The following is a 144179-nucleotide window of genomic DNA, read 5'->3' on the forward strand; positions in this document are numbered from 1 at the left end:
TTTCGCATAACTCTTCCTTGGAGAATCCAATTTGGGTCAGACTTGTGGCATTGGAAAGAGCACCCAGAGGGCTACTACAGGTTGCAATTTCATAACTTAAAGATCCAAAAGTACAGAGTTACAGTCGTTTCAAGATCGAGCTCCTAAAATCAAGAAAAAGCAAGATGAGGAAGTTTGATGGCAAGGATCCGGTAAATTGGATACTTCAGATGGAGCAATATTTTGACCTACATGGTGTACCACTATTACAAAAGGTATGTATTGCATCTTTATATTTAGAACCGGATCAATTTTTATGGTATGAAGGGCTTTGTTCTCGTAAAAAACTTGTTATGTGGTCAATTTTCACGGAGGAAATGATAGCACATTATGAGGATACAAAGAGCAACACCTTCTTTAGAGCAACACCACAACAATTGGAAAGAGTAAAAGGGCTTTGTGACATAGTGGAAAGAAAAATTATGGAAACCAAGAAGCATACCCCTCACAACTATAAAGGTGGAAGTGTTGTTTCTCCTAGCCTTCCACAACCTACAAGGGTTGCACCACAACAATTGGAAGAAAAGAGAGAAAAAGGGCTTTGTTACAATTGTGATAGCAAATGCACTAAAGGTCATAAGTGTGCTGAGAGGAAATTATTTTACATAGAATATGAAGAGGAGGAAGAAAAGGATCAAGAAACATCAAAAGAAGAAGATATATGCCAGGACCCCACCCCAAAGAAAGAAGAAATGAATCAGACCATATCCTGTAAGGCATTGGCAAGAATTACTAATCCTCAAACTCTCAAGATAGAAGGACATATCAAGAAGAAAAAGGTGCAAGAAGTGAAAGATCACATTGAGAAAGAAGAAATGAACCCAACCATATCTTGTAATTCATTGGTCGAAATTACCACTCCTCAAACTATCAAGATAGAAGGACATATCAAGAAGAAAAAGGTGAAAGAAGTGAAAGATAACATCGAGAAAGAAGAAATGAATCCAACCATATCTTGTAATTCATTGGTAGAAATTACCACTCCTCAAACTATCAAGATAGAAGGACATATCAAGAAGAAAAATGTTCAAGAAGTGAAAGATCACATCGCGCATCAAGAAATGAATCCGACCATATCTTGTAAAGGATTGGAAGAAATTACCACTCCTCAAAATCTAGAGATAGAAGGATATATCAAGAAGAAAAAGGTTCAAGCAGAGAAAGATCACATCAAGCATCAACAACAAGTTCTCCAACTTTTAAAGGATAACGCCACTTCAATGCAAAATCAAACAAAACAACAGGTAGATCAACATCGTAGTGAAAAATGTTTTGATGTAGGTGATTGGGTATTTTTACTGCTACATCTCAAGCAAGCTATTTATGAGAAGGAAATGTTGGCAATACTACATGCACTTAAAAAATGGCAACCTTACCGAATGGGAAGACTCTTCAAGGATGAGGATGTGGAAGCATTTTTTTGTGCTATTTCTATTATCCAACTAGATTGGATAAACGAAGCAAGGGATGAATGGAAGAAGGTCGAAGAAGTATGGCCATTTATTCAAAAGTTGCAAAAGATCCCAATTCAAACAATATTGCCAGAAATTGAAGAAGAAGGAAAAATCATATTGGAACTTGGAGCAGTCATAGAAACAAGAACCTGACAGCTACGAAATCGATCAATTTCAGAGTATCTCATCAAGTGGAAGAACTTACCCGCTGAAGATTCCACATGGGAGGACAAGAATTTTATACAGAAGCATCAAGAACTACTCAAGCGTTGAGGACAATGCTTTTTGAAGGAGAGGGGCATGTTAGGCCCCTATACTACTAGTGTAACCCCTTATTGTTATTAGTACAACCCACTTATTATATTGATGTACCCATGTAGTGCCCATATTGTTACTATTGTGCCACATAGAAGCCCATTATTGTTATTATTGTGCCCTTACATTATTATTGTTATGTCGGCTCTGACTATGTTATGACCCCTTAGACTCCTATATATAGAAAGGAGATCTTTTCATTTGTATCATCCAAGAATTGTTCATTTATGTAATGTAAAGGAGGTTGCCCCCTCGAAGAGGCCGAATTCTAAGGCGTTGATCTATCTTTTCTATCTTTTCTTGAGCTGGTTTCATAACATTGTGACCCCTTAGACTCCTATATATATCAAGGAGGTCTTATCATTTGAATCATCCAAGAATTTTTCATTTATGTAATGTAAAGGAGGTTTCCCCCTCGAAGAGGATAATTTTTAAGTCATTGATCTATCTTTTCTGTGATTTGGTTGCATAACACCTTGTACCTCTCTTTTCCCCCATCTTCTTCCTCCACCCTGTAAACCCATACATTTTTCAATGCTCTTTCAATTATAGGGAATGGAAACAAATCCCAAGTTTGATTATGTATCAAAGTGTTAATCTATTTTTTCATGGCTTTGCTCCCATATCTTTTTGGTTTTTACTTGCATTGCTTCTTCATATCTTTATGAGTTCCCTATAATTAGTCAAGAATACATAATATATTGAAGGAGAGTATCATTTAGGGAGTCTACTTAACTTGGTTGATATTATAACAACACTTGTAGGAGTTTGAGGTACCTGTTGTTGCTATTTTTATTGAACATTTTGATTGTCTAGTACCTTTGGAATTTCTTTTTCTATGATTTCATCAATCATTGTGCATTCTATGTTTTCCTTTTCCTGTTTCTTTTTATGCAAATGATCTTTGTACATGACCTTCTTATGCAATACCACATATCTACTCATAATGATTTTGTGATTTTCATAATCCAATAAGAAATATCCAAAATCATTAACTCCATATCCAATAAAATTACACTGCTTGGATTTTTCCTCAAGCTTTGTTTTATTTTCTCTATGAATATGGACAAATACTTCACAACCAAAAGTCTTTAGAAATGAGAAGTTTATTTTTTTTTATTTTTTACATGCCTTCTATGGAATGCCACCATCCAATGAACTTGAATTCCCTCTATTTATTAATTAAATAGTAGTATCCAAAACATTTTCCCAAAACTGTAAAGTAAATCTTGCATGTAATCTCATACTCCTTGCATGTTCCATGATTTTTTGTTCATCTTTTCTAACACACCATTTTCATGTAGTGTTCCTAGAATTGTCTTATCTCTACAAATCCCATGGTATGAATAGAAACTATAAAAATCCTTATTGCAATTCGTCTCCATTATTTGATATGAGACACTTCAACTTATTTCCAATCTCATTCTCAACTAAAGCTTTCCATTTCTTAAAAGTACCAAAGACATCATATTTTTTCTAATGCAATGATCCCAAGTTTTCCTAGTTTCATCATTAGTAAAACTAACGTAATAATAAGAGTTACCAAGAGATGATACAATAATAAGTTTCCATTCTATAATTTTATCCATACCTTACCCTTTCCAATAATTTTACATGTTTCATCGTCACCCAAATAAACTTACCCAAAATCACTTTGAACATAGTATTGAAAATATTTCCTTTGGGGAGTGGCATGAAATGAAGCCCCTGAGTTTATTAGACAAGAATAAAAAAATGTTATCTACTAAAAGGATTAAAGCATCTTGTAACACATCACCTATTGCATTTGCTTCCTTATAATTCTCATATTGTCCATCTTTCTTTTTTTACTTTTAGAGACCAATAGTCTTTCTTCTTGTGTCTTTTCTTTACATAATGCCAACATTCTAGCCTCCGTCGAGATTTGGCTCTATCCTTATTATAATTTCTATGGTCCCCTATGCTATTTCATCTCTCCCTTTGTCTTCCTCTTATTTCTATGGGCAAATCATTGCTTGACATATCAACTATTATTTTCCATCACATTTCCTTTCTAAGTATAAAACCTACAATATCATTGAACTTTAAAGTGTTTGAACCAAAGATAGAATTACTCACAACCATGACTAGGCCACTCCAACTTTCTAGCAATGAGCACAAAATAAAAAGAGCTATAACCTCATCATCAAAGTTTACTCCTACGAATCTTAGCTAAATGGTGATCATGTTAACTTTTTAAATGATAAAAAAAAACCCAACTTCTAAAATCTACATATTAAATAAACGCTTCATAAGAAATACCTTGTTGGAACCTAACGATTTTTCGTAAAGTTTATCTAATGCCTTCATCAAACCTTCTATTGTCTTTTCTTTCAAAATGTTGAAAGCCAATAATGCTTTCAGACACAATAATGCTTTTGGCCATTAAACTTCCTTACCCTAAAACCATTTTCCGCAATTCCCCCAACCTGAAATTTGAACCCTCCTTTCATGTGAGTTTTATAAGCCAAATAAACCTTTGGATTGGATACCAATTTTTAGGAGTAAAATCATAGAGCAATAAAAACTAAAATGAATGAAAAAATAAAACATCAGAATGAAGCAATACAAATGAGATATTGATATATGTGGTTCACCAAATTTGAGATATGTCCGTGGATAAATAGCCAATTCTTCCTTTTATTCCATCTAGAAAAATGAAGAGATACAACATGTAACACATTTGCTACAACCTCCTCTTCTCTGTCTCATATTATCCTCTCTCTTAATTAGTATGTTGTCTCAATAATACACAACCACAAAACAATTGCCTCATAAACGTCACACTGCTCCTCAACTAACAAATAAAATTGAGTATATAATAAAAGGCTCCAATTGATATAATAAATTAGGCTAAAAACTATACACATATATCACATGATCATGTGAGTGGTAAACCTCTTTCCTCATCTCATTGCAAAGGCTTGGATTATGAAAATAATATTTATATGGATAAATTCATAAGGCATATCAAGAAGGAATATAAAATATCATGTTATAGCAACTATTAGTTTTATTTGATCTTTTACCAATTTAAAAAAGTGAGAGGGGAAACTTGGTTCTCCTTAAGTCCACATAAAGTTGGTGTGCTTCAATGTCAATACTTTACAACTTCCCTTTTTCACTATAATCAATGATATTTCCAAGTACTTTCCTTGCAATGTTCATCTCCTTTGAGATGTTTAAACATAAAACAAAGATAACTTTGAAAAGTTTATACTTTAGAAGAGATAGATAGAAAACAACCCTCCTACAAAGTTTCCATAAAATTTTGATAACAGAGAATGGCTCTATGACCAAGATGATAATATTCCCAATAAACTTTATATAAATTAAGGTAATGGAGATGAAGTAAAAAATATTATTTGTTTTGCGCAAATATATCGATGAATCACCATATCCCAATGGCATTGTCACAATTTCTCTTCATAATTGGCAATAGTGAGATTCCTAGTTGCTCAAATGGCTATCCAAGATAGCAATCCAATGTTCTAGAGATGAATATTAAAATATTAAAATTAGTTTAAAAAAGGTTTATATATAGGGAATTCCATTATGAGCATATTTCCATTATACAACACCTCTCTTGATTCTCTAAACATAGTATGATTTCAACTTTGAAGAAATAGATGACTACAAAATGTCACTTTGAGTAGAGTTTCCATTAGTTCATATTTATCACCATAAATTCCCAAAGATATGTAATGTATCCACATTCATTTTTAGTTTCCTTTCTTTTGAGAAATAATTTATTGACTGGTCAACCCATGAATTGGCATAGAAGTTGCATTGAGGCCAACTTATGAAATGCCTTATAGGGCCCTTTTTGAAATATTACAACCACCCACTTTAACAACTAGGTATTTTATTAAAAATCATCCTAAATATTGGAGAAAACAAAATGTTACCAATAATTCAACCTATATCTAGAAACAATGAGCTAGAAGCACAACCAAAAATTCAAGTCCTCCTTTGAAGTTGTGACACAATTTTCACTCTAACAACATGTCATTTGAAAAGATTTTGGTTACCAAAACTTGTTTAGTTGAAACTTATACACCCAATTTCATTCACTATTTATTTTATGCATGCACCTACATCAAGTTTATTAAGCTAGTAAAATCTAAAGGACCCACTCTCCAAATTCCTTAAGTAGGTTCAATTTTTGATAACATAACATATACATTTATTTTTGTTTAGGAATATAGATTGTTTACCTTAGGAAATATCACAACAGTGACCACTTGACCACTTTAAGCTATAAAATTCCATGTCTAAATATTTAGAAATACATATTGTTTACCTTACGAAATGTCACAACAGTGACCACTTGAAAACTTTAAGCTATAAAATTCCATGTCTAAAGCATATTTCACATTCACCATGTTCATATTTGTTCTTTAAATTCTCAATTTACACGCACCAAAGTCCTATTGACTACTTCTATTTGATCATATATTTTATGGATGGAATGATTTTGACTCTTTAACTTCATGTCCATCTTCTCCCACAATGTATTCCAAAATGCACTAAGAAATATGGTGTCTATGTCTGAAACAACACTCCTTGGTATCTCAAAGTGCACCCAAACCTGTTTAAAGAATAAGTTTGTTACTTATTTCCTTTTAATGGAATTTTTATAGGGCATGAAAATGTACATCTTAATAAACAAGTAATGACATCCCTTCCTAGTGGTTGGTAAAACTCCCATAAAATCCATGGAAATTATTTCTCGAGGATGAGTGGGTATATGTAAGGGATGTTATGGATCTTGTTTCCTATTACTAGGCTTTTTGGTACAACAAAGTATACACCCTTTAATGAACCTTGTCGCATCTTCTTGCATTCTAGGTTGGTACACATACCTCTGTAAGTTGGGCACTATCTTCCCTACACCAAAATGACTAACAACATTGGAGGTGTGAGCCTCTCTGATTAGTTGCAGTGCCTCACCTTTAAGAACATAGAGCTTGTCCAACTTGTAGAGTAACCCATTTTGGAGATGATATTCAACTATTTTGTCACCATTTTCTACATGTTTGTAGCTCCATAATTGCTAAAACACCTCCTTGAAGTCTCATACTATGTATATGCCTCTCTATATGGATCATGGGTAAAATATTCCATGTGCATCAAAGTTCCCAAAGGTATGTTTTTTTTTATGTGGTGGCCTTGAAGACATGTCGACAAAATTGTTTGTGATGTCCTTCTTGTACTTGATGGCTAATGTAAGAACCCCATCCACTTATAGTGTATTGTTTTTCATATCTTACTCTGGGTTTATAGATACTGTAGTGGTTGGTCATTTATGTGGATCATGGTATCCTTTCCCATTAGACAACATTTGCACATTTTGATAACTTGTATTAGAGCCTAGAGATAATTTCCATAAATAGGGTAGTTTATGACTACCCCATGAAATAATTCATAATGGTAGCATATAGGATTTCATCCTTACATTAAGACCACCCTCATGGCATGGTCACTCACATTAATCTCCATTTTGAAGGGATACTACAAGTTTGGTAACACAAGAACTGTTGCTTAACTAATTTTCTTTTTGAACTCTTCAAAGGAGTTTTGTTGAACCTTCCTCCACTAGAAACTCTTTCCACTCACTAGTATGGTGTGGAATGTTGTAGCTTTTATTGAATATAAAACTATGGATTTCCTCCAGTACTATGTTATACCATCAAAAATCTTAAATTCAAAGAAATTTGTAGGAATTGGCCACTTCATGATGGCCTCCATCTTTTCAGGATCTATCTTGATCTCCCTTCCACCAATCGCATAGCATAAATACATCAAATAATTCTACGAAAATTCAATTTTCTTGATGTTTTCTAGTAGTTGGTGCTTATTCAAAGTCTATAACACTTGAATCAAGTGTGAAATGTGCTCATCCTAGGTAGCACTGTAAACCAACATGTCATCCAAATAAACAATAACAAATGAATATAGATAAGAGTGTATTACATCATTCATTAGTCTCATGAATGTAGCTAATGCATTGCATAGACAAAATGGTGTGACTATCCACTCATACAAACCTTTTTTGGTTTTGAAGGTAATCTTCTAAATGTTTTGTTCTTTGACTTAAACCTAGTGACACACTATTTTAAATACAACTTGGTGAAATATTTTTCTTCCTGCAACTGATCTAACAAAGTATAAATCCTAGGTAGGGTGTCCCTATTCTTGAGTGTAATCTTGTTTAACACTTTGTAATCAACACAAATTTTCCAATTCCCATCCTTCTTTGGGACAATTATTACAAGTGACCCACAATGTGAGTTACTTGGTCAAATCACACCCTACTCCCATAACTATTGTAATTTCTTGTTCACTTTGCTTAGTTCTTTAATTGATTGTCCACACAACCAAATGTTGGGAAATGGAGAGTCCCACAAAAATTTAGTTTCATGCTCTAGTTCTCCTTGGGTGGAATCCCCTTAGGATCATGGAACATTCCCATGTATTCATGTATAAACCCTTCCAGTTCTTTCTTATGTTCTTTAGTGCACCCCTCCAAGGATGACTTTGCCCCTACTAACTGTTCACTAGACAAATCTTCTCTTATAAAAAATTAAACATGTTTCTTACTAGAACTAATCAATTTCTTTGCTTGGTTGGCACTTACAAGTGGAATATTAGAATTGCCTTTGTGCATGTTGATGATGACTAATTTTACATCCTTGATAAGGTGGTACTACTTGGATATCCACATGAAGATTGCATATCAAATATACATGTAGAGACTACCAAACATGACTCCAGATACATTAAGTGGTATTGAATCTAATTCTACTTCATCAATAAAATCAACATTGATAAATGCTTTTATTCTACACTATTTTGTTACCTTGAGTTCTAAATCCTTATTTACCTATTCTAATGGATACACGATAGGATGACCTCAAGCCTTCAATTAAATATTTTTGACTGGATCCATTGTTATGATATTATTTTGTGACCCTGAGTTGAAAAGGGCATCAATATTGGTATTCTTGAACTGTATCATAATGTGGAAGAGCTTGGTCATCTCCTTCTCTTCCTAATGATGGAGGGTACCCAAATTCACCTCCTTCTGCAATGATGTGATTGCTTGCATCTATGGCTAGAAGATTCATTTTCTTCCCATCCTTCTTTTAGTTCTTTGGGTTTAGCTCTCGATGTAGTTTCCAACACTTCTGCTCCATGTGGCCATCATTGTAGTGATTCCAATGATTGTTAGGATCCTTTCACTAATGCGCATGCTATTTTCTTCTTATACTTTCCCCTTTCCACTTCTTATTCCCTTCCTTGGAAGCTTTTGGCAACTCTCTTTGATTTGAACCACTTGATTATCATTTATTTTGGCTTATATTTTACGGGTATTGTACTTATACACAAGCCCCGTCCATCAGTTCTTCGCTTGAACATCATTAACTTCTTTGTACACTTCAGGATTACAACTAGACTCTTGGTATAAATACCTACCATGATGGTTGTTTTCTTGAATTTAGTGACATACTCTTGTACATTTTTCCCTTGCCTCTACATGAAGTAGTGCCATCAGATCCATTGGTCCTCTACATACCTAATAGGGTAGAATCGAAACTTTATGAATGTTTTAATGTCCTCACTTAGTTACAGGGGATCACCCTCCAACCTAAGTTTCTACGTATAATTTTCCTACTAGAAGGCATGGCCCTCTAATTTCAATCTAGAAAATGATATTTTCTTCTCCTCATCTATGTGGTGAACACTTAAATATGCTTATAATTGTTGCAACTAATGATTCAATTTTGAGGCACTGATCTCATCTTGGTATGGTGTTATATTGAATTTTTCTTCCATCTTGGATATTGAATGTGAATAAAATGTCACTCAAACTCAACTACTCTTTCTTGGGTTCTTTCTTTGACTGATTTTTCAGGTCTTCATGTTCCTTTGATTTTCCCTTGAACCTTACTTTTAAGTTGGAACCTCCTGTTGGGTCTCAAAATGTCATCTTTTTCACATTCTTTTCCTTCACTTTTAATCATATTCAGTTATTTTATAACTTTACATTAAGACCATTTTTATGATTATATATTGGTTTAGATTTATTATTTTCCAAATCAATTATTTTAATATTTTGAGTGATTTATGATTAAATATTAGAAAATAGCATGTTTTCACTTATATCTAAAAGTTGGATGAGTTTTGTGATGTTTGTAGGCATATTTGGAGACTTCAACAAAGTCATATTTGACTACTTTGCCTCAAATTCGAATTTCCTTTTCATTTTTTGAAGATTTGATGAATATTTGAAGATAATTATTCAAGCATATTCAATAGAGAAGAATCATGTAAGTTTTAGCAATATTTTCAATCAAAAATATTTGAGAGATTTGTGAGAGTATATGTAAAAATATTACTTACACATGGTTGTAACCACATGAGACATTTGTGGATCTACATTTATTAATTAGTTATCTTAGTTTTTGTATAAATAGGAGTGCCTTATCCATTCAAAGGGATGAACTCTTGAAGCATACAGCCAAATTGTGATGGAATAAAACGCATTTATAAGTTCTTGTGTAATTTAGTTTATAGTTTTATATTCATGTTTTGTTATAAAATGTAATTTTATAATATATATAGTTTAGACTAGTTTTCTTATGTTTTAAATTAGTTTATTTTGCAGATGAGTGGTATCACTTTGCTTAGTGTTGCAAGTAGGAGCTTTCAACACTTGATCAAAGATGGTGATGTAGACTAGCAACAATTTTCAAACGGTCATCTTCTGATGTAGTTTATGGGAAAACTAAGATAGATATCGAGAAACTAAAATATGGAATGAGCCCATTTAGGTGACTCACAAGAATTTCTTCAAAACAATGCATGGTTTTGGAGACATTCTTGTATCTTTCAAATGGATTTTTCCATATTTTGTGTCGCTGCCAACAAATGTGACAATAGAAGAAAGAATTTGAATTGTCCATCAAATTAAAGAAGAAATCACTCTTTCTAAATCTAAATCAACCTAGTTTTTTAATCCATCACAATTCTCTAATATTTTTAGTTAAGAAATAATTTACATTATAATGATCACTTAGTTTAAAATTTGATTTATTTACTTTTCAATGCCTTTACATTTCTATCATTTTAATTTCTTGCAAGTGTGAGCAATACAACATAGAACTCTATAAGTGACTAGATACTAATGATTGTAGTAACAACTTTATTTTATATGTGAAATGATCATATTGAGTAGATTAGATTTACCTACTTTCATAGATTAAATTTTTGCTCTCCTAGATTTGATTTCCATTCCTAGATTAATATTTCTATTGCTTTTCTAGATTAAGATTTCTATTGCTTTCCTAGATTAGATTTACATTGATTTCCTAGATTAGATTTCTATCGCTTTCATAGATTAATATTTCCTTTCATGTCAATTTACTTAGTTTCATAGAATAGAATTTACTCACTTTCATGGAGTAGAAATTTCTTTCATTGCAATTTATTCCCATTAGAATTGAAAGCTAAACTCTTAACGTATATTGTGTCGTATACTTCACAAGTTTACTCACTCGGATTGATAATTTAACATAATGAAATTTAAGACATAATTAAATTGACCGACACCTCCATCTTCTACGAATCCAAATCTTGTTTTCTAGAGTCACTAGAAGGGGGTTCATATTTCCATTGATATTGAAAACCCTAGCCTCACAACTTTCTCTTTTGTCAGATAAGGGTTATTGTGAATAAACTTGTCATCTATGGTTAGGGTTTTGCAAATTTTTTCTTACATTGCTTCCTGGATCCCTTGCAAATTCCCACACAATTTCCCAAATAAACCTATTATTATACAAATATGATCTATAAACTATTGTGGATACTCCACTAGACATTTTGTATAATAAACTTAATCTAAAATAATATGAAATCTATCCTATGAAAGTTAAATTCCTTTATATTCTAGATTTGTTACTTATTTTGTTATTGTTTATGCATGATATAGATAAAATGTGGAAAATAGAGAATAACAAAATACAATAACAAATCAACCCCAATGAATACAAATTTATGCTTTGGGAAACCCTTATGGAAGAAAACCCAATTGGAAGGTGAGACTGTTTTGCTCTCTTTTTCCTCGAATAGAAATAATGCAAGTACAAAGAAGAATGAACTCTATATGGAGTCACTTCAAACCTATGGATTGATAGGTTGATATAGGACACTAAATCCCTCATTTATTCTCTCTCACTCATAGTTTCTTTGCTATATTATGGAACAAGATACAATTGAATAGAATGTAACCATTTTTCCTCTTAGTGGCTTGGTTATAACGTAACTCTCAACTAGAGTTAGATATTTGAATCTTCTAGAGTATGCTTCATAGTCCTCGTGTGGATAGCCTCATATACATGAATAACATAGGTTGATGTGGCATCCACTCATACCATGGTGGTTAAACATGATAGATCAACTTGTGGGAGGCATAACTTTTGCATACGAACTTTGGTTGATATGATTCTTACACCTTTGAAAAGGTCTCTAAGTGTAGAATAGTATTGCATGGTTGAATTCTCAAGCGGGAAAGTCTTACCCCTGATAAAATTCATTTATTTCCTCAAAATTTACTAGGAAGGTTTCAAACACCGATTCTCTAAACTAGGCCCCACTTGCGGATAAAATTTCTCCTGCAAGGTGATTCCTCCAACTTCTTTGCATTGAAAGCATCAAGATTGAGATCACATGGTTATAGAACTAGGTCTCAAGTTCTATTCTACACCAAAGGGTTGTGTCTTTTATTCATAACATTTTCCCTATCAAGTTGACCATGTGCATTTGCATATGTATAAGGATAATGTATCTCTATCACATATTCCATCAAGGAAACACTCCCTTGCTATGTATGACCTCTAATGTTCCCTTATTTAGTTACATTTCCTTCATCAACACAAGTGAGAGAAAATTTCTTATTCACCCATCAAGGAGGACTAATTTCCTTATGGAAGGAGTTTCTACATCCATGATTTCATAGAAAAATGATCACGAAATCCATTTCTTGTAGTTACCTCTATTCTAGAAGGTCCACTACAAGGAAAGTTTGTTACATGAGTTCATTGTTCAGTGGACAAATTGGTTAACACATTGGTCAACATTGTGTAGTAGTAAATAAACTCATAATTCTTGAAATTTTCAAATGGATTGCTCTTAAAAATGTAGAGTAGGAGTTCAACATAGAAAATCCTAAAGCCTACTCATCAAAGATGACATCCCTCCAAGAAATAATTTCCTTTTTTATTGTATCAAACAACCTATAGTGTTATGAATCATTAGAGCATACCACCATAATAATGACTTTTCAGATGCAACTTATTTCTCTCATCATTTGGTATATGAGCCCAAACTATACATATAAATGTTCTGAGATGTCTTATTAAAGGTTCCCTTCCATTCCATTTCTTAAGAGAAATTTTATCCCAAACATATTTGGTCAAGCTCATGTCTAGAAGATAATATGATCAATAGCCAACCTTAGATTTTCCCAAAATCTAGTTAGCATATCTTTGGTCTAAAGAAAACACCTTGCATTTTTTACCAAAGTTTGATTCTTCCTTTCAATGAAATTATTCTACCAAGGTGTATAGAGTATAGATATTTGCGAAGACATACCATGCCATGGAAAGTAGTTCTCAAATTCTTAGCTTGCATATTTTCCTCCAGTTTTAGATCTTAGACATTTCACAAGTTGAGAACATTTCTTTTTAGTCAATTCCACAAATTCATTGAACTTTTCAAAGACATGATCCTTATTTTTCAAAAAATATACCCAAGTATGTTAGGATATTCCGACACATAGGATATAGTTAAGTTCAACTTGGTCTAGTATAGAGTTAGGTTAGAGTTAGGTAAAGTGTGTTTCTTTACCGTTGTACATTTTGTAACTTACAATCCGACGGTCACGATATGTAGTGATCCGACGGTTCACTCTCACCTCGGTATTACCGACACTTGATCCGTGGCTTGACACCCGATTGGTCCATGAGTTCTATTTAAAGCGCATGGAGGGTCATTTTTCGGGTAATCCATGCACGAGAGAAGCTTATATAAATTTTCATTCTTTGATTAATAAATTGCCTGTAGTACCCACGTTGGGACAGGCCGTGGACTGTTTCCCTCCTTGCACTTTGAGGGTTTTAACCACGTCAAAAATACTGGTGTATTGATTTGAGATCTGGTTGTGAGAAGTGTCCTTTTGGTATTCTTTCTGAGGAACTTACCCTGTAAATTCCTACATGGTATCAGAGCTATTTGAGGGCCGCGTCCGTTGGTGATCCAAATCTGAAGCCGGTAGAACTGCATGTGGCTGTCGTTTCCTAGATCTACTGTTTCTGACTGCTTTCGGGCCGAGAGGACTGCTCTGTTGCGTTCGGAGCATCTGTTCCAGTGAGGAACCCCTTTCGTTTCACGCGAAAAGGTTTCCGGTAGCCCTAGCTGCGTCATTTTTCAGATCAGGAGGTATACAATTTTTTTTGCAGTTTACTGTTATTTTCTCTCTGCTTATTTCGGTCTCAGTTTATTTAGCCTTTTTTTTAACCGGATCTATACCTTTCATTTCTGCGTATGCTCTTTGCCCTGCGACTCTGTGCGATCTGGGCAAATCAGAAACAGAAAGGAAGGATTTTTCTCATGCGTATGCTCTTTTCCCTGCACCTTAGTGTGATCTCGGAAAATCAGAAACATTGAGAAAAATATTTAGTTTTTCGGCTAAAGCTAACTTTGAGATTTTTTTTTAAATTTCTAGTTTTTTGGCTAAAGCTAACTTCGAGCCGCAAGGTTCGTTTTTCTTTGCATATTCGTGTTGGGTTTTTGTTTTGTGTTTTGTAGGGAAAAAGAGCTTTCTCAAGGCAAGCACGCAAACCAAGGCCCCCCCCCCCCTCTCTCTCTCTCTCTCTCTCTCTCTCTCTCAAATTTTTTGTATAGATCAATTGGTTCAAAGCTATTTTAAGAGAGTAGAGGTCTTGGGTTCAAGTCTCCATTTTGTGGGGGCGGATTTTTTCATTCCCGCACATTCGCGCACTTTGCCGGCAACGTCAACAATTTTTTTTCAAAAAGCCATAACTTCTTCATCCGGAAGCCTTTTTCAGAGCCGTTTTTTTTAAAACCGCCTATTTTTTCGAGATCTATCCATTGGAACACTTACTTTCAGCATCTTCAGCTTCAGTTTTTTAAAAAAAATGGAAAGTCCATGCCAAGTCATTCTTGACAGCACTAACTACTTCCAATGGGTAGCCTACATGGAAGATTTACTTAGAAGTAAAGGTCTCTTCAGAATAGCCACAGACCAAGAGAAGAAACCAAAAGATGAAGACAAGGCGGCAAAATGGGAAAATAGACAAGATCAAGCACGTGGTTTGATAGGGATGTCTATTTCTCCTGATCTTAGATTCCACATTGCAGAACTTGAGACTCCTCATGAAGCATTAGAAAAACTTGCTAAAGTTTTTGGGATTAAAAATGAAATTAGAGCCCATCAACTTGAAAATGAGCTGCTTACTTTGGATCCTAATAATTTTTCTTGCATTGAAGATTTCTTGTCCAAATTCAAGACCCTTAGATATCTCTTGGAAGGTGTTAAAGTTAAGAAAGAAGATGGTAACCTTATTTATTCCATCCTTACTAAGTTGGGACCAGCCTACTCTGTATTTGTTTCCACTTTCCATTCTACAAGGGAAGCTTTCATTTGTCAAGGACAAGACTACAAGGCCCCTTCCTTTGACTCCTTTTGTGATTCCTTAATAAGAGAACAAGAAAAACTCTTACACCTTGGTCTTCTTAATCTTGGAAACTCTTCCACGAAAGCGTTAGCCGCCCAGCAGCAACCAAATTCAAAGAATCCTAAGAAGTCATATCCTCAAAAGAATGGTCCTAAACCATCTCAGCCTCAAAATGAAAGATCATTTCAGCAAAATGATAAGACCAATAAAAACAAATGGAAGAAGACTGATAGACATTGTAACTTTTGTAATCGAGATGGCCACTTAGAATCTAAATGCTTTAAGAAGATGGAAGCCTTGGAAGCCGCAATGAAGAAACATAACATCCATGTGGAGCCTACTTCAACTTCAACTTCCGGAATGGCACTTTCTGCATGTCATTGTCAATCATCTCAGTCTGGTTATGCATTAAATGTATCTTCTTCTTCTTCTCATTCTCATGAGTGGCTCATTGATTCTGGAGCCTCTTGTCACATGGCCAAAAACCAAGCCATGTTTTCTTCTTTAAATGATTGTAACACCAAAAATATATATATTGGTGATGATAGATCTCTTAATGTTGTAGGGACTGGAACTGTTCATCTAGACAATGGTCAGTTTAATGATGTATTATGTGTTCCAACCTTATCCTGCAACCTTCTATCTGTCTATCAGATAACTCATTCAGGTGAAGGTAAAATTGTTGAATTTTCACCTCATGATGTTGTAATCAAGGATCTAAAAGATCCTAAACAGATTCTAGCTACTGGTCTTGCTGATGATTCCAAAAGGTTGTATAAGTTTCACAACTTTGGGTCATCAAATCTTCCCTCAGTATTTGTTGCTCATAATGATGAAGTGAGCAAACTTTGGCATGAGCGATTTGGTCACTTAAACTATCGCTCCCTTCAGCATCTATGTAAAGAAAATATGGTGACAGGTCTTCCTATGGTATCTTGCAGAGATGGTGTTTGTTCCGGATGTGTACTCGGAAAACATCATCGGGACAGTTTTGACAAACGTGCCTCTTGGCACGCCTCAGCCCCTTTACAGCTTGTGCACAGTGATTTATGTGGTCCTCTTCCTGTTGCTTCATTCTCTGGCTGCAAGTACTTCTTAACTTTCATTGATGATTTCTCCAGACGCACTTGGGTATACTTCTTAAAACTCAAGAGCGAAGTATTTAACACTTTTTTGGCCTTCAAAGCCTTTGTTGAAAAACAATCTGGACATCAAATTCTTAAGCTAAGAACTGATAATGGTGGAGAATATGTTAAAAACACATTCATCAACTTTTGCACCGAAAATGGAATTCAAATGCAACATACTGTTCCATACACTCCACAACAAAATGGTGTAGCTGAAAGGAAAAATCGCACCTTAAAGGAAATGGCTAATTGTATGCTGCAATCTAAAGGACTCAGTCTTAGTTTTTGGGCCGAAGCAATTAATTGTGCAAATTATATAATCAATCGCACTCCTACTAAGGTTCTAGAGAATATCACTCCAGAAGAAGCTTGGAGTTCCATTAAACCAGATGTAAGTCACTTTCGTGTGTTTGGAAGTGAAGCATGGGCCCATATTCCAGATGAAAAGCATAAAGCTTTAGAACCTAAGAGTGAGAAATGTACTTTTGTTGGATATTCTGAAGATGTAAAAGGTTATAGACTTATTCCATTTAAGTCCAAAAATGTTATCATTAGAAGAGATGTAAAATTTGATGAAAATAAATCGGCCTGCGAGCCTAGTCCGGCGGATGTGCCACCTCTTCCTATCTCTTCTACTTTTGAAAACATTTCTTCTTCAGATGATGAAAGCGAGGATGATAATCCTCCCCCACCTTCTCAGGATCCTCAACTTCCAAGATGGGTCCGTGCTACTCGGGATGCAGCAGGTGATCTTGCCGGTGATCCTACAGATCAGCGACGTACACGTTCTCAGTTTGAAAGAGCCTCTTCTTTACTGGCTCAAGCTCCAGTAAATCATGATCCTGACACTTTTGCAGAAGCTTCAGGCCATCCACATTGGGAAGCAGCTATGAATGAAGAATATCATTCATTGATGACAAATGATACATGGGATCTTGTTCCTCTACCAAAGGGACGCAAACTTGTTAGATGTAAATGGGTTTACAGAACCAAGTATGGACCAGATGGGAAAGTTGATAAACATAAAGCTCGTCTCGTTGCTAAGGGCTTTTCACAGGTTGAAGGCATTGACTACACTGAAACCTTCTCCCCTGTTGCCAAAATGAACTCTATCCGCCTTGTTCTTTCCCTTGCTGCCTCTTTAAAATGGGAAGTCCATCAGATGGATGTTAAATCTGCCTTCTTGCATGGGGACTTGCAGGAAGAAATCTATATGGAACAACCCATTGGCTTCATACAAACAGACTCCAGCCTTGTTTGTCGACTTAAGAAATCCCTTTATGGCCTCAAGCAAGCTCCTCGGGCTTGGTATGCCAAAATGGATAGCTTTCTTTTAGAATCTGGCTTTTCTAGGTGTCATTCTGACAATACTGTCTACACCAAGAAAGTGGGCAACTCTCTTATCATCCTTGTTCTTTATGTTGATGATCTTATTCTTACTGGTAGTGATCCCAACCTTATAAACCATGTGAAGTCCAGCCTTAAAAAGAAATTTGAAATGACAGACTTAGGACACTTACACTATTTTCTCGGTCTTCAAGTCTTGCAATCCCAAGAGGGTATTTTCCTTTCCCAGTCCAAGTATGCTTGTGATATTCTTCGTCATTTTCACATGGAAGACTGTAAGCCAGCCCCTTCTCCCTTTCAGTCTGGAGTCAAACTTTCAGTCTCTTGTACTTCTCCTGAAGTTGATGCTACCTTATACCGTCAACTTGTCGGAAAACTCTTGTATTTAACCCATACTCGTCCTGATCTTTCCTTTGTTGTTGGCCTTGTTGCTCGTTTTATGCAAAACCCCCGTGAAAGTCATTGGAAAGCAGCTAAAAGAATACTTCGTTATGTTCGAGGTACAGTACAGTTTGGGATTCATTACAGTGCCAAAGCAGCTCCTCTGTTAGTTGGTTTCACTGATTCTGATTGGGCTGGTGACCCTGATGATCGGAAGTCTACTGCCGGTTATGTCTTCACTCTTGGTTCAGGACCTATTACATGGGCTTGTAAGAAACAGGCTGCCATTTCTCTTTCGTCAGCAGAAGCAGAGTATCGTGGTGCCGTGGAAGCTAGTAAGGAAGCCTTGTGGCTTCGTCAGATCCTATCAGAGTTTGGCTTTGAGCAGCAGCATCCAACCACACTTTGGTGTGATAATCAAAGTGCCATTCAGCTATGCAAAGATCCAGTCCAGCATCAGCGCAGCAAACACATTGAACTACACATGCACTTCATCAGAAAGCTCATTCATGACCATGTTCTTGAAGTGCAATATTGTCCAACAGATGATCAGGTTGCAGACATCTTCACAAAGGCTCTCACAGAGGCGAAGTTCACTAAACTTCGATATATGCTTGGAGTTCAGGAAGTTGTCACTAAGGGGGGATAGGCTCTAGTGCCTCCTTCCTTCTCCTATTGTGTCATATTTGTAAATCCTTCAATCCTATCCCAAGTTGTTCTTAAGGGGGGATGTTAGGATATTCCGACACATAGGATATAGTTAAGTTCAACTTGGTCTAGTATAGAGTTAGGTTAGAGTTAGGTAAAGTGTGTTTCTTTACCGTTGTACATTTTGTAACTTACAATCCGACGGTCACGATATGTAGTGATCCGACGGTTCACTCTCACCTCGGTATTACCGACACTTGATCCGTGGCTTGACACCCGATTGGTCCATGAGTTCTATTTAAAGCGCATGGAGGGTCATTGTTCGGGTAATCCGTGCATGAGAGAAGCTTATGTAAATTTTCATTCTTTGATTAATAAATTGCCTGTAGTACCCACGTTGGGACAGGCCGTGGAATGTTTCTCTCCTTGCACTTTGAGGGTTTTAACCACGTCAAAAATACTGGTGTATTGATTTGAGATCTGGTTGTGAGCGGTGTCCTTTTGGTATTCTTTCTGAGGAACTTACCCTGAAAAATCATTAATGACGGTCAAACATACCTTGCACAAGTTAATGATGGTTGATTCATTGTATAAATGTTAATGTAGATAAGTTCCAACTAGTTTTTTGTCTCTATGAGGATTTATAATCTCAAATTCAACTTGGTGATTCTTTTCAAGCACACAACCTTTACATATTCCGTCATGAGATGCCCTAGGTAGTCCATTAACCAACTTAAAATCTACCATCAACTTCATAATTCAAAAAATTAGATGTCTAAGTTGCTCATGCCAAATTTTGTATCAATTTCCAATCATGTCTAATTGTAGTGGGTCTTGGATCTTACTTAGGGAGATCACATAACTTGTATAGTTTTCCTTTAGGGTCAAAAATATCCTTAACAACAACAATACAATTATTATTAATTTCACTCACAAAAAACCTCACAAGCTAGAATTCCACTTGCTTTGTAGGTAAGTTTGTTGGGCTATGGACAATAAATAAACAATAAAACTTAATATATGATATATATCTACTGAATGGAAACTGTATTGTGGTGTCCAAAATATGAATTTCCAAAGGGAGGCTCAGTGGAGAATTGAACCAGAAATGCTTGCTAAGTAAGTTGATAAGCGTCTAAGTTCTTGTTGAAGGCTTAATAAACCAATTAGGTGATTGTTATAAGGCTAATAAAATACTAGGAAGGGTAGCTAACCACTGGGGTGCTTGTTGAAAAGGGATGATAAAACCATTAAGTGTTTGCTAAGGAAGTTGATAAATCATTTTGTGCTTGCTAAGTAAGTTGATAAACTACCCAGAAACGATACAAACTCTTGTATTGCTTGCCTTGAAAATACAATTGATAAACCACCTATAATGTGGATTCATACTCCTGGAATAGAGCAATAACCCAACTAAGCCTTGGTTGAATTTCCCTGAGAAAGCATCCCATTAAGCATGAATCTTGATCAGGGGTGGTAAGCTAAGATAAAGATTGTGGTGTATTTGGCCTATGGTTGGGTAGATAAATGTAATTATTTGTATATATATGAATGTGAATGTTTAACTTGAATGTTATATTATTGGCTAATTTGTGGCTCAACATTTATTCTAAATGGTCATTGAAAATTGTTCCATCCTTGATGTAAAAGTAGTTTTATATGTTCTTATGGATAAGTTGGAATACCAACATTATGTGAATGTACTAAATGATTCATGAACTACATAAATATATGTGAAAATATTCTTGGTTGCACGAGGTCATGCAACTTGCTACTATTACGAGTGTTCTATTTGTTGACATGCTTGTGAAATTGATTGCTCACTACTTTACTTAACACTGTAGACTATCTCACATATGAAAAGGGAAAATTTTGTGTTGTGTATTAAATGAAGACTCTGCTAGAGTTGTAGGTTTCTAAATTTTAAAAGTGGTGTGATTAGTCTATGATTATGCACACCTACACATTTTTATGATATCTTGAGATTTATTAAGCATGATATGTAGTATTTTGGTTAAATCTAGCCCTTGATGTCATTTCTTTCTTTTATGGTAAGTATATAATGTAAGTTAGGTCTGATGGTGTCATCAAAATCTGTTATGGTCATGGTGTAACACTTTTGAGGGATAGTTTTCATTACTTAGTTCTTACCCCTAGAATTTGGTAATTTAGGAAAATACTTTGCCTTAAGGTTCTAATAATTTTTATTTTTTAATTATTTCCTCTTTGCAAGTTTGATAGAAACCTGGGCCTTATATATGAGACTGAATGGTCTTATGGAAGACTTGTAATTGGTGTTGGGTGGGTCCTCACCAAACCCCATATTCGAACCAAATATCATTTTAAAAGCAAAATGTTGTCTACATATGAATATGTAGGATATCAAACGATCTGTGGTTGTACCCCTTGCTCTATTGGGGCCTCATTTGTACATAAAACTTGAAACATTTATCCTCGTGGTCCCTCACGACTACTGCTTTCGAAGATGCCACCATTGTTGCAAGAATGAGAGAATAATTTGTTTAAGACGGGAGAAAATGAGGACTGTATCGGTCTATTTTTAGCAGAGGTGAAATGGGTTTAAGTGATTCGTCAGTATCAATCTGTTTGATGGACCATAGATTCTGTTAACTTACAGAAAATATGTGGCCTCTCAACATGGGTATGGACTTTCCTGCAAAAAAATATTGCTTTGTGCCCGGAATCCATTGGGTTTTGTTCATAGATCAAATTGGAGTTTAGCCCTAGAAAACCCATTTGAAAACAAAGCCTCACAACATGTCTTTATGTTGACATATGCTTCACACATTAAGAGATCTAAGAAGAAAAAATAGGGACCAATGAGAAAGAAGGTGTAGACAAAGACACATAGAATTATAGCCTTTAAAAACATAGTGGAGAGAGGCAATTATTTTAGGTTTCTGACAAAATGAAAAGAGTGGCTAAAAAATGAACCAGAATAGGTACTCCATCTAGATGAGGCTGGGAAAATGTACAGGGAATTGGTTTTTGCAAGAGGAAGAAAGGTCACAAGGTACGTTGAGAGACATCTAGCCCTACTTGAGATTTACAGACACATTGACAACAAAATGTGGATTGGGTTCACTAGCCTAATGGAGAAGCTTTTGGAAGAAGATAAAACTATCGTGAAAGAGAGAGAAAGCCCAGATGGATACAATGAGAAAACTAATCACGATGTCTGCAGACAAACGCATCGCAATATCCAAATTCCACCATTGTAGGCACATCTTTGGTCCTCCAGATGATTTCAGATACAAAGTTAAAGAATACCCACAATTTTTCCAAATTGTTGAAGAACATGGTCGTTGAATTTTAGAACTTTCATAGTGGGAGATGGATCCTTCATTGGCAGTTACAGCCTTTGAGGCTTGTTATATTGGTAATGAGGAGAAAGCTAAAAAGGAATTTGTGATTCTCGTAAAGTATGATAAGCGTCTCCCTACTAGCAAGGATGACGTGTAGATATTGAATGCTTGCAATACACTTCCTTTGGTTTCATGATATTCTAACAACTCCAATTTGAACTTGCAGTCTCTAGAGGGGAAGAAGTATAGAGTGGGCTTGATTCATGAGTTTCTTAGATTTAACCTAGAGAAGAAGGCCTCCATACATCATGTGGTGGAGTTCAAGGATGACTTCAAGCTGGGAAAAGACACCTACCATAAAGTTAAGGAGTAGTCTCATTCCTTTTATTTGGAAGGCATCGAGATGAATTGGACAATATTTTTGAAAGATGCATATAAAGGGGAGTAATTAATTGAGAAAGACCCTCTCTTGGCCTTCAGGGAAAAGTTATTCAGTTATAGGTATCTGAAATAGGGCGACCCAAAACTCAAGGAGCTTCTTCATGCAGAGATACTTAGCCAAGATGAAAAGCAAGAAAAGGAAATTGATGAAGAAGTGGGAATGATGAAATCGGTAAAATGTAGCAATTGACAAAAGTTCCCATACCTAAGGTAGAAAGTTAAGTTGGGTTCAAGGACAAAAAATATATTTGAATTAATGGAATTAAAGCTGTTGTTTTCTCTTGTTAGTGAAAAGTAATGTACTATCCTCCATTGTATTGGAGATTCATCTTTGGTGATAAATTCTATGAATGGGAGATGCCAACTTTAAGATTATACTATAATCCCTTAAGGGATCAACTAATATTGTTGTCTCTTCTTTTGAATTTCTTTCACACACTCATATTTACAGTGAATTAAAGGAAGATGCTAGCAAGCTTTGTGTTTCCATCTAAATCTGTAATATTCACGACTCTGTAGAAGTTTAGCTGATCCTTTTAGACACAGTTATGATTTACTCAAGTGTTTTTGTTGCTGAAAAGGTAAACAAAGTTTCTGATTTTGAAACTGAATGCCCGATTTATAATGGCAACAATGGTTCAACACATGAAGAATGTAACTTTGGTTCTGTTAGCGCTTGAAATTTCACCTCGGGCTGAGAAAGGTAAACCTCAAGGCAACATCAAACCATTTAGCCTCGTAGCTAGCCCTACGGGGCAGGAGAAGGCTCTCTCCGGTCTATCTCGTAAAATCTTCAATAGATGAGATGACCAATAAGGTAACACTGATATTAGGCTAGTAAACTGATCAAAGAGTTTGATTTGGGGTTTTTTGGGTTTTTGGTGGCAAATTGAGGAGAGGGCAATTTTGGGTGCGGGGATTGGACACAGTTTCTGCAGGGGGTTCCTTGGGGCGAGGTAGGAGACAGTGTTGATGCCTTTGATTGAGGTGGATGGTCAGGAATGAAAGGTGAGGAGCTAAAGAGAGCAAACAATAACTTTTAATTCTCTTTAGACAGTAGAAAACATTGAAATTAAACAAACTTAAAAGCAGAGCATGGCAGGCATGAATTCTTACTTTAACACTTCATTTGTTTAATGTGAAGAAATAAAAGAAATGAAATGAGTCACATAACAAGCTTACAAGTACATTGAGAAACACACCATCAACACATGAGTCCACAAGAATCCCAAAGAGGACTGCAAAACCCTGGTCTTCCTTAGCCAAAAATTGCAAAGATACAGTGAATAATACAATGATAGCTTCTCCCTCAAGAGTCCAACCATGAAAATGAGCAAGAAAGTACATAATATAGATGATCTAACCTTTTTCCCTGCCTCCATGGGTCGAACTCACTATCCTAGGAGCTGTTTCAACCACTTCTACACTAAGCACTACAATCTAGGCAGTCAAAACAACTTGCCTCTATAAGCTAGGAAACCAATCCATTCATTAAATATTTACCCTTTACATGAATGAATCTTCTAGAAGTGTTAAACAAGAGTAAAAGTGTCTTATAATTACAATAATTACATCAAAGATAATCATATTCCACCCCAAAAAGTCAAACTGGGTAAAAACTGCGTTTTCTGGGCTGTACAATGCAATCTGGCAAAAACTGCCTGACGGGTCGCGCGCCCCTGCCTGACGGGTCGCGCGCCTTTGGAGCGATGTTTGAGGCACTTGCAGGTGTCCAAATTGAGCAAAAGTGGGCTTGTTGGAAAGGCCTGTGAGTCTAATTTCCAACCCAACTAGAATTTTTGAATTTGGAGGTCATTTGCCATGTCAAAACTTAATTCTCCCAAGACTAGTTTCTGCAACTCAAAAAAGGGCCAGAAAGTCATTGTTTGGTAGTTTTTTGACCTTTTGGGGGACCAAAACTGCACAAAATCTCAAGTCCATTCACAGGCATGTGTAACTTTGCATGAAAAATCTAGAAATGCTGAGTTTTTGCCAAACTGAGTTGCCATGATGTAGGGTCGCGCGGGGGTGAGACCCGTTAATGGGAAAAAACTGCAAATTGCCAAAATTCACCCAAAATTCTCAAAAAAATTTAGGATTTTGTGCTTTGGTTGGGCTAATTAGTGCCTTGATCTTTGAGGGAAGCATCAACCAAGATACAGAGTGGATTGGTCTTCTTTTTCCGTTTAAGGGCCTCGGACAACCGCCTTTGAAAGATTTTCATCTTGGCCTTGCACACATGCATTCTTGCCCAGTAATGGTTTTTCATGTTCCTCAGCAATTTCTTCTCTTGGTTGGCCTTAGCCAACAGCCTCTCTAAGTGTGCATTCTCCTGGATGAGCATGGACTCTCGGTCAGCGGGCAAGGGATCACCGGGTCTTCTTCGGTTCAAGACTCGGTCACTACGAATCCTCCATAACTCATCAAGTGCCTGCTCATCTTCCAACTGTTTGTTGCGCTGCTCAAGGTATGTGATGGTCCATTGTGCCCCCTCTAATCTCCTCTGCAAGGCATCATTTTCAGCTCTGAGATGCTGAATGGTCTCCTTTGCCTCTTGGCTCGGAGAACTAGCCTCTAGATCAACAAGCTCAATATCGGGAACTCCTGATGGACCCTCATCAATCATGGGCTGTTTGCCCCTCTCTGGTACCTGTGCTGGTGAAGAAAGCGAGGCCCCTTCCACCTGATGTGGAGATAACACTCGCTGAGCCGATGATGAAGGCGAGACCCCTTCCACCTGCTGTGGAGATAGTACTCGCCTAGCTGCTGCAAATAAGGCCCTCGGGCCTTTCTGATATGTAACCAGAGGTGAGGAGCTGACATGTCTAGTGACAGGGATGTCATGCTGCTGTGATGGTCCTCCCTCCTCGTGAAAAACCCCACGATGTGGTGAAGGTGGTGCTGTGAAAAAATCTCGAGAGATGAATTCATCCCAAGAGATGCCCTGCTGAGTCAACTGATGCAATACCACTAGCTGAATCAAACCATAATGATAAATGCTCTTGTACTGCTGTGCTGGGCTCTTCCTCTGCATCATGGACACCATCTTCTCAATGTTCTGGTAGAAGAAAACAAGGATGTTCATCATCCTCACTCGGGTGAAGTGCATCAGGAGGCGAATGTGGTATGAATATACTTGTGAAAATCTACCCTCACAAGTAAAATAATGCATAATGAGCCTCATGATGGGAGCATACTCACTCCTGAGAAATCTGAAGGGAAACACTCCTGTCAAGTGTCTCATGAGTGCTGGTCTAACGAAAGGCTCAAAATGAACACTATCTAGCACTTTGCGTTTATTCCATATCTCTCCAACATTAGGTATCCCTGTGGCCTGTGCAATCACCTCAGGTGTCAAAGTGAACTCTACCCCGGCAAGGTTGACATGTCTATCATGCAAGTGTAAAACAAACAGGCGAGCCAACTCTCTGTGGTGCTGAATACGAGAGATCCTCTCACAAAACTCATAACATGACATATACTGAAAGCAAGAGACTGCCATAGGACAGGCCTGTAATTCTGCTAAAGATGTGGGCTCCTCTCGCCTGTGATGTCCACCTTTTCCACCCTTATGTGGCCTCCTCTGTACCTCAATCTCTGGAGATGATGAATGGTCATCACTCTGCTCATATGTTTCAGTGTCTGACATGTTTGAGGAGCAGAATGGACAAAATGTACTGTTGTTTCTGCCTTTAAAAGTGTTGAATTCTATGTTGTTTCAAGGGGACAATGACATGAGGGAAATGTTAGGGGAGGGACCTTTTTACAAGGAATTGGGAATACATGAACATAACAGGGAATTTAAGGAAACATTGCAAACAATTTTTGCATATAGGAATACATTTTTATACTCAGGGATATTGGGAAATCATTTGCAAAGATCACTGCATATGGGAATACAAGTATAAAAAGGGAAAATATGGGAATATGAATACATGTATTAACAGGGGAAGATAAGGAAATATACAAAACTTTTTACATATTCACCAACAAATTGCTGTGTTTTCTCATGCATATGGTGCAGCAAGATTAGGGTTTGAGTGTTTTTGATGCTTTGGGAGAGGGGTAGGGTTTGTATTTTTAGTGATTAGGGAGAGGGGAGGGTTTGCATTTTATTTATGGAATAGTATGGGAAGCTAGATATGAGTACACATATGAGTGGAAAGGGGAAGGAGGGAAACAATTACAAAGGGAAAAAACCTTGAAACAACACAAACCTAGCACATTTAACCATTAACATTACAGTCGCACATTTAACCATTAACATTACAGTCATTTGAAATTTCATCCACTTGCACAATTTAACTTTTAAACACAAGCATGAGGGTCATCAATCATAACCAACCACCAAACTGAAGTGTAGAGGGCCTACCTCGAACAATCTTGAAGATTTGAGGGAGTTTGAACGGTTTCGAATTGAATTTGCAGGGGAAACCTTGACGGGTCGCGCGCCACGCCCAACGGGTCGCGCGCGCTTGACGGGTCGCGCCCGTTACAAAATGCACTGCGGAAATGGCGCTGACGGGTCGCGCGCACCTGACGGGTCGCGCGCCTGTCCTGAGCCCGAATTCGACCAGACTTTGCCCAAAACTCTTGAATGCTTGCTCACTCTCACTCCTCAATGCCTTGGATGCACAATGAGAGTAAAAGGAGGGAGATTGAGTGTTTATAGGTTTCATTTGAAAAAATTTCATGCTCAAACCCACTTTCTAAAGTTTTCTCATTGACACTTTTTAAAACTGACTTTTTGGCTTCCTTTGTCCTGAAATTGACTCTTTTAGTGCTTTGACTTGATTCTTTTTGCAGGGAGATCATCTGAGGGATCTTGGCAAGGGGACCAGGGTTACTGCTGCCCTTTTGAAGTCTTTTTGAAATTTCATCACTTTTTACAAAAATTTAAAATGACCTTGGGTTTAAAAACAGAGTTTTTAAATCCAAGGTGAAAATGAACTGTACAAGATAAAAATATCAAAGAAACATCTTTACAATCCTCCCTCTGGCTTGCTGAGCACTTATGAACTTTCAGAGACATGACCTTGCAGAGATAAATGACCAAAACCCTAGACCTAGGAATTGACTTCAAGACAAAACAAGACAAGCTTTGAAAGAGCTTAATGACTGATATGACCTGATCCAGCAATGCCAAGAGGGGCACAAAGACACCAGCTCCTCCATCAGGGTTATGGCATGCCTAATGGAATGCAAAACATGACACTGATGAGACACCTACCTATGCAAATGCAAAGAGTTTTGATCACTGATGGAGGGCTCAAGACCGACTCTAACATTGGCTCCAATGGGGATGGTAGCTCCTTGGAGGTGCCAAGAACAGCAGATCTTTGGGAGAGCAGACCAGTGCTTTCAACCATTGGGCGATGGAGTCAATATTTACACATGTGACCAAGCTTGAACAACTTTATTTGACTTGGACAATTGACTGAAATCTTAGACTTACTTTGACACTGACTGACTCACTTTATGCAGAAAATAGACTGACTAAAACAACTTTAAAAACTCACACCAACTAATCATCATCTTCAGAATTATAGCCTTCACCGCGGGCCCCAAACTAAAGATGGGAGATCAGTTCACACTTGCTGCAGAATGAAAGTAAAATGGTAATTACAATGGGAGTGATTAGAGCAGAAAATGCTCAAGCATGATACCTTTTGAGCAGCCGGCCATTCACTGACCCACCAAGACATTCATCACCGTTCATTTCTTTGAGAAGAAAGGCATTTGGACCACGGTATGCTGCAATTTTGTAGGGACCTTTCCACAAGTTGTCGAATTTTCCATGTTTCCCTTTGTCTTCATTTCGGGCATCCCATCTCAAAACAACATCATCTATCTGAAAATCATCTGATTTGGCCTTTTTGTCATAGATTTTCTTTATGCGCTCCTGCAACTTAAGGGAATTTTGATGAACCTCCTCTCGTGTCTGCTGTAAATGAATCATTTGACTGATCCGCCGTTGCATAGGATCCTCCTCGCCACCAGCTTCTTGAAACAACTTGGCTACTGGAACACTAAGTGAAGTAGGAAACACTGCATCTACTCCATAAACCAGTTCAAAAGGTGACATACCAATTGACTTCTTTTGACTTACCCGATCAGCCCATAATGCATTTACTAACTTTTTGTGCCAGCTCTTCTTATTTATTTCCAACAATTTCTTTATGATGTTCACTAGAGATTTGTTCGAAGATTCAGCCAGCCCATTACCTTGCGGATGGTAGGCGGTCGAATGCCCCAAGCTGATGTTATATTTATAGCAAAAATCAACCATTTTCTTCGATTTGAATGCTGCTGCATTATCTGTAATCAACTTGTGTGGACAGCCGAAACGTGACAAGATATTATTCTCAAGAAAAGAAATAATTACCGAGTCCGTGGCTTGCCGGGTGGGAATGGCTTCAATCCACTTCGTGAAGTAATCTGTGGCGGTCAAGATCCATCGATGATTCTAGGAAGATGCTGGGTGGATTTCGCCAATAAAATCCAAGCCCCACTGCTGAAATGGTGCGCTGATTTCAACGGGCTTGAGAGGCAACGGCTGTAATTTTTGCTTTCCTTGAAAAATTTGACATTCATGACAGCTCTTTACCGCTTTATACACATCAGAAAATAAAGAAGGCCAATAGAAACCAGCTCTCAAAATCTTATTAGCCGTGGTCTTCCAAAACAAGTGACCCCCACAGTCACCCTTGTGAAAATCTTCTACTGTTGTCTTAGCTTCCTCTTCGACCAAACAGTTCAGCAATATGCCACCGGGATCTTTCCAATAAAGTGCTGATTTGATAATGCAAAATTTGGCAGCCTTTAGCTTTAATGTTCTAGCTTTGTTTCTAGACATCCCAGGGGGTGAAGACAAATTTTGAAGCACATAAACTATATCAGCATACCAAGGAGAAGACACAAAGATATCGGATACCTGTAGAACTGAATTTTCTTCATCTTCATCGGACAAGGCAGCAATCAAATTGATGTCAAGGACGTGGAGATTTGTTTCAGCCATCAACTTAGCAAGACCTTGACCTTTAATCAGCTTGGTAGGCTTGATTTCTACATCATACTCTAATAGTGCAGCAATCCACTTACCCCTCCTTCCTTCTGGTTCCGTTTGTACTAAAACATCCTTTACAGCTGCATTGGGAACATATGCTAAAACATGAGAATTCAATATGTATACCCGGAAATCTTTCAAGGCTTTGATCAGCGCCAATGCTTGCTTCTCAATAATATTATAATTCAGCGCTCCGTCCCTTATGATACGGCTGAAAAAAGCGATGGGCCTCTCAACCCCATCTCTCTTTTGCATCAATATGGCTGCCAACGTATGCTCAGAAGCAAATGAAAATAAAATAAAATCCTGTGTATAATCTGGGCTGATCAAAGTTGGGGCTGAAGATAAGATTACCTTTACCAAATTAAAAGATTTTACCGCCTCTTCGGTCCATTTGAGCTCGCTGTCCTTCTTGAGCATGTTGGTTATCTCTCTAAGATGTTCGGCAAGATTGGGAATGAAGCGACGCAGAAAATTCAATTTGCCATTGAAGGACTGAATTTCTTTCTTACTTCGGGGCTGCTCTAATTGCTGAATTGCTTCCACTCGTGCAGGATCTATACGAATGCCATCCTTAGAAATTATGTGGCCCAGCAGCTTACCTTCGCTCATAGCAAAAAGACTCTTCTTTGGATTCAATGAGATACCATATTTTCTGCACTTTTGAAACACCTTAGTCAAATGGAACAAATGCTCCTCATCTGATTTAGAAAATACGGTCAGATCATCAAGATAAACAACTAAAAAGACATCCTTCTCATTTGCAAAGGCCATGTCCATTGCCCGTTGAAATGTGGCACCCGCGTTCTTCAATCCAAACGGCATCTTGGCATAATGAAATGTACCCCATGGAGTAGTAAATGCTGTCTTGTCACAGTCATCTTCATGCACCAAAATCTGATTATATCCGGAATAACCATCAAGCAAAGACATCCTTGATGCCCCCACTACCCGCTGCAATATATGATCCATTTTGGGCAGCGGATAATTGTCCTTTAATGACACCTTGTTCAGATTTCTGAAGTCTATACACAAGCGAATCTCGCCAGTCTTCTTTCTCACGGGCACCAAGTTAGAAATCCAATCAGAAAATCGGATTGGCACTATGATTCCAGACTTATACAACCTGTTGACTTCCTTCTCAATCAATGGCAGCAATTTAGGATTAATTCTTCTCAACTTTTGTCGGAAAGGCTTTTGATTTGGCTTTATTGGAATGGTATGTTGAATGATACTTGTGTCATAAGTTTTTAAATCTGAATAGTCCCATGCAAAAACATTAGAAAACGAAGACAATAATCTGATATACTCTTTCTTTACCTTTGGCGGCAATGCTTTCGAGAGCTTCACCATCTTTGGATTTTCGGCTGTCCCAAGATTGACATCTTCAACACCTTTGTCCGTTGGCCTCAAAGTTGGCTTGCGGGCCACATCATCTTGATCGAACAATTCTTTTAAAGGAATTAATCCTTTAGGAATGTAATTGTCCTTGAGTTGCAACACATCCATCTGATTTACTCCTTCAGCTTCCATGTCTATTGAAATTTCTTCGAATTTACCCTCAATTTGCAGAAAATCTTTGATTTCTTCGTCATCTTGGAAAACTTGCCAACACCTTTGATTATCTGGAACTGCAGGACGATGCTTCACATATATCTCAAACTTATTGCTGGAATTCATGGGTATTTTCAAATTACTTGTTGCCTTTGCCAATGCATCCGCAACACCATTTTGAATCCGGGGCACACATGTCAAAGTATGTTCTGAAAACCGCTTTAAGATATCTAGGACAGCATTCCGATATTCTCGCATACGAGGATGTTTGGCCTGAAATTCACCTTTCACTTGCTTGATAACCAACTCGGAGTCGCCATATACCGCTATCTTCTTTGCCTTCAACTTCCGAAGAATTTTCAGACCAACAATAAGAGCTTCGTATTCCGCCTCATTATTTGAACAATCAAATGCCAATTTATAAGAACATACCCGTACCTTGCTTGGAACTTGGTTTTGGACTGAAAATGGGCTTCGAATCCACACACCTATACCAGCACCATCGCTGCCCACTGCGCCATCAAAATCCATGGTCCAAAGACCATCCTCATCATCATCTAAGTGCTGAAAATCTGATGTTGATGCATACTCTGTTTGCTGCCCATTTGTTTCAGCAATTGGCCTTATGACAACAGACCTTTCTTCACTTTCCTTTGTCAAAACTTCTCTGAAATTTTCTGAAATGCCTGGTATATCTTCTACTTGCACTAACTGACTATCTACCTCATTGAAATTATCCGCAAACAAAACAAAAGATTCTAAATCTGTTTGTACATAATTTACAGGATGATTGACTGGCTTTTCCTTACTAGTGATCATGTATTTCATCTTTTGTTCCCGATATAACTTCCTCATTTGACCGAAAACTGGAATTGTGGCATATGAAAAATCAAGCTGAAGTGTACCTTTGAGCTTGGCTCCCCATGATCTCGACAGCAACATGCCAAACCGCGGAGGAATATCCGCCACCACCACATCCATCAAAACATTCTTCGCGGGAATTTGATCTAGACTCACCACCAAGTCTTTGATCAAACCAATACATCTTACCCGGCTGGAATCAAATGAATACAAATCATGATACTTCCTTGTGATGTCAATTCCCATCTTCTCCGTGATCGTTTTCGGCATCAAATTATGCGAAGCTCCCGAGTCAAACATGGCATTGTGCAACACAAACTCATGCAATCGCAAACTGATATAAAATGGAGGAACATCACTTTCAGGAGACTCACCATTTAAAGCTGGCCCAAAAATCAACTCCGGCTGATCATCTTGTACATTCACCGTGTCTAGCATTGGATCAAAATTCAACATTTTGGAGAGCTGGCCTCGGTAGGTGCTATTTTTCATGATTTCTGTCAAAGGAATGGGCACTTTCAACTTTGCAATCTCATTCTCCAAACTGAAAACTGAAACCTTCTCACCTTCTTTAGCCGGATTATCTCTTTTTTCAGCTTTATCTTTTGGTGCATTTGATGGCTGATCCGTCTTAGCTGCTGGTGATGATTGACTTGTTGAAGGACCGACTATGTCTTTTCCTTTTGCATGTGAAGAAACCGAATCATTCTTTGCTGATGTATCTTTCCTTTTCTGAATGGGATTTATGGGAATAGCTTGGTTTCTCAATTGTCTTTGCTGGCCTTGCTAGGCTGATAAAGCATGCAAATATCCTCTTTGATACTCCTCGGATTCTTCTTCAAGTATTGCATCATTTGACAAAATATAATGCTCATCTTGGGGAATGATAGAATTACTCACCAACTCATCTTCTTCTGTAATATAAGTGGGCAAATCATCAGGCGTGAAGAAGTGATTTTCCTCTCCAACATTATCACCTTCATCCTCTGATTCTTGGCTAACAAAATTCTGCTGGAAAGGAGGTTTCATTTGTTGCTGAACTGCTGCCTCTTGTGCCTTTGTTTCACGTTGCTTGATCCTATATTGTTGCTGCTGTTGACCTCTGAAATTAGGATTACGAATCTGCGGTTCTGGCTTGCCAATATAAACATTCTCAACTGCTTTCTTAAGCTGCTCAACCTCACGAAGAAGCTGATTAGAAGTGGATGCTTCCTCTTTGATTGTGACTCGCTTTTCTGCCTTCATCCTTGCTCTTTTGTCATTCAAATTTGCCTCAACGCTGACAGCAATCTTCTGCATATCCTCCAAGGTAGGAGGATCTCTATCTCTCAATGAATAAGCCATCTCCGGATCAAAACCATCCGGGAACTTAAGAAGTGCTGATTTTCTTGACGGTCTCAAGTCATCGGGAATAGCATTGTAAACTGTATTGAATCTGATTATGTAATCTTGAACTGACTCACCCGGATTACGCTTGAGGTTGTTGTATTCGGCATTAATCTGAAGCGGATCCTTTCTGATTTCCCATCGATCTAAAAACTGATTCTGAAGTGCTTCCAAAGTGGCAATGTTGTTAGCTGTCAACCCTCTGAACCATTTTCTAACTTCTCCTGCAAATGTTTGCACGAACAACCGCATGGTAACATCTTCTTCATCTAACTCATATAGATCGAAGAAGGTGGTCATTTTGTCGATATGTTGCTGAGCGGTAATACTTTGCGGGGTGCCATCAAACATAGGAATTTTACTTTGATAATCAGCTGGCATATCATGAAGATTTGCAGGCAAAAAAAGTGGGGCAAACCGAGCAGCCATTGCTCTAGGAGGAGGAGTAGGATGAGTATGAAGAGGAGGAGCTGTGATAGCAGGGACTATAATAAGCGGAGGTGTAGTTTGTGGAGTTGGAGGAGTCGGAGGGGTAGGAGAAGTAGGAGGAGTATGGGGTGTAGGAGGGGAACCGACTGTGGATTCGGGATATGTGATTATAGGCGAAACTGAAACATAAGGAGGATAAGATTCTTCGTGAGCCGTGATAGTGGATCCAATGTGATCAGAGATATTCTCAACAAAATCAGCAAGAGTAGTAGCTTGAATATGTGTCTGGAGATGTCGCAAGATGAAATTTTCGACCAATTTGTTATGTTTCTCAAATTCAATAGCAGCTGCAAAATCAGGGTCAAGGACTAGAGAATCGAGCGCACTTTCAGACTTGGCTTTAAACAGAGACAACTCAAAGCTTTCGTCAAAATCTAAATCTTCAAGATAATAAAAAATAGCTGGGCATGAATGAGATCTGAAAATGGGTCTAGGATCTGTAGCCAGCTTGTTTTTCTCAAAAAGACTAGGAAAGAAAAACCATTCAGCCTGTGAAAACTCTCAACCTATCATCCACGGCTCAGAGTTAACAATTATACTGGGATAAAGTGTCAATGAAGCGCTACGTTCACAAGCTCACGGAGATTGACTGAAGCAACGTTTATCTACTAACGCTGATGTAAAACAAGAGCGTTTTCGAAGGCTACCTGGCGTAACTTCAGGCTCCGTCTAAGACTTATGAAATAACACGTCAATGAGAAAACAATTAATTGTTCTCCCCAGTATGGTCGCCAGTATGTTAACGCTTGAAATTTCACCTCAGGCTGAGAAAGGTAAACCTCAAGGCAACATCAAACCATTTAGCCTCGTAGCTAGCCCTACGGGGCAGGAGAAGGCTCTCTCTGGTCTATCTCGTAAAATCTTCAATAGATGAGATGACCAATAAGGTAACACTGATATTAGGCTAGTAAACTGATCAAAGAGTTTGATTTGGGGTTTTTTGGGTTTTTGGTGGCAAATTGAGGAGAGGGCAATTTTGGGTGCGGGGATTGGACACAGTTTCTGCAGGGGGTTCCTTGGGGCGAGGTAGGAGACAGTGTTGATGCCTTTGATTGAGGTGGATGGTCAGGAATGAAAGGTGAGGAGCTAAAGAGAGCAAACAATAACTTTGAATTCTCTTTAGATAGTAGAAAACATTGAAATTAAACAAACTTAAAAGCAGAGCATGGCAGGCATGAATTCTTACTTTAACACTTCATTTGTTTAATGTGCAGAAATAAAAGAAAGGAATGAGTCACATAACAAGCTTACAAGTACATTGAGAAACACACCATCAACACATGAGTCCACAAGAATCCCAAAGAGGACTGCAAAACCCTGGTCTTCCTTAGCCAAAAATTGCAGAGATAGAGTGAATAATACAATGATAGCTTCTCCCTCAAGAGTCCAACCATGAAAATGAGCAAGAAAGTACATAATATAGATGATCTAACCTCTTTCCCTGCCTCCATGGGTCGATCTCACTATCCTAGGAGCTGTTTCAACCACTTCTAAACTAAGCACTACAATCTACGCAGTCAAAACAACTTGCCTCTATAAGCTAGGAAACCAATCCATTCATTAAATATTTACCCTTTACATGAATGAATCTTCTAGAAGTGTTAAACAAGAGTAAAAGTGTCTTATAATTACAATAATTACATCAAAGATAATCATCTTCCACCCCAAAAAGTCAAACTGGGTCAAAACTGCGTTTTCTGGGTTGTACAATGCAATCTGGCAAAAACTGCCTGACGGGTCGCGCGCCCCTGCCCGACGGGTCGCGCACCTTTGGAGCGATGTTTGAGGCACTTGCAGGTGTCCAAATTGAGCAAAAGTGGGCTTGTTGGAAAGGTCTGTGAGTCTAATTTCCAACCCAACTAGAATTTTTGAATTTGGAGGTCATTTGCCCTGTCAAAACTTAATTCTCCCAAGACTGGTTTCTGCAACTCAAAAAAGGGTCAGAAAGTCATTTTTTGGTAGTTTTTTTACCTTTTGGGGGACCAAAACTGCACAAAATCTCAAGTCCATTCACAGGCATGTGTAACTTTGCATGAAAAATCTAGAAATGTTGAGTTTTTGCCAAACTGAGTTGCCATGATGTAGGGTCGCGCGGGGGGTGAGACCCGTTAATGGGAAAAACCTGCAAATTGCCAAAAATTGCCAAAATTCACCCAAAATTCTCAAAAAAATTTAGGATTTGTGCTGTGGCTGGGCTAATTAGTGCCTTGATCTTTGAGGGAAGCCTCAGCCAAGATACGGAGTGGATTGGTCTTCTTTTTCCGTTTAAGGGCCTCGGACAACCGCCTTTGAAACATTTTCATCTTGGCCTTGCACACATGCATTCTTGCCCAGTAATGGTTTTTCATGTTCCTTAGCAATTTCTTCTCTTGGTTGGCCTTAGCCAACAGCCTCTCTAAGTGTGCATTCTCCTGGATGAGCATGGACTCTCGGTCAGCGGGCAAAGGATCACCGGGTCTTCTTCGGTTCAAGACTCGGTCACTACGAATCCTCCATAACTCATCAAGTGCCTGCTCATCTTCCAACTGTTTGTTGCGCTGCTCAAGGTATGTGATGGTCCATTGTGCCCCCTCTAATCTCCTCTGCAAGGCATCATTTTCAGCTCTGAGATGCTGAATGGTCTCCTTTGCCTCTTGGCTCGGAGAACTAGCCTCTAGATCAACAAGCTCAATATCTGGAATTCCCGATGGACCCTCATCAATCATGGGTTGTTTGCCCCTCTCTGGTACCTATGCTGGTGAAGAAAGCGAGGCCCCTTCCACCTGATGTGGAGATAACACTCGCTGAGCCGATGATGAAGGCGAGACCCCTTCCACCTGCTGTGGAGATAGTACTCGCCTAGCTGCTGCAAATAAGGCCCTCGGGCCTTTCTGATATGTAACCAGAGGTGAGGAGCTGACATGTCTAGTGACAGGGATGTCATGCTGCTGTGATGGTCCTCCCTCCTCGTGAACAACCCCATGATGTGGTGAAGGTGGTGCTATGAAAAAATCTCGAGAGATGAACTCATCCCAAGAGATGCCCTGCTGAGTCAACTGATGCAATACCACTAGCTGAATCAAACCATAATGATAAAGGCTCTTGTACTGCTGTGCCGGGCTCTTCCTCTGCATCATGGACACCATCTTCTCAATGTTCTGGTAGAAGAAAACAGGGATGTTCATCATCCTCACTCGGGTGAAGTGCATCAGGAGGCGAATGTGGTATGAATATACTTGTGAAAATCTACCCTCACAAGTAAAATAATGCATAATGAGCCTCATGATGGGAGCATACTCACTCCTGAGAAATCTGAAGGGAAACACTCCTGTCAAGTGTCTCATGAGTGCTGGTCTAACGAAAGGCTCAAAATGAACACTATCCAGCACTTTGCGTTTATTCCATATCTCTCCAACATTAGGTATCCCTGTGGCCTGTGCAATCACCTCAGGTGTCAAAGTGAACTCTACCCCGGCAAGGTTGACATGTCTATCATGCAAGTGTAAAACAAACAGGTGAGCCAACTCTCTGTGGTGCTGAATACGAGAGATCCTCTCACAAAACTCATAACATGACATATACTGAAAGCAAGAGACTGCCATAGGACAGGCCTGTAATTCTGCTAAAGATGTGGGCTCCTCTCGCCTGTGATGTCCACCTTTTCCACCCTTATGTTGCCTCCTCAGTACCTCAATCTCTGGAGATGATGAATGGTCATCACTCTGCTCATATGTTTCAGTGTCTGACATGTTTGAGGAGCAGAATGGACAAAATGTACTGCTGTTTCTGCCTTTAAAAGTGCTGAATTCTATGTTGTTTCAAGGGGACAATGACATGAGGGAAATGTTAGGGGAGGGACCTTTTTACAAGGAATTGGGAATACATGAACATAACAGGGAATTTAAGGAAACATTGCAAACAATTTTTGCATATAGGAATACATTTTTATACTCAGGGATATTGGGAAATCATTTGCAAAGATCACTGCATATGGGAATACAAGTATAAAAAGGGAAAATATGGGAATATGAATACATGTATTAACAGGGGAAGATAAGGAAATATACAAAACTTTTTACATATTCACCAACAAATTGCTGTGTTTTCTCATGCATATGGTGCAGCAAGATTAGGGTTTGAGTGTTTTTGATGCTTTGGGAGAGGGGTAGGGTTTGTATTTTTAGTGATTAGGGAGAGGGGAGGGTTTGCATTTTATTTATGGAATAGTATGGGAAGCTAGATATGAGTACACATATGAGTGGAAAGGGGAAGGAGGGAAACAATTACAAAGGGAAAAAACCTTGAAACAACACAAACCCTAGCACATTTAACCATTAACATTACAGTCATTTGAAATTTCATCCACTTGCACAATTTAACTTTTAAACACAAGCATGAGGGTCATCAATCATAACCAACCACCAAACTGAAGTGTAGAGGGCCTACCTCGAACAATCTTGAAGATTTGAGGGAGTTTGAACGGTTTCGAATTGAATTTGCAGGGGAAACCTTGACGGGTCGCGCGCCACGCCCAACGGGTCGCGCGCGCTTGACGGGTCGCGCGCGCTTGACGGGTCGCGCCCGTTACAAAATGCACTGCGGAAATGGCGCTGACGGGTCGCGCGCCTGGCCTGACGGGTCGCGCGCCTGTCCTGAGCCCGAATTCGACCAGACTTTGCCCAAAACTCTTGAATGCTTGCTCACTCTCACTCCTCAATGCCTTGGATGCACAATGAGAGTAAAAGGAGGGAGATTGAGTGTTTATAGGTTTCATTTGAAAAAATTTCATGCTCAAACCCACTTTCTAAAGTTTTCTCTTTAACACTTTTTAAAACTGACTTTTTGGCTTCCTTTGTCCTGAAATTGACTCTTTTAGTGCTTTGACTTGATTCTTTTTGCAGGGAGATCATCTGAGGGATCTTGGCAAGGGGACCAGGGTTACTGCTGCCCTTTTGAAGTCTTTTTGAAATTTCATCACTTTTTACAAAAATTTAAAATGACCTTGGGTTTAAAAACAGAGTTTTTAAATCCAAGGTGAAAATGAACTGTACAAGATAAAAATATCAAAGAAACATCTTTACAATCCTCCCTCTGGCTTGCTGAGCACTTATGAACTTTCAGAGACATGACCTTGCAGAGATAAATGACCAAAACCCTAGACCTAGGAATTGACTTCAAGACAAAACAAGACAAGCTTTGAAAGAGCTTAATGACTGATATGACCTTATCCAGCAATGCCAAGAGGGGCACAAAGACACCAGCTCCTCCATCAGGGTTATGGCATGCCTAATGGAATGCAAAACATGACACTGATGAGACACCTACCTATGCAAATGCAAAGAGTTTTGATCACTGATGGAGGGCTCAAGACCGACTCTGACAGGTTCTATCTTTGAATAGAAATTATAATTTTTTTCAAGGAAAAAAATAACTTGTGTCTTCTCAAAAAGTGATTACATGATGGTTGGAGATTATTCTTTAAATGAAATCCCTATGGCGGACACCTTTAAGATAGCGAATTTGTGTAATGGAAATGGCAGACATTACTTGTGCTGATGAGATGAGCTGAATTGTGTCTCCTCAACTTGGAATATTAAGATATGGTAAATAAATAAATAAGGATGAGCACGCAAAGTGTGTCTGCATTGAACAATACTCTGATTCTTTTCACTGGTTGCAATGCTGTCGAATTTAAAGCCTTTTGGTAAGTATTGGATCCATTATCGGGTTGTTGACATTTATTTCTCTTTGGTCCTACTTTTAACAGATGACTTGACTAAATTTGCATGACCCCTTTGCAACATTGCGAATTTGAGTAGATTTTGACATGCATTTTGCGTTTATTCTCATGTCTTACCAACATTCTTTGTTGGTTTTGTAAGTAAGGAATCTGATAGTTTCTCATGAAGCTATTTGTCAAATAGTTTGGTAGGGAGATCCGTATCTACATGGATCTGTTTCATTTTATTTCATTTGGTCTTGGATTATAGATCTACTCTGTTTCCACAATGTTTAGCAGCACCAAACATGATATCAATACGTTTGTCTTGTTTTCTTGGGTTTCTTGTTTCGTGATTCCGTCTTAGGAAAGGATTTTCTAAATCCCGACGTTTTATTTATGTTTTCCATCATTTTCTTCTTAAGTTTCTAAAAAGTCCACTAGAATTAAGCATTATTAGTTGTGAGTGCTTCAGCTAACAATGCTTTGACCTGTTGAATGCGTGCCACAAACAATGAGTCCAACTTCATTTCCTCCCTCATGTCTCTCTATTTCTTCATTTATCTCTTAGGTACAATTTCCAAATGGGTATTTTTTAGAAACTTGTATGTTGCTTCGTTTGCATTTTCCCATCACTATGTGTAAATTTGGTTCAATTATGTTGATATTTATTGAGAGATTCGTTATTACAGTTATAATTGGCACTCTACGACTTTGCACTTGGGGCTTTATTCCTAGTGATTTGGTTACCTGGCATCAGGCCTGGGTTCTTTGTTGCTTAACCATTTTTTGAGTTGTTTTGGAAATAGGAAGCTTTCGATGAACAAACGACATTTTAGTAACAATGGTATCTTTTTAGTTCTTAGGTTGTTTTCCATTTATTAAAGGTTTATGCAATATCCAAAGATTTATCTGTTCACTTTGGGGTTCGGGAATCTCGATATCCTAATTGTAGTGGCTTGAATCAACTTAAATATTTCATCTGTTGAATTAAGATGATAGACTCTTTCTCATTGTGACAGTTTGGGGAGGAGCGTCAGTGCTTAAGGTCAGAGGATGAAAATTGGACATTGGTTGCTTCAAAGTTTGCTATATTAGAACAAAAAAGTGGATAAGTGTTGCAAACTAGGAAATGCAACAAATCAAGGACTATAGATTCAACACAAAACAACATATTCTTGGTTCTACAGTGGACGCTCCATATCTCCATCACTTGTTGGTTCTACATTGGATGTTGTGAATCACCTAACAATTGCAACAATGTCCACAATTTTTGAAGAGTGCGCTTTACACTCTAGCTCAAAAGAGAAAACAAACTTTGTAGATTTCCATGCAACTAACTTCTTTATTTCCTTTAAATCCTTCTAAACAGAAACTCACAATTTGCTACACTTTGGCTTCACTTATCCAAGGAAACCACACTTATGCAAACTACACATAGATTTATTTGCACACAAAAAATAACAACAACAATGCATACTTATTTATGCAAACTACACACAGATTTATTTGCACACAAAAAATAACAACAACAATGCATACTTATTTATGCAAACTACGCATAGATTTGTTTTCACAAAAATAACAACAACAACGCATACTTATTTTTTCAAACCTTACGAGTAGAAATCAACACACTCCTACACTATTATGGACTCTCTAATCTATTCCTACTCCAATGAGGATTGCATTTCTGACAGATCCATGATCCATGCTCCTCTCTGAAGGGAGTTAGGCATGACCAAGTTTTGATACTAGGTTGTTAATTGGCAAATGCAGCAAACGAGAGACTAGAAATGCGACACATCTACTTTTTTTTTATTCACAAATACATCCATTTCTACACTAGTAAATTCCTACTGGAAGGCTCAATCCTCTATAGTAACCAACTGCCATATTTTCACTCTTAAACCTAGAGTTGTCTACACTCTATAACATAATCCCTACATAATAGCTATTACATTTATTTGCATTGGAGCATTACTCTCCAACGAAAGGTGACAATATTAGTAGTCGAGAGCCTAAAACTTCCTACTTAGAAGTTAAATTGGGTGAGAGGAATCAAATGGGAAGTTTAAGGAAGTTAACGATAACCAATTTAACCTAATTTGGAAACTTGTCAAAGTTGGAGCCAATGTTGGTACTGTACATGGCAGTTATAACACAAAGCATGTCATCAATTGTAACAACTACTACTACAATAACATCGATTTTGAGAAGCAGTTCAAGGCATTACCATTGCTGGAAATGCTCCCAAATGACAACATTTTGGTGAACCTCGTCTGTCTCTCTTGTCACTGTTTTATTCCTAGTTCTTTGCAATACAATAAACCTATTTGTTTTTTAGTTTGTAAATGGTTATTTTTGTTAACAAAGAGGGCCTCCATCTTTGGATTAGATGCCATTTTCTTTCAAATTCATCCTAAATTTGTACTTTCTCTCATCTGTTGAGATATACTACATCCTTATGTTATAAAGGTCAACAAAAATTCCACTTTGCTTTGAATGGTGTAGTTAACTCTGTTGGCTGCGTGAACATAAGGTAACATGTCTTGGGGAGATTTTTTTTCCTGCATAGATTCCAGTATCCATATAAGTCACATCCTTTGAAACCTACTAGTATCCCTGTAATTCACATCCTTTAGAAACCTACTAGTATCCCTGTAATTCACATCCTTTGGAAACCTTAAACTCCCGTAGGTATCACAATTGTGGGGATGTGTTCCTTGGTTCAACAATGTCTGCATTTTAACAATATTCCATAGGAAAAATTTAGATTACATCAAGTAACCTTACAGATAACTTTATACTTATAGACATGTTTGTACGTTGATATTCTTTTGTTCATTCATATCCATATTTATGGGGTTTACTTGGTGTCTTGTCTTCTTCAATGCACTCAAGTGCTTTGTTTTTTTGCTGTTAATATTACATGAAGAAGAGCAAATTTGGAAGTGTCATATTTTCCCCTTTATTATCATAATGCAAATATGAGCTATATTGAAGAAAAACACGCACGTGAAATATTGAGCAAATTGCTGCAAATAACTGCTTTAGGTTAAAATTATGGTTGTGCTTGGGGGACTCGGTGGTGATTTCTCTAATTCACTTTCATTTTAGTTAACAATAAGAAAATGAATCCTAATTCTTAATAAGCTGTTGGCATTAAATTATTTGCTATTAAATGTTCTTAACTCATTGGAAATTGTGATTGCATGTATTTTTCTTTGGATCAAACATACCAACTAAAAATTTAGTATAATCTCATATTCCCAAGTAAAACTAGGTTAATTTCAAGAATAAAATGAATAAAAGACTTTAAAAATTGAAAATTAGAAAATAAGTTGTTGAGCTAGACTAGATTTTTACTCGTGATCTCATCTTTTTGTACTTTGTATTTAATAGATTTTACATTTAATAAATATACGACATATTTTAATGGAAATCAATAAATATTTAACAAATTTTAAGTGAAAGTAGATTTTTATTAATTATTACATATTTTTCTCGTATATATATATATATAGAGAGAGAGAGAGAGATATATTACATATTTTTCTTACATATATATATATATATATATATATATAAGAAACTTAATGAATGTTAAATTAAAATGAATATAGATTAATTAAATTGTTCTTTAAACAAATTTAGCCAGAGCGCGGGAGAGAGGAGCGACTTAGGGAGTTTCTAGCTTTCACAGGAGCCAACCACCTGCCAGGATTTAGCCTTCTTTCGCGCACCTCGGGGGATCCTAACTAGCGCCCAGTTTTCTATATTTCGAGACAAGCAGCTGATTGGCTTCCGTTTCGGTGGGAGCCAATCTCTTTCCTGGGGATTTTTATGCCACCTTACAGCCTTTCGAGATCGTGCCAGCTTCAAACTGCATGGTTTCCTTTTCATTTTTCTGCCACGTATCATCCTTCATGCATGGTATTGCTGGAGTGGCGTTTTCGGAACCTTTGCAGCTTGCCTTGAGGACGCCTGGCAGGTTTATCTGTTCTCTTCGAAAGTCCTATATAAAGTCTGCAAAGAGATTGTTTTCCGTTTTTCCCGACCCCGGGCCTTGTGGCCTCGGTGTCTCCCTGTCTTTTTCTGGGTTTCTCAACGTGAGCACTCCTGTTCTTGTCTTCTCCCTTCGTTCTATCTGATTGAGTTATCGGTTTTGCTCATGGACGCTCTCTCTCGCTGCTCTCGGTGAAGCTCTTCAGGTCAGTTTTTATCTTTCCTCAGTGCTGTTTGTTTCTGTTATTAGATGGTAGTTTCATCAAAAAGGTTTCCGTAAAAGCTGAAGCATGATAAACTAGCCCCATAATAGGAACCTATATGGCGTAGGAATAAGGCTAATAATCGCGGTGTTATATGATAATGGTCTGTATCTCCTGGTTTTCTAAATATGCTGAAGTCACTAATTGTTAAGATTAAGAATTCTATAGTTATTTACAGTCCGTGCTCAGACTTCCGCATCAGAATTGGTAAATGGTGGTGCATTTTTCAGCTATACTGTTGCTGCATTGACTGTCAGGACCATTCTACTGCTTAGTTTTTTTCTGTTTTACTCTGGTTTGGGTGCTTCAAAGGTTTCCTGTTCTGGATGGTTGTCGGAATTACCAGTTAATTTCCGTCATTGCCTTTTTTTCCCGATGATATGTAAAGGGGGTTTTTCAAAATTCTCCGGAGAGTAATCTGGCTCTATTCTAACCCGTTGTGTCCCCTGTACTCATCTGTACCCTATTTTCATCCGTTTCAGCTTCTTTAATCCTTTTCATTCAATTCTAGTCTTCGAATGACGACGGAGAACTGACCTCTCCTGTCTTCTCAATAGGAGTTTCAAGAATGATGGTCTTATCGCTTTCATTTTCCCCTTCTGGAGTCTTCCATCCTCCGAATCCCGAGAGTCTCTTTCTGCAGAATTCTTAAATATTCTTATCTTGCTGCGTCCTTATGTCAGGATAGAATCTACGGATTGGATCCTTCCTGAGCTGTCCTCATTAATCTTTTTCTCTAGGAGTTTCTCCATCTGGGGATTTTGTTCAGAAGGGATCTACGGATTGGTCTTCTCCCGTACTTATCGCTTTCTTTTTATGGTCTCTAGGTATCCGTCGGCTTTATTGCGTCCTATCTCCCTCCAAAATGGCGGATGGATCTGATTCATTCGCCACACGGGCTCTCATTAAGGCCTCTATCCAAGTTGAGGAGGCTCGGATAAAATCTTCAAATTGTACAGGTTGGCAAGCCACGGTGGAAGATATGATAATCAATCCTGCCTGGCATTATACAAATCCTCCTTGTCCTACGGAGCACACTTCGGGAGTTTTGAAAAAAGGAAAGGTATATGCCAGAGAGGATGGGCTTCCCGACCTTTCTTTCAACAAGTCTAAAAACCCTGTCAAAACAGTACCTCCTCCGAAGGCCATTTCTTTGGACTGTGCCATTCTTACTGAACGTATTAACAGTTTGAAAAGTCTTGCTCTGGTTGGGAAATGGCATTTCCCTGAAATGGGTGATGCGGATATGAGGAAGTGGCTGACTGACAAATGGTCCCCCCTGATCGGATATACTCTTGTCATCTCCCGTCTGATGAAGGAATGGTACTCTTTCCATTTCTTAAAAGCTTCTGATTTAGAAACTATTCTTCATAATCCCTGGGTTTTTGGCAGAAGCTTCTTGTCCCTCTCTCGATGGTATATTGGTTTTGATCCTTTAAAGAATACTCCATCGAACAGCCTGATCTGGGTAAAACTTCCGAATTTGCCTCTGGAACTGTGGTCGGTGGAATCTCTCTCTCAGATTGGGAATTCGATTGGCAAGTTTGTTTATGTAGACCCCTGGTGCAGAGGTGAGAAAGACAAGCGTATTGCGTGGGTCCTCATAGAGAAGCCGTACAAAGGAGGTTATCCTGACCATATCGAGATAGCATGGGGCGGCTTCAAAATCCATCAAAGATTAGATTTTTGGGGAATACCTTTTAGGTGTTCCTTGTGTCATAAAACGGGACACCTGATTAAAAATTGCAGTCATCGTCTCTCCCGAAGGAACAAGAGATTTTCTATGAAGCAAGATAGGAGGTCTGAACCCGAGCGCTCCCCGGATTCGTTTGGTTTTCCGGAGATCTCGCAAAAGAATAATCAGAAGCAATTGGCCCCCGGCCAATTATTGTCTCAAAATACACCTATTCATGTCCCTCATATCGAGCCGGATCCTTGCTGCTCTCTTCAAGATTCTCTAGGTCGACCTGATACATTCACTTCATCTCCTTTTGTTTGCTCTCCTATTCCTGAGCCCCTGGAGGAATTTCTGGTTCCCTCTCCTCCTGCTATGAATCAAAGGGATCTCGTGGTCGGCTCTCTTCCTATTCAGATCTCCTCCTCATCTCCGACTCCTGTCAAATCTCTTTCTTCTGATCCAAAAGGAAAAGATCCTATTCTCATGTCTACTCCGGTTAACTCGTCTTCTGAGTCCCCGGTCAATAGATTCGACAGTGATATTGACTTTCTCCTCCATAGAAAATCTCTGGAACTTGAGCCTTTGACCATTCATAAACCTTCCAGCCCGTCCTATCTTGTCATTAGTCCCAAATCAGCAAAGAATATTACTGTCAGAAAGAAACATAAGGGTGGTAGCCCCCATTTTAGAGGGAGATCTATTGTTTTTGAGCATGGCGTGAGAAATTTATCTTTAGTGGAAGTTCCTGTTCTGGATTCAACAGAGTTTCAGCCTCTTAGAGCATGTGTGGCTGGCGAGTCATCCAAATGACATTCCTTGCCTCAATGAATATCAGGGGCTTGGGCGCATCTCCTAAATACAATGCGCTCAAAGAAATTTTCTTTTCAGCTCATCCTAAAATCATCTTTATACAGGAAACCATGCACCCCAACTATGTGTCTATAGCTTTCTTTAGGAGAATGTTCCCTTCGTGGTTTATGGTTGCCACTGAAGCAAATGGCCAGTCGGGTGGTCTTGCGGTCCTATGGGACCCTGCTTGGATTAAGGCAAAAGCTTTTAAATGCTGTGCAGGAATATTAATTTCGGCTTCTATCAGAGGCCAGACCATAGTTCTCAATATGCTAAATGTCTATGCTCCATATAAGAATAGACTCTCTTTTTGGGAGAGGCTCTTTGCCTCGCAAATTCTTGAGATCGAATCATTGATGATAGCAGGTGACTTAAATCTGACTCTCAGTTCTGATGAATGCTGGGGTAAATGCAGGAAAATAGACCCTCTGGCTGACAGACTCAGGAAGGAATTACTGAATAAGAATCTGGTGGACATACTGCCCAATAAAATGAAGCCTACCTGGGATAACAACAGGACTGGGGAGGCCTATATCGCAAAGAGAATCGATAGATTTATCATCCACTCAAGCATTATTGGGAAATTGGGAATGCCAGTATCGTCTATTGGGAATGACTACACTTCTGATCACAGACCCATTTTCCTTGAATGGCGTGGTATAGATGTCAGGCTCGGTTACTCATTTAAATTCAACAGGATCCATTTAGATGACCCATCTTTTAATGAAATCATCACAAGCAAATGGAAGGAACTCCTGGAATCGGAGATGGCTCCATTCATGACATTTCGTGAAAAGATGGGATGCCTGAGGTCTGTGGTAAAGGATTGGAAAATCCGAAGGAAAATGATGGACAAACAAGAGTTAAATAATATCCAAAAGGAACTGGATTCCCTTTTAGATACAGCAGATCTGAATAACCTGTCTCCAGATCTGAAATGCAGAATAAGAAAACTAGAGAAAAGGAAACAATTGATTTTGTTAAAGGAGGAGGCTACATGGAGACTTAAGAGCAGAGCCATCTGGCTCAAAGAGGGGGACAAGAATACGAGGTTTTTTCACAATTATGCAAATGTTAGAAGAGAGAAAAATTCTATATGGAGGATCAGAGATGACATGGGAAATGTTCTCCAATCTCAGAATGAAATCTCGGCGGAGGCAACGAGATTTTTCCAGAATCAATACAGAAGAAGGGAAGTAACCTTTCAAGATGCTCTATGGGGCATTGAACTGGTTCCGGAAATGTTTGATGACTCGGCAAATGAAAATTTCATCAAGCTGATCTCTGAAGAAGAACTCCTGAGAGCCATCAAAGCTTTCAAAAAGGATAAAAGCCCTGGGCCAGATGGATGGCCAATTGAATTTTTCTCACTTCTTCGACCTTTTCGAAGTGGATCTATTGCGGATGGTGGATGCATCCCGGATGGCGGGAAGCATTCATAGTGCTATCTCCTCCACCTTTATTGCTTTAATTCCTAAAAAGGAAAGCTCTGATTCCTTCCATGATTTCAGGCCTATCTCACTCTGCAATATCTGTTCAAAATTATCCCAAAAATTATTGCGGAAAGGATGAAGCCCATTCTAAATTCCTTCATCTCTAGGGACCAGCATGTGTTCTTAAAGGGCTGTATCATCTTGGATGCTGTTGCCATGACCCAGGAAAGTCTGTTCTCAATGTTGTCAAAAAATTTGGATGTGGCCATTCTCAAGATTGATCTGCAAAAAGCCTATGATTGTGTAGACTGGGGCTTCTTAAGAATCCTGCTGGCCAAAATAGGATTGAAATCTCAGAGCATCAACTGGGTGATATCTTGCGTTGAGAATGTCAGATACTCAGTCATTGTAAATGGAATTTCTTCGTCTTTCTTTCAAGCGGAGAGAGGTCTCCGACAGGGATGTCCCCTCTCTCCACTGCTCTTCATCCTGGTAATGAACTCTCTCAGTCTGCAGATAAATAAAGCAGTTGAGGACAAGAAATGTCGCCCGGTTAAGATATGCAAGGACATTTCCCTCTCTCACAATCTCTTTGTAGATGATGTCCTCATCTTTGCTATGCTTTGTAGGGCTTCTTGGGCATGCCTAAATGATATCCTTGTAAATTTTCAGAAAGCAACTGGTCTGTTTATCAATAAGGAAAAATCATCTTTGTTTCATAATGATTCTAACATGGAAATCGTTCTTTGGATTTCTGAGTTGATGGGCATTGCTCATTTTTCGATCAAGGATGGGATTAAATATTTGGGTTTCAACCTAAAGGCAAAAGGCAATTCCAAGAAGGATTGGCAATGGTTATTGGACCGTTTTTATAAAAAGATCTCAGGCTGGGAGTTAAAATTTCTTTCTTTAGCTGGCAGATTCATTTTAGTACAGGTTGTTCTATCTCAACTAGCAGTTTATTGGGCTCACATCTTCTTTCTCCCTGCTAGTATTATTAACCGAATGAACAATCTGGCAGCCAATTTCCTCTGGGGTGGTCAAGTTATTCAGAGCAATTTCCACTTAGTCAAGATGGCTTCTATATCAAAACCAAGAAAGCTGGGGGGTTGGGGTCTTTTAGACATGCGCTCTTTCGGGAAAGCACTTCTCTGCAAATCTCTCTATAGAGGTATTTTTGGCGAAGGGCCATGGAGCAAGGTTATAAGGGCGAAATATTTAAAAGGCAGAAGCTTAGAGTTCTGGTACAGAAGACGCTCCATTGGCATTAGAAAGGGATCGACTATCTGGCAAAGCCTCAGGAAAGTCCATCCTTTCTTCATGAAAAATCTTCGATGGACTTTATGCTCAGGATCTAGTATGCTTATCGGTTTTGACTCTATTTCAAATGGTCTGGACTTCTCTTTCCCTTCTTCGCTGATATGCTTTCTTCATAGACAGGGATGTTTCACATGGGACAAACTGATCAAATCCTGGTCAGGCCCAATCCCTGTCTGGAGGGATGGAGAGGATCTGCTTTTGCCTCAATCGCTGATCCCTCTCTGGTTCTCTGTTAAAGAGAGACTAAATAGCCTGGGGATTTTTCGAGCAGGTACAAAGGATGCCTTGGTATGGTCTCTTCCTAAAGCAAAACTGCCAGTTCGCATAAAGGATATCTATGCTGCAATGGTCTCGGTTCTCGCTGGGAGTCCTGGTCTGCTCTTCCCTCCATGCCTTTGGGAGGCGGCATGTCCTCTTAAAATGATTATTTTTTCTTGGCTAGTTTTTGGGAACAAGAATCTTACATGGGAGGTTCTTCAAAGGAAAAACTGGCAGGGTCCCAGTAGATGTGCTATGTGCCACAATGCAGAGGAATCAAACATGCATATGTTTTTTCAATGCGCCTCGTCCCTCCATATCTGGTATGAACTTTCTTTAGTTTTTGGTTTTCCTTACCTTATCTTTCCTTCTGTACAGGATGGTTATAAGTGGTGGAGTGGGCAATGTCTATCCTGGAGATCATTGTTCATCATTGCTGTTTGGTTCTTATGGAAATGGAGAAACGCTCAAATTTTTCAAGAATCAAAGGAGCCCCTTCATGCAACTCTTCAGCGTATTATGGCATGCCATGACTCTTTTCATCAGGTCGACACTCAGCCAAAAAAAGCCTGCAAAAAGGAGCTAGGAATCTTTTCCTATCAGACCCCTGCCGCGTTCTTTGATGGAGCTGAACGCAACCATTGTTGTGGCTGCGGGGTTGTCATTGTTATAAGTGACAACCTTCACTATTCTTTATCTTGGCATGGTGGTTTTGGCTCAAATTCTCTGGCGGAGGCTAGGGCTCTCTCGGGGCTGCTTGTTTTCTGTGTCTTCTTGGGCATACAGTCTATATCGATCTTTGGAGACTCAAAATCGCTCATTGATCATGTTAATGGTTTGAGTCTTATTAACTGTCCACATCTCCTTGGATGGTTAAGCCGCATCAGCTTCTTTAGCAACTTAATTAACCGGATTAGGTTTCAACATATTCCTCGTTCCCGGAATGCCCAGGCTGATATCCTCTCAAAGGATGGTCTCAGCATGCAACCTGGTCTGTGCTCATTATCAATCATGCTTGATGGTTGCTCTTTCCTCATACAGGATTTTAGCATTAATGGAATGTGACTCTCATCCATGCAAGGGCCGCAAGTTCTCTATGAATGTGTATTATCATGCAATCTTTTGCTGTTTTTGTTTCTTTTGCGATAGAATGTTTATTGTATCATCTTCGGATAATACAGGTTATGTATATGTTTCTGTCATAAGTTTCGGATGATCCTGGAAATCTGGCCTTTATTTAGTATCAGCATCTGGGCTTCTCTTGCCCCCAAATCTTGTTATGTAATGCAGATCTTTATATTTTCTTAATATAAATCTATGATGGTTTTTTTCCTCTGAAAAAAAAAGACTATTTCACAACTAATTGAATTTGACCATTATTTAATTTTTAAATTATATAATCATTCAATTTATAATTAAACTTAATGAATAAACAACTAAAAATATATTTTAAAATCAGACAATTATCAATTTCAATTAAACTTTTTATTTATTTGAGGAAGTTACACAATATTTTCAATTTGATTGTGCTATTTTCATTTTCGCTGGTATAATTTCACTGTGAAGTTAATTAATTAATGAGTTAATATTGCAGTTTTCAAGTTCTCGTAAGTGTAATTGTTTTTTTACTAATTGATGTTGTATTTCCCTTCAAATTCAGATAATATCACAATATTAATTTAAAAATGTTGAATTAAATATATATGTGTGATGCATTTCTTTTCAAACGAGATAATATCAAGATATTGATTTAAAAATAAAACGCAAATAATATCAAGATATTGATTTAAAAATGTTGGATAAGTGTGATTGAAATTAACACAATTTATCTCTAGGCACCTTTTAGAACAATTGCTAATTTTATTTGTGTTAACAACTTTCACTTAAAATAGAGTAAACGTAAACCTTGTAAATTTTAACGGGACCTTGCCCATGAGGACGTTTCCAATTTTTTTTGGGATCCTCAAACACACACATTTATGGGATTAAGGTGAATGGCTAGGCGTATTCCAACTCTAAAGAGCGAAGTATTTAGGAACATTGCCCCATTTCCAACTCTAAAGAACGAGGTATGTGGTGAACATCGCCCCACTTTCTGGGTTGGACCCCATTTAGATAAAGATAGCGTTCAGAGCAGTTGGACAACCGGAGACAATCATGAAAACCAAAGCCAAAGAAGCTATGAAGGGTCCACGAGGCCGAGAGGAGAAGCCGGCTCCAGAAGGAGAAGCCCAAGCTCTTAATCAGGATAAGTTGGAGATCTCACAGGACATCGCAAGGAGAGCTTTTCTGCTTTTTATTTTTTCTTCAGTTTCATTTTTATTGGTTTTTGGCATGGCCACTGATTTTACAAGGAATTTTGCTCTGCAACAGGTGAATGCAAAGAAGAGGGTTCGCCATCATGGAAGAAGGTGAAACGAGGAGGGTTTGTGCAAGTCTGAGGGATCAGCCTCATTCTTCGTCTGGAATCAGGTTGATATACATTTATCATTTTCTTTCTATGTATGCATTCTGTCATTACCTATTTTTCGACACAGAAAAAGAAAACAACTAGGTAAATCCCCGTAAGATAGTGAGGTTAGTATTTAGAAATCTGATGTCATCTTGTGGTTGATAGTATGAACTAGGTATATATTCTTTCATTAATACAGAAAAGAAAACGGCTAGTTAACCCCGTAAGGTACTGTGGTTAATATTTAGAAATCCGAAATCATCCAGTGGTTAATATCCAGAGCTAGCTAGATGATTACGTTGGCCAGTCATGGTATAGCTTTTAATTATAATTTTACTTTTGTATTAGCAGTGTTGTGCATACAGCCGTTCATGCTGTTATTTTTTAGTTAGTTGTTTCTAGTTTTGTATTTTTTGTTTCACATCGTGTTTTAACTATTGGCTTTGGGGGCCTAAATGTTTGAATTTAATTAGTAGGTTGAATTTAGTTGGGCAGTAGATTGAATATAGGGGCTTCAATGTTTTACATTATATCCAGCTGTTTATAGCTTCGTTCTTTGTTTCATATTCTTGTGTGTAAAGATCACCCGTTTCAGGCAGGTCAATCCAGACTGCTCTTATGCTAGAGGTATCTAGTAGTTTGGGAGAGTTGCAGGTATAAGGAGACCCGCACAAATAATGTAACACTAGGAAGGACCGTAACCCTGTTCAACCATAAGTGGTTTGTCTTATGTCTGTAGTCAATGAATGATTTGTTTTTTCTAATTTGTTAAATTAGCTTGTCTGATTTATAATTTGGGCTCTATTGTTAAACTAGGGTCATTAACATCGTCACATTATGTTTCAATCGTTAAATTTTGGAGCTGAATTTAATTTGTGCTAGATTTAATTTGTAGACTGAATTTAGTTAGATGGTATATTGAATATAGGGGCCTTGATGATTTTCCACAGTTTGTACATGTACAACAATTTTTCGGTCATTATTGTCTTTAATATAATCAAATTCAATATTGAAAGCTTAAATTGCTAAGAAAGTTGATAAGTTTGTGACACGGGATCTTAAATTGTCCCTCAGCCAGCAAGTTGGCCAAACAGATCCATAGGGTCTACTTTGGAATCTTCTATTAAAAATATAAACTGCTGAAATGATTGTAAAGATCATGTTTCTAAAGCATCTATTTTCCAGCAGGTTTGCCAGGTCAACTCATAGGGTCCATTTTCTTTGTGATATTAGATTTAATTGATGATCCTGGTCTATTAAATAAATTTTGTCCTCTAAATGTTGAAGCTGGTGTTGCACTAATGCAGGAACAAATATAATTTCAGCCAATAGTTAAAGCCTTAAAAATAATTGGGTTTGGGTTTTATATGAGTTAGCCATTAATAATGCAGAACCAAAAAAATCCATGAAAATACTGTTTTTGTTCACTTCTTGTTCATACATATTAGCCTATCTCATTGTCATCTATCCTTTTTTTATTTTATTTAAAAACATTTAATGATGCACCCTACCCTCGAGCTGGTAGGCAACGGTGAGTTTTCCTCATGCTTCACGAAGAGCCTGAACCTCAATTGGCTTATGAAGAGTGAACATGTCACTAACGGGATTGAACCTGGGTGGGAACAAAAACAATTCTTCCTTTCAAATACTCTATCGATCCCAATTGACAAAATGTCATCAATCTTACTGTTTGTGTTACTTCTTGTTCATACATATTAGCCCATCTCAATGTCATCTATCATTTTTTAAATTTTATTTTAAAACATTTATTGATGCACCCTACCCTCCAGCTCATAGGCAATGGTGAGATATCCTCATGGTTCACAAAGAGCGTCAACCACAGTTGGCTTATGAAGAGTGAACGTGTCACTAACAAGTTTTAAACGTGGGTGGGAACAATAACAATTCTTCCTATCAAACACTTGAGCCATCCTAACTAACAAAATACCATCAATCTTATTGCCTGATTGTTCATATTTAAGATGAAAATTCTATATTAAAACTGAATGGAGATAAAACAACCATTGTTCCCCTTTTTCTCTTAGCTTTTCCTTTCTCAATTGTGAACCCGCACTTATCTCATTGAGCTTTTGTGGATCCTCTATTTGGTCTATTTTGAGTCCTCTTGCTCAAGAGACCTTGTTCCTCTCCTTTTGAGGACGTTGTCTCCTTGCCGTCCACCTCCCCTGTGTGCCACATTCCTTCTGGCCCCTCTCTCGTTTAGTTGTCATTGTTATTGCCTAAAATTTTCCTATGCTGACTCCCTTGTCAGTTGTGGTACTCTTTTTTCCCTTTCCTTGATGTGTTGGATCCTGTAGTCCAATTTTCATTACCTGGCCTTTTCCTTGTGAGCATTCCTTGTTACTCCTTGCCTTTCTTTCTTTTTAGTGTTTTGGCCTTTTCCTTGTGAGCATTCCTTGTTACTCCTTGCCTTTCTTTCTTTTTAGTGTTTTTCCCTTTTGTTAGGAAATCCCTTACGACAACTTGCTGCTCCCTTTTTTTTATTTTTATTTTTTAATTTTTATGAGTCTTTTGGATGATAGCAACTTGGTAGCGTCCTCCTCGTAGTATTGCATCTTTTGCTCATGAAGGTAATTTTTTTTGGCTACAGTTACATCCTCTTGTCACTAGTGCTGGTTTGTAAGCTTGTTGCATTTTATTTTGTTGTGTCACCTTTGGCAGGTCTCTTATTTTTGCTTTGCTTTGCATTTTACTCTCTTGTTTTCATATTTGTTTTATATGAATGCTTCCTTTAGTGATGGAATAGCTTGGCTAGCATCCTCCTTTGGTCCTGTTAGATTTTCTAAATGATGGTCAGCAGACTTAGCACTAAAATAATTCCTAAATTACTAGACTGCTGAAACCTGAAAGTCATGCACAACTGCTGTTGTCATATTGCTAAAATATACAAGCACATGCTGCAAAAAACTTAGAGAAGGAACTCATGGGTCTGTCTTAAATCTCTTTACTGTTCTTAAGCAGGAAGAAAAACATAATTGCAGAATACTTGCTAAATCATTGTTAAAAGTAAAAACACAGAAACTCATTAGATGGACTGTGAAGACTTGTTATTGCTTGCTCATAATTCTGCAATGAAATCTGCTACAGGAAAACAGCAGCAAACTAAATTCACTGTTTGCCATTCAAAAACTGAAGAATAAACCTACATCCCTATCTTCTTTCTTACAGACTGAGAAGAAGAGTAGGTACAATGAATCTGGACACATGCACAACAATGCCTCAACTGTAGATGATCCGAGGCATGTAAGCATGCACCCTACCTACTAGACTGGATCTGACTAACTAAACTTATACTTGAGCTAATAATTAGAAAACTGCTAAATAAAAATAAAGTTAACACATGCAACTGCAAGCGCCATCTTTTGCTGAACTGAGAAACAACTTGCAAACTAACACATACTGTTAATTTTCCTTAGGGATATATCGTTCTTTGCTTTGATAATTGCATTACATCATTTATACATAAAATTCACCCTACAGTATTATAACATCATTACATCATGTGCAATTATGTAGAAAGAACAATATCAACAACAATGCAGCGGAACATAAAGTAACAACAGAAGAAAAACAAGCACACATAGAGACACCAGGATTGGTCGGAGACCAGGGCAAAACCCCACAAGGGGGAAAATCTGGAATGCAATTCTTCTTCTTCTTCTATTAGATTTCGTCAATTGTTCAGCTGAGATACAAAGTACATCCATGGAGAAATACATCTTTACAACAGACCCTCTAGGGCCTACCCAGGCCAGTTCACAACTTTGTTTGTGAACTGACATTCGATAAACCATGAGTGCTGCAATCATAATGTCAGGGCAATATCATCATTACAGACATAGCAATACTGTCATCATGAAGATAGGTCATTAGATCACTGGCAGGTTGTATTGTCATTAGGGTTTCACTTGAGGTTTCTGCATATGTCTCAGAAATGCTGTAAGACTATAATATATACAGGAAGCCATTCAATGTCATAATACTGCCCATCATTGAGGCCTTACCGATACATGAATACAATGTCATATGCTTTGCACACTATGCCATACCAAAACTGATACAAGATGTCAGTGAACTGTAAAGGTAATAATGCCCCTGACCTGCAAACTGAACTGCAAACCCTAACTGTTCCATGCATATATTATACTACTGATTCATAACTCAAAGAGAATATGTAATAGATTAGGGCCCTTATCGTTAAGACAATTGAGATCCAATACGTAAATGCCGTATACAATTTCTTATATGTACGATTTATGCCATGCGTACGTATGTGTTGAGCCAAACAGAGAGCAATGAATGTCAAACCATGGATAGAGCCAAACTGTGATGTGACTATAACGTGGTGTCATGACAAAATTGTAGTGTCAATGTGATGCCAAAACCTGTAATATAAATGGGATGCCTGGACCTGTAATATAAATGTGATGCTGAGACAGAAGTTTTATGCGATGCCAAGATACATGTGTGGTGCCTGTCATACATAAGACTGTATGCGATGTACCATAGTGTCAATGCGATGCCAAAACCTGTAATATAAATGGGATGCCTGGACCTGTAATATAAATGCGATGCCAAGACAAAAGTTTTATGTGATGCCAAGATACATGTGTGGTGCCTGTCATACATAAGACTGTATGAGATGTGCCATATATATGTGCAATGCCTGTATGAAAGACTGAGCGTTGTCCATATAAAAGACTGTACGTGACCCATATAAAAGACTGTGCATTGCCCATTTCACAAAGTGATGACCATTCACCGTTGCATATATAGGAACCATATTTCTGCATTATATATGCAATGCCGTGATCTATTGAACGAGCCATGATAGCTACAGAGCGAGTCACACAAGAAGCGAGCAACTGATTGCGATACGGGCCACTGAAATGAGTTATGCGATCCACAAAAAACGACTTCCATGTTGAAATATGTAACTGTTCTATCTTCGTAATGACATATGTAATCATGATTTTATGTATTTGATGTGCAGAAAAATAAATTTATTATTGTCATTCTTGAGGCATAGGTTTCGTGCGCAAGGAAAATTTATTTATAGGTCAAGCACCCATTGAGTGATTCTAGGGCTTGTCATTGAGTCTACAAGTCAATTGATTCATTGTCATGTATGGCAGACCCTTTAGGCTTTTGGGCATGTTACATCTTGTAAAGAAATTTTATGTAAAGTCAAAAGTGTCAAATAGACCCTCCAAGACCTTGTCATCATCAAAAGAACAAGTCGACCTTCATGAGTGGACAAGTCGGCCTAAAGGCAGCAATTCGACCTAGAAAGAAGCCTATATCTAAGAAGACTTCAACCTTATCTGAACACCATCCAATCAGCTCTCAAGAAGTTCGATCTAAGAAGAGAAGAGGACAAAAAAGGAAGCCAAATAACTAACAAAGAAGGAAAAGGAGAAAGCGAAGTTTTGGGCTAATATCCTTCACACGTGCGAGAGAATTATGGCACCTATTGCAGCAGCTAGATTGAATTGCAGACTTGCTACAAGAAGTTGAGTTAAAGTATGCGTTGCAAGCTGAGTTCCATAGAAAGAAGAACCAATTCAAGCGAAGAACAAAAGAGGAATAAATCACCATCTACTCCACACATGCAAGAGCTAGGGTTGCTGCAGAAGAAATTGCCATTAGAGGAATTTTGAAGTCTAAAATGGGTCTGCTAAGAAAAATGTACAACCAAAATAAACTTTATAAGAACCAATAGGATTCAAGATGATGATGTCAACCATGGGGGATGATTCACCATTTTTGGAGTAAAAAAATAAAAAGATTAAAAACTACTAAAACAATAAAACTATTTTTTCAACTCGTATTTTCAACTTGTTTCCCTCATTTTTACTCAAATTTCAAGTAGAAGTACTTGTTGGATGCAAAATTCAATTCCTCATCCAAAGAGTATCCATGTTGCATACTTTTGATGGACTTTGCTACACGAAAAATGAGAAATACATGAAAAACGTGATTGCAATCACGTTTTTTCATGTATTTCTCATTTTTTTCATGTAGCAGGTTCTATTGAAAGTATGCAACATGGGTACTCCTTGCATGAAGAATCAAATTCTGCATCCAACGAGTGTTCTTGCTTGAAATTTGAGTAAACCCATAGCGAGATAAGTTGAAAATACGAGTTGAAAAAATAATGTTTTTTTTTTGTTATTGTTATATTTCCCTCTAAAAATTTGATGATGTAATATAATCTTATTTTATTATTTCCACTATTATTTTATAATTTCCTTAGGAGGCCCATTTTAGACCTCAAAATTCCCTAATGTGGGGGTTGAAGTTGCAGAAGAATCCGTCGAGGGTCGAAGTTGCTGAAGAAACTGCTGGGGGTCGAAGTTGCAGAAGTTGTTGGAGTCGACGTTGCTAGAGAAAATGAAAGCTCATCAAGGAGGAAGGATTGTCTTGGTCTTGGAGGGGACTTTGACAAAGGTCCTAGGTCTTGGAATTTGTCATTTGAAGTTCTATAAGAAGAGAAGAGTTCTTGTGGGTTTTCCTCTCAAGAGGAGAGGTTTTGGCCCTGGCTGATAACCTATATCTTGTGTCCTATTTTCTCATTGATCTTCATTGTTTGGTAGCTGTTTGATGATAGAAAATACTAATAATAATCAAGCGAAAGAAGAAGCTAATCAAGTTAAGTAAAAATGCATCACAAATAGTTATCAAAGTAAGAGAAATCACCTAATCCATCTGCCTCTAGATTTCTCAACATTCCATATGTAGGTATCTGCAAGCCTCAGATAATAATACGTGCCGCAGTAAACAAATAATACGAACCATGAAAAACATCGTTGACCAAGTGCGATTTACTCAAAAGACCAAAATCGAGTTGTATGATGCTCACTTAGAGAAGGGATTCTTATTTATATACTTTGAGGTGCCTTTCTATTCCAATCTAAGATATCCATATCCAAAGAGTGTTCTCGCTTGAAATTTGAGTAAACCCATAGGGAGATAAGTTGAAAATACGAGTTGAAAAAATAGTAGGTTCTATTTTTTTATTTTTTATTTTTCCCTCTAAAAATTTGATGATGTAATCTAATCTTATTTTATTATTTCCACTATTATTTTATAATTTCCTTAGGAGGCCCATTTTAGACCTCAAAATTCCCTAATGTGGGGGTTGAAGTTGCAGAAGAATCTACTGGGGGTTGAAGTCGCTGAAGAAACTGCTGGGGGTCGAAGTTGCAGAAGTTGTTGGAGTCGAGGTTGCTAGAGAAAATGAAAGCTCATCAAGGAGGAAGGATTGTCTTGGTCTTGGAGGGGACTTTGACAAAGGTCCTAGGTCTTGGAATTTGTCATTTGAAGTTCTATAAGAAGAGAAGAGTTCTTGTGGGTTTTCCTCTCAAGAGGAGGGGTTTTGGCCCTCGTTGATAGCCTATATCTTGTGTCCTATTGTCTCATTGATCTTCATTGTTTGGTAGCTGTTTGATGATGGAAAATACTAATAATAATCAAGTGAAAGAAGAAGCTAATCATTTTAAGTAAAAATGCATCACAAATAGTTATCAAAGTAAGAGAAATCACCTAATCCATCTGCCTCTAGATTTCTCAACATTCCATATGTAGGAATCTGCAAGCCTCAGATAATAATACGTGCCACAGTAACCAAATAATACGAACCATGAAAAACATCGTTGACCATGTGCGATTTATTCAAAAGACCAAAATTGAGTTGTATGACGCTCACTTAGAGAAGGGATTCTTATTTATATACTTTGAGGTGCCTTTCTATTTCAATCTAAGATATCCATATCATTATTCTTCTTCTCAGGAAGAGGAGGCAGAGGAATGTCCCTTGCTTTCCCAAGGGAAACATATTTGCCAAATGTTACATCCCTACTAATTTCAACTTTCCTTTGACTAGAAATATATATTCTAAATGCTTTAGAATTTTCACAATATCTAACGAATGTACCTTTTCTTCCTGTGGTTTCCAGCTTGTTTCTTTTGTCCTTCGGCACATGGAAATATACGGGACAACCAAAGAAACTGTGATGGCTAACATTGGGCTTCACATTTGTAAATACTTCTTCGGGAGTCTTGTTGTCCAATGCTTGATGAGGCACCCTATTTTGAACATAAACTGCAACATTCGTTGCTTCTCCCCAAAGGAACTTCAACAACTTTTGATCATGGAGCATGGCACATGCAACTTCTACAATAGACTTGTTCTTTCTTTCAGCTACTCCATTTTGTTTGGGATTATAGGGCACAATCGTCTCTTTCTTAATCCCTTTCTTCTTGCAAAAATCTATGAACTCATTTGAAATGTACTCTCCACTGTTGTTGTACTTGAAGATTTTAATTTTCTTCCCTGTTAGATTTTCGACCAAAGATTTGAACGCTTTGAACATTTCAAAGGCTTCATCCTTATTCTTCAAGTAATATATCCTTGTCTTCCTTGAGAAATCATCAATGAAGGTGATGTAGTAGAGATGATCACCAATAGAATGTACGAGCATTGGTCCACATATGTCAGAATGAATGAGTTGGAGGATGTCATTTGTCTTATTCTCGCTAGAGGGGAATGGTCCCCTAGTCTTCTTTCCATTGGCACAACCTGTACATACTCCGTCATGTTGGGCTTGAACATCGAGAATTCTAGAGACTAACTTCTTCAAGTTTGTAAGAGCATCATAATGTAGATGGGCCAATCTTCGGTGCCAGAGTTCACTTAGATGACTAGTATGATGGACCAATGTTAGAAGAGGTCTTCCAGTGACTATATAGAGTCGTTCAAATCTTGATCCCAATGTGAATGCATTTCTCATAGAGGATCCAATAGGCCAAGTAAGAACCTTTCCCTTGATGAAAGCAACCCTCATCACTTTGTCTTCCAAAGCATATATTGTTAAATTTAGGTATGTTCTATGCTTAGAGCAATTTACTTCAATTTTTTATATTAGCCCAATGACAATATTCAGATTAGCAATCACATCAGCATCATAGTAAAGTGCAGATAGAACATATACATAAACAGTAGAAGACAAGCCAAGACAAGAGGACACAAGATGTGGCACCATCGAGGGACAAACCCCAATGTGGGGAAACCTTTGATCAATTCTTCTTATATTCTTCAATAGTTCAGCAGAGAGAAAGAGATAGAGTACAATGTTTAGAAGTCAATACTTGACTTGCCAAATAGGAGATCAAAGATCTTCTCCGTGACGATGACATAATGAGGCTGCAATTCTGATACCAAGGACTAAAGATATGCAACATAAGATAGGTATAGAAAAACTCAACCAATTACCTAGAATACCGAGGCTTTCCTTTAATAAGACTCTCCTTCCTTTGCTGCTTCACTGATCATGACAAGGCTGCTAATCTGGCACCTTTCATATGCTGCAGGGACTGGTGCATTTCATGGCAGACCTGATCACTGGTTAGGGCACAAGCTCTGAGTGCCTCAACACCCTAAACACATCCAACAGTCCACCTATTGACTGCGGCTAGCCTTCATACGGTCCCTCCAACTACACGCTGCCTTATAGGGCTGCTATCCTTCTGAACGCAACACTTAAAGGCCTCCAACTGCTGGCTATGGCCTGTGGCCTAGCCCAACAGTGGACTGTAACTTTGGTCCCTTCAAACAGTGACCCAATCAGCTCTTAAACAACATTCCCTTGCTCCTCCTTTAAGCGGCTTCTACTGCCCTGCAAATTGAGCTCAAGAACAACCTTATCATGCCCAAACAACCTTGACTTAGACCACGTTGTCACCTACATCAATGTCGCTTTAACACATATTCTTCACACTGTTGTAGTACTCCTTTTTGCTGCAGCTAGGTCCACACTTCTTGCTGCGTCTAAGGGTCCCTTTCAAGCTGTGTTTAGGGCTCCTCAAACAACGTCTTTAGGCCTTCTTAATTGACTGCAGATTAAGGTCTCTTCTAGACATGCGACTAGGGCTCTTTAGGGCTTCCTTTAACAGCGTATTGAAGCTCCCTTAGATAACGTATAGGAGCTCCTCTTGGCTACGGATTAAAGCCTCTCCTTGCTGTGTAGAAGAGCCTCCTCTTGCTGCATATAAAAGCCTCCTTGAATGTGTAGATTTCTCCTCTTGACTGCGGCCAGATCCTTCTCTTTTCCTGTGGTTATGTCTCCTCCCTTTAGGACTGCGTATAGGGCTGCAATTAGGGCTCTTACCTTAAGACCTCTCTTTCCACCAAAACCCAAATGAGTGGAGTGAGAGATCACAAGAGATGAGTGTATGAAATGACTTGAAGACCTCTTCTATATATATTGCAACGTTGAGGATAAGTTGGGGTAATTTGGTCGTTGACCGACCTTGACAAATTGTCAAATAACATAAATAAATTCACATCTCCATGAATACATGTCGGAATTGGATGATCTTTAGATCAATCCTACACCTCTTGGTGAGAGGAATCCAAAAAAAATATCAGCTGCCATAAATAAGATGACTCACATGGAGTTTGGCCCTAGTTGCCAATTTAACATATATTGATACCGAATTCTTCTTCAATCCCGACACATATCATGGAGCAAAACAGATTCCCTGAAATCCAAATGAAATTTAACATACCCAAAGACTTTAAGGGGATGAGTGGAGTTGTCTCCAAGAAAAATCTTCAAATTTGACTCCCTCTCTTCCAAATTAGAGAGAACTTCCTTATATCCAGAGAAATGATGAGTGGCTCCACTATCAATCAGTGAACTATCGCACGAATCCAGAGGAGAGGAACTAGTGAGAGCATAAATAAGAATATATTCAAATTGATTGGCAACATTACTTTCATACCTGGAATATCTTGACTTCCTTTGTGGACGATGATCTTCTTCATGATCACTAGGAGCATCTCTTCTTCTTCTTTCATCTCTTCCATTACGATCATTCCTTCAATCATCTCTTCTTCTTCGATCATTAAACCCATTATTGTTGCTTCTAGTGTTGTAGCGTGGACCATTGTTCTTCTTAGGGCAATCTCGAGCATAGTGACCTTTCTTGTGACAATTGTAACATTCAATGTGTGATGATTCTCTTTCATTCCTTTTCTTTGCATTTCGAGGAGGAGGCTTCCTTGAATTTGATGGACATCCTTTTCCTTTCTTCTTCTTGTTATGAGTGACGAATGCAGTGGGCTCTCCTTCATGCTTTTGAATCCTGCCTCTTGAAATCATCCTTGATTCTTCTTGAGTGAGCTTTTCAATAATCTCATCAAATGACAAAAAACTGTTGTTATTGCTTATAGTGGTAATGAAGGTCTCCCAAATAGGAGGGAGACCTCTAAGGGTTACAATCACCAATTCCCTATTAGGCATAGTTTCCCCAACTCTCTGTAATTGATCTCTAAGACAAGATATCCTCATAATATAGGATTGCATAGACTCTCCTTTATCCATCTTCATATCTTTGAATTGATCTTTCAAGGAGATGATTTCATTCAAATTGTTGACTTCATACATGCCAACTAGCTTATCATACATATCCTTAGACTTCTTCAAATTTCCAACATATGCAAGTAATTATTTTGTAAACCATCAGCTATAATTTGCTTTGCTTTTAACTCACCTTTCTTGTACTTGTTCTTGGCAACAGTGGAAGCATTCTCCGGAGGCTCAGGTACCTTTCCTTGAATGTATTCCAAAACATCATTGTTATTAGCTATGATTTCCAACCTGATTTTCCATGCAACAAAGTTAGATGAATTACCCAACTTCTCATTTTCCTTGAAGAAAGAGGAAGACATATTAATTGATTAGATAGACTCCTTCAACTTTTCCAAATATGATTGCTTCAACTCTTGTCTCCTTTTGGGCTTGTCCTTCACCTTAGCTGTGATACCATGTTAATTTTTACCACTGCTCTATGCTGTTTCAATTACTTTAGCCCAATTCAATTCTTCAATTAATAATCTTTTAAATAACAATTAATATTTCCAATCATCAATAGTAATTGAAGATAGAACAATAAATGTAATGAAAAAAGAGACAATCAACGCATTAATAAAAGACATCAGATTTGGTCAAAGACCAGGGAAAAACCCACTACGGGGAAAACCCTTTGAAATTCTTCTTGTATAACTCTTTGAAATTCTTCTTGTATTAGATTGTCATAAAATTTTCAACAGAGTACAATGAACCAATACAAAATCATCCATCAAAGTTAACCCAACAACATTTAGAAATATGTTCCCAGTATCATTATTTATCAGAGACAACTTTTTTCATCTGTAGTCAGCTGTGGTCAATTGTGGTCAAATGTCAAGTTGAAACCCTAGAGCCCAACTACATGGAGTAAGAGTTATACGTGCGGTTGAGAGCTTCCAACCGCATGGATGAGCCTGCGAGCTTGCAGTTGTAATCGAAATTTGCCTGTGTCAAGCCTGCAATTGAAAACCAAAACGTTAAACACATGTGCGAGTTTCGGACCCTGCAATTTTAAACTTGTACGAACCAATATCCGCAAACTAGCCTCAGACCTGTGTGAACCAATCAATGAAGAAGAGAAGAAGAAGTTACTTGGTGATGTCCAAATGAGCTTGAGGTCACTTGTATTATTTATAGGCTTCCAAGGGTGTCCAATTTCCTGTTAGGGTCGACCTATCTTTTTTTGCACATGTGGGCTTTACTTCAAGAATACACTTTCCCTTGTCCAAATTGAGCGCTTCAATAGTCAAAATTGGTCTTCTCAAAAAGAGGAATCTAGTCCCATGATTGAAATTTGTCACTGAGCTGCCAATTTAACAACCAAAACTTTAAAATTCAAATTTCGAAATTTTCTCTTTTGATATCGACATGAAGAACATGTCTTATAATAATTCTTTCAAGGGCTAAACAATGAAAATGACATGAAGAATGCGTTTTACAATTTCATTATATATTTCAAGGACTAAAATACAAATTATGAAAATCGACCATAGCTACAAAATTCAACACAAACAAAATGGAGGTGATGTAGATGATTCTAATTCAATTAATCATATGGATGTTTCTTATGATTGTGAATTAAATTTGTTTACTAATTTTGAACCAACTTCCTATAAAGACACACTCCTCATGATGAATGGAAAGAAACCATGCAAAAAGAGTATGATGCTCTCATAAAGAATGGAACCTGGAAGCTGATAGACCCTCCATTTGGAACCAAACCAATTGGCTTCAAGTGGGTCTTCAAGAACAAGTATAAATCAGATGGCTCACTTGATAAGCACAAAGGAACATTCGTGGCAAAAGGATTTGCACCAAAAGAAGGGGTCAATTGTGAGGAGACTTTTACCCCCACAAAAAAATGGGCAACTCAAAATGGGTTGAAGGTCCATCAAATGGATGTAAAAATTGCTTTTTTGAATGGAGACTTGAAAGAAAATGTTTTCATGTTTCAACCAGAAGGTTTTGTTGTGAAGGGACAAAAACATAAAGTATGTAAACTCCTCAAATCCTTGTATGGCCTAAAACAAACACTAAGAGCTTGGTATGAAAAATTAATCAAGCATCTTCTGAAAATAAATTTCAAACACTTTAATTTTGATACCGCAACTTTATTTGCCAAAAAAAGTTGGCAAAACTGTCTGTCTATCCTGTGGTATATGTAGTTGATCTGTTGATGACAAGGAACAATGAAAATTATTTTGATCCCTAAAGAAAGAATTAAAGAAAGGATTTGAGATGATAGATTTGGGACATCTTCACTACTTTGTGGGCATTGAAGTAACCTAACATTCGAGGTATATATTCCTCTCTCAAAAGAAATACATTGGGAAATTATTGAACAACTTTGTCATGGATGAATGCAATCCTTTGTCCACTCCAATGGAACAAAATTTAAAGCTCACATCTAAAGAAGGAAATGAGTTTGATGATGCAACTAAGTATATACAACTTGTAGAAAGCCTTATCTACCTCACCACTACCAGACCAAATATTTCATTTGCTGTTGGAATCCTTTCCAAGTTTATGCAAAAGCCTTGTGAGGGACACTAATCTGTTGCAAAAGGAGTTCTAAAGTACTTTAAAGGAACTCAAGAGTATGGAGTCAAATATACACAGGTTTATAACTTCAGCTTTATTGGATATTTTGATTTAGACTTTGATGGAGATAAGGAAAATGGAGTATCTACTTAAGGCTATGTTACACGTCTTGGATTAGGACCTGTCTCTTGGAGGTCATGCAAACAGTCATTTCCAAAAGATTCCACAACAAAGATACAATATGCGGTAGTTGTAGAAGCAACCAAGGAGATTATGTGGCTCAGGAAAATTCTTGAAGATTTGCAAGAGAAACAAGTGAACTCTACTCCTCTTTTCATTGACAACACTTGTACAATTAAATTGTCCAAGAATCCAAAATTCCATGATCGAACCAAACATATCAATACAAAATATCATTTGATTGAACATCATGTTGAGGGCAAGACTATTCACCTACGACATTGTTCCACAAATGAGAAAATTGTAGACATCTTCATCAAAGAAGTTGGAAGAGAAAAGTTTGAAAGATTCATAATGATGCTTGGACTCACAAACATCCCTTTAGATTTGGGGTGTGGGGTGGGGGATGTTAGACACCTAATCCTTCGGGATTGGGTGAAATTATGTAAATATGTAAATAGAAAACTTAGTATAGGAAAAGACCCTAGAATGTGAATCCCAAGGGTCACCATTTTGATTGTTTATATTGATGTTTAGCTTAATGGAATTTATCAATTCGAGAGTCACCATTCTGGCTTGACAACTTGGATGAGGAGGATCTCAATAAGAGGCCAAAGTGGTGGCCTAACACCATTAGAGATGCTTGGGTGAGTGAAATGATTGAGGGATGATAATTGAAAGGTAAGAGCAAATAGAAACCAAAAATAATTAACTGTGCTCTTATGGCCAATGTTCAAGGAGTTTATGAGTCATAGGTGTTCGAGGAAGCAATAGTGGAAACTGGATGGGAGAAGGCCATGACAACCAAAAATGAGTTTAATGAAAAATCAAACTTTAGAGCTTCTAGGTCTTCCACTAGAAAATCAACCTATTGGTTGCAAATGGGTATTCAAGGTCAAGTACAAAGTGGATGGCACACTCGACAACTACAAGGAACAATTGGTTGTGAAAGGGTTCTCTCAACAAAAGGCATTGGCTGTGAGGATACCTTTTCTCCTACAATGAATATGAATAACATCTAATTTGTTCTGGCAATGACAACGTAGTTTTACTAGAAGGTCCATCAATTGGACATGAAGAGTGCCTACCTTAGAGGAAATTTGGAGGAATAAGTCTACATCTATCTATCATATGGTTTTCAGGGTCTAAGGGGAGGGAGCATCTTGTTTGTAGACTAAAGAAAGCTCTATATGGCTTGAAGTAGACACCTAGGGCACGGTACATTAAAACTAATAGGTATTTGGGTGAATAGGGGTTTCAACGGAGTCCTTTGGATTCCAATTTATATATCAAAACCATTGATAATGATATCATTGTACTATCCATATATGTAATTGACATCTTATTATAGGTAGTAAGTCAAGTGCTATTGAACATATAATCTAATATGAATAAAGCTATTGGCATGACTGATCTAGGTCTCATAAATTATTGTCTAGGTGTAGAGTTTTGGCAAATAATTAGCAACTTTTTGGTCTCTCAAACAAAATATGCGAAGATTTTTGTTGGCAGGTTCAAAATGATAGATTGCAAAATCTTGTCTAGACTTGTAGAGAAAGGGTTGAAGCCTTCAACCAAGACTGAATTTAAGGCATATTTAATGAGTTAGCCTATAGGTAGCTTGATATACATTATAGCACGACTAGACTTGATTTGAGCTATGTATGTTGTGAGCTTCATTTCCAAATTTATGGTAGCACCAAAAGTAGAACATTGGACTGCAACAAAGAGAATGTCAAGATTTGTGAAATGGGGATTTGACTTTGGGATTGTGTATAAAGCAAAGACCCTAGGTTGTGTGGGTACACATTTAAATTGAGTAGGTTTTGTGGATGACAAAAAAAAACTTTTAGATATATATTTAGCCTTAGCACTGATGTAGTCACATGGACTAACAAGAGCTAGCATGTAATAGATCTTTCATCTCTTTCATGGATGAAAGCATAATATTAAGTAGTGAAAGGACCATGTGAGGATGTTTGGCTTAGGAGGATGCTTTTAGACATGAAGATGTAGCAAATAGGGCCAACAACCCTATTGTATGACAATGAAGGGGTACTCAAACTAGTTGAGGATCCAATTTTCCACAAGTGTACTGAACATGTTTTCATCAAATAACTTGTAGATGATGGATCTATTGAGCTGCAATATTGTCCCCTTCAAAGTTTTTTACCAAGTCTTTGGGTCTTAAAAAATATGTAAAATTTTGAGATAAGCTTGTTTTGGCTAGATCGACCATTAAGGGAGGGTGTTAGACTAATAGTAGATTAATAACTATCCCCTTTAGACTTATAAGGAGGTTTCACGTTCAACAAAACTAGATGATCGAAGTTATTTTTTGGACACGTTGGCCCAATAGGCCTTATGAATTGGTGTGTATTTACTAGTATTCAATTGGAATTGGGATAAGTGTGTGGGTGAATTGAAGTGCATATGCCTTTTGTAGGCAAAGCTTTGGACAACATGAAATGATTTAATGAGATTTGGGATAGATGTTTGACCTTGCCTAAATTTTGGCTAAGGCATGCTTCACTCAACTTGATGATGCATGGTGCGTGGATGGATGATGGACCAGATGGATCAACTTTGGTTATTGCCTTAGGTGAATCTTGAGAACAATTTTGGCATGCTAGCCCAATGTATTGGACAAGGCACATTGCATCATATTGGGGTGCCTTAATCGACAAAATGACTGGGATGCTCTGTGTAGGGTGTTGTTGGATTGCATGGAGTTTTGGTTGTAGAGATAGAATTTTGGATGCCTTCCTATTCTGTCTTACTTGGAATTTGCTTCAAGTTGTTGAGTTGGAGCAAGTCGAGGTTTGTCTTAAAGGAATTTGTCTATTTGAAAATGTGGGAGGATGACCCAATTGGCTAGAGAGGAATCAGGTTAGCCATGTTTTGAGAAAAATTCGAGAATCAACCTATCTAGAGGAAAACAAATGAATAACTATCTTTCGTATAAAAAAACCACTATAGAGTTCATTTGGAATACAGTTGGAGGTGGGGAACATGTTTTTTTCATGCTTTGGATAATTTGAGGGTGCGACATTTGTTCATGCAATGGATGAAGTGGTTGAATCTAAGATGGTGTTTCAGATCCGATAGTTCCAAACAACTAACTTAGAAGGTGAATTGGAATGTTTAGTGTAACTTCAAGGCTTGTTGAAGTAGATTGTTTTCATGGAAGATAGTTGGCTATGGGTAAGATGGTTGTAGAGAACCATTTTGTGGAAGGCAATTGGCTATGTGTAACATTCCTTAATGCCACCCACATGGATATTATTACCATAAAAACATAACATGTATAACATAACCAAAATAGCATACTAACATGCATGAGAGCGATAAACGATAAGCAACATAAAACAGGTTTGACCACTTATTTAATAAAATTAACCAACTAGTTGTAGACCCCAGACATTCCACCTTGTCGTAGGTCGTGCTGCTCACAATCTCTTGACATTGGGCCACTACTGAACTGGGGCTATGACTCTACAAGTACCAAGGCTTAACCAAAGCCTGACATAGTACATAACCAATATTGAACATAAGCAGGGCCAAGGTACCAAATCCCAACAACCTCAAACCAATAGTCTCACATCCCCCATCATCCCACACAACCCATAGTAGTGCACCCTTTTATTTGCACTTGCATTCCATTGGGTTGTACCACTACCCTTTGAGGCTTCTAACTCGAGTCGGTTAGGGATGTCTCAGAGCCTTGTGGCTTTCGTGAGTTCCAACTTCCAACTACTCTCATGTGTTCCAGGCCCTCACACAGGGGCACATGTCCGTACAGTTCTCCCTGTAGGGCTCTAGCCTTCCCGAAGGCAACTCACGAAGAAGTGCTCGCATACCTGGACCCACCTAGGATCCCCAGGGTATGGCTTTAGTTAGAAGCCATGCTAGTAGATATTTCTCAGTGAATGGTGGAAATCACCTTTTATAGGCATGGTGCCCTTTACTTTATATTTTAATAATATATTAATATTAGAATATATTTTAACATCAAGCCACTTTATCTTTATAACATTGGCTAGGAATAAAATAATTTTTTCTTGGCTTAGCCCCCCTATTAAGCTCCCTAGCCCCCTCACCTTTCTTTTTGTGTAGTCGTAACCAATGTTGCAGGATGCGCCCCCCCCGGTTCCAAGCCCCGAAGTGCGTCCCGTGCGGATGCGTCTAGGAAGCTTCCTCGGAAGCTTCCGCCTGATTTTGCCGCTTCTTGGAATTTTTCGAAGCGTGGCTCTGAAGCGCGATTCTGAATCTCCGAAGCGTGCTTCGTACGACGCTTCGGGCGTATGAAGTGTGGCGCTTCGGAGGGCGAAGCGTACGCTTTCCGTACGATTCCCGTGGGTCCACCTTGGGTTAGGGTGAGGAATGAAGGCAAAAAAAATATAAAAAAACTATAAATATAGCAGATGCTCCCTACTCAGGATGTTTGAGAGTGGTTCCAGCCTCATTGGACTTCATATGGAGAAAATAGAATTTCATATCCTCTTCAAAATTCAGCAGACTTAACAGTTTTCAGGAATTTAGGATCAATGGGATTGTGGCATTTCATTAGATTATATCAAGTATGAAGGTATGCGATTAGCATTTAATCAAGAGCACCAAGCCCTATATGTACCCTAGTGTTGGTGGTGTTAATTTTTGAACTCCTTTGTCACGCCCTTAGCAAAAAATTACCTTTCAATCAAGTCAAAATCATCGATCAAGCATGTTAAGCTTTTTTTACCATATTTTAAGTCTTGAATTAGGTAGTTTGATCAAAATTGGGCAATGTTGACTAATATCCCTAGACAATAGAGGTAGAGGCAAAGGCTAGACAATCTAGATTCTAGATGGTTGATGCATCTAAATGGTTGATGCTTGAATAATTAATCATTAATGTACAATGGATGCTATATCTATCTTGATTTATGCAAAAATATGCATGTTTTCATGTCTTCTACAACTAATTTGGTATTTGGGATGTTTGTTTTGAGTATAAATGCAAAAAAATAAAATATATATATATATATATATATATATATATATATATAGCAGACGCTTCGCTTCCTAGATTTTTGGAAAATGACGCTTCTGCGTCCCCGCTTCCAAAAAACGTCCCCGCTTCGTGCAACATTTGTCGTAACCCCCCATACTTTTTTTTTCTTTGGTCTGCAACTATGGTGGTATTTTATTAATCTCAATATGTTTACATATATCGACTAGGCTTGCTGGCCTTTTAACACAGACTCTCTGGCCTGACCACACAAGCACCCTAGCCTTAAAAGATATCCATACACTGGCCCACCGGCCTAACACATTTATTGTATACACACACATGCATGGAGGCCTCAATAAAACTTGGCTCACCAGCCTATTTAGCATGCATTGGCTCATCAACCCAAGTATCATATGTACATATACATTATAGTTAGGGGTTCTGGTTGGGGGTATTACATTCCTCTCCCCCTTATTTATACATTGTCTTCAGTGCATTTAGATATGTGCACAATCAAAATTTAACAATAGTTGTGGGAACTACTGTTTCCTGGTATCCTTAGGCTCCTACTGGAAGTTTCAGGATTGTATCAAGATCATTGAACTTATGCCAGACTCATGGCTTTGTTTTGGAGCATCTCAATCCTCCTATTCACTATGCTTCACCTTTCCAGACATTCCAATCCTGCATGATCATCATCATACCTTCCATCATATCTCCATTTAAGATGACTTAATCATCGCTGAAGTTACCATCCAAAATGAAATTTTCAACTGTGTTGTTGCCTTGTTGAGAGTCTTTATCCTCTTTGGCTATATGCAGTAGCCTTGGATGATTCAAATTCGTGGCTAAGGAATGATATGCATTGAAGAAACATTTCCTGTGTCCCCTTTTTGACACAGGCATTCTTGTCATTCTTCATTAACCTATGAACTTCTAAGAATCTGATGTATATCTGCCACTGTAATGCAGAAATTTTACAGATATTATATATACATTGTTTGGAAAAGCTCATCCTTCATCACATTCATGTCCATATGTTGTACAAAACCTTTTAACTATTCATGTGCGATTTCTGATTCATTATTTTCACATCATCTGCAGTTGAATTAGCATGCCTCCCAGTTTCCGTTGAATTTTAAAAAACGTTTTCTGAACTCTGGCTATTTTCTCAGAAATCCTTCTCTTACAGCTTTCCATCAAATTATTTTGTAAAGGAGAACATGTCTACGAAATTCTATGTTGGGTCTTCACTTGTTTTAATGCCTATGTTATATCAACGTTTGTGTGTGTTTTTTTTCTTTTATTCATGTGCGCCTCATCACAAATTTGAAATGAGTAAATGAGGACCACTTTGCAAAGCCTCATCATCTGTGACAGCCTTTCCTTTCACATATTTTCCTCAAGATATGTTTTGAAATGCGACATAGCTATCCTTTGAACCCCACCTTTTGTTCCTCCACTTTGTTAATAACCTTGCTCTCTCTATGTTCTCCTCGGAACATCCTCAAACGTGAAAGCTGGTAAGGGGTTTAAATCAAAAAGTCGCCACGTGGCAAATTCTTGTCTCCAGTTATGCAGTACATTCAGTGGTGTTACAAGAAGGGCAATCTTCAACCTGAGATTTATGGACTACATAATATTGAATAGAAGAATTGTAACCCGCAACGTCTTCCCAAGTCCCATACTATGGCCAATATGTAATCTGGACCCTTGTCTCTTGATCTGATCTTGTTTACTGATTGGATACAATTTTCCCACATGAAGCATATGCCAACAATCTAGTGTGGTTTCAAAATACTTGAGATTGATGGAGATACTCTGACTTATACTGCATTTTGTTCTCTGGCAGCATTAACAGTAAAGCCCATATACAATCCCATTTTCTTAACAGAATTTAGAGAAGATGCTCACGATTGAGAGCTGAATGTTTTTATGAGCCCAAAACCATACCTGTTAGGCAGTGAGATCATAGTTTTTTAAAGCTTCACTTTCTTTTCAAATAATGTCCTTGAAATGGATGTTGACTTTATTTATGGACTACATAATATTGAATAGAAGAATTGTAACCCGCAACGTCTTCCCAAGTCACATACTATGGCCAATATGTAATCTGGACCCTTGTCTCTTGATCTGATCTTGTTTACTGATTGGATACAATTTTCCCACATGAAGCATATGCCAACAATCTAGTGTGGTTTCAAAATACTTGAGATTGATGGAGATACTCTGACTTATACTGCATTTTGTTCTCTGGCAGCATTAACAGTAAAGCCCATATACGATCCCATTTTCTTAACGGAATTTAGAGAAGATGCTCACGATTGAGAGCTGAATGTTTTTATGAGCCCAAAACCATACCTGTTAGGCAGTGAGATCATAGTTTTTTAAAGCTTCACTTTCTTTTCAAATAATGTCCTTGAAATGGATGTTGACTTTATTTAGGATTTAGGAATACCATGTTCTGAAAGATGTAGTTTTGAAAAATATCCAAATCAACCCCTTAAGCTGTAACTTTGCATTTCCTATCACATGATTGATCCAAACTGAACATGGTCACAGCCCGCTGTGTGCTCAGAACATGGTCAGGGACACCATCTAAAACTGCAACACACTTGGGCGGTAAAAGGGTGCTTATCACCACTGTATTGACCTGTTGCTTTCCACTAAGATTGATCAATGGGTTATCTTTATTAAGATCAAGGCTCGTCATATTAAATAACAAACTTTTAGATTTACTGAATTTTGTCTCTTGACTTGGAAACCAATGGTCACACATTAAATTATTGAATTAATGTAGAAATTATTAAATCTGTGGCCCCTCCGAGTTTCAAGTGTTTTGCATAGTGTTTAATGCCCACATCCCCAAGTGTTAGCTGATATAAAAACTGATAATGCAAATTATTTCAAAACACAACAGGATGACTATAGGCTTTTCATTTTTCTTTTCAGATGATAAAAAATAAGTAGACAAACACATAGAATTTAACACAATTTTTACACAGTGATTTTGGGCAACAGTGAACCTGGAAAACCCCAGAGTGGGGAAAACCATTACTAAGGAGAGGACTATATTAGCTTATATTAGAGGAAATAATTACAGAGCTTTTAACACATCAAGGTACTTATCTCCCTTGAATATCAAGCCTGCTTCCCTGAGGTTTGTGACACAGCTTCAACTCTAGATCTGAAATTTGCCTCACTGTTCCAAATTTTTGACAAAACCACTGTCAATTTTATACTAAGAATTTGACCTCAGATCTGAAGACACCCTCTCCCAGTGTGCCTCGAATCTGGTGCAGAAAACCCTCTATATCAACCTCGACCTGCGTGCAAGAATATCTGATCACTCTCCTGAAATTTCGGGCCAGCAGACTGTATTTATCAAAAAGTTGAGCCGGAAACAACTCTGTTCTCCAAGGATTTTTGCTTAGAGTCTTTCTCAACACTCCACAAAATAACCAGTGCAAAACACCCAGGAATTTCAGCCTGTCAGCACAGCTCGAACTCCTAGATTTGCGTGCCAGTAACCTCTGGATAAAACTCAGATTAATGGTGACTTTTGCTGTACATTTTTCTCATGCGTAGCCTTGCTATCCCAACATACTCCTCCTCTCCCTTTTTTTTTGCTCTTCTCATCACTTCTCCAAATGCACATGAAGAATAGAATATCCTTCTACCTTTTTTCTCCCTTTTAGCTTCATTAAGTTAGGAAACCCTAACCCTTTTTGATCAAGTGCTGAGATTAGATGTCAGCCCTCTAGATCAATGGTGGAGATCATTCCCTTTTCATGTGGCCTCCCTCATTAATGACTCCTAGTCATTTTATCACTTTATATTTTGTACCATGTACTTTTTCTCCACATAATGTTAACTTTAAAACATAAAGTAACCTTAATTTTTAAAAGTACATAGTACATAAAGTGCTTTATAAAGTGACTTTATCATGACTTTAATATAACTCATAAAGTCACATGCTAAAAATGTGCTTTAAAGTGTCTACCTAGGCAAAAAGGCAAATGCACTAGGAAACACCTCCTTGGTACCTTTTTCTTCAACACATTTCAATGTCATTAAGGTATCCAAACTTTCGAGGAGTTGGATAATTTTCAGTGTAAACCCTTGATTGCAGGTCTGGTCTAGGGAATGCGGGATATACCCTTGTTGTTGAAAAGTGTAACTAGGTTCTGTCTTCATAATGACATGTAAATATGATTTTATGTAATGAGATGTAAATAAGAAATATGAAATTACTTTATTAACTTGCTTCATGGGTTTCATAAGCAAGGATTTTGTTTTTCGGTCAAGACTCCCATTGAGAGTCTCTCTGATTTATTTGTCATCTAGTCATTAAATGTAAGAGTCATTGTCATGTAAATGAAGTCATGTTACACTTTGTAAAAGGTCAATATTGTCTATGTAAAGTATCCTCCAAGAACTTGTCATCTATCTATCCTCTTGAAGTCGGCCTACAACGATGAAGGAACTCACTAGAAAAAGTCGGCCTACCTCCAACTGTCATGTCGGCCCTAAGAACTTGAGAAGTGTATATATAGCCTACTCGGTCTCACTTGAAGAATACAATTCGATCAAGCAACTCGACTTGTTTTGAGACAAGAAGAAGTGCGAAGAAAGGGAAGAAGTAGAATTACGAAAAGAAAGAAGAACATAATTGCGAAGAAGGGTTCTTCTCAGTAATACGAAGTTAGGGTTTCTTTTGGGTCAGCGAAAAAGGAGTTTCTTCTAGGCAGTGCGAAGATAGGACAATGAGGTTTCTTCTGGGCAAGCAAGAAAGGATTCTTCTGGGAAGGTCGAAGTAAAGACCTAGAGATCGAGATTCTCTAGGGGAAGTCGAGGAGGAGCAGTAAGAAGGATAGAGACCGAGTTTCTCTGGAAGGAGTCAAGGAAAGAAGTTCAAGATCAAGAAGAAAAGGCAAAGGAATGAAGAGGTAGAGCATCAAGGTTGGTGACAAGGTTCTTGGGAGGATACTAGAGTCAAGGGTCTATGTCATGGTCTTGGTACTTAACAATTGAAGATCTAGAAGAAGAATTTTGATCGGGATTTCATCCCAAGAGGTGAGAGGTTTTGGCCTTGGCTGAAGAAGCCTACATACTGTATCACTTGTCTTTTGATTATGCATTTTGGTAATTGTCTTGATGAAAGACCACATTAATAATCTAACAAAGAAAAGACTATAAGATAAAGAAGTATAAGTGCATCACAAACAATTATCAAGCAGAGAAATTGTTAACTTTGAATGCCCTAGATTTCTCAACACTTGTTGCCATCTCGAGCCCAAGCCTGAGCTTGGCTAATTGAGAAGCTCCCTTAAGCATGTCTTGTCATTAATAATTGAAACATTGTTTTCAATATGCTTATGAAAATTCACAATCATGGATGTATCTTAGTCAAGCATAATATTATGTTCATCATTATTAGGCTTATTCTAAGTGCTAGAGAGCATCATCTGCATCCACTACCTTCCTGATTCATGGCACTAAATGAAGCTTCATTGGTAACCTTTGTTGAGAAATGACTTAGTGGTGACTATGACCTTGGTAGTTGTCTTTGGGGTGAGGGATTTTGTTGCACTATTACATTTATTTTTAGAAAACATTTCTGTCTAGAAACCTTCATCTAGATCCATTGTTAGATTATCTTAAAACCAACTATCCAAACAAACACATAAGATCTAGTTACTTGCTAGAATTATTAACTCATGAATGCAGCGAAAAACGAGAAAAGCAATCACACCCAATGCACAATTATTTCTGCTCTTCTAGATCAGGTCACCATTCAAAATATCTTCAGAACTTACAAGAGCCCCTTATAGGGAAAATGGCTCTAATAAATTAACAAAAGAACAACAAACCTGGAAAAGTTTTAGTCTGCACAAAAATCAAGGCATATCTGCACCAAACGTGTGTTCCTTTTGCAATTTGTACAATTGTACGAAATCTGCCTTGATGGCTGTACGACCTACTCCGTTGGGCTGTATGACTGCTTTTCTCCTTGCTACTATCTGATGGCCTTCTCCTTGCTGAACTGCTGTTGAAACTTCTTGCCAACGACTAAAAATCAGATCTTTGAATTTTTTCTTCACTCACGTGACATGTGAAATGCTTTGTGTCTTTGTCCTTTGCCCTCTTTTTCTTTTATAGCTTTGACATGAGCCAAAATCCTAATCTTCAACAGTTAAGATCTAACCATGGGATCAATGGTTCTTTTTTAATTAAATTGTTAAGTGACCCACTTTAGTCACTTTAATAAAAAGCATTCACTTAATTAATTATTAAAGTGAAGTTCTGTAAAAAACATAGGTTGCATTTAATGATGATTTCGATAACTAGACACCCTCATGGAAATACTTGTTTGTGCTACAAACACTAACACTCCTTAGCAAGGAAGGTATTCTCCACCACTCCAAAGTTGCCTCAAAACTAGATGAACTTGCCCTTCACAAGGGCTTGGTGAAAATTTCTGCCAATTGCTCCTCATTAGAAATATTTTGGAGCTTGATTTCTCCCTTCAACACCCTGTCTTTGATGAAGTGGTATTTGATCTCAATGTGTTTCGACCTTTCGTGAAACACTGGATTCTCTGAGAGTTTGATACAACTCTGGTTATCGTAGTGGATCATTGTTGGCTTAAGCTTCTTACCAAACAATCTTGAGTAGCTTGCGAAGCCAAATGGATTCATAACTAGCTAGATTGCTTGCCTTGTACTCTGCCTTAAATGAACTCAATGCTATTGAGTTATGCTTCTTATTGAACCAGGAAATGACGGCTAACCCCAAACTGAAGCAACACCTAGAGGTGCTCTTTCGATCTGTATCATTGCCTGTCCTATTTGAATCTGAGTACCGCAAACTCACACCATCTCCATCAAGGTATTGTAATTCATATCCTATTGTGCCATTTAAATATCTAAGCATGTGCTTTGCCTTACCATGAATTGAGTCAAGGTGTTAATAGCAAAACTAATGTTTGTTCAAGTGTTGACTAGATACATCAATGAGCCAATCAATTGCCTATATTGTTTGGAGTATGCCAACTCTAAAACTAAAGTATCGATCTTCTTGAAATTGGTCACCATCAGAGTGGCCGTTAGTCTTTTGTCCTCCATCTTGAATCTCTTTAGGATCTCTAGAGGTACTTCCCATGTGCGAGAAAGATCTCGCTCAGTTGCTACCAAACCTTAATGCTAGAAAGTAATGCTTCAACCCAATATCCTTCATCTCAAATTCTAACATTAGGTTTGGCTTGCAACCTACAATTAGTCTCTTTTCATCTATTAGAATGAGATCTTCCACATACAACACTGAAATGAGGGGCTCATATCTAACCAACAAGAAGTATAGGTTGGGATTTGCTTTGCTCTTGGTGAAGCCTATGCCCTGCTAAGAACTGCCAATCCTAGCATATCGGTTCTTGGGCTCCTATTTGAGTCGATATAGGGCTTTCTTAGGCATGCATACATGTGTCTCACTATCATGGACTGTTAAATTGTAGCAAGAAAAGGCTTCATTTGACTTGTGCCTTAGTCAAATGGAGAAATTTGAATTTCCACATCAGCAGGATGATTGGAGTTGCAGTTAGCAGGAGTGACATGGCATTGTCACTTAGTTAAGTTAGTCAATTCGAGTTTGTGGGCAAGAAGTAGAGTTTTGCATGGGTTGATTGCTAAGATCTAGCAATCTAGTAGAGTTATTGTTTAGTTAAACTCAATTATTTGAGCTCTAAGCATAAATAGAGTCAGTAGGAGTTCAATTGAGTAGTTGTAAATGTTGTTAACTCACCGATCTCTCAGTTAACTAGTCAATTTACTGAAAATAACCCCAGTCATGCATGCATCGATGTAATCATTATTATATACTAGTGAGTGTACAATGTTTGCATGTAGCAAGTGACACTCCTCTCTTGGGAATTGCGCAAGCAAATAGGGGCTTCTCCTATTTCTTAGGAGCTAATTTATTCAAGAATTGCGCAAGGAAATATGAGCAGGAGGGCCAAGAATTGGCTAAGTATTTTGCAGAGCAGTCTCAGGAGGAGGAGATAGTATTGCAGTGTAGGTTGTGTTTCAGGATTGAAGCTGTCATTGTAATAGATCAATTTTTCTCATCTGATATAATACAAATAGAGGAGGGTTTTTTCCCAGTTGGGTTCCCCAGTGAAAACTGCATTGATTGTGATTGAATGATTGCACGTGTTTTTATTGTATGTTTTCCCTTCCGCAGATTGAGTAGAAGAAATTTGTGTCTATTGTTTTCAGTTTGAATTCATTAGCAGCTACAAATTTCGAGTTATTTCTACATGGTATCAGAGCCTTGAAAACTACATAGAAACCAACTTCCTGATCTTCTCTCAGAGAAATTTCGAATAGCAGATTTGTGGTGCAGGAATTTTCTTCAGTGTAGGAACAATGCCTTCCAATGGATTGAAACTTGAGTATGCATTGGAGGGAAGTTCAAATTTCATTGTCTGGAAGGACATAATGGAAGTTGTGCTGGATGACAATGGAGTACTGGAATACAAAAAACTGATATTGCAAAACCATCAACATCCGATGCACAACAACTGGATCAGTGGAAGAAAGGTACAACTAAACCCAGGATGATTATCCTGGAGTGAGTCAGAGACCATGTGGTTTCTAGTTTGCATGGCAAGCAGACTACTTATGTGATGTGGAAGACCCTTACATACCTATTTGAAAGCAGCAATGATGCCAGGAAATTGGCATTGAAAGATAAGCTCTTGAACTTTCGAATGCAGAAAAATGAAACCATTGTTCAGTACCTATCCAAATTCACTCATGTCAAAGATGAACTTGGAGTAGGAGATACTGTGCCACCATCTGAGCTTGTGAGCTTAACACTCCTTGGCCTTCTGAAGTCCTGGCATAGAGACTTTGGTCTGAATTGGTGCAAGAGGAGATTCGAAGAAACACTAGATATGGAGTCTCAACCAGATTTGATGAGGAAGAAGACTGTGCTCTAGTTGGCAATGTTAGGATATTCTGACACATAGGAAATAATTAAGTATAACTTGGTATAGTGTATAGTTAGGTAAAGTGTGTTTCTTTAGTATGTACTTTTTGTAACTTACAATCCGACGGTTCATTCTCTCCTCGGTATTACTGACACTTGATCTATGGCTTAACATCTTATTGGTCCATGATCTTTATTTAAAGGGCATGGAGGGTCATTTGTAAGGTGACCGTTCATGAGAGAAGCTTATGTAAATTTTCTTTCTTTTACATTAATAAATTGCCTGAAGTGGCCGTGTTGGCTCAGGTCATGGACTGTTTCCCTCTTTGAGGGTTTTAACCATGTCAAGAACACTGGTGTATTGATTTGTTTGTGAGCGGTGTCCTTTGGTGTTCTATTTAAGGAACTTACCTCGTAAATTCCTACATGGTATTAGAGCTATTTGAGGGTCGCATCCATTGGTGATCCAAATATGAAGGCAATACAATTGCATCCGACTGTCGTTTCCTAGATCTACTGTTTCTGACCGCTTTCGAGCCGAGAGGATTGCTCTATTGTGTTAGGAGCATTTGTTCCAGTGTGGAACCCCTTTCATTTCATGCAAAAAGGTTTCTGGTAGCCCTAGCTACGTCATTTTTAAGATTTGGAGGTATACAGTCTTTATTTGCAGTTATAGTTATTTATCTCTCTGTTTATTTCGGTTTATAGTCCTCTATAATTTTTTTTATTATCGGATCTATACCTTTAATTTTTACGTATGCTCTTTGCCTCGCGACTCTGCGATTTGGGCAAACCAGAAACAGAAAGAAATGATTTTCTCATGCGTATGCTCTTTTCTACTGCGACTTAGTGTGATCTCAGAAGATCAGAAACATTGAGGAAAATATTTAGTTTCCGGCCAACTCTAATTTTAAGTCGTAAGACTTGGATTACTTTTGCTTATTCGTTTGGTTTGTGTGGTTGTTTTTTTTTTTGTTTTGTAGGCAAGAAGAGGTTTTTCAAGTAAGCACACACTCCAAAGCTTCATAGAGCAAAAAAAAAAAAACCTTCCTCCTTTCCAAAATTTACTAACCTTTTAAACTAGCTCACTTGGTCTAAAGTTATTCTATGAGAATAGAGGTCTTGGGTTCAAGTCTTTCTTTTTGTTGAGTTACTTTTTCAAAAATCACATGTAACTTATGTTTTAAAGTTACTTTATGTAAAAGTGTTCTCACCCATTATAAAAAGTGAGTCACTTATAATTCTAAATTCACTTTATATTTTATTTAAGTTACAATTTAGTGGATAGTTCATAAAGTACCATTGTAAAAGTGACTTTCACTTATATATAAAAGTGGGTCACATAAATTAATTTTTTTTTTTAAAGTGAGCTAATTAAATTAAATTTGGAAAGGGGGGGGGGATTTTTTTTTATATAACATTATCATTCACTTTCCAACATTTACGTGGTTCGTCGACATCTTCAACAACTTTTCTTCAAAAAGCCATAACTTCTTCATCCAAAAGTCGTATTCAGAGCCATTTTTTTTAATCGGCCTAATTTTTCGAGATCTTTCCATTGTAACACTTAGTTTCAACATCTACAACTTCAGTTTCTTTTAAAATGGAAAGTCCATGCCTAGTTATTTTTGACAACACCAACTATTTCCAATGGCTATCTTACATTGTGGATTTACTTAGAAGTAAAGGTCTTTATAGAATAGGCTCAGGCCAAGAGTTTAAACCTTAAGATGAAGATAAATAAGCCAAATGGGAAAATAAGCAAGATCAAGCACGTGGGTTGATAGAGATGTCTAATTCTGAAGACCTTGGATTCCATATCGCAGAAATTGATACCCCCGATGAAGCAATGAAACAACTCAATAAATTTTTTGGAATTAAAAATGAAATTAGAGCCCATCATCTCGAAAATGAGTTGCTTATGTTGGACCCCAATAATTTTTCTTCCATTAAAGATTTTTTGTCCAAGTTCAAGACCCTTAGACTTCTCTTGGAAGGTGTTAAGGTTAAGAAAGAAGATGGTAGCCTTATCTATTCCATTCTTACTAAGTTAGGACCAACCTACTTTGTGTTTGTTTTCACCTTCCATTCTATTAGAGAAACCTTTATTTCTCAAGGACAAGACTACAAGTCCCTCTCTTTTGATGCCTTTTGTGATTCTTTAATAAGAGAGCAAGAAAAACTCTTACATCTTGGTCTTCTTAATACTGGAAACTCTTTTAAGAAAGCCTTAGCAGCCCAACAACAACCAAGTTTAAAGAATCCTAAGAAGTAGCATCCTAAAAAGAATGGTCTTAAACCAAACAAGGGTCCTAAGCAATTTCAGTTTCACAATGAAAAATTAACTCAACAAAATGATAAGACAACTAAAAACAAAGGGAAGAAGATTGATAGACATTGCAAATTTTGTAATTGTGATGGCCACTTAGAATCCAAATGCTTTAAGAAGATGGAAGCCTTGGAAGCAGCAATGAAGAAGCATGACATCCATTTGGAGTAGTGTTCAACTTCAACTTCATCTTCAGGAATAACACTTTCTGCATGTGGTTGTCAAGCATCTCGGTCTGGTTATGCACTAAATGTATCTTGTTCTTCTCATTCTCATGTGAGTGGCTCATTGATTTTGGAGCTTCTTATCACATGAAAAAAACAAAGCCATGTTTTCTTTTTTAAATGATCGTAACACCAAAAATATGTATGTTGGTGATGATAGATCTCTTAGTGTTGTAGGGACTGGAACTATTCATCTAGACAATGGTTAATTTAATGATGTATTATGTGTTCCTACCTTAATTTGCAACCTTCTATTTGTATATCAGATAACTCATTCAGGTGAAGGTAAAACTGTTGAATTTTCACCTCACGCTGTTGTAATTAAGGACCTAAGAGATCCTAGACAGATTTTAGCTATTGGCATTGTTGATGATTCTACAAGTTGTATAAGTTTAACAACTTTGGGTCATTAACTCTTCCCTCGGTATTTGTTGCTCATAATGATGAAGCAAACAAACTTTGGCATGAGCGATTTGGTCACTTAAACTATCGCTCCCTTCAAAATCTATGTAAAGAAAATATGGTGACAAGTCTTCGTATGGTATCTTGCAGAGATGGTGTTTGTTTCGGATGTGTACTCGGAAAACATCATTTGGATAGTGTTGAAAAACGTGCCTCTTGGCATGCCTCAGCCCCCTTACAGCTTGTGCATAGTGATTTATGGGTCCACTTCCAGTTGTTTCATTCTTTGGCTACAAGTATTTCGTAACTTTCATTGATGATTTTTCCAGGCACACTTGGGTATAATTTCTAAAACTCAAGGGTGAAGTCTTTAACATGTTCTTGGCCTTTAAGGCCTTTGTTGAGAAACAATTTGGACATCAAATTCTTAAGTTAAGATCTGATAATGGCAAAGAATATGTTAACAACAAATTCATCAACTTTTGCACTAAGCATAGAATTCAATTGCAACATAGTGTTCCTTATACTCCATAGCAAAATGGTGTAGCTGAAAGGAAGAATCACACCTTAAAGGAAATGGCTAACTGTATGCTTCAATCCAAAGGATTTAGTCTTAATTTTTGGGCAGAAGCAATTAACTGTGCAAATTACATAGTAAATCACACTCTTACTAAGGTTTTAAAGAATATCACTCCAGAAGAAGCATGGAGCTCAATTAAACCAGATGTAAGTCACTTTCGCATTTTTGAAAGTCAAGCATGGGCCCATATTCCAGATGAGAAACATAAAGCCTTAGAACCTAAGAGTGAGAAATGTATTTTTGTTGGATATTTTGAAGATGTCAAAGGATATAGACTTCTTCAACCTAAATCCAAAAACGTTATCATTAGAAGAGATGTAAAGTTTGCTGAAAATATATCGGCCTACGAGCCTAGTTCGGCGGATGTGCCACCTCTCTCTATCCCTTCTACTTCTGAAAATATTCCTTCTTCAGATGATGATAGCGAGGATGACAATCTGCCCCCACCTTCTCGTGATCCTCCTTCAGCTCCTCAACTTCCAAAATGGGTCCGCGCTACTCGGGAATGCAGCAAGTGCTCTTGCAGGTGATCCTACAGATCAACGTCGTACACATTCTCAGCCTGATAGAGCCTCTTCTTTATTGGCTCAAGCTTTAGCGAACTATGATCCTGACACCTTTGTAGAAGCTTCAGGCCATCCAGATTGGGACGCAACTATGAATGAAGAATATCGTTCATTATTGGAAAATGATACATGGGATCTTGTTCCTCTTCCAAAAGGACGAAAACTTGTTAGATGCAAATGGGTTTACAAAACCAAGTTTGGACCAGATGGAAAAGTTGATAAACATAAAGCTCGTCTTGTTCCTAAGGATTTTTCACAAGTTGAAGGCATTGACTATACTGAAACCTTCTCCCCTGTTGCCAAAATGAACTTTATCTGCCTTGTTCTTTCCCTTGCTACCTCTTTCAACTGGGAAGTCCATCAGATGGATGTTAAATCCGCCTTCTTGCATGGGGACTTGCATGAAGAAATCTATATGGAACAACCTCCTGGCTTTATACAAACAAACTCAAACCTTGTATGTCGGTTTAAGAAATCCCTTTATGGTCTCAAGCAAGCCCCTCAGACTTGGTATGCCAAAATGGATAGATTTCTTTTAGATACTGGCTTTTCTAGGTGTCATTCTGACAATACTGTCTACACCAAGAAAGTGGGTAAGTCTTATCATTCTTGTTCTTTATGTTGATGATCTTATCCTTATTGGTAGTGATCCCAACCTTATAAACCATGTGAAGTCCAACCTTAATAAGCAATTTGAAATGACAGAATTAGGACACTTGCATTATTTTCCGGGTCTTCAAGTCTTGCAAGCTAAAGAAGGTATTTCCCTTTCCCAGTCCAAGTATGCCTGTGATCTTCTACGCCACTTTCACATGGAAGACTGTAAGCCAACCCCTTCTCCCTTTCAGTCTGGAGCCAAACTTTCAGTCACTTGTACTTCCCCTGAAGTTGATGCTACCTTATACCATTAGCTTGTTGGAAAACTTTTGTATCTGACCCATACCCGTCTTGACCTTTTCTTTGTTGTTGGCCTTGTTGCTCGGTTTATGCAAAACCCACATGAAAGTCATTGGAAAGCAACTAAAAGAATACTTCATTATGTTCGAGGTATAGTTCAGTTTGGGATTCATTACAGTGCAGAAGCATCTCCTCTATTGGTTGGTATCAGTGATGCTGGTTGGGCTGTTGACCTTGATGATCAGAAGTCTACTGCAGGTTATGTCTTCACTCTTGGTTCTGGATCTATTACATGGGCTTGCAAGAAACATAGTGCCATTTCTCTTTTTTCAGCAGAAGCAAAGTATCATGGTGTTGTTGAGGCTAGTGAGGAAGCCCCGTGGCTTCGTCAGATCTTGTCAGAGTTTGGTTTTCAGCAGCAACATCCCACTACACTTTGGTGTGATAATCAAAGTGCCATTCAACTATGCAAAGATTCAGTCCAACTTCAACGCAACAAACACATTGAACTACACACGCACTTCATTAGAAAGCTCATTCATGACCATGTTCTTGAAGTGCAATATTGTTCAATCGATGATCAAGTTGCAAACATCTTTACAAAGGCTCTCACAGAGACGAAGTTTACTAAACTTCGATTTATGGTTGGAATTCAGGAAGTTGTCACTAAGGGGGGATAGGCTCTAATGCATCATTCCTTCTCCTATTTTGTCATCTTTGTACATCCTTTAATCCTATCCCAAGTTGTTCTTAAGGGGGGATGTTAGGATATTCCGACACATAGGAAATAATCAAGTATAACTTGGTCTAGCGTATGGTTAGGTAAAGTGTGTTTTTTTAGTATGTACTTTTTGTAACTTACAATCTGACGGTTCATTCTCTACTCGGTATTACCGACACTTGATCTGTGGCTTAACATCCGATTGGTCTATGATCTCTATTTAAAGAGCATGGGGGGTCATTTATAAGGTGACCGTTCATGAGGGAAGTTTATTTAAATTTTCTTTCTTTTACATTGATAAATTCCTTGAAGTGGCCGCGTTGGTTCAGGTTGTGGACTGTTTTCCTCTTCGAGGGTTTTAACCACGTCAAGAACACTGGTGTACTGATCTGTAATATATTTGTGAGCGGTGTCCTTTGGTGTTCTATCTAAGGAACTTACCCTGTAAATTCCTACAAGCAAAGGAAAGAATGCCAAAGGCAAGAAGGCCCAAGGTGAGGCAGAATCCAACTAGAACCATGGCAAGAAGAAAGACATCAGTCAAATTAAACGATCTCACTACCATGAGTATGGACAATATGCAATCAAGTGTCCACATAAGAAATCCAGTAAGGAACTTGCAACAATAACAGGAGTAGATGCTCTTACATCACAACTCGAGTTGGATTTCACCCTCAGTGCTTGCATGGGAAGCACAATAAGAGGAAGTACCTAGACTTTGTTGCTTCATATCATATGACAGGAAATAAGGAGTTCTTCAGCAGTCTAGAGGAGAAAGACCTACAATTACACATAGAGCTTGGAGATGATGGGAGATATAGTACCAAAGGGATTGACACTATCACCTTTAAGAGGGAGTCAGGCTCTCATCTTCACATCAAGAATGTAATGTATGTGCCTGACATGAAGAAAAACATAGTTTTTATAGATGTACTTGAGGACAAAGGATATGATGTGGTGTTTAGTAGGGGGAAAGCTTATCTGAAGCATGTTGCTACTGGACAAGTAAAACAAATTGGTGTTCGAGTTAAAAATATCTACAAGCTAGAGGTAGATTTCGCGTTGCATGCAGCTATACCTCCAAGATTGAGGTGGGGCGATGTAGAGCCTTAGTCCCTGAGTTGCAAAGATTTGGGTAGGGTCCATAGGAGAGCAACAACACTTGCAGTATACTATTCTCATGGATCATTACCCTTGCTACATGGGCCTACAATATTCAGTGGCAGAAGGATAAGTGTTAGTCGTTGTAGTCAGATCTTGAGCGACAGTTGCAGCGGCTAGTAGCAGCCAGAGACTCCGGAGACAATTGCAACTCAGAGACACAATTGATTCAATATTCCAGATGCTTTTCAATTGCAGTTGTTGCAATAGCAACAACAATAGTGAGAGGGAGTGTTGTTTGTGTTACAATACATTCCTCATGAGGAGTAGGATTGGAGAAATGGAGAAATACGAATTTCCACATCAACAGGATGACTTGAGTTACAATTAGCAGGAGTGACATGGCATTGTCACTTAGTTAAGTCAGTCAATTCGAGTTTGTGGGCAAGAAGTAGAGTTGTGCATGGGTTGATTGTTAAGATCTAGCAATCTAGTGGAGTTATTGTTAGTTAAACTTAGTTATCTGAGCTTTAGTCATAAATAGAGTCAGTAGGAGTTTAGTTGAGTTGTTGTAACTGTTGTTAATTCACTGATCTCTCAGTTAACTAGTCAATTTACTAAAAATAGTCCTAGTCATGCATGGAATTCGAATTTCATAGTTGAGTGGAGGAAAAATACATCAACGTTATCGTTATTGTATACTAGTGAGTGTATAGTGTTTTCATGTAGCAGGTGAGACTATTCTCTTGGGAATTGCGCAAGCAAATAGGGGCTTCTCCTATTCTCTAGGAACTAATTTCCTCAGGAATTGTGCAAGGAAATAGGAGGAGAAGGAGGCCACTAATTGGCTAAGTATTTTGCAAAGCAGTCTCAGGAGGAGGAGATCAGTATTGCAGTGCAGGTTGTACTTCAAGATTGAAGTTGTCATTATAATAGATCAATTTTTCTCATCTGATATAATACAAATAGAGGAGGGGTTTTTCCCAGTTGGGTTCCCCAGTAAAAACTGTGTTCATTGTGGTTGATTGCATGTGTTTCTATTGTATGTTTTCCCTTCCGCATATTGAGTAGAAGAAATTTGTGTCTATTGTTTTCAGTTCGAATTCATTAGTAGCTGCAAATTTTGAGTTATTTCTATATGGACCTCAAACCCTTGTGGTTGCTCAATGTAGACTACTTCACATCCATCTGGTGGATGTTCCATCCCATCTCAAAAGTTGTCGAAAGAACTACTCGAGTAGAGGAGTATTTGACTATGTGAGCAAAAGTCTCATCGTAATCTACTCCCTCTTTTTAAGAGAATCCACGAACAACAAACCTAGCTTTGTATTTTTGCACATTGCCATCTGTTGCATACTTTAAGTCACAATTGACTTCCCATTTGGTCTTGATACAATCTCCCAGACATCATTCTTCATGATGGAGTTGTGCTCCTCCACCATGCCATCTCTCCACACCTGTTCGTTGGATGCTTCCTTAAAGCTAGAAGGTTCTAAGCTTATGATGTTGGTAATCAAAGCCATGTACATCAGAAACTTCTGCAGAGGTCTGCTCTCCTTGAAATTGGTCTTGCAAGGGTTGGCATTCTTTCAAGCATCCCGTAAGGTCTGCTTTGCCCACTTGAGCCTCTTGATTGATGTTGAAGGAGTTGACTGCTCCTCCTACATTGAAGGTTGGCTATCTCTGCTACTGGAAGTCTCTGCACTCGACTTCTTGATTGATGTTGAAGGAGTTGACTGATCCTCCTATATTGAAGGTTGGCTATCTATGCTACTAGAAGTCTCTGCTCTTGGCTTCTCCTTTGGTTCATCCTCTTGAGGCCCCTCTGCAATTGTTGGTAGATCTTGAGATTTCTTAGATGCCAAGTTCTCCTCAAACTTGACATCTCAACTCAACACTGTTTTCTCGTGATATAAGCCTTGGAATTCTTGTTGTATCTTGCGGGGATGTTCCTCTCACTGGACGGCTGCAAATTTTCCCTCTTTTCCATAGTTATGTGGATGTAGACTGGACAACCAAATATCTTGAGATGTCCTATCCATCTCAGTAATGGTAGAGCCCTGTGATGGAGATGCCCCATCCTCCTATGATAAAGCTCGTAGATGATGTCATTGGTTTCTCTCTTAGATTCTAACCCTTATTGCAGTCTTTGGAATCTGGATTGGCTCCCTTTAGGAAAATGAACACTTGCCTCCTCCGGAAGTTGACCTCATAACCTTTGTACTCCATGATTGAGATGGACAAAAGGTTATTCTTTAGGTCAAGTAGATAGAGTACCTCCTGTGCATGAAAGGACCCTCCTGACTCAGGTGGGACTAAACTATCCCTTGCCCCCTCACTGCATACTTGGCATCATTGCCAAGCTCAATATGTCTTTGAGTGGTCTTATGCAAATCTACTAAATATATCTCTAGCCTTTGAGGCAGTAGGCACCATTGTCCAAGTACCAAACGTTTCTAGCAATAACGCTAGTAGAAAGGTAAGACATGCGTGAAAAAGTCACTCTCGAACATGGAAGCAAGTTCACTCAACCGTTTCTCTATTGTTGTTGCAACTTTCTGTGACTTCTCTTTGCCCTTCTTCATATGTGGACATTGACAAGCAAAATGGCCATTCTTATAACAAATATAACATTTGATCTTGCTCATATTTTTCTTTTACCTGGAATGTTGTTCCTCTCCCTCATTGTTGTTAGAAAATTGGAAAGGCAAAAAGCTTTTCTCTTGTTGATAATTACTTGTGATATCTTTGAGTTCTTATCATCTTTCTTATGTTCTTCTTTTATCTTAGTTTCATCAAGCAATTACCAAAAGCAAAGCACGAAGATAAAGTACACCAGATGTAGGCACTTTGCCAGGGCTAAAACCCCTCTATAGGGGAAAACCCAGTTAAAAACTCTTCCTTCAGTAGATTCAAAATGAGATAGACCAAGACCTAAGACCAACAGACCTTTCTCCTCCACCAAGTCAACCTTCCAATTAAATTCAACAACCTTTAGTAGTCTCTTCTTGTCCAACAACTTTAGCCCAGCAACAACCTAGAGATTTCGGTCCCTAGCAACACAGAATTTCGGCCCAACTTTAGTACTACAATTTCGACCCCTCCAGCAGCATAGCAACTTCACACGTGAGAGAGAGTGAGAATTTTAACCTCTTGTGCTTGATCGAAACCTCCTTCTCCATAGCTAGCCCTTTCCTCTTCTTCCTTGAATTTCACACTTTTTTTGGCCCCAGAAGTTGTAGATCAAACTTGATGAGTGACTTCGAGTTGCTGCCTTTATATAAGAGTTTCTGCTCCTCAGCTAGGCTGACTTGTCCTTCTTTGAGGACAACTTGGTGGAGGAGGCCTAGGAGACCTAATTTTACATAAAATAAATTTCTTTCTTAACAAATAAATCCCAAGAAGGGTCTTTTACAATGTGACATGGACAAGGACATTTGACATAAACCCTAGAAGCCTGCAATTGAGGCTTTGACCTATAAATAATTGACCCAAGCATGAAACCCATGCTTTAATAAGTCAATTTTATTTATAATAAAATTTATTTTTCTTTCTTTTATGCATCATGAACGAAATAAAATTATGAATATTGGCACTAGTCACATTTTTCAACAATTGTCACCCTTTTTGATGAAAATTTTCCCTTTGGTCTTCTTCATCTCACTGACTAGGAACAAGTTTTCATTTGTTGCTCCTCTCCGCTTCTTGTTCCTGGACTCTTTACGAGTATCCTCTTGGATGTAGTCATCCCAAAGTCTCTCCCACTTGGGAAGATACTTTTGGGCACAAATGCACATGATGAATGGTTCCTCAGCCTTGGTGAACCCATTCAGAGCAACATTCACTAGCTCTGTATCTAGTACATCCTCTCCAATAACTGCAAGTTGGTCATGGATTTGTGTGATTCTCATAAGGCAGTTGGTCACATTGTTGGAGGGATTCATTTTGCACTATGAGCTTAGTTTTGAGAACCATTTTTTGACTCATGTTATCACTTTGAAAAAGTAATACTACGACATCAAATATCTCCTTATATTTGGTCTTTTTGCAACATGTGGAATTAGATGATCCTTAATAACGTAAAGGATCAACCTCTTTTCCTTTATGTCCTTATCCCATGCTACCTACAACACTATAGGGTCTACTACTGTTGCTGTCTGCATTCTCCCTAAGGTCTATGTTTGAGCAGGAGGGTCAGACACGACTTCCCACAAGTATTGCTCCTTCAAGATCATTGAGATTCTTGCCTTCCATGGCAAGAAATTCGAAACCCCATCAAGTCGATCCTCAACTTTCACATTGGTTACAAACATGGCTGTCCTGAGCTTTGTCTCTCAAGCTTGTTGAAGTAACTTGGAAAATAATAGATCTACTTTTCTCTCAGAACAAAACCTCTGACACCATGTTAAATTATCCTAAAATCAACTATCTAAGAAAATAGATCAGATCTAGTTGGAATTATTAACTCTTGCATTTAGCGGAAAACGAGAAACGCAATCACACACAATGCACAATTATTTTTGCTCTTCTAGATTAGTTCATCATTGAAAACAAGAAAAGCAATCACATAGTGCACAATTATTTCTGCTCTTCTGGACCTGTTCATCATTCAAAATATCTTTAGAACTTTTACAAGAGCTCCCTTACATGGAAAATAGCTCTGAGAAATTAACAAACAAATAATAAACCTGGAAAAATTTCAGTTTGCACAAAATCAAGGCATATCTACATGAAATGTGTGGTCTGCGCTGCACTTTGTTTGGCTTACTCTGCAATCCGTATTACTATATGAATCCGTACAAATGACTGTACATCCTACTCTGCTGGGTTGCACGACTGCAATTCTCCTTGCTATTGATTGGATGTCTTCCTTTTGCTGAACCACTACTAAAACTCCTTGCTAATGGCTGAAAATCAGACCTCTGATTTTTTTCTTCACTCATGTGACTTGTGAAATGATGCTCTTTGTGTGTCTTTGTCGTTTGCCCCCTCTTTCTTTTATAACTTTTCTCTTATGACTTTGGCATAAGCCAAAAACCTAATCTTCAATGGTTAATATCTAATCGTGAAATCAATGACTCTCATTTAATTAAATCATTAAGTGATCCACTTCAATCACTTTATTAATTAAAAGTCACTTGAATTAAAAAATGTTCACTTTGTTAACTAATAAAGTGAACATTTAGAAAGAGCATAGGATACATTTAATGAAGATTTGCATAAGTAGATACGCTCATGGAGATACTTGTATGAGCTACATCTATTTCCATTGCCTAGGAGCTTTGGGGTGGAAGAGGTTTGGGAAGGCAAAGCCACCTCTTGGTTGACCTAGGTCATAAATGGTCACATCTACGACCATCCATGATTTGAGAGCGAAAATAGATGTTGGGATAAACGATGACATGTGTGAAAGAAGACAATGTTAGATAGTGGTTACAATTTTAGTTTTAATATCCCACTATTATTGATTAGTTCCATTGCCTAGGAGCTTTGGGGTGGAAGAGGTTTGGGAAGGCAAAGCCACCTCTTGGTTGACCTAGGTCATAAATGGTCACATCTACGACCATCCATGATTTGAGAGCGAAAATAGTTATTGGATAAACGATGACATGTGTGAAAGAAGACAATGTTAGATAGTGGTTACAATTTTAGTTTTAATATCCCACTATTATTGATTAGTGAATGTCCACATTGCCCATTTTCAATGTTTTAGGTTCATTTAAGCTTTGTCTCTCTTATCTTAATGCAATGATTTTGATGATATGTCGGTATTTGTTGTGGCATGTCTTTTTTTGGATGCTAGAGGCCATCATTTTTGGTTTAGAGATGGATTGCACTCGATATTATTTTGGTTATATGCACCCTTATATAATTGAGAACTTTTGCATATTTGTGTATAAATGGTTTGGATTCATATGGATGCACATGAATATATACATTTTTCTTTAAATTTTGAATATTTTATATATTCTTTGGCCAACCGGATTTTTGGTTTGGTTTTTTTATTGGTTCTGGTCCAATTTTGACTGGTTGGGGGGTCTACTTGTTTGGTGAACTGTTTGGTTTTGCTAACATTGCCTCATATTGAGGCAGAGGGTGGGAAAATCACTACGGCTAATGGTAGATAACTTCCATTAGAGGGGATGCTATCTACTCTAGGACAAGCCATAACTTCATCAAAAGGCATGGAAAATCCACCTATACTAGGCAAGGTAGGTGGGAAATTGTTAAGTTATGGTATGTTCTATGCTTATAACAGTTTACTTCTTTTTCTTATTATATTCCACCGATTAGCAATCACATGTACATAAAGTAAAGTGCAGATGGAACATTAAACGATCGACAAAAAACAAGCCAAGACAAGAGACACAAGATGTGGCGGCTAGCCAGGGACAAACCCCACAATGTGTGGGGAAACCCTTTGATCAAATCTTCTTTTATCTTAAATAATTCAGCAGAGAGAAATAGTACAATAAATCTGATCCATATCAGCAGTAGCAAACCCTAGATCAGTAGCATCAGCATTAGCGGCTTCATTATCAAACTAGGGCAGACCATATCTCACAAACCGACAGTCGGATTGACTTCATTCCACCACCAAACGTTTCGGCTTCCAGAGGAGGTTCAGATGAACCTACAGTGCAGTTCAGATGAGGAGATCTTCTAGGCCACGCAAGTCAATCTTTACTTCTGCAGTTGCAGCTTCAATTTCAGTAGTTTCCGGCTTCAAACTAGAGCAGTCGATATCTTGCAAACCGTTCGTCGGATTGACTTCATTCCACCACCAAAAGTTGCGGCTTTCAAAGGAGGTTCAGATGAACGTACAACGCAGTTCCAAAGAGGAGATCTTCTAGGCCACGCAAGTCAATCTTTACTTCTGCAGTTGCAGCTTCAGTTTCAGCAGTTTTCGGCTTCAAACTAGGGCAGTCGATATCTTGCAAACCGTTCGTCGGATTGACTTCATTCCACCACCAAAAGTTGCGGCTTTCAAAGGAGGTTCAGATGAACCTACAACGCAGTTCCAAAGAGGAGATCTTCTAGGCCACGCAAGTCAATCTTTACTTCTGCAGTTGCAGCTTCAGTTTCAGCAGTTTCCGGCTTCAAACTAGGGCAGTCGATATCTTGCAAACCGTTCGTCGGATTAACTTCATTCCACCACCAAAAGTTGTGGCTTTCAAAGGAGGTTCAGATGAACCTACAGCGCAGTTCCAAAGAGGAGATCTTCTAGGCCACGCAAGTCAATCTTTACTTCTGCAGTTGCAGCTTCAAATTCAACAGCTTCCGGCTTCACATGTGTGAGAGAGAGAGACCCATTTCAGTGCAGTAGAGAAGAGACTCATATCTGTGCAGTAGAGAGAGAGAGATGTGATGAGATGAGTGAGTCCAAATGAGGAAAAGTCCTCTTATATTTATACACAACGTTGGTGGGTGAATAGATGCAACTGTTGGGCTTCTGAGCCTACATGAGTTGTAGGTCGGCTTGATAATAATTCCATAATCAAAATAAATTCATATCTTCATGAATACTTATCGGAATTGGATGATCTTTATATCAATCCTACACCTCTCGACGAGAGGAATCTAATAAAAATATTATTAGCCATGAATAAAATGACCCACATGAAGTTTTGCCCTGGTTGCCAATTTTAACACTCCCTCTCAACCATGGAGAACTTTATCTGCAATCTGTCTATCGGTCGTTACTATTCATCCATCAAATGCACTGCCTTGTACAGCCTGACCCTTGCCCTGCTCTGCTCTATTTTGCCTGTTCTGCTTTGTCTTGTTTTGCCCTACACTGATCTGTACTGTTTTGTTCTGTTCTGCTCTGCTCTTGCATTGTTCTGTTCTACTCTGCTTTTGTCCGAATTATGAAGAAGAAGAAATGATCGAGGATGTATCATATTGACTCAAAGTCAGTCTCAGGGTATGTACCACTGGTCCCAGACCAGTCTCAACCAACCCAAAGTTAGCGTCATAGTGAGTACAACTCCAATGGACCCAGACCAATATCATCCTCCACTGACTCAAAGTCAGTGTCAGAGTATGTACCACTGATCCCAGACCAGTCTCAACCGACCCGAAGTCAGCGTCATAGTATGGTACAACTCCTACCACTGGTCCCAGACCAGTATCATTGATCCCAAATCAATGGAGGTCATCCTAGCGTAGGGAGTACGGTAGTTACAACGATGCGTCCATTGGTACTACTATGGTCCCTAACTTCATTTCCCTACTCATTGATCAAATGAGAGGTACTTCCCATGAGTCCCAGACTGCATGGGTAGGATGCCTCGACAGGAGAACTAATCAATCCTGTCCTCACAGGAGAACACATCAATCCTGCTACAATTGCCATGGAGAACACATCAATCCAGGCCTCACAGGAGAACACATCAATCCTGCTACAATTGCCATGGAGAACACATCAATCCAGGCCTCACAGGAGAACACATCAATCCTGCTACAATTGCCATGGAGAACACATCAATCCAGGCTGCCATGGAGAACACATCAATCCAGGCCTCACAGGAGAACACATCAATCCTGCTACAATCGCCATGGAGAACACATCAATCCAGGCCTCACAGGAGAACACATCAATCCTGCTACAATCGCCATGGAGAACACATCAATCCAGGCCTCACAGGAGAACTAATCATCCTGCTACAGAGGAGAGCGAATCATCCTGTTCCAGTGTGCACCACCAGGGGAGGGTGAGTCACCCTGTGGTCATATGTTGCTCCAGTAGGAACCGCAAGCCCTCAGAGCTCCCAGAGCTCAATTTATGCAACATGCAGGACCCTTGTACAAAGGTTTCTTGCCGACTCCAAGTCGTTTGGGAAAATCACAGATTAGATCTTTCCTCGGGGCTTTGATAAGGTGTATCAACCTGTACATCATCTTAATGTGATGGAGCTTCCTTGCTCATTGACTTACCATATCCCAGATGATGTCTATCTGTTGGAGCAATTGACGAATACGGGATTCCTCAATAATCGAATCCCACCTCTGGTTGTTACAGAGAATCACAGTGGTATCCAATGTAAATCCAAATAGCTCACTGAAGAGCTTTCGCAACCAGACTGCCTCACACGAGGTTATGCTAGCAACAATATATCTTGCTTCGGCGGTGCTCAAAGCCACCGACTTCTGCTTCCTGCTCATCCAGGATATCAAAGCAGATCCCAAGGTGAAACAGTACCCAGAACTGCTCTTACGGTCTACCACACTGCCTGCCCAATCAACATCAGTATATCCAAGTAGTCTCACATCTCCGACAGTGTATCTTAATCCATGAGAGATTGTGTCCTGAAGACATCTCAAAAGATTCCTGGCATCAATCCAGTGAGGCTCAACCAAATATGAGCTCACAATGCTAATTGCAAAACATATGTTCGGACAGAGGTTCACCAAGAACATCAATGCGAATGAGTTTTTGAAACTCAGAGGCATTTCCCAAGTCTGGTCCAACATCACTACCATATAACTTCTAAAAGTTAAGATCCTCGAGGTAGTCACAGGCTTGCAGTCCATCATACCGAATCTTTCCAATATATTTACCACATATTTTCCTTGAGATAGGAAAATTTCCCTTGGCTTCTTCCACACTTCAAGTCCTTGGTCCTTCATTTCAAATTCAGAAGCCATGTCCCTCTTACATTTGTGAATGAGAGGGTTTGCACCTGTTAGAAAGAGGTCGTTCACATACAACACCAGTATGAGAGGCTTGTCATCTTCAACCTTAAAGTAAAGGTTAGGATCGGCTTCACTCCTAGTGAATCCCAGCTTCATCAAGTAGATATCGATCCTCTCATACCATGCTCGGGGTGCTTGCTTCAGCCCATAGAGAGCTTTCTTCAACCTGCATACATGAGATTTTCGATCATAAATCTCAAATCCTTCAGGTTGCTCCACGTAGACCTCTTCTTTGATCAAGCCATGCAAGAACGCAGTCTTGACATCCATCTGATGTAGGTTCCATCCTTGTGAAGCGGCAAGGGCTATGATTGAGCGGATGGTCGTATATTTGGCAACAGGTGCAAATATCTCATCATAGTCTATACCTTCCTTTTTGGAGAAACCTCGAGCAACAAAACGAGCCTTATACTTTTCCGTGCTTCCATCTGCTGCATGCTTTATCTTGTAAAGCCATTTGGAAGTAACAACAGTCTTGTCCTGGGGTCTGGGAACTACTTCCCAAACATCATTCGTTATGATAGACTCATATTCTTCGGTCATAGCATCCTTCCATACTTGATGCTTGACGGCATCTGAGAATGACGAAGGCTCATTTTGTATGATCGTGCTCATGATGGTCAGGTATCCTTGATACCAATTAGGTTTCTTACTTTCACGAAAGGTTCCTCGGGGTGCAGCATGTCCTTCAGCATCATCAAGTAACCCCTTAAGCCATGAAGGCCTCTTCCTAGAAGAGGAAGGCTCATATGGAGGAGGATCAATCAGATCCATGGGTTCTTCTACATCAGGCATTGATTCATCATCCTTTTCTTTCGATTCCTTGGTGTCAGCTTCTTGAGAGCTCCTCAAAGTCGGAAGATTGATCACCTTGCTGAGAGTCATATCTTCGTCAAAGGTGACATCATGAATAATTATGACTTCCCTTTGACCGGCTACATAGATTCTATAGCCTTTAGTATTTTCACCATAGCCCACGAAAATTCCCTTCTTTCCAGATGCTCCCAATTTATTTCTTTTCTCTTTCGGCACATGAAAGTATACAGGGCTTCCAAAAATTTTAAAATGAGAAACATCAGGTTTCTTACCGGTGAATTTTTCTTCAGGAGTCTTGGAACCCAATGCTTGATGAGGGCATCGATTTTGTACATATACGGCGGTGATTGTAGTTTCAGCCCATAGAAACTTCGAAAGTCTTTGATCATGTAGCATGGCCCTGACAGCTTCCATCATCGTGCGGTTCTTCCTTCCCACCACACCATTCTGCTCAGGAGTATGTGGTGTAGTAGTCTCCCTCTTAATGCCAACATCAGGTATGTCTGAGTGAACCAACTGTAATATATTGGAGGTCTTGCTTTGGCTTGAGGGGAATGGTCCCCTTTTGAGCTTTCCTTCGGCACATCCTGGACATACACCTTCTTTCTCTACTCAGAATTCGGGCATCCCTGTCACCATTTGTCTTACACCGAGTATAGCTTTATAATGAAGGGGGGAAAACCTCCAATGCCAAAGTTCGGACTGAAGAGATGTGTCATAAGACATGACACCTAACGGACTTCCATCGACCTGATATAATGAATCAACACTAAACCCAAGAGTAAAGGCATCTTTAACATTATTTTTCCATATACGTACCTTGCCATTGCTGAAGGTTACCTTGTAGCCTCTGTCTTCCATTGCCAAGATGGACACTAGGTTCCTTTTGAAGTCAGGTGCATTTAATACATCCTAGAATTTCTAGCCTTCTTGAATGCTTGTCCTCTTCCTTGATTCCCAACTCTCCTCTTACCTTTGCTGTTGAATTTGTCATTCCTTTGATTTCCATTAGAGGGATTTCGAGTTGCGGCACTGCATACTGTACCATGCTTCTCTAATCATGATTATCATCATGTTGCCCATGTCCATGATTTTATCCATCATAATGTTGCTCAAACTAGAGTGCATCATTGTCATGCTATCCTATATGTTCATGATCTCATGTTGCTCTTTATGTCCATGATCTCATTCATCATGATGCTCATGATCTCATACATAGAGACTTGCTTTATCGCAAATGTTACATCGTCATTTTCTTCTAGCCTTAGGTCCAGCCTTTCCTTTTGATTTAGTCCTGGAATTATTTCTTTTCTTTGCATGAGAAGAAAAGGCAGCAGGAGGACCTTTAGGCATGGGCATTTCTTGCACTTCTTCCCTTGTTTCTTCTTCAATGCATCTAGCCATTAGTTCCTTGAAACCAGGAATTACATTATAGTTCAAAAGAGTAGTCCTGAACACATACCATTCCAATGGCAATCCTCCAAGAGTTGTGAGTGCCATTTCTCTGTCAGTAATAGTTTCCCCAATAGATAGGAGATCGTTCTTGATCTTGGTGATTCTTAAGAAGTATGCTTGCATACTTTCATCTTTACCCTTCTTGATTTCCCTAAGCTTATTTCTAAGAAACAAAACTTGATTTGCATCATTAACTTTAAATAAACTCACCAGTCTATCGTAGATTTCCTTAGAGGTGTCCAGTTCAGAGATGTAGGCCACCAAGTGCTTGTCGATAGAGTCCCGAATGATCTTCTATTGTTTTGACTTCTCCACTTTTCCATTTGTTCCAGGCAGCAGCCGATGCATTTGATGGAGGCTCAACAATATTGCATCGCACATGATCCAACACTCCTTGATTCTCAAGGGTTAGATCGATAGACATCTTCCATCCGTGATAGTCAGCTTTCTCACAGAGCTTGTCTTCAGAGTGTTGAGGACCCCATAGTTCTTTTAGGATAGCCTTGCCAATCTTCTCTTCGGTGATTGCTCTTGCTCTTGCTCGGGCTTTGTCTTCACCTCAGCTCTGATACCATGTTAAGTTATGGTATGTTCTATGCTTATAACAATTTACTTCTTTTTCTTATTATATTCCATCGATTAGCAATCACATGTACATAAAGTAAAGTGCAGATGGAACATTAAACGATCGACAGAAAACAAGCCAAGACAAGAGACACAAGATGTGGCGGCTAGCCAGGGACAAACCCCACAATGTGTGGGGAAACCCTTTGATCAAATCTTATTTTATCTTAAATAATTCAGTAAAGAGAAATAGTACAATAAATCTGATTCATATCAGCAGTAGCAAACCCTAGATCAGTAGCATCAGCATTAGCGACTTCATTATCAAACTAGGGCAGACCATATCTCACAAACCGACAGTCGGATTGACTTCATTCCACCACCAAAAGTTTCGGCTTCCAGAGGAGGTTCAGATGAACCTACAGTGCAGTTCAGATGAGGAGATCTTCTAGGCCACGCAAGTCAATCTTTACTTCTGCAGTTGCAGCTTCAGTTTCAGTAGTTTCCGGCTTCAAACTAGGGCAGTCGATATCTTGCAAACCGTTCGTCGGATTGGCTTCATTCCACCACCAAAAGTTGCGGCTTTCAAAGGAGGTTCAGATGAACGTACAACGCAGTTTCAAAGAGGAGATCTTCTAGGCCACGCAAGTCAATCTTTACTTCTGCAGTTGCAGCTTCAGTTTCAGCAGTTTTTGGCTTCAAACTAGGGCAGTCGATATCTTGCAAACCGTTCGTCGGATTGACTTCATTCCACCACCAAAAGTTGCGGCTTTCAAAGGAGGTTCAGATGAACCTACAACGCAGTTCCAAAGAGATCTTCTAGGCCACGCAAGTCAATCTTTACTTCTGCAGTTGCAGCTTCAGTTTCAGCAGTTTCCGGCTTCAAACTAGGGCAGTCGATATCTTGCAAACCGTTCGTCGGATTAACTTCATTCCACCACCAAAAGTTGCGGCTTTCAAAGGAGGTTCAGATGAACCTACAACGCAGTTCCAAAGAGGAGAGCTTCTAGGCCACACAAGTCAATCTTTACTTCTGCAGTTGCAACTTCAAATTCAACAGCTTCTGGCTTCACATGTGTGAGAGAGAGAGACCCATTTCAGTGCAGTAGAGAAGAGACTCATATCTGCGCAGTAGAGAGATAGAGATGTGATGAGATGAGTGAGTCCAAATGAGGAAAAGTCCTCTTATATTTATACACAACGTTGGTGGGTGAATAGATGCAACTGTTGGGCTTCTGAGCCTACATGAGTTGTAGGTCGGCTTGATAATAATTCCATAATCAAAATAAATTCATATCTTCATGAATACTTATCGGAATTGGATGATCTTTATATCAATCCTACACCTCTCGACGAGAGGAATCTAATAAAAATATTATTAGCCATGAATAAGATGACCCACATGAAGTTTTGCCCTGGTTGCCAATTTTAACAGCAATTCTTTCAATTGAAAAATCAATAGTTCGTGGGCGTCGAACATGATTTCATGCAATTTTGACCGTTGAGTATTGGGTCATTGAACTAAAATAGGAAGAAATCTAGGAATAAATCTTTGGTTAGAGTACGCGATGTATATTTTAGTGGAGGCCATATTAGCTCGAGAAGTTTATATTTAAACAGAACAATGAGAAGAGCTAATGCTATAAAATTGCATAATTACTCAACCATCCTAAGGATCACAATCTCTCAAGTTATAACTCTTCTCTCTCTAAGTTATGGTCTTAGTGATCACCCAATTCACGATAATCTTTATCTTCATTATGCAAGAATATCAATAATGAGCGTAGTAATTAATATCGTATTTTTCCAATTTATGAATATACTAAATTGTATTTCTTCAGTTTATGAATTTTGTTTTGTGATTTCTACGTTAAATTTATACTTTTGAATTTATTTTCACTGAAAGTGTTGCCCAATATATCAGTTTCATTGTGCGAGATAATTTCGTATATTTGTAACTTTAATTTGCTTGTCTTGCCATGTCAATTGGTGATTGTGGAAGGAATTGACAACAAACTTCAAATGGTCTCATGTGAGTAGATGATTGAACTACCCTATTGTATTCACGTTGAATGTAAGCTTTTCATCCCATGTTTTGGGATGCTTGTGATTATATCCCCTCAATAAATGAACAAGTATTGTGTATCCATTTACTTGGGTATGGAATGAGTGGATTTGAATCCATACCTTCTCAAGGAACTTTTCAGTTGTCTTTTGGCCTTTGATGCTCTTCTTACAATGAGTAAGAGCAAACACTTGCTGAATCTATCCATTGCCACTAACATACCTTGAAGCATCTTGATCTATGCTCATGTCCTTTCAACAATTTTCCTTTGATGCTTCCTCCTTGTTTGGATCTTAACACCATTAAAAGAACTTTTTACTCACAGTTACCAACCTTCTGGCTTGATTGGCACCTAATGACACAACCCAACATATTACTTGAGTCGTATTAAATATAAACATGTATTTCTTTGTCACTTGCATATTGGTGTCTTTGATTTTCGAATCCAATGGATATGTTTGAGAATGGGCATGAGACTCCAAGCCAAGTTGTTGCACCAATGATTTGGAAATCAAATTATCTTAGAAATGGGATCAAAGAGTCGACATCTTATTTGTGATCTGAATCTTTGGTAGGAAAAGTGTTTCTCTTTGGTAAGGCTGATTTTTGTTCACCATTGGTCAGATTTCTCTTGCTCATTGCTAGATGATTTGTTTTTCTCTTTCAAGACTGATTTTATTTTGCTTGTGGATAGATCCTCTTGCACATACATGACTGATTTTTAATACTTGCAACCATTAATTTGCATATTTAGCTTTGATTTTGGGGCTGGGCATGCCAATTTTACACCTCTAAATTGCATTCAATTGCTTCACCTCCAACTTGAGCAGTCATTCCTGGCTTCACATCTTTGTTTTTATTTTCCCCTTTCTGAGTTTGTTGATGATGCAGTGCTTGTAATGATGTTTTGGGTCTCTACATGCATGAGATGTTGCAAATGCATTTTCTTGCCTTAATTTTTTTAGTTGTAATTTTTTGCTCAAAATTGCTTCATATGTTTTGCTTATTTGTCATCTCCATATACTTTTTCATGGAAGCATCATCTAAATTCCTTGGAGAAGAATTATGACTAATGGCACAACATCACATTTGTTTTCATCAATATACCTGGAAATAATAGAAAATCTGAACTCACATTTTTGTCACTTGCATATTGGTGTCTTTGATCAACCAATCCAAGGTGTGTGCTCGAGGATAGGCTCCAAGCCAAGTTGTTGCACCAATGATTTGGAAATCATTTTTTTTTTCGCAAAATTGTGATCAACAAGAGTCGACACCTTCAATAAGAAGAGTTGATTATTCAAGCCTTTGGTAAGATGAGTATTTGTATTTCCTCAATTATTTTTTCTTTTTCCCTTAGTTTTTGATTTTATCAAGGTTGATTTTTGTTCTTCATTGGCAGATTTATATTGGTCATTACTAGCTGATTTATTTTTCTTTTTCAACACTGTTTTTTTTTGGCTTGTTCATAGTTTTTCTTGCTCATACATGACTGATTTTTCTTTAGCCATAGCTGATTTTTCATGCTTGCAATTGCTTATTTATTTATTTTGCATATATGGGGTTGGTTTTAGGTCCATAAATGTAAGTTTTGCACCTCTAAATTGCTTAAAATTTCTTCTTTGTTTTTATTTTTTAGATGGGTACGAGGATGGAGCTTCCAACATGTCATCTTTTTATATCCATCAATGCTACAAGGCTCACAATGACGTACACATGTTTTTTCTTGCCTTCCAAAAATATGTGATTGTAATTTGTTTTCGAAATTGCTTATCTTGATCCAATGGCACCCCCCTAGTTCTATATAGCTTGTTTTCTTGGAAGCATCATAAAACAGAATTATGACTAATGGCACATCACATTTGATTTTATTGATATACTCGGAAATAGTAGCAAATCTGAACTTATATTTATTTATCACTGTCATATGATAAACATGTCATATTTATTTATCACTGTCATATGATAAACATGTCTGAAGATAGGCATGAGTCTCCAAGCCAAGTTGCTGCACCAATGATTTGGAAATTAGATATTTCTAATAAATGGGATCAATAAGAGTCGATAACCTCTGATCTTACTCTTCAATGAGACTTTTCCCTGAATTGGAAGAGATTTCTCTTGCTCTTTGCTAGCCGATTTCTATTTCTTTTTCAAGATTGATTTTCTTTTTAATACATGCTCATTTTTAATACTTGCATACTTGGGGTTGATTTCAAGGCCAAACATGCCAATTTTACACCTCTAAATTGCATTCAATTTCTTCACTTTAATCTTGAGTGATCATTGCTTGCTGATGGAGCTTCCAAATGTCCATCAATGCTACAATATTTGCAATGATGTTTTGGGTATTTGGATGCTTTGCTTACGCTTGTTTTCATGGAAGCATCGTCAAAATCCTTTGGGCAAGAATTATGACTGATCTGCCTCCTTAGGAATTGCAATCCTCAAATACATCTAGATAACATATACGGGATGTCCATCAATGTACAATATTTGCAATGATGTTTTGGGTATTTGGATGCTTTGCTTACGCTTGTTTTCATGGAAGCATCATCAAAATCCTTTGGGCAAGAATTATGACTGATCTGCCTCCTTAGGAATTGCAATCCTCAAATATATCTAGATAACATATACGGGACTTGATGTAGATACCCCATGTCCATGTGAAGCTTGGATGTTTTGACCTTGCTTTTTTTGAAATTGCCATTTTATTTTCTACTTGTGCTCATGACCTATTGTGTAGAAATTTCTTCTCATCATATGGTAGCCATCATTTTTTTTTTGAAGAGTTCGCATGGGTGCCCACCATATTAATGTAACTTAGAGATCATCAATTTGGTATATGTAATTTTTTTCTTATCTCCATAGTGATGTGCTTATACATCTCCAACATTTTATTTTCTACTTGTGCTCATGACGTATTGTGTAGAAATTTCTTCTCATCATGGATTTAAATTTTCCCAATTGGTGATTGGTAGCCATCATTTTTTCTTTGAAGACTCCACATGGGTGGCCCACCATATTAATGCAACTTAGAGATCTTCAATCTGGTATATGTAATTTTTTTCTTATCTCCATAGTGATGTGGTTCTACATCTCCAGTTGTGCAGTGATTTGTTTCATTGCCATATCATTGTGAATATGCATGACCCATATCATTTATGCATGACCCATTCTCGTTGGTATATAGTTATGTACAAGTTATATTCTTTATTAGCTTGTGATAATTGTTTTGTTTTGATCATGAAATAATGTTGATATAATGTTTTGATAGCATGTAGTGTGTGCGATTTATATATCGACCACAAGATGGCGATGGGTTGATAACATGTGGTAGTGGTAACTAATATTTTGTTATTGTTGCTCACATTTTCAATGAAAGATCTCATGGGATCCCATATCCATGAAAAGAAGATCCCCTTATCAACAAAATCTCAACAATTTCTCATTAAACATATTTGAGAAAATAGGAAGTTGACTAATTAGTAGGGTGACAACTAATTACATTTATGGACAAGTAACTAGGAGGGGGCCAAGTGAAGTAACTTGGGGTGGGGTGGTCGTGGGTGTGAGTAATTGAGGGTCGAGTACTAGGAGGGGGCCAAGTGAAGTAAATAAAGCCTCTTGAGATTACTTAGCCTCTTGAGATTGTTAATAAAGCGACACCATAAATTCCAAGTCATGAAGCAAAAAAAGAACAAATGTAAAGGCCAATAAATGATTCATAACAACACCACATAAATGTGAAGGGCTATTCTACTCGACCATAAACTTTCTAAATCAAGGTAAGGTCGAATGATGTGCTCTCGAATTCACCTTGTAGCTTAATAAATATCTAAGAGCTTCAACTGCCACCACGAGGATTTGCACCAAGGGGCACACTAGAGGGTTTCTTGCTTGAAGATTGAGGGTGGCTTTTAGGTAGAAATATTCTCATTGGCTTCCGAAGCAGAACCTTGAAAGCTTTTGTAGGTTGGCCCCCAATTTTCACTGAATGGAATTGCACTTGTTGAGTGCTTGAAATGCATTTTTTTGTTAGGGTCATTCAAACCCTAGAAATGCTTGAAATGCATTTTTTTGTTAGGGTCATTCAAACCCTAGAAATCCCATTTTTGAGTGCTTGAAATGCATTTTTTTGTTAGGGTCATTCAAACCCTAGAAATCCCATGGGGTCACTTTCTAAAGACTAATCTTTGCTTTGGTACGCAACTAGTAGTATGTGATGATTTCCTATTATTTTTGATTGGAATTGCACTTGAATGCATTTTTTTGTTAGGGTCATTCAAGCCCTAGAAATCCCATTGTGCGTGTGGGTTGGTGAATTATGTAATTAGGGAAAGTACAATTGATTACATCAAAGATCATGAGCATATAATAGTAACAGACTAGTAGGGGGACCACTAGTAAATAGTAAGCCAAGAGGGGCACAATAATTGGGGCTGAGGCGGTGGTGTGCGTGAATAATTGAGATGGAGATAGAAGGTTGGTGAATTATGTAATTAGGGCAAGTACAATTGATTACATCAAAGATCATGAGCATATAATAAATAGTATAGGTCAATAAAGGCCATTGGATATGTTTTATCCCATCGAATTCTCTATCTTGAGACTACATAGGTCTCTAGACTCTCCATGGTATGAGCCTTAGAAATTTGGTCCTTTGAGATTGTCAATATAATGATGTCATCATTATGGCCTTTGACCAATTACCTAGCCTGTTGAGATTGTTGATACCATCCTTGTTGAGATTGTTGACACCATCAGTGTGGCCTTTGCCTAATTACCTAGCCTCTAGTTGAGATTGTTGACACCATCAGTGTGGCCTTTGCCTAATTAAGATGAGTAGATAGCTAAGAGCTTTAACCACTAGCATTGGGGGCAAGGGGCGCCTTTTTTAGATATATTAGAAAATTCCAACGTACTTTGAGGAACATATCTTAACAGTAACATATCCTAAAGTTGAATGACTTGTGCACTCCATTCCTTGAGTTGCACCCAAATTCACCTTGTAGCTTAGTAAATATCTAAGAGCTTCAATTGTAAGGTTCGCACTAAGGGGCACACTAGAGGGTTTCTTGCTTGAACATTGTGGGTGGCTTATAGGTAGAAATTTTCACTGAATGGAATTGCACTCGTTGAGTGCTTCCCCATAAGCCCCATGGGGTCACTTTCTAAAGACTTGTAATCTTTGCTTTGTATACAATTGTAAGGGATGAGTCCAATGGGCCCTTAACACATTTAACCACTTTATGTGGGTGGGGTGTTAGAGAGTGTGCTCTCCACCCACTAGCTTCTTAATTAAGGACACTGGATATCTTCGTTGAGGAATGACTAAGGCTCATAGTAGATAACTTTCCTTAGAGGGGATGTAATTTGCACTAGGGCAAAAAGCCATAACTTCATTGGGAGCCCTCAGAAATCTATGTATACAAGGCAAACTGGGTGGTCATTTTTTCAATTGAAAAGTCAATATTCGAAGGGCCTCGAGCATGATTTCATGCATATGGGTTGAGTGTTGAGTCAAGGAACTAAAATGAGAAGAAATCTAGCAAACTAAAATGAGAAGAAATCACGAGACCTCAGCTTGCTAGCTACGCGAAGGTTCCCTTCGCGGCCAGCTTCTTAGAGGGACTATGGCCATTTAGGCCATGGAAGTTTGAGGCAATAACAAGGCCGCACGCGCGCTACACTGATGCAGCCAACGAGTTTTTCTTCTTGGTTCGAGAGGATCGGGAAATCTTCTCAAATTGCATAGCACTCTTGCAAGTGACATGATGAGCTTTGATGTAATGGTGCCGTAATGAATAGGAACAATGCTTAAGTAATTAAGTCCTAAAGTAATCTCTACTATGAAACAAAATTTTTAGGAACCTAAAGTAATCTCTACTATGAAACAAATTTTTAGGAACCTAAAGTAATCTCTACTATCTACTTCGATAAATTGATTGATTGGGTTTTTTTTAAGTGTAGGTTATTGTTTTTTTAATATACTTTTTTTTAATTCACTTAATTACTGTTTAGTTTCCTTTAAGAATTTGTTAATTTTTTTGGTATTTTAATTATAATATTTAATGGTGTATGTAGTTTCCATTTTAATTATAAAATGGATTAGAAGCTTGAATTTGAATTGGTTGATCTATAATGCAGGTAAAGGAAAGTTCAAATATTAGATTATGGAGAGGAGGGAAGGAAAAACTAAATTTTATATAAGTTTTGATCAATGGCCTTGGCCCTGTTTCATTGTTCTAATCAATAATGACTTTGAGACTTGTTCTTTCATCTATCTTTTAAGTTCTAATCAATAATGACTTAATGAATAATGTCTTTGAGACATTGACATGAATAATGTCTTTGAGACTTGTACTTGTAATAACATTGACACCTTTGAATTTGTTTAATGAATAATGTCTTTGAGACATTGACATGAATAATGTCTTTGAGACTTGTACTTGTAATAACATTGACACCTTTGAATTTGTTTAATTTAAACTTTTTTGAAGCGATTTAAAATTGAATGTGTAATCGTTTTAATTTTATGGGTATTAATTTGTGAATTATTAATGTTACAAATATGTTGAAATTTAATTTTACAAATGATAATATATTAAAATATCTTGAAATTAAATAATATGTATACTTTTAATTAATAAAATAAAATAAGTTTATGTTAATTATGATTCTATATAAATTTATATATATTTTTAATCAATAAATAAAATAGAAGGTTTGTGTTAATTATGATTATATTTGTAACCTTTAATATAAAGGTTGAAATTTAATTTTAGAAATGGAAATGTTGTAAATATCTTGATATGTTTATTTTTAATTAATAACAAATATTAGAAAATTAAATATTAAATAATTAAATATGATGATTATATATTACAAAATGTTGTTTGATTGAAGAATATTTTACGAGGAAATCTAAAGAATGTTTTTTGATTGGTTAGTTGTAAATTAGAATAAATTTCTTGTACATTTGAAGCTTTATTAGGAAATCTAAAGGTTTCTTTTGATTTGTTAGTTGTAAACTAGAATAAATTTCATGTACATTTGAAGAAACAACTTCTAATCATATGAATTATCATCTCTTAAAAGAAGAATAAAAAGTGGAACATATGATGTTAAAGACGTTTTTAATGAAGTGAAAAAATGCTGAAAATTGTAGCTTGATTGTATCAATAATTTAGATCACATCACTCATATTAATCCTTCCAAATTTAGTGATTTGTAGAAAGATGGAGGATGGGTGCCACAAATAATAATAGACGAGGCTCTGAAATTTTGATAAGCATGGTTGATCATTATATTCAACTGGAAATATTATGAAGTTGAACATTATGTTGGAAATAAACGATATGAAAACCCAACTCCACTACAAGTAAATTATTTGTTAGAAATAAGATGGAATAAATAGAATTGACCGGGAGAAATTTCAAAAAAATGTCACATGCGTTTATAAGTTTTTTTAATATATGTTGAATAATACACATCAATTATAGATTTAAAAAAATAATTTTAATAATACATTAATTAAAACTTCATACTAAAAAATTATTTATAAATGAAACAAAACCCTCAATCGCAATATATGTCAAATAATACACATCAATTATAGATTTAAAAAAATAATTTTAATAATACATTAATTAAAACTTTATACTAAAAATTTATTTATAAATGAAACAATATATTTAAGTAGAAAATATTGCATGTAGATTTAATTTTAATTATAGAAAATTTTATTTTATTTTATTGGTTTACATATTGTTCATTAAAGTTGTTTTTTAATATTTATTTATCTAGGTTTATGGTTCTACATATTGTTCATTAAAGTTGTTCTTTAATATTTATTTATTTATCAGGTTTGGTACATTATTGTTTATTAAAGTTGTTTTTAAATATATTTATTTATCTAGGTTTATGGTGTATTGTTCATTAAAGTTGTTCTTTAATATTCATTATTTAATATTTTATTTATCTATGTTCTACATATTGTTCATTAAAGTTGTCCTTTAATATTTATTTATCTATATAAGTTTATGCTTAGGACATTATTGTTCATTAAAATTGCTTATTAATATTTATTTAAGTAGGTTTATGGTTGGTACATATTGTTGATTAAAGTTGTTTTTAAATATTAATTTATCTATGTTTGCTACATATTGTTCATTAAAGTTGTTTTTAATGTCTATTTATCTATGTTTATAGTTGGACATATTGTTCATTAAAGTTGTTTTTTCATGTTTATTATAATGTGTATTAAAAATAAAAAAAGCTTCTCTTTGCTTCGAGATATTAAACATCTCTACTAACAGGGTCAACCACGGGAAGGTGGAAGCTAATTTGCCCCAAAAACTGTGCATTGTTGATATGGGGTCTTTAACATATCAACATGCCAAAATAATTTTATTATATTGATTTATGAGATGAATGTAATTTTTTAATATATTGTTAAAATGATTGAAAATAATAATTTTATTAATTTGGTTTAAATGGAATGAAGTGTGATTTTTTTTTAATATGTTGATCTAAAAATAAAATATATTAACCATATTTATATTATTTTTATGGAGTTTATTAAAAGCTTATTATATTATTATTTATGAAGTTTATTGAAAGTTTGTTATATTATTATTCATATTAAGTTTTTATGTTTGTGATATTTATTAAAAATAAAATAAAATAAAATAATATCAAAATAGAAATAAGTAAAATAAAATCAAAAAAATATAAAATAGAAATAAGAAAAATAAAACCATAAAAATATATAAATAGATTAAAAAAAATTGAAAGTGAAAAGAAGTAATATTTATAAAATTAAATATATAAATAATTTTTTAATTAATACAATAAATAAATAGACACTTCACAATATAACCTAAAAAACAATCTAATTCAAAATATATATATATATATATATATATATATAAACAAATACTCTATAACCTATCTTAAAGCTTAAAATAACTAATCTATAATAATTTAATATAAATATATATTACTATAAAAATAATAGTAACAATAATAACTACAATAATAAAATACAAAAAATAAACATGCACTAATAAAATATAAAACTAATAAATATACATATCTAAATTTAATCTATAACAAATAAAGAAACATTATTGGAGTCACATAGATACACACTTTCAAAACACACATGCATCAATACATGCAAATGACCATCATACAAATTCAAGTAAAAATACAAACTTAAAGTAAACATCAATGTCAGATAAATATACAAATTCAATCTATCAAAACATCCAAACAATCATACATATATTTTTTGAAAGCACACATACAAACATAACATAAACATCATTTCAAAGAATTTCAAATACTCTACACAACATAAAATTTAAAATTAACAAACATAATACACTTTCAACTTAGAATACAAACATTATGAAAAATTCAATTAAATAAACAAACACATCATACAATATTAAATCAGAATACAAATTGAATCTATCAAACAAACAAGCATTTCCAAACAATCATACATATATTTTTTCAAAGCACACATACAAACATAACATAAACATCATTTCAAAGAATTTCAAATACTCAAAACACAACATAGAATTTTAAACTAACATACATAATACAATCTAAACTTAGAATACAAACATTATAAAAAATTCAATTAAATAAATAAACACATCATACAATTTCAAATTAGAATACAAATTGAATCTATCAAACAAACAAGCATTTCCAAACAATCATACATATATTTTTTCAAAGCACACATACAAACATAACATAAACATCATTTCAAAGAATTTCAAATTAACAAACATAATACAAATTCAACTTAGAACACAAACATTATGAAAAAATCAATTAAATAAATAAATACACCAAACAATTTCAAATCAGAATACAACTTGAATCTATCAAACAAACAAGCATTTCCAAACAATCATACCTACATTTTTTCAAAGCACACATACAAACATAACATAAACATCATTTCAAATACTCAACACAACATAGAATTTCAAATTAACAAACATGATACAATTTCAACTTAGAACACAAACATTATGAAAAAATCAAATAAATAAATAAATACACCATACAATTTCAAATCAGAATACAACTTGAACCTACCAAACAAACAAGCATTTCCAAACAATCATACATACATTTTTTCAAAGCACACATACAAACATAACATAAACATCATTTCAAAGAATTTCAAATACTCAACACAACATAGAATTTCAAATTAACAAACATAATACAATTTCAACTTAGAATACAAACATTATGAAAAATTCAATTAAATAAATAAACACACCATACAATTTCAAATCAGAATACAAATTGAATCTATCAAACAAACAAGCATTTCCAAACAATCATACATACATTTTTTCAAAGCACACATACAAACATAACATAAACATCATTTCAAATACTCAAACACAACATAGAATTTCAAACTAACAAACATAATACAATTTCAACTTAGAATACAAACATTATGAAAAATTCAATTAAATAAATAAACACACCATACAATTTCAAATCAGAATACAAATTCGATCTATCAAACAAACCAACATTTCCAAACAACTATACATACATTTTTTCAAAGCACACATAAACATCATTTCAAAGAATTTCAAATACTCAACACAACATAGAATTTCAGATCAACATAATACAATTTCAACTTAGAATACAAACATTATGAAAACCACCTATACACACATACATATGCAAATTCGATTAAATAATTAAACACATCATACAATTTCAGATCAACATACAAATCTAATTTATCAAACAAACAAACATTGCCAAAACAACTTACATACAAATTTTCAAAGCACACATACAAATATAAAGCAAACATCATTTCAAATAATTTGAACTACTCACAACAAACAATTTCAAATAAGAAAAGATCAAATTAACAAACATAAATACAATTTCAACTTAAAATACAAACATTATGAAAACCACCATTATGAAAATCAATTATATAAATAAACACATCATACAATTTAATCTACCAAACAACTTAACATATACTTGTCAAAACAACTTACATACAAATTTTCAAAGCACACATACAAATATAAAGCAAACATCATTTCAAATAATTTGAACTACTCAACACAACATACAATTTCAAATAAGAAAAGATCAAATTAACAAACATAAATACAATTTCAACTTAAAATACAAACATTATGAAAACCAATTATATAAATAAACACATCATACAATTTAATCTACATACTTGTCAAAACAACTTGCACACATACAAATATAAAGCAAACATCATTTCATATAATTTGAACTACTCAACACAACATACAATTTCAAATAAGAAAAGATCAAATTAACAAACATAAATACAATTTCAACTTAAAATACAAACATTATGAAAACCACCATTATGAAAATCAATTATATAAATAAACACATCATACAATTTAATCTACCAAACAACTTAACATATAATATATAATTATTTTATTTAATTAAATTAATATATAATATAAAAAATAGAGAAGGGAAAAATATAATATAATAAAAAATCAAAAATAAAATAAAAATAAAAATAAGTTTAAAAAAAATTTAAAAAGAAGAGAAAACTAAAATAATATAAATAGTTTGCTTATGAAATTATTCATTATTTTTATTTTATTTATATTATAATTTGCATGTATATAAAAATTGTCTAGCACTTTTTTAATGAACTGAAATATAAAATTAAATAATTCAATTATAATTAATGATGATATGAAAAAGTAAATGTGTATACCTGAAATGTATTTTGGTATGTGTAAGTTTACTTAAAAAATAAAAATAAAAACATGGAAACAATAAATGCTACACAACTCTAAAGAGAATGGGGCCCCATCCTCCCTAAAGCATTTGGGAGAGGTTTTACCTCTCCCACAAAAAAAAAAAAAATACTTTTATTAATACTTGTATGTACATAAGTCTGACATTATTACAAAGAAAATCTCTGAAAAAGAGAATGACTATATAACTACATTGATATTTCTTTTGAATAAACATATAATTAGGAACCATTCCTGGATGTCTATCTGGAAGTAGACCTGCAAAACCAAAAAGTATTCAATTTGCAAGAATAATTCTTATTTTACATTGAGTTTTACATAACTCTTCTTTTCTACCCATAATAAAAATATGCATTTATGATGAAGTAAATTTTAAAATTAATTTTTAAAAATGTTTTATAAAAAAATAATGGATTCAGAAATTCAAAAATCTTATAAAAACAAAATTCAATAAAGATGGTGATACAAAAATAATAAATACGAGTTGGCTGCTGCAATATAAAATTTAAACACCGTAAACAAAGAAACACAGAAAATTATATATGAAAATTCAATAAAGATGGTGATACAAAAAATATAAAATTTAAACACCGTAAACAAAGAAACACAGAAAATTATATATGAAAATTCAATAAAGATGGTGATACAAAAATAATAAATACGAGCTGGCTTGCAATATAAAATTTAAACACCATAAACAAAGAAACACAGAAAATTATATATGTGAATGAAAATAAAAGTGAATTTCTTTTTCTTCCAATTTATAAAAAAATATTTTAATAAAATTAATTTAAAAATAAATATCAAAATTAAGATTCATATTACACAGATTTGATAAAAATATAATTTTACAAAAATAATTTTTTAATATTATATATATATGTGATCATCATCATTTAATTTGAAATCCTGTTCGATTTAAAAATCCTCTAGCAGAAGAACCAATAAAAAAGTATTAATTATATATAATATAAAATCAATTATAATTGAAAGAAGCAGAGGAAGCTCCGAATCCATTTCCGTATGCAGATTGAGTTCCCGATTTGTGATTCAAAAATATTGTTAAAAAAAATATTATATATATAATTATGGTAAAAACATAATTAAAAAATAAAAATAAAAAAATAATGAAGGAAGAGCCAGTAGTTTTCAAAGTGAAGAATTAAGAGCCTGAGAGCACTGAGTAAGATTCCGTGATTTTCTTTGTTTTAATCAAAATGAAATTTATTAAAAAAACCAAAAATAAAGGAATTCAAAATTTGTTTTAATCAAATTGAAATTCATTAAAAAAAACCAAAACAAAAAAGGAATTCAAAGTTTGTTTTAATCAGATTGAAATTCATTAAAAAAACAAAAAAAAAATAAAAGGAGTTCAAAATTTGTTTTAATCAAATTGAATTCATTAAAAAAAAAGTTCATAGAGTCAAGATCTGGAAACCTAAACGGTTGGGATTTAGTTATTTTCTTTGCCCAGGATGTTCTGGTCAATTTCAACTTAAGCAATATTCCCTACTGATTTCAACTTTAATTATGATAAAATACATGGGACTGACAGTGGCGCGGGAAAATTAAATTAATCTCTCTGAAGATTTAATTTAATTTCAGGAGGGTTGATCTAACCATCAAATTTAATAAAACCGGTTACATCATTTGAGAGAAAGGGAGCCAGCGCATACCTGGAGCTGGAGTTGAGACTCGTTGTGGCTTTTTTCTGGGGAAGGGCTTTGGGAAGAACTCCATGGACTGTAACAGAAGATGGAAAGAATTATAGCACAACGTAAGTCTCAGTATAGTATGAGAGATTGCTTTTCATAGAAAAAGCACGACAATTAGAGGCAATTTTCTAACCCTGAGGCCCTGAACCAAAAAATTCTGAAGAGCAATTTGAATACAGGAAAGTGTGAACAGTTCGTTCTCACCTGTAAATAACAAATAGAAGAGCAATTTGAATACAGGAAAGTGTGAACGAGTCGTTCTCACCTGTAAATAACAAATAGAAATCAGATTTCTTAAGCAATTGATTTTCTGAGGTTAGTAATCAATGGGAAAAGCATGTTGGGCTGCAATCAGGGTTTGAACATCCTAATTTTCCCTGGGAACCCTACCTCACAAATTAAAATCACACAAATTTACATAGAGCAGGAGAGCCAGATTATTGAGCCACTTATTTCAATTTGTACATTTCCCTAAAAAGAGAGAGCTGGAGAATGGTTATACCAAAGATTCAAAGCAAAAATAGTGGAAAAATTATAGAAAATGAAATATATTTACCTGAAACCAAAAACCCTTGCTCAGAGCAGAGGCTCTCCCTGAGATGGGATGATCCAAATGGAGGCTGCCTCTTCCTCCTCTGTCACATAGACCCACATGACTTAGACACCAGACCACATACAGGCAAGACATGACACGACTCGACTCAGACTCCCAATCCCCACAGACAGACAGAGCGAGCAGGCGATGGACAGAGGAGGAAGAAAATGCTAAATTTGGGAGGCTAGATGTATATATACCCACTTCCTTTCAACGTATAGAAATTTGTGTGTAACGCATGAGCACCAACTCTTGAAGCATCCAGAAGTCGAATGCTTTTTTTGAACCATTAATCAAACGCTAGATAATTCGCCACCTTTCACCAGATGCAAAGGGTTTAGGTCGGCCTTATGGAAAACACATTGGATCCTGCTTTTTTTGAACCGTTAATCAAAGGCTAGATTAAGGGTTTAGGTCGGCCCTATGGAAAACACATTGGATCCTGCTTTTCTGAATCCGAACGGTTCACCAACTCAAACGGGAACCTGCTATTTTCGGATTGCGGTTCACCACCTTAGCGGTAAAAAGCATTTTCAACCTACCTTTTTGTGTTTTCTTGAATTCCCTGTAGAATTATCTTTTTTGTGTTTGGTTTTTTTCCTGGGCTACTTTTTTCTTATTTTATTTATTTAGCTTTTTTAGATTTCAAATCCTCCTTATTTTATTTAGTTTTATTTTACTTTATTTATCAAAGTTATGAAAATTTGATTTTTTTTTTTAATTCTAAATTTGCAAAATAATTTATGTTAATAATCTTTCTAATAAATTAATAAAATGACAAATATTTTACTGGTTTCCAGCATTATTTTTTCATATATTTATTGTTTTATTTAGTGTAAAAAGATATGTAAATTGTTAACTAATAAGATAGTAAAGATTGCAATGAAGTGTGAATCCTTGAACTTTACAGATAATACTTTTGTGTAGATAAACAATTGAGGTTATAGGAGTCAAGACACACATGTATGTATCCTTATGAATCCTATCAATTCCAAATTGACTTTCTTCATCATTATCTCATGTGATATATATATATATATATATATATATTGTTGAAGTTAGGTATAGGCCCATTTTTTTTTGTTACAATAACCTAAGTTCACCTCAGAGTCTTGAGTTTGCTAATATCTCGTCTAACTAGAGCACCTTGTAAATAGAAATTGATACAAACAGGCTGGATGTGCCAGACCTTGACATACATCAACATGAGAAGGCTATTCAGTGTTGCAAGCAAAAAAACCAGTTAGTCACAACAAATATTGGGCATAATCTCCAGGCATCGACGCTCGCTGGTCACTACTCTCATCCTCCAATTTGATAGAATTCTCCTACTGAGTCCATCTGTACCTCCCTATACGACCTGCAATATTCAAATGACATTGAACCTTATGCAGGCTTCGTGCCATGATCAATGAAGTGACAGGAGCACATGCAATGTGCCAAGTATAGTGGGAGCCATGACCCCCCTGGTCACTACTCTCATCCTCCAATTTGATAGAATTCTCCTACTGAGTCCATCTGTGCCTCCCTATACGACCTGCAATATTCAAATGACATGAACCTTATGTAGACCTCGTGCCATGATCAATGAAGTGACATGAGCACATGCAATGTGCCAAGTATAGTGGGAGCCATGACCCCCTTTGTGTGAGCTGACATCATATCAAGGTAAGGGGGAAGGGGTGGCGGTATGTCCTCTCTTGGGCACCCTTTGTAGGGGATATTTAAATAATATATGTTGTTTCCAATTCTAAAGGTTATTTTCTTCCAACATACCCATAGGCATTCTCCCATTTACGAAGATTGTCATAAATGTCTAGGTACACATCCTCTCGCTCTAAAGTATTGGTTTTCTATTGAGGTATTGTATGATTTGCATTTATGTGTCTTCTAAAATTAGGTCTGAAATTTGAAAACTCACTGTTTTCTCATAGTGCATTTTGGCATAAAGTTAAAATACTTAGTTGTTTATGCCTATCTATTAATGTCTTTTGAAACCTATTTAGTCATGCCGCCATTCTCATAATGAAAATCCAAAGTAGTTCTTGATCTTTACATTCATCTTCTTCAACATGTATATTGCAACATACCCACCAAGCTGCGTCTCTCATTAATGGAAATGTTCTCATCAACACCACATTGCTCCTAACTATGAGCCTCACCTTGTGGTTCAAAATGTTGAGCATACTAGTGGTTTAGCTCACATTTCGTCACTTTTAATATATTTTCCTAGGTATAAGAAAATGGACAATGCATATTGCAATCATCATCATATACTTCAACAAAAAAATATGAAGCGAAGCTATCATCAATGTACCATTAAATCCACTCATTCATTATTATCATGAATTTGAAAATAATCTTCAACAAAAAAGAAATGCTAATTGTATTTAATATCTGCTCTTGTTGTTATAATTATTACCATTTAGAAAGTAATTTAAAACTTTCTATTATTTTGCAGCATCAAGTCTTTTGTTTTTGTATATGTAACTAATTAATTGGGGAATGCTATGGAAGAGTGGTAATTTTATTTTCAATTTAATCTACTTGAAACTACTCTATTGGGCTTGTTTTGCCTCATATTTTGAAGCAATCACACATTTCTCCTCATTTTGATGATTACACTTAGGGTAAACTAAATTTGTCAAGGCTCAAGGGTTCATCCCACCTTCGACGATAACACTAACAAAAGTGGTGGAATTGTTGGTGCCTATCCATTATCACATATATACATCATAATTGTTTGAAACATATTCCACCCTACCTTAATTGGTGTGATTGTTGGTACCTTTCCATCATCACATATATACATCTTGCTCATGAAGGACACACATGTCACAATCTAGAACTCTAGTGGGGAGGACAAAATTTTCTCCTTACAAACACTCTCACTAGATCCAATTGATTCATTTTTCCTATTATGTCAATGCTTAAAGTTATTTTCCTTTTAATGACATGTGATTGTTGGTTTTGTTCTAAACATTTCTTGAGCTTAAACATATTATTATCTTCAATTAACAAGGAAACATCGTTGTATGTTTTCCCCGTGAGCTCACTTTATGCTACTAAAACTCGATATTGCTCAGTCTTGGATGGTTGCATCTAAATCCAACACTATAGTTGTTTTGAGTTTTACAACTTCTATCTTTGATGGATATTATTTAGGGACCTTAGCTAATCATCTAGGTTGTTTTCCATACATCTTAGAGTTCTTCTCACACAAATTGACAAGGTAATAAATCATGGTAGGTGGACTTTGAGAAATAGGTGTCAACTGGTTAATGCCCTTTTGACATTTAGTTCTCTATCCCCTCCATTGCTAAAACTTGATTATGGTACTAGTTGAGAAAACTAAATAAGGGAGAATCAACAATCTTGAATTCTAATAAGGTTTTTACTCATACTAACAAGTCATTTAAGAATGATTTCAATGGCCATTGGTTTTCCTCCATTAAACTTTATCCTAATTTGAGCCCGAGCTCACCTAGATTTGGTTTTCTACTCACTAACTAAAGGCTTTGTGAAATCCAACTTTTGCTACAATTCCATTTCTTAAGTAAGTTAACATTACCATTATGAATTACCACGTGCTACTTTGTTGCTTGAGGTCTAATAAGAAAAGAAAATTAGAAGGTTTTTTTCGTTTCGTTTTGTTTTGTTTTGTTTTATTTATTTATTTATGGGTATGATAGATGAGATTCTTTTATCTTTGTTTAGAAAAATATAGGTTGCTTATGTAAATGGACTACTTTTACCTGTAAATTGTTTAGTGTCTTTTATATTGGATATTACCCCAACGGTGGCTTTAAAATATAGTCCTAAATTACTAGAAATTCATAATATTATTTTTGAAACTTGAAGAAACAAGGTATACTATTTCAACATCTCTAAAAAAATCAAAACATAATTTTTTTTAGCAAAAATGGAAATATAAGTAAATATTAGAAGATTAGAACAACTCAAAACATGAGCACACAACAAAAAATGTTGTATTGAATTTTCAATTATTAGATATTTTAATCAATATGCGAGTATATCAAGATAAGGGTCTAGATGATGATGATGGAGATCATCATCCATTTAATACCCCTCATTATGCTGGCATTAAGTTTGAGTTTGAGGATACCAATAACTGCCACTGCTAATGTACCTGAGTTTGAGTCAGGATTTACCATTATTTCATCCATATAAGTATCTTTAATATATACTTTTTTTCCTCTGGAATCTTTCTTGCGTAGCTAGATAAGGAAAAATTCCCAATGGAACTATACTAGATCTTCTGTCTTCGTGGAGATGAAACTATCATGCTTTCCTAGATTGACATAGTTGTATGTGCTCTAATTTTTCTTACATGCCAATGAAATTGGTATCCATCTTAAAATATAGGACTTAGTAGCCTTAAAAAGATGAAGTAAAATCCATAAAATTTGGATTGTGTTTCAACCATTTCGTATTTTATTTGTTTATTCTAAAAATTGTATCCATCTTAAAACATATGACTTAATCAAACATTGAATCAGATAGAACAATTAAAACTAATTAAACATCAAATAAGCCATGCTTAATGAACTAATGCACGTGCAATTATGGAGGGTTTGATAGTAACACCAATGATGGAGTTTTAATCCAATGAAAAATTCAACTGATTGGATAAATAGGTGCATGTAATAACCAAAGCATATGTAGATAACTAAGGAGGCATAGAAAACATGGTTGAGTTGAATAAATAAATAGGTTAATATATTAATGAAGTCAAAATCTAGATGCGTTAAACTAATAAATTGATGGGTTAACCATGACGAACACATCAAGGCTAAACAAAAGTAATGTGAGATCCAGAGCTAGCCATACCATCCACATACTATGGACAATAGTTTGGATCGTCTTAGATAAGTGTAGAAGTTAGCATTAGCTCCACTTTTGTAGAAATTCCCACTGTAGATCAATAGATTATGCAATAGACTAAAGCAAAATACAAGATCTACTTCTACAACAAACTTTGCGGAAGCTTAATCAAATTAAGCAAGATCAATGAGAACACATATAACTGAGAATGAGAAATCAATCACACATAACACAAAAGAAATAACCCGGGGAAAGCCTCAGCCTAAAACCCCAATCTCTGTATTATTATACAAGTGGAAATCTTGTTCAAGTTACAAAAATAATCAGCTCTCGAGCTATCCTGCTCTCTTTGCAATCAAACAATACAACACACAAACTGAATAGGCACAGTATATGTCCTCCTCAAGCCTCCTATTTCCTTGCGCAGTTTTTCTTGGGGTCCAGAGATGCCACATGTGTGAATTGGCCTCATCACACTCACAAAAACTGAAGAAGTAATTGCGCAATCCTCAAGGAAAGAATTCCTTCTGCATGCAAGAGATATTCACAATGGAATATTCTAGCAACTGATAGTACATTGTCGCTCCATCTGATCTCAACTGGGTCTTTGTTTGAACTGACATGCATGAGTTATTTATGAGAAAATATTCAGTTATCTAAAGTGCAGCAGTTACATGCATGCATGCATTAACTAACTGAACTCACAATTAATTCAAAAAACTGTTTGAATTAATCTAACTGAACTTGACTCAGTTAACTGAGCCAACTAATTACAATTCAATATTACAACTCGTCCTTATCTCTTTAACTGATGGATAAATTCCTCAATTAATGGAGAAACTGTTGCATGCCACCACATAGACTTCATGTTTGATTTTTTACAACTAATTAACTCATGGTGAATTAATTAATTATTTTACAAACAGCTGCTAAGATCAAATTCGAATTTTTACTTCTCTATTTTAGTTCAGGGACTAACTAAAATAGGAAGGTATCCCGAAATTCTATTTATAACAGTACTAAATTTAGCACTTCTATATTTAGCATTTCTTGTTGCTATTTTCAACAACTTTATTGTTTTCCCTCCTCCCTAATCCTAATAATAATGCTATTTTCTCATTGTTTGTGAGAGGGAGGACTTGATCAGTGTCACTCTACCATAGGTTATCTCTTGACAATTCATTAAGGTATACCATTCTTTTTCCAAGGGCCTTAATTAGGCAAACTAGAACTTAGGGGCCTTCATTTTCTTCCTCATTGTCACGTCTGTAAATTAGACCTTTAATTGATTGGTATGGAAAAATGTTTTCTTTTTGATCCATTGAATTTTTGGCTAGCTAAATTGCCCATATGATGTGAAGGAGGAGCCTTTGAGATCTATCATCACTTTTTCTTTCTTGTTCAAGCAAATTTTTGAACGCTACACCCCTAGCCTCTAGCCATCCCAAATAGCCTCAGAGGCCATTAACCTAGTTGTATAACTCTATATTTCCCTAAGTATGAGAAATTCATGAATTATTGAGAGATTGTTTCTATACCCTCCACATACCATGGACAATAGTGGGACCCTATTAGCCTTTGCACTACAATGCATCCCAAGTTAATTTTTTGTTATTGCGTGCTAAACATGAAAAGGGTATCACCTTTGGTGGTGCCTAGAACTTCCAAATTCAAACCTACCAAGGATTATGATGGTTTTCCATAATAGAGTACTATGAGTGATAACCAAAATTCACTAAGTATGCAACTAATATGAGATAGACACTCTACCAAAGTGTATCCTCCTCCTCCACAAACCTAATCCCAACATTGATTAATTGGCTAGTAAAAACACACCATTGAATAGCCAGCCCCCCCTCAAATATCTAGATATTTGTTGAACAACTGAGGTTTATCCATTGATAAGTGGGCTGATGATAAAACCAAATTTGCTAAGATATGGTAGTCTTGAAAAAAAAGTAAATATTTAAACTCCCTTGGCATATCAAAGTCCTGCTCCTTCCCAAGTCCTTGATCCCTACCTAAATGAACCATTGTGCCATTCCCACACACCGAAATAGGCATCTTATAATCACAACAAAATACTCTAGCAATGATTTCCAGAATGAAGAGATCCATTTGTGTAATTTATTATCCATTATAATTCATCACTCCATATGCATTAAATTTATTATCTTGGTCAACATTTATTACTAGATATCTCTCTTTACGATGAGTTTTAATCCCCCCTTTTGTCTGATTTGTTAGGCATTTTAATCCACTTATATAGATGCATCTTTTTTATGGATTTATTTATGAGTATTATAGCCAAATACCCCTCTTGAAGAGGAGTTTCCAATGCACCTTTATGTGATTTGTTACGTATTCTGATCCATTCTCAAGTTTATGCATTTCTTGATCAACATTTCTTGTCATATATCTCTCTCAATATTGAGTTTCCATTCCTCCTTTCCAACCATTGCCTTTGAGAAAAGTGATATGTGATTTATACCCCAACCATGTTGTTCCGTGTGCTATTTCTGATCGTCCCTCCCAATTAACTAATGGCATGTCCCTTCACTTCTTGTTTCCTTTCCAATGATAAGAGCACCATTCCTTCCTAATTCTATTTATACTCTAATTAGGGATGCACGCTAGTGAGAGATAGAATACAAGGATGGAGAAGAGGACATTTTTCATAAGTGCAACCCTGCTATCCATAGAGATCCATTTATGTACCTAACAATTGACCTTCTTGATGTTGTCTATGAGCAACAAGTTACAACTACAACTTGAAACTATATCTTTGAGGGCTTCAACTGGAAACCCAAATAACTATGTGCTTCCTCAAAAGGGGCCAAGGGAAAGGGGAGAAACTTTGAAATCATGTTTTTGTGGTGTTTTGATACTATTCAATACCAAACAAATGACTTAGCTCAATTCACATCCATTTCAATGGCTCTGGAGAAGATACAATATCACTAATTACAAACTTTGGCCTGTCTATTGGCTCCATTCCTAAATAGTAGAAGTATAATGGATTAGTCATGATAATTCTCATGTCCTCTGGCATTTGAAGATTTAGCTTATGATATTTGGTTCAAATTGTGTGGTTGTAAATGTTGTATCATGCACATGAACTTCTAAAAATCTAATTGTAGGTAACCATGGAGAAACACTATAATCTACTAGAAAAGACACAATATTTCATTTGATTTGGTGATAGTATGTGTTTGTTTGCAAAACCATTGCATCTTCATTTTGGTGTAGATGACATAGTTTCTTTCCCTAAGTGGTTCAACTAAGCAGTACTTGAAGGGTTACTTCTGTGAATCATCTAGGTGGTACCTACTAGGGTCACTTCTTTGAATTGATCATGCATGTTGTATTAGTCATGCATCCTTTAGTTGGCCCCCACACAACTAAAAAAAGTTTACTCATTTTGTTACCACTTGGAATCTTGCTTGACCTTGCTTCAATTATAGATAGGGTTTTCAACGCTTAAAAATTATGATTTTTATCCAAGCATACCTATGGCCTCTAAGATATCAATATAGGTAATTCAACTCTAGGTTGTGCAACTTTCAAGTTCAGAGTTTGTTGAACCAATTTTTGTTGATTTCCCTCAAGTTCTCTTAGATGACACTTTTAGTCATGTAGCTTAATTCTTAGCACACTGATGGTTTTGATAATTTATGGAGATTGATGTACACCCACATTTTTCTCTTAACAAGAAAAAAATAGGTTTACATCCAAGAAATTACATGTTACAAAAGTAAACATCTTATTGATTTACCTAAAGCATTAAGAACATACCATTCAAGGTTGGTATTAAGCCAAGGTAATATCATTACACAAGCTCTACAACAATCAATCCTCTCATGTAACTACTCTTTTTTGGAGATAAATTTGTTTCAATAACATATAATATCTTCTCAAAAGGACATGCATAATCATCTAAGGTATGATATCCTTGTCCTAACTCTATCAACACACAACATTCTAGTGGTTGTCAACATCATGCTAAAAAAACTTCTACTTGTTAAATTAACTTAACTTTCATGTACCATAAGCATTCATCACTCTATCAACACATAACATTGTAATCACTGTGATGAATTGAAAATTTTATGCCACATAATAAAATTCATTGCATTAAGTAATTTATTTTGTTCTAGGGCCAATACAACTCCCAAATTGCTATGATGAGCTTTGAATATGGACAATGAGGCTTTGGAATAATGACTTGGACCATTGACCCAAGGATGTCTCTTTAAAACATTATGTTGTTTTCAAATCATAGGCTAGAAAGGTGAGGTCATATAGGTGATCCATTAATATTATATGGCATGCCTTTGTAAGAAGGACAAGCACAACAAGCATTTTTCCTTTGATATTATTAACTGTGCACCACATGTTGACATCATGCTACAATAATTGCAATGATTGTGTTGGATAAATCCAATTAAATTTCACCCTAGATGAGCATCCCATATTGGACTAAAATGGCCTACCTCCAAAAGATAGAAAAACATGGAAATCCTCTTTCTTTTCATCTTTTCAACTACACACCACACTTTCCCATTATGCTATACTTACTACAATTATTGTGTTGATTGATAAAGAATCCAATTAAATTCCACCCTGTATTAGCATCCTAGGTTGGCCTACCTCCAAAATATAGAAAAACATAGAAATCCTCTTTCTTTTCATCTTTTCAACTATACACCACAATTTGCCATTATGCTACTCTTACTACAATTATTGTGTTGGTTGATAAAGAATCCAATTAAATTCCACCCTGTATTAGCATCCTAGGTTGGAACTAATATATTTTGTTCAAGTTACCTACACCCCATGATAAGAAAAAATGAAACTTGTTAGACTTCCAAAAGATTTATAGTCATCCTAGTCTAAACTTGAAAATAGGGAAAAAGAGAATGGAACCAAGCACAAATCACTAATTTAATATTTAAAATAAAATAACACAAAAACATAAAATCAAAATATCGACATTCCAAATACACAATGACTAAAGAAATCCTTTACATACTTATAAATCAATGCCAAACAATAGTTGCAAAGGAATCCTTGAGTTCCACGAATATAACTAAATGCCTCAAGTATCTATCTAGCACCTTGAGAATGAGAAAATATAGATAATTTCTTAAAAAATATGAATTTGACCCTAAATATTTCACTTTGTGATGTCAAATTAATTCATCTAATTCAAGGATCCGCAATTCAGATTGCATTCACTAAAGTAAGCATATGATAATGTTGACATAGATAGGATAAAAATGTATTCAAGATTTATAGTTTGTTGGTTTAAATTTGGGTTTCTATTAGAGATATATTGGACTAATTCTCTTATTGTGAAACCTAAGAGGCACTACATAAAATATGTGATAATTTGGATGGTAGAGTAAAAAAGGAGCCAAATACTAGAGCATTTAATACTAAATAAGGAAGTGGATGGAATATTTTAGTTTAATTCTTTGGGACAACTCCAACAACTTAGAAAAAATTACCTTTTATTAAAAAAATCATGGAGGAATAAATCTCCCATGATAGGGATTGATTGAGATTGGAGGTGTGTATAGGTATCACAAAAAAAATCCATGGAAATATATTGCCAATAGTTGCAGTCCTTCTAAAATATCACTTTTATTTCATTTTTTCTTACAACCTTTCGAAGGCTCTCCACTTGAATAAGATTGGAAAGATGATCTTAGACAACAAATGTTGTTGCCAATCATTTGACTGATTATGAATCCAAACACACTTGAAAGCTCCAAAATAGTACAATATCTGTATTTTTCTTGAAATTCTCTTTATGGCCCCATTCCAATTACACTTAGATGCAAAAAATTAATATCTATTAGTTTTATACAACATTTATTTGGTTGGATAGTTTCTAATTGAAATTGGTAATCTGAACCATCTTAGGTATTTATGTCCATAAAACTATAGTTCAAATGGTTACACTCCAATATAGTATTTACAAGAAAAACCTCAAGTTTAGGAGCCTTGAGATCATAACAAAGAAGATTCAATGCCTATTATTTTAGATTGATGGACCCCCTTTGATTACTTAGCTATACTTCAATTGCTTGATGGTAATATGCTCCCATGGAATATAAATAATTATAAATTTACTCTCTAAATGATTTTTTCTAAAAATAATAGGCTTGTGGCACTAGTTTCTTTATGAATATATTTTCCCTTGGATGATCCTTTTGTTGAAGGTAAATAATCAACATCAAGTTATATAAATGGAAATTTATTGTCTTATTTTTCTTCCCTAATTAAGCTATTGTAAGATGTTGGTGACTCAACATGAAACTACGAAGAGGAAACTACCTTACTATTATATGTTGTGTGAGAAAATATGACAATTCAAGAGAATATCTAGTTGCTTTCCTTAAACTCTCAACCTTCAATAAAATTAATATTTAGTAGTATATGTGGCAATTTTGTCAAACTCAAACTCTTTTGAGACTCAACTAGCCTCTCCACTGCACTTCAATATTTCTCCCCCACCGTGGATGCCTAGCGTTGGTGAATGTCAACATGAATTTAGGGCCACAGGAAATCATTAGACATCTGGCCATGCTGTCAATCTTCCGACACACTTGTATTCACACAGATATAATGACCACATAAGTGAAATATTGGTCATTGTACTTCACAATTAACTCACCTTACAGGATAATAATGGTTCCCCATTATTACTTACATTGGTTTCTTGCTACAGAGGATGAGGGTGGTGTCATGGCGAGCTAACACCCTCCCTCGAGTCTATTTCCATCCCCTACCACCTCCATCGGAGGCCATTCGTCTAGGGCTAGTTGAGTCTCAAAAGAGTTTGAGTTTGACAGAGTCCAGAGCATATTTTTGAGACCATTTCACATCTAATGGAGGGCTCCTAGAGTCGAAGGCATAGTTTTCTAGGTTGTATGCAAGTTTATTTCCAGATCGACATATATGGGCCAACAATGGAGCTTGAATATGATCGAGCGAGGATGATACTTTGGATAGTTGAGATTCTATGTGCCAACAGTTAGAAATTTTTGAGAGAGAAGTTCCATATTGTATTTTCTCTAGCATTTATATGATGAGCAAAGAGTCTCCTTCGATGAGGAACTAATGGTAGCCATTTCTTAATGCTATGCATAGACCATTTTCTAAGCCCCGTAGTTAAAATTCGTTATTAGTGATGAAACCCAATTTACCTGCAAATATATGGATACTTTGACCACAACAATTCCTAAAGACACCTCCATAGCTAATTGGTCTAGAGTTTCCCTTGAAGTTTCCATCAAAGTTGAGCTTAATGAAATCTTGTGGCAGGGGGGACCAAGAGGAGGGAATGTCAAGGAAAGGTAGAAGAGAAGTGTTATGTGGGAGGGAGGGATAAGAGATTAGTCCTAAGCATCTTGTTATGATCAATTATTCTGGTGGGCATTCCCAATCTTGTGTAGTCCATTGTGAGGAGGAAATTGTCTCTTTGAGTTAAGAAAGGCCGAGGTTCTAGACAATGTTTAGGGAGGTAGATGAATTTTTAAAAATTCTATAATTTCTTTTTTTTTTCAAACATTCCAGGTGAGAAAGCTAGGGATGAGAATCCATGCTCTGTTCAGAACAATATTTTTAAAAGGAGAGTTTGCCCAATTATTCAAGGAGGCATTGATAAACTGAGAGGGTTGTCTTGGACGTTGGAAGATGGCTATCAGGTCCTAGGGCTTGGAAGAGAAAGAGAAAGTAAGAAATAGGTGTGTAGGATCCTCAACCTAGTTCATGCATAATGGGAATATTGATAGGCCCATTAAACCTTATCTCTGTAATTTATCCCATGTTAGAGTTTTATTCTTCAGTAGAAACCATAGGAAAAGTGTTATTTTGATCCAGTGCCTCATTTTCAGAGGTGATTCCAAGTACGATTGGTGTTGAGATTGCAACAAGATGATGGAGCTTAGTGAAAAGAGTCACCTTCACTAAGTGGGCCCACAGGCAAATTATGGCGCAAGTTCTATTTTTGATTCCAACAGGGATGATCACAGTGTGGGTGATCAAAGTCTATTTTTAGACTGGTTGTCAAAAATAGAAAAGTCAAATATTATTGTCTCATAATAATATTTGGACTATAAACTTGATCTTATTCTCTTAGAGCACTTCAGTTTGAGCTACAGATGTGGCCCATGCAGCTGTCAGAAGGAAGTACGCTTTTCTTATGAGTCAGTTGAGTTGTTGCATGCATGACTTCAGTTAGAACTCAATCAGTTGAGTTTGGTGGAGTTGATTGTGGAGTTGATGGAGTTGTGTTCAGTTTAGCTTTGTTAAACTGGTTGTATTTAGTCTACTTGGAAAATAGACTAAAGATGAGTTGGTTGAATTAGTTATTAATTAATTCACAAGTTATTAACTCATAATGCAACTATAGAATACATCAATTAACTCAGTTGCATGTCAGTGCATGTTCAGTTCAGCAGGGACATGTGTTAGAGGATCAGATTGCTATCAGTTGTGACTATAGCTGTGCATGATGATTTGCATAATCAGAGAGATTGAGTATGCCAATGAATTGGCCAATACCAAGAATTGTAGCCTGTGCTCACGTCCAACATAGTGTGAGTGATTATTTGCAGGTCAAATACGAGTTTGGTAAACCATTCTCATCAATCCTTGAGTAGGTATTGAGCAGTGGAGGCAGGCAAGCAGTGGAATAGATTTGGAGATCAGATCTGAGCTGTATTGTGTGTAACAGGTGGAGCTGGTACTGGATTGCTTGTAATAAGCATTGTACTTTGTAATGTTACATGTTCTCAATCATTAATATACAGATAGTGTGGGGTTTTTAGCGAGATGCTTTCCCCGGGTTACATACTGTGTTAATGTGTGAATGCTCTTGATGTTTTATTGTTATTGATGCTGCTATATATTGATGATCAACGTAGAGGAGCTTATGTATTGTGTATGTATTCCGCAATAGTACATGATCAGGATAATCTCTATTGAATATGTGTTAAATTATTCAAAATTTCTACATGGTATCAGAGCGAGCTAGATAATTGTAGAAAAAATTTCTACATGGTATCGGAGCTGTTGATCATCAGATCTACTATTCAGGAAGTGTTTACATTCTATTTCTTCAGGCAGAGTCTGTAATCGGGCCAGGTAGCCTCTGGATTCATCCTTCCTTTGGAAGTTGAGATATCCGGTGAATTCCCATACAGTCAATCTCTGTACGAGAAATATTGTGTTCTCACGAATTTTAGATTGGAAGCAGTTGAGTTGGAGCTGGAGGAAATCGAATTTGCAGCAGTGTTGTTAAAATGTCTTTCAACGGATTGCAAATGTTATTCCAAAGCAAGAGCGACCTGACGCTCAAGGATAAACTCAGAAACAATAAAGGTGAGAATGGATCTTCATAAAAGGTATCTGATGAAGAGAATTGCGCTTTGGCTGCCGAAGCAAAGAATGGGAAGAACAAGAAAGCTTCTTAGTCTGGTGCGAAAGGCAAGAAGCAGGATATGTCCAAGGTGAAGTGTTTTCACTGTCACCAGCATGGACACTATGCCACTAATTGTCCGCAGAAGAAGAAGAACAAGCAGGGTGCTGGATCTTCAGCAGGAGAGGCTCTAGCCTCACAGTTTGAGCTTGATTTTTCATTGATTTCTTGCTTGGTTTCAAGTGTGATGGGATTGGTGTGGTTCTTGGAAAGTGGTGCATCTTTTCACATGACGGGAGATAGAGATTTGTTCTCTGATCTGGAGGACAAAGATCTTGGAGTGCACATCGAGATGGGCGATGATGGTAGATACAGTGCGACCGGTATCAGTACCATTTCCTTTGAGAGGGAGTCTGGTAAACCCTTCGTATTGAAGGAAGCCATGCATGTTCCAGGATTGAAGAAGAATCTCATCTCAATGGTGATGTTAGAAGACAAGGGGTATGATGTTGTTTTCAGCGAGGGAAAGGCTTTCTTGCGCAGCAAGACAAATGGTGAGACCCAGAAGATAGGGGTTCGAGTGAGGAACCTTTATCAGTTGCATGTAGATGGATGCACAACAATGGCGGGAAAGGCAGAAGGATTGGTGAGCTGGGATGATGGCGAGTTGTGGCACAGGAGATTGGGTCACCTTCACCATGGAGCCTTGAAGATACTGCAGCAGATCACTACAGGGCTTCCTAAAGGCACACTTGCGCAGTCAGACCAGTGCAAGGGGTGTACTTTGGGGAAGTTTGTGAAAGCCACCTTTCACGAGAAGGATAGTCGTGCCACGACGATCCTTGAGAGAATTCACACAAACGTGTGTGGACCTTTCTCAGTTGCTTCGACAGCGAAACACAGGTATTATGTGATTTTTGTTGATGATTTCTCTCGTAAGTGCTGGATCTTCTTCATGCAGAAGAAGAGCGAGACATATTCAAAGTTCTGTGATTTCAAAGCACTGGTCGAGAAGGAGTCGGGGAAGAAGGTGAAGGCTATTAGGAGCGATAATGGTGGTGAATACATCTTGGACGAGTTCAAGGATTTCTGCAAGGCAGAAGGGATTCGAAGAGAGCTCATAGCTCCCCATAACCCACAGCAGAACGAGGTAGCTGAGCGGAAGAACAGAACGATTGTGGGTGTTGCACGGGCAATGTTGCATGATCAGGGCCTACCCCTTCACTTGTGGGCGGAAGCATGCAATACAGCAGTTTATGTGCAGAACCGTTGTCCTCATAGGATACTTGGCATGAGTACACCCAAGGAGGCTTATTCTGGTAAGAAGCCTGATCTTTCTCATTTGAGGATTTTTGGTGCTAACATTTACATGCATGTGACGAAGGATGCCAGGAAGAAGTTGGAACTGACCGCAGAGGTTGGGATATTTGTGGGGTACACTGATACACCCCACAACTATCGTGTGTATTTGCCAGACAGTGGTAAAACTGTTGCGCGACGGGATATAAAATTTCAGGAGGAGAAAGCCATGAAGTGTTAACTTGAGAGGGAGCTACACTTGCATGTAGATGGGGAGCTATTAGTTCCTAAGGATGAGCTTCAGGACGTGGATCAACCACAGGATGAGGTTCATGGAGTGGAAGAGACCACTCATGCAGCGCCAACCATCAGAGGGCGAAAGCGCTTGACAGAAGCTGAGCGACTGGTTCAAGATGCAGAGAAAGTTGTAGGACCACCTACAACCCAACGCAGGCAGAGACAGTCACTTGATCAGTACACTGGATACATGGCTCTTATGAGAAAGTGTGTTGTGACTGAGCCATCCTCTTTTGAGGAAGCTGTGGAGGATCCCGCATGGGTAGACACCATGGTGGAAGAGTATGATTCTATTGTCAGAAACAATGCATGGGAGATTGTTCCTAGACCGGAAGGGAAATCAGTGGTGGGTTCGAGATGGATTTACAAAGTTAAGCAGGCAGCTGACGGGAGTGTGGAGAAGTACAAGGCAAGATTTGTTGCCCGAGGCTTTTCACAGATAGAGGGGATCGATTATGAGGAGACCTTTGCACCTGTCGCAAGGTATTCTTCCATATAGACGATTCTTGCTCTCTCAGCGCAGATGGGATGGCACATTCATCAGATGGATGTGAAGACTACATTCCTCAACGGAGTCATTGAGGAGGAGGTGTACATTGAGCAGCTTGAAGGCTTTTAGGTCTTCAGCAGCGAGTCGCATGTGTGAAGGCTCAAGAGAGCGCTGTATGGGTTGAAGCAAGCACTATGTTCTTGGTACACACAGATAGACAACTATTTCACAGGACTTGGATTCTCCAAGAGCGAGGCGGATCCTAACCTATACCAGAGTGTGGTGGAGGGTAAGTTGCTTATCATTGTATTGTATGTTGATGATTTGATTCTAACGGGTGATGAGCTATTGATACTGTCATGCAAGAAGGATCTTGCTACAGAGGTTGAGATGAAGGATTTGGGGCTCCTTCACTATTTCCTAGGATTGGAAATATGGCAGCGCAGTGGTGGACTGTTTGTTTCTCAGGGCAAGTATGCTCGGGAGATACTGGAGAAGTTCAACATGCATGGCTGCAAGCTTGTTGATACTCCTCTTCCTGGAGGTTGGAGGAAGGAGGATGCCACTTCGGGAGAAGAAGTGGATGCCACTGTTTATCGACAGTTGGTGGGGTCGCTGATGTATTTGGTCAATACATGACCTGATATATGCTATGCAGTTAACCAACTTTCACAAGCTATGGTTAAGCCTACCAAGCTCTTCTGGAAGGCGGGCAAGCATGTATTGCGATACTTGAGAGGCACATCGGGATATGGTTTATGGTACAGACAGGAGGATGAGGTGAAGCTATGTGGCTTCACGGATGCAGATTGGGCAGGGAGCCCAACGGACAGAAAGAGCACATCAGGAGGGGCCTTCAGTATTGGATCGACAACAGTTTCTTGGTACAGCAGGAAGCAGAGATCCGTGGCACTCAGTTCAGCGGAGGCCGAGTATATGGCAGCAAGTTTGGCTGCATGCGAGGCTATATGGATGAGGAAGATCCTGGTTGGTTTGTTCGGTTCTCATTTGGATCCTACTGTGATTTACTGTGATAACCAGAGTTGCATTAAACTCTCAGCTAATCTTGTATTTCATGATAGATCTAAGCATATTGACATCAGGTACCATCATATCAGAGATTGTGTGCAACGGAGGATCATGTTGCTTTCATACATTCCAACGGAGGATCAGGATGCTGATATTCTGACGAAGGCTCTCACCAGGAGCAAATTCGAGTACCACCGAGGCAGGATAGGGGTTGCTAATAATCCATATCTTGTCGAGAGGGAGTGTTGAGATTGCAACAAGATGATGGAGCTTAGTGAAAAGAGTCGCCTCACTAAGTGGGCCCGCAGGCAAATTATGGCGCAAGTTCTATTTTTGATCCCAGCAGGGATGATCACAGTGTGGGTGATCAAAGTATATTTTTAGACTGGCTCTCAAAAATAGAAAAGTCAAGTATTATTGTCTCATAATAATATTTGGACTATAAACTTGATCTTATTCTCTTGGAGCACTTCAGTTTGAGCTACAGATGTGGCCCATACAGCTGTCAGAAGGAAGTATGATTTTCTTATGAGTCAGTTGAGTTGTTGCATGCATGACTTCAGTTAGAACTCAATCAGTTGAGTTTGGTGGAGTTGATTGTGGAGTTGATGGAGTTGTGTTCAGTTTAGCTTTGTTAAACTGGTTGTATTTAGTCTAACTGGCAAATAGACTAGAGATGAGTTGGGTGAATTAGTTATTAATTAATTCACAAGTTATTAACTCATAATGCAACTATAGAATACATCAGTTAACTCAGTTGCATGTCAGTGCATGTTCAGTTCAGCAGGGACAGGTGTTAGAGGATCAGATGGCTATCAGTTGTGACTATAGCTGTGCATGATGATTTGCACAATCAGAGGGATTGAGTATGCCAATGAATTGGCCAATACCAAGAATTGTAGCCTGTGCTCACGTCCAACATAGTGTGAGTGATTATTTGCAGGTCAAATACGAGTTTGGTAAACAATTCTCATCAATTCTTGAGCAGGTATTGAGCAGTGGAGGCAGGCAAGGAGTGGAATAGATTTGGAGATCAGATCTGAGTTGTATTGTGTGTAACAGGTGGAGCTGGTACTGGATTGCTTGTGATAAGCATTGTACTTTGTAATGTTACATGTTCTCAATCATTAATATACAGATAGTGTGGGGTTTTTAGCGAGATGCTTTCCCCGGGTTACATACTATGTTAATGTGTGAATGCTCATGATGTTTTATTGTTATTGATGCTGCTATATATTGATGATCAACGTAGAGGAGCTTATGTATTGTGTATGTATTCCGCAATAGTACATGATCAGGATAATCTCTGTTGAATATGTGTTAAATTATTCAAAATTTCTACAATTGGGAATGGTAGGCTGAGCTTGGGTTAGGATGCAACATGCTTATTTGAGATTGAAATTTTTGGAAGGTCCATATCCCCAACACAATATATAATTATTAATGTTCACTGTGATGTTTTTGGTTTGCAAAATTGGTGACAAAAGCTATTGCTTCTCCATGTGAGTGCTAGCATATTTTGGATTGTGAATTTTCCATTTTCTCCATGGAGAATCAGATGGATGGTTATACCAAATTTGATCCACCATAGAAAGCCCTTGATGATGAAACTATTCTTGAAGTTGCTACGAACTGGGTAGGGATGAGAGATTGGGCCATTGATTCTAAGAGTCATCCCTGAGAAGAGAAGGCCGTCCATTTCTAATTTCCCATAATATTTATCATGGATTAGATGTTTATTTTTCCATGCTACATTCAAGATGTGTGAGCCTTTAATACCTACCATCATTTGACTTACTGTAAGGAGTGAACACCTTAGGAATACTTATTTGTCCACATTTGAAACCAAATAACTGAAGGGTTTTTTAGCCATTTACACTAAGTTTTGGAATTCAAAGCTTTACTAAGAATCTCTAGATCACATAGACCTAATCCTCTAGTATATTTGGGAAGACAAAGCTTATCCCTGGCTACCAAGGCCTATTTTCGATTCAGTTGGGTGCCTCCCTAAAGGAAGGAACATTGAAGGCTATAGAGCTTGGAGAGGATAACCTTGGGAGTCACTAGAGCTTAAAGAAGGTATGAAGGCATTGACATATTTGAGTAGAGTGAGATGGCTTTCCAGATTAAGGGCTCTAAAGGTCCAACTAGAGAGCTTTGCTTCAATTTTAAGCAACAGTTCTTCCCAGATGGAGAGATGCGAGAGATTAGAGGTGTGAGGGGATCCAAGGTATTTGGACGAAAGGAAGCTCTTCTTGAAACCAAAGAGATGAGAGATGCAGATCTGAACCTCCTGGGGGGTATTAAAGAAGAAAATATGTGATTTTATATTGTTTATTTCAGTGCCCAAAGTGGTTTAAAAAGTGTCTAAGATTCGTTGGAACGACAAAGCCTCCTGAAGAGAGGGATGCACCATTAACAGGGTATCATCAACAACTTGTTGGTGGGCAGATTTTTGGTGCATGGAGCCATGATGAAGACCTCACAAGCGATCGTGGGAGAGGGCATGATTGATGGAGTGGGTTAAGCCTTTTGCAACAAGGATAAAGATGTAGGGGGAAAGGGGATCTCCTTGTCTGATGCCTCGAGAGGGGGTAAAGTTAGGGGAGGGTAAGCCATTAATGAAAATGAAGAAGAAATATTTGGAGATGACAAACATCACCTAAGATATGCATTTTTCATTAAATCCACATGCTTTTATGGTATGATAAATTTATTTCTAACTCACCTTGTAAAAAGCCTTAGACATATCAAGCTTGAGGAGCATCCTCAGTTGATTTGTAGAGTGAAGTGAGTGTATGTGTTCCTAGATTAAGATAAGGCTATCCAAAATTTATCTGTCTTCCACATAGCCTGTTTGTTCTAGGGAGATGAAATCAGGAAGAAGTAGCTTGAGGCGATTGGAAATTGTTTTCGAAATGATTTTGTAAATCACATTGCAGAAGGAAATGGGATGAAATTAGAGAGATGAAGGAGAACTGAAGGTAGTTAAGAGTGAGGCAGTGCATCAAGATTTTTCCACTACTTTCCATACATATTGTCCTAGGATTTTCCAGCATTATTGATAGAATTCGAAAGTGAATCCATCAAGACTAGGAGATTTGCTTTTGGGCATGTTCATAACCACCTCCTCAACCTATAGAAGGGTGATTTATTTCAAGAGCATGCAATTTTGTTCTTCATAAATAAGCTTGGGAATGTGTTGAGTTACCTGGTTTATTTCCTCACATTTTTCTGGGATCAGTTCTGTGAGGAGGGACTAAAAGTGTTGAGATAAGACTTGCATGATCACTTCATGATCCTCCACCACTTGGTTGTGCTAATATTTTAAGCGACTGATGTGATTCTGCTGCTAGTAATTTATCATGGACTAATGGAAAACTTGTGTATTTATTTCCCCTTCTTGCAACCATTTCACTCTTAATTTTTTTATTATTGGAACTTTTTTATGCAACCACATCACAAAACAGAAGAAAAGATAGACCAACGACTTGAAATTAGCCTTTTTGAGGGGGAAACCTCCTGTACATTACATAAATGAACAATTCTTGGATGATACAAATGAAAAGATATCCTTGCTATATATAGGAGTCTAAGGGGTCACAATATAATCAAAGCCTGCATAACAATAATAATGTAAGGGCACAACAATACAATAATGTGGTTCTATGGGGCATAAAAATAACAATATGGGGGCTACATGAGCACAATAATAACAATAAGGGGGCTACACCAATATTATAGGGACCTAACATGCCCCTCTCCTTCAAAAGAGTATTGTCCTCAATGCTTGAGTACTTCTAGATGCTTATGTATAAAATTCTCATCCTCCCATGTGGAATCTTCAGCGGGTAAGTTCTTCCACTTAATGAGATACTCTAAAATTGATCAATTTCGTATTTGTCGATTTCTTGTTTCCGTGATTGCTTCAGGCTCCAATATGATTTTTCCTTCTTCATCAAGTTCTGGAAATACTATTTGAATTGGGAGCTTGTCATTGATAACCTTATTTAAGCATGAAACATAGAAAATTGGGTGTACTCAGGAAGATGCAAGAACCTCCAATTTGTATGCCATAGTACCAATATTTTGCAACACTTTGTAAGGACCATAATACTTGGGGTGATAATTTATTATCCTTCTTAGCTTGCTTGAGGGACATTGTTTTGTATGGTTGTAGCCCTAAAACTACCTAGTTATCTACATCAAAACTTCTTTCACTGCAATGTTGATATGCTTATTATTTAATTTGATTCCACCAGAGTGAGGTTATCCTTTAAGATTTGGAGAACTTGTTGTTGATGCTCGATGTGATCTTCCATTGCTTGAACCTTAGAATTTTCTCTTAAAGATGATTTGATGGACTGTGGATGATATCCATATAGTGCCATAAATGGGTTCATTTTTGTTGGGTTGTGTTATATTCTTTCCACAACTAGCCCACGTAGTTAACTGGGGGGTTAGAGGGGGGGTCGCCCCCCTTCGTTGCGTCGATTGTGTAGTGGGGGGGGGGTTGGGTCACAGGGGGTTTGAGGCATACTCGTAACCCCACTTTATGGGGTCCGGGGCAATGCCCTGGAAAATTTTGGTTTTGGACCCTATGTTAGGATGGGCGGACCCACCTATGATTTTGTGCATGATTTTCGCACATGTTTTTGGACGCGATGGTTTTCGGTCCATGGTATTGGACGCGATGGCTTTCGGTCCATGGTATTGGACGCGATGGCTTTCGGTCCATGGTATTGGATGCTTTGGCATGTATAAATATGTATTATAACATTGAAAGGAACATAATGAAAAATCAAGCTGGTAGTCCCGATTTTTGGATCCAGGGGAAATCTTTGTGTATATGTGTTTTATGTGTTATGCTCTCGCATTGTTTATTTCTGTGTTTTAGAATTCGTATACAGGTAATTTATGTGTGGGGTTAAAACCTACAATTTTTTCTATAGTATGGAAGGAAGTGTTATACCACCATTCAACCAAAGGTAACCACTTGACCCATTGTGTTTTTTTATTAGATACAAAGCAACGAAGATATCCTTCCAAACATTTGTTCACTATCTCAGTTTTCCCATCAGATTGAGGATGATAAGATGAGCTATGAGCTAATTGAGTACCAAGACAAGAAAATAATTCCATCCAAAAATTTCCAGTGAAAATGAGATCTCTATCACTTACAATAATCTTTGGGTTTCCATCTAGCTTTTGAGTTGTTTCCATAAATGCAGTAGAAACTGTGCTGACTTTAAAAGGATGAGATAATGCACATAAGAGTGCATACTTGGTAATTCTATCAACTACCACCATGATGAAACTATTCCCTTCAAACTTGGGTAAACCTGTGATAAAATCCATTAATACCTCCTCCCAACACTGACCTAGAATGGATAAAGGTTGTAACAGACCTGGGGTCTAAATTTTCTCAACTTTATTTTGTTGGCAAACCAAACATTATGTCAGAAACTTCTGAATATTAGATTTAAGGCCATCCCAAAAAAATTCCGTATTGAGCCTTTGGTAACTTTTTGAAAATACAGAGTGCCCTCCTAAGGGGGAGGTTTGCAATTCCAAAAGAATATTTTGTTTGAGTTGGGAATTCTTACAGAGATATAAGCGATCCTTTTACCATAATGAATCAGTTTTCCAAATAAATGTACCAGATGTAGTAGGATCTTGCTACAAATTTTGAATGAGTGTCCAAACCTCTTTGTCATTCTTTCATTCATCCCTTCAATTATCCAATCAAGTTGGATAATAGAAATGGCAAAGAGAAATGCTTGCACATCCTCATCCTTTCTTGAGAGTGCATCTGCAACAACATTTTGCTTCCATTTTTCGTATATGATTTCAAAATCATAACCCAACATATTTGTGACCCATTTTTTCTACTCTTCTGAAGATAATATTTGTTCCAAAAAGTATAAAAGAATATCATGATCTATTTTTACCTTGAAGTGTCTTCCCATTAGGTACTTTAACCATTGCTTTAGTGCATGTAGTATTGCCAACATTTCCTTCTCTTAAATAGGTTTGTGTAAATAATTTCCCTTGATTGGACGACTTTCAAAAGCAATGGGTCTTCCTTCTTGCCTTAAAACAACACAAATTCCATTTCCCGAGAATCACATTCTAAAATAAAGGTTTTTGTGAGTTTTGGTGCTTGGCACAATACCTCCTTAAGATGTTCAAAGGCCTTAGTTTCTTATGGAGTCTAAGAAAACACATATTTATTTAGCAATGTTGTTAGAGGAACTGCTATTCTCCCATAATTCTTAAAAAACTTGCAATAACACCCTATCAAGCTGAAAAATCCTCGAAGATGCTTTACGGTTGCAGGTATTTTCCATTACTTAATGGATTTAAATTTTTTAGCGTCTACCTTAACACCCTCATGAGATATAATATGACCCAAATATTCCACCTCCTGTACTCCAAAGAATTATTTGGAGGTTTTTGCATATAATTGTTTCTCCTCTAATAGTTTGAGAACCATGTCAACATGTTGAACATGATCCTTCAAAGAATTTTTGTAGATTAGTATACCATCAAAAAACACTAACACAAATTTTCTAAGGGTTTGAAAATGGAATTCATCAATCCTTAAAATGTGGAAGGTTCATTGGTAAGGCCAAACAACATGACCAAAAATTCATAATGACCTTCATGTGTTGTGAATGTTGTTTACATAATGTATTTAGTCTTCATTCTAATTTGATGATATTTTAATCGAATATCCAACTTGGTGAAGTAATTTTCTCCATGTAATTCATCCAACAATTCATAAATGACAAGAATGGGAAATTTATCTTTAATAATGATCATTTTGAGGTCCCTATAATCCGGACACATACACCATGATCCATCCTTCTTATGCACCAATACTACTAGAGCAGAGGAAGAACTTTGAATAGGTTGAATTATATCGACCTCTAGCATTTTTGCAACCATACATTCAATTTCACTCTTTTGGGCATAAGGATATCTGTAAGGCCCGATGTTTCAAGGAAAAATTCCTGGAATCAAGTGAATAGCATGATGATAATCATGAATAGGTGGGAGGCCTTTGGGATTCTCAAATACCTTAGAATGAATGTACAAGTCTTTTTGAAGATCTGGAAAAATAGATGATTTCTATGTTTGAACCTCTAGTGAGCATAATTGTGCAATTATTCCCCATTGTTCTTTCTTCAAAAACTTTGTCATGCCATTAGAGATGATTATCTTCCCCACTTTCCCTGTGATACCCATTAATTCAATTTCCTTTCCTTCCCAAAAAAATTTCAAGATGAGTTCTAAAATTAAAGGCTATTGCCTCCAAAGATTGTAACCATTGGACTCCTAGTACAACATCAACACCACCCATTGGAATGGAAAACATTTGACTATTCAACACATATTTCCCCATGGTTAGTTTGATATTATGACACTTTCCAGAGAAATTTATAGTTCCTCCCTTTGTAATCATCACTTGACACACTGGTGTTGGATATAGAAAGCAATTCAATTCCTTGGCTATCTTACAATGAATACAATTATGGGTACTACCTAAATCAATCAACACTATTAAAATTTTATTCTTGATATATCCTTCTATCTTGAGATTTTGAGGAGTTGTAATTGTAGGTTTTAACCCCATTCAGAAATTGCCTGGATACAAATTCTAAAAACAGAAAATAAACAATAGCGAGAGCATAACATATAAAACAGATATACACAAAGATTTTCCCCTGGATCCCAAAACCGAGACTACTAGATTGATTTTTCATTATATTCCTTTCAATGTTACAATACATATATATACATTCGGAAGCATCCATAAGCCTCAATCCATTAACCCTGGATTAGAACATAACCGTAGTTCCCTATCTACATAATACCATGGACCGAAAACCATTGCGCCCAAAAACATAGGTAATATAGGGTCCGATTTTTTTTTCATGTAGGGGAGACCCCTGCATACCCCCTGACAAGGGGGCTGTCGCAACCCCTGTGTCCCCCCCACTAGTTGTAGAAAGAATATAACACAACCCAACAATAATTACTGCCAATGCATTACAAGATATGGTCGGATTTATTTCTTCTTTCCCTTGGGTTGGTTATTGGTGCATTCCATATTCTTTTGATGTTTCATGTTCCTTTCTTCCTCCTCTTCACAATCTATGTAAAATAATTTATTCTTAGCACACTTATGACTTTTAGTATATTTGCTATCACAAATGTAACAAAGCCCTTTTGCTCTTTTTTCCTCAAATTGTTGTGGTGTCAACCTTGTAGGTTGTGGAAGGCTAGGAGCATCAACACTTCCATATTTATAGTTGTGAGTTGGTATTCAATCAAAATTTAGAGTCTCTAAAATCATGATTAACATTCCCTTTGTTCTCATCATGATTTTCATGGAATACCTTTTCGCCATTAGGAAGCATTTCTTGTAGAAACTTTGTCAAACCTCCCTTCAAACCTTCCATGTCTGATTTTAAACCAGTCATGTTTCCTTTTATTTATGCTTTTAAACCATCCATGTCACCTTTTATTTATACTTTCAAACCATCCATGTCCCCTTTCAGTTCATATTTGGTTGCTCTTTGTGAGAGCGAAATTTGTTGCACTTGATCCCATACTTTTGATATATCATGTTGTAATTCTTCTTCTTCATGTGTCATAGTAGAGTTTTCTGAGGGCTTAATGGGTGTATAATTATTTTTTTTTGAGGAATTTTAGAACCAAATACTGATATCTGTATGCTTCAATATTCCCTTGTAATAATTTCAAACTGATTTTTCAAACAAAAGTTATGCAATTTTTTTAAAAAATACACACCTTTTTCTTGATTTTATGAGCTTGATCTTGAAACAATTGTAGCTATGTAATTTAGGCTCTATAAGGTCTAAAATTTCATCCTGTGGTATCCCTATGATTCTTATTTCCAATCCACAAGTCATATCGATATTGGATTCCTCAAGTTAAAGTTATGCCTAATCTCCCGCAATGTCATGGTTATTAACTGGTTCAATAGATCGAACTTGTATAGAATTCCACGTGTCACTATTTCAACCTTCGACCCTAAAAATGATACAAAAACAACTAAGTCCATTATATTTGAGAATTTTCTTACGATATTCAAATCTGATGCTTGTAGAGAAAATTATGATGATTTTCCCTAGGTCACCTATTTGAGACTGAATTCTGAAGCATACAAAAACCCTAACTTCTTCAGATCACATATCATAAAATATAGTGAATCAAGATCTGAAATCTATACACAATGTTCACCAAGATTTCTTCTCCACGTGATTTAAATTTTAGCTTCTGAATCTTTGTAGAAAAAAAATTATAGCTAAAATTCCAAGATGACTTGTTTGAAGTAGCGAAACCTTAGAATCCAAAGCTCTGATACCAAATGTTATGCAACAAGATCACGAAACAGAAGAAATATAGATCAAAGACTTGAGAATTACCTCCTTTACATCACATAAACGAACAATTCTCGGATGCTACAAATGACAAGACCTTCGTAGTATATAAGAGTCTAAGGGGTCACAATATAATCAGAGCCTACATAAGAATAATAATTTAAGGGTACAACAATAACAATAGTGGGGTTCTATGGGGCACAAAAATACAATATGGGGGCTACATGGGCATAAAAATAACAATAAGGGGGCTACATTAGTATTATAGGACCTAACATGATCCTCCACCACTTGGTTGCGCTGATGTTTCAAGTGGCTGATGCGATTCTGTTGCCAATAAATTATTATGGACTCATGGAAAGATTAATTATTTCATTCCCTTTCTTGCAACCATTTCACTCTTAATTTTTTCTTATAGAGGATTTATTCCTACGCCATCCGTTTGTTTAATTGAGTCTTTATGGCCTCTTCAGAAGCTTTTATTTCCTCTGTTATTTATTCATTGTTTATGGCTTGCTATACTTCAGCCATCATTGTCTCTAATTTTTACTTGTCCTAAAAGATGTTACCAAAGGCCTATACATTTCCAGTTCTTTAGTTATTGTTTAATATACCATATTATTTGTTGGAAGTGATACATTGTTTTGCCTATGATAGACACTAATTATTGCCACCATTTTTCCATGTTGCTTAAGAAATTTGGATGGCGAAGCAAAATGCTTCAAATCTGAAGGGCTTGTTGTTGGGGGAGCTTGACCATCCCAAACTTAGGGTGATCGGCCAATGGTCCAATCCATGACTAGGAAGGATAAGATTATCCATGCTGATACCTACTAAGAGGAGGGATTTAAAGAACATGAACTGATCTAGCCATGAGGCCACTTGCTAATGCCCCCCCCTACCAATTGTTCCAAGTGTGGATTCCATTTGGGGTAGGAATATCTACCATCTTGAACTCATCTATGAAGGAATTAAAAAACAAGGTGTCTTCATCCCATCTGCATATACCTCCTTTATTTTCTTGCAAAGATCAGATTAGATTTAAATATCCCTTAATATCCATTGATTTTGGCTAACCATATGAGCTACTGATTCAAGGTTGGAGATGAAGTTTTTTTTGTTCAAGGGTGAGTGAGGACCATAGACATTGGATATGATGCCACTATTGGAGGAACAAATAAGTTGGAAAAGGGTTGAAATAATTCTAGGAAGGGAGAAGGAATCCTAAAGGATGACAAAAGAGGAATTCCAGAGAATTGTTATACCCCATGATACTCCTGTGGAGCACTAAGAGAGGATTTCATAGTTTTTCCAGAAAGTGTTGACCATTTGTCTAAGAATTTCATGCATGCATTTGGTTTCTTGAAGTAACAAGATATCTTGTTTTTATAAGGAGAGCATATTCTTGAGAATGTTATGTTTAATTTTTCCATTAAGGCCTCACACATTCCATGAGACAATTTTTATTGAGAATGATGGATAGGGGGAAAATGAGTATT

The 144179-nt window shown here is 37.1% G+C and overlaps 1 long non-coding RNA gene and 1 pseudogene across 1 annotated transcript; both read left to right on the top strand.

Moving 5' to 3' along the window:
* The first annotated feature begins 21875 nt into the window (after positions 1-21875).
* Positions 21876-23046, top strand: LOC149190510 (protein WHAT'S THIS FACTOR 1 homolog, chloroplastic-like; annotated as a pseudogene).
* Positions 23047-51794: 28748 nt separating this feature from the next.
* On the top strand, positions 51795-108276 carry LOC149190511 (uncharacterized). The gene is made up of 2 exons (XR_016255993.1): positions 51795-52191; positions 107878-108276. It is a non-coding gene; the product is annotated as an uncharacterized LOC149190511 (long non-coding RNA).
* The last annotated feature ends 35903 nt before the right edge of the window (positions 108277-144179 follow it).

Source organism: Pinus tabuliformis, chromosome 3_1 (assembly GCF_031772625.1).
Source record: "Pinus tabuliformis cultivar Carrire ecotype Pingquan chromosome 3_1, CPIR1, whole genome shotgun sequence".
Taxonomy (NCBI): domain Eukaryota; kingdom Viridiplantae; phylum Streptophyta; class Pinopsida; order Pinales; family Pinaceae; genus Pinus; species Pinus tabuliformis.